The 140758-nt window shown below is 47.4% G+C and overlaps 10 protein-coding genes and 3 long non-coding RNA genes across 16 annotated transcripts; 9 read left to right on the forward strand and 4 right to left on the reverse strand.

The window, feature by feature from the left end:
- The first annotated feature begins 18002 nt into the window (after positions 1-18002).
- On the forward strand, positions 18003-19686 carry LOC120709554. The gene is made up of 3 exons (XR_005689729.1): positions 18003-18505; positions 19211-19298; positions 19427-19686. It is a non-coding gene; the product is annotated as an uncharacterized LOC120709554 (long non-coding RNA).
- A 373-nt stretch (positions 19687-20059) lies between these two features.
- On the reverse strand, positions 20060-24943 carry LOC120709556. Its single transcript, XM_039995220.1, has 7 exons — positions 24435-24943; positions 24227-24312; positions 23718-23796; positions 23524-23583; positions 22413-22537; positions 21714-21785; positions 20060-20728 (listed from the first exon to the last, which is right to left on the reverse strand). Exons 1-7 carry the CDS (start codon positions 24789-24791, stop codon positions 20626-20628), a joined length of 882 nt encoding a protein of 293 aa, XP_039851154.1. The 5' UTR covers positions 24792-24943; the 3' UTR covers positions 20060-20625.
- Positions 24944-24969: 26 nt separating this feature from the next.
- LOC120709557 lies at positions 24970-28376 on the forward strand. The gene is made up of 4 exons (XR_005689730.1): positions 24970-25210; positions 25466-25790; positions 26643-26955; positions 27090-28376. It is a non-coding gene; the product is annotated as an uncharacterized LOC120709557 (long non-coding RNA).
- A 5306-nt stretch (positions 28377-33682) lies between these two features.
- On the forward strand, positions 33683-41729 carry LOC120709558 (zinc protease PQQL-like). Its single transcript, XM_039995221.1, has 21 exons — positions 33683-34041; positions 34170-34416; positions 34515-34640; positions 34888-35025; positions 35122-35259; positions 35353-35610; positions 36143-36280; positions 36532-36601; positions 36760-36973; positions 37123-37228; positions 38879-39112; positions 39248-39412; positions 39487-39636; positions 39716-39807; positions 39970-40051; positions 40134-40217; positions 40314-40430; positions 40506-40616; positions 40695-40775; positions 40996-41190; positions 41289-41729. Exons 1-21 carry the CDS (start codon positions 33791-33793, stop codon positions 41364-41366), a joined length of 3075 nt encoding a protein of 1024 aa, XP_039851155.1. The 5' UTR covers positions 33683-33790; the 3' UTR covers positions 41367-41729.
- A 292-nt stretch (positions 41730-42021) lies between these two features.
- On the forward strand, positions 42022-47111 carry LOC120709559 (PITH domain-containing protein 1-like). Its single transcript, XM_039995223.1, has 10 exons — positions 42022-42471; positions 42695-42775; positions 43893-43942; positions 45210-45287; positions 45368-45425; positions 45505-45554; positions 45882-45990; positions 46082-46143; positions 46667-46729; positions 46821-47111. The coding sequence occupies exons 1-9, from the start codon at positions 42388-42390 to the stop codon at positions 46707-46709; spliced, it is 615 nt and encodes a 204-aa protein (XP_039851157.1). The 5' UTR covers positions 42022-42387; the 3' UTR covers positions 46710-46729; positions 46821-47111.
- A 995-nt stretch (positions 47112-48106) lies between these two features.
- Positions 48107-48775, reverse strand: LOC120709560. Its single transcript, XR_005689731.1, has 2 exons — positions 48577-48775; positions 48107-48483 (listed from the first exon to the last, which is right to left on the reverse strand). It is a non-coding gene; the product is annotated as an uncharacterized LOC120709560 (long non-coding RNA).
- A 2691-nt stretch (positions 48776-51466) lies between these two features.
- LOC120709561 lies at positions 51467-54413 on the forward strand. Its single transcript, XM_039995224.1, has 4 exons — positions 51467-51818; positions 52423-52528; positions 53147-53290; positions 53897-54413. The coding sequence occupies exons 1-4, from the start codon at positions 51541-51543 to the stop codon at positions 54170-54172; spliced, it is 804 nt and encodes a 267-aa protein (XP_039851158.1). The 5' UTR covers positions 51467-51540; the 3' UTR covers positions 54173-54413.
- A 329-nt stretch (positions 54414-54742) lies between these two features.
- Positions 54743-57029, forward strand: LOC120709563. Its single transcript, XM_039995229.1, has 7 exons — positions 54743-54917; positions 55027-55088; positions 55220-55303; positions 55707-55761; positions 56220-56355; positions 56537-56587; positions 56690-57029. Exons 1-7 carry the CDS (start codon positions 54830-54832, stop codon positions 56787-56789), a joined length of 576 nt encoding a protein of 191 aa, XP_039851163.1. The 5' UTR covers positions 54743-54829; the 3' UTR covers positions 56790-57029.
- A 985-nt stretch (positions 57030-58014) lies between these two features.
- Positions 58015-70926, forward strand: LOC120709562 (pentatricopeptide repeat-containing protein At1g10910, chloroplastic-like). 4 transcript variants are annotated; one of them, XM_039995226.1, is made up of 12 exons: positions 58015-58317; positions 58560-58644; positions 58754-59017; positions 59127-59429; positions 59867-59971; positions 60097-60196; positions 60641-60960; positions 61396-61572; positions 61674-61802; positions 63081-63480; positions 69460-69586; positions 70521-70926. In XM_039995226.1, exons 1-10 carry the CDS (start codon positions 58097-58099, stop codon positions 63306-63308), a joined length of 1932 nt encoding a protein of 643 aa, XP_039851160.1. In that variant the 5' UTR covers positions 58015-58096; the 3' UTR covers positions 63309-63480; positions 69460-69586; positions 70521-70926. The 4 variants fall into 4 exon arrangements, with proteins under 4 accessions (XP_039851160.1, XP_039851161.1, XP_039851162.1 ...); XM_039995227.1 differs by having other exon boundaries at positions 63081-63413; positions 69471-69586; XM_039995228.1 differs by lacking the exon at positions 69460-69586 and having other exon boundaries at positions 63081-63413; positions 70521-70832.
- Positions 70927-108941: 38015 nt separating this feature from the next.
- On the reverse strand, positions 108942-110037 carry LOC120709871 (histone acetyltransferase KAT6B-like). Its single transcript, XM_039995506.1, has 3 exons — positions 109365-110037; positions 109057-109270; positions 108942-108959 (listed from the first exon to the last, which is right to left on the reverse strand). The coding sequence occupies exons 1-3, from the start codon at positions 109631-109633 to the stop codon at positions 108942-108944; spliced, it is 501 nt and encodes a 166-aa protein (XP_039851440.1). The 5' UTR covers positions 109634-110037.
- Positions 110038-116105: 6068 nt separating this feature from the next.
- LOC120709564 (zinc finger MYM-type protein 1-like) lies at positions 116106-119316 on the forward strand. The gene is made up of 2 exons (XM_039995231.1): positions 116106-116524; positions 116620-119316. The coding sequence occupies exon 2, from the start codon at positions 116632-116634 to the stop codon at positions 119149-119151; it is 2520 nt and encodes an 839-aa protein (XP_039851165.1). The 5' UTR covers positions 116106-116524; positions 116620-116631; the 3' UTR covers positions 119152-119316.
- A 2095-nt stretch (positions 119317-121411) lies between these two features.
- LOC120709565 (vacuolar-processing enzyme-like) lies at positions 121412-127074 on the forward strand. The gene is made up of 9 exons (XM_039995232.1): positions 121412-121711; positions 123711-123875; positions 124274-124430; positions 124559-124644; positions 124741-124940; positions 125769-125817; positions 125903-126115; positions 126220-126426; positions 126521-127074. Exons 1-9 carry the CDS (start codon positions 121508-121510, stop codon positions 126701-126703), a joined length of 1464 nt encoding a protein of 487 aa, XP_039851166.1. The 5' UTR covers positions 121412-121507; the 3' UTR covers positions 126704-127074.
- Positions 127075-130413: 3339 nt separating this feature from the next.
- Positions 130414-133196, reverse strand: LOC120709566 (nuclear pore complex protein NUP50A-like). Its single transcript, XM_039995233.1, has 2 exons — positions 132991-133196; positions 130414-132055 (listed from the first exon to the last, which is right to left on the reverse strand). The coding sequence occupies exon 2, from the start codon at positions 132035-132037 to the stop codon at positions 130670-130672; it is 1368 nt and encodes a 455-aa protein (XP_039851167.1). The 5' UTR covers positions 132038-132055; positions 132991-133196; the 3' UTR covers positions 130414-130669.
- Between the last annotated feature and the right edge of the window lie 7562 nt (positions 133197-140758).

A 140758-nucleotide genomic window follows, 5' to 3' on the forward strand; every position in this document is an offset into this window, starting at 1 on the left:
CCCAAGATCCCCGGCGCCTTCTTAAATGCCTCAGCCCGCACCCCCAGGAACCCATCTCATCCCGCTAGCACCGCCACCCCGCAACCCTAGCCACCGCCTCCCCTCGCTCCGCAGTGCAGAGCACCTGCGCCGCCGTGCGCCGGCCACGCCACAGCACCCCAAGCCCTACCGACCGCCGCAGAAGCTCCGCCTCGGCCCTGGGAGACTTTCTAAGCCGGCCACGCTCCGATTCTTGGACTGCATCGCCGGAATTTGAGCCCGGACGCCGTCTCAGGTGAGCTCGCCGGCCGTGGCAATTGCTCGCCACCGGCGAAGCTCAGGCAATCCTGACCCCCTGGTTCGCTCCGCAGATTCGCCACAAGTGGACCCGTGGAGCCCAGGAGCCCGGAGCACCGCTGCGTCATCCCCGTCACCGAGCTCCGCCTGCGCCGCCGCCCATCCTCGACGCCGGCCGCCCTGCGCAGCAGCTCCGGCCACCACAAGCCCTTGGTGAGCACCGCGCGGACCTCTTCACCCTTTTTGCGCTAGATATGGTAGGCCTTAGCGCCCAATAGATGCTCGCGCACACGCTCGCCGGCGCAGAGCCGCCGCCGCGGTCGCGCCCGTCGCTCCGCCCCCCCCCCCCCCCCGAACCCCGTTAACCCCTCGGGAGGATCACGCGTGTCACCTAGAGGCTTCTAGACCCCATCCCCGCTCGAATCCACCCCGGGAAGGCCGAGATTGGCCACCTCCGGCCGCCCGCCGCCGCGGGAGCACGTCGCCGGCGCGTCCCGCCGCCGCCCCCGCGCCCCTTTGCCCTGGACCGCCAGATCCGTATGCAACGGCCTAGATTAGATCTAGAGCCCAGCTAATTAGAGCCGCCAGATCGAGATCCAACGATCCACATCGCTGGATACCGGTTTGCCTGTCCTTTTTGCATAAGAGCCCCTTCCTTTTGTTAATATCAACCCGCGGTCCAGCTGTATAGAAAACTAATTACGGTTTGGCCTTGTTTTATTCACTTAAGCCCCTGAGCTTTTTAAATATCAAACCCGCCATCCAGCACTCATTCTTTTACGCGTTAGACCCTAGGTTTATCCTTTAATTATGTTTAGGCCCTCGGTTTTTGTAGAAAACCCCCTGAAACTTAGTTTTTCTCGCAGATAAGCCCCTAGAACTTGTTTTTGGCCTAGATTATGCGTTTTAGCTCCGTTTTAGGCGTTCTTTATGTCCACGCGATCGTTGTAACGCGTAGAACAGTTTAGGCTTAGTTTTTTCTTGCTGTTTTTATGTATTGATGTACTATTTCTTAGTTTTTGTTAGTGTTTGCTTGTATGCTTATTATTGTGCTTTGTTTTGGCCATGTGTTCGTGAGTAGACGTTGATCCATCTGAGGAGCCCCAGTACCAGTACCCGGAGCAGCCGTCTTCCGAGCACTTTGAGCAGCAGCAGGAGCAGTACGAGGAAGGCAAGTATAACATGAACAACCTATCATCTTTAAATACAATTTCATACTGCATTTAATTCTGTATGCCTATAAGGACTGTCCTAGCCACTTTATATCCTTTATATATCACTTTGGGTTGCATTTGGTTAGTTGTGCTAGGTTGCTGCGCTATAATACACTCCGGTCCTTTTTAATTAATTTGATTAATGGTTTACTTGAACTTAATTCTGAGAGTGGCCCTCTGTGCTTCGTGCTTGGGTGGCTCACGTCTCGTTAAAATATGGTTTTTGTAGAAACATGGTTTAGGGGGCCAGCACGGTGCTTAGTGCTTGGTTGGCCACTCTCCATAAGGACCGGTTCATAGAGCGACAACCTGGGGCAACATCGCTACCACAAGGCTAAAATGGGATAGACTTGGCGTAATAATTAGGTCTTTTTGGTTTGGAGTAACTTACCTGCAGGGCAGGGGCGGTAAGCTTCTATGGCCCTCGTGCTGAGTGGCCTCGTCTGTGCTTCGTGTCTTGACGACCACTAGACCTGCTCCATAGTCGCCAATCCACCCTCGCGGTTACTCCCTACCAACGAGATTCTTTGTAAAGGCCACGTAGTGAGTCGCTAGTCATCTCACCTAAGGAAGTGTGATGAACAACTGGCGTAGCTCACGACTTGTGGGTAAAGATGTGCAACCTCTGCAGAGTGTAAAACTGGTATACTAGCCGTGCTCACGGTTATGAGCGGCCCAGATCCTCCTTTTGATTAGTGGGGTTGTCTCCTTCCGACGAGGGAGGTGCCTCTCAGGGTTACCTTAGTGGCTTGGTTTCGGTTTGGTTCTCAGTAGTTTCTTAATTAATTCTGATTAATTACTATGTAACTGGGTTAATGGTAATTCATCAACTTGTAGTAAATAGCTTTAATAAAATTTTGACAACACTTAAAAGCTAATGCAGTTGAGTCAGCCAACCTTAGAGCCTCATAGTTTGTGTTATACTTGTTGAGTACAAGTTGTGTACTCACTCTTGCCTCTTCTCTACTTTTTCCTCTTGGATACGCTACTGCTGCTCAGTTCCTGCCGACACGAGGGAGTTCGCTCAGCGCTACCAGGACTACGAGGACTTCTAGGTGTTCATCTCCCAGTCGACGTCCCTGTGGCGCCCTGCTCAGCTTCGGAGAGTTTTTATCGTATTTGTACTTCGCTTCCGCTGTATCAGACATTTATGTCATTAATGTAATAAATAACATTCGTATTTCGATTTATTATGTCTTATTCGTGATATGTGCTGTGATATACTGTTCATTCTGTTGTATATACGTGTGACTTGATCCTGGCACGTATATGATTGCTCGGTTTATGTTCTTTTATAAACCGGGTGTTACACTCGTGTCTCTTGCATTTACTTCAAGCAATTAAATCCTTTTTGTTCTTGCTCTTGCTCTTGATTGCTTGTAGATTGACTAGGACAACTTGCATGGTAGTGTGATCTCTTGTTTAGGACTTGATCTTGCTAGTGTGTCTTTGTATAGACAAGATGATCATGATAGTGTGTTTACCTACATAAGGACCCTTTGCTAGTGTGCTTTAGTGAATATGTTTCAAATTTGTAGATTGGGCAATACTAGTCTAGGTTAAGGACAAGTTAGAAATTTGAAAAAGTCCTAATTCAACCCCCCTTCTTGGACCTCGATCCTTTCAGAAGACGGTTTTGAGCCTGAAGACCAAGGTAGAGACTGCATGTGGGTCCATTAATCCATGGCTTAGGCCTTTCGATTGTAGGATGTATCCTTTGAGATGTGCCGGTCATTATGTCACGGACTTGTATTTGTGAGCATGAAGGTGAAGTTTGGGCCTGAATTACTGTAGAAGGGTTTCAGTCCGTGCGCGCCTTTTTGTTGACTTGTATCCTTTGAGATGCTGCTTTTAAGTAGTGAAACATGTTATGTGTTGCCGTCACACATGGCAGTATCCCTAAAAATGCATGCACTAAAGATTGTTGATTCATAAATACATGTGCTTTTCTTTATCTAGGTGCTAAAGGTCAGTTTATAACTTGAGCAGGTGTGGGGATGAGTTCTGCTACTCCTGTGGCACTGACTACGCTAGCGGCGTACAAACATGCTAATGTGTGTTCTGGGACAATGAAGCCATTGAGCCATCCTCTGTAGCACGAGCACGATCTAGCCAAGCTGCATCCGAGATCTGGGCATGGGACACATTTGATTGCATGCCAACCGCCGTTGAGGGGTACTCGGAGTGGAGCGTGTACTCATCCAGGGGTTTCTCGCTGGGGGTTTCAGCCTGGTAGACTACCCCTGCCAGTCGCCACCCCACTATTGTGTCGACTCGTATATCATTGACACCATGAAGGACCTCCACCTGCTACCGTGGCTCTAGCGATTTGTTTCAGTGATCAACTAGAGCTATAACGATGACTACATCCACTGAAAAAGGAACAGTTATTGATAGCAGTAAAGAAACGGCACATACTGTGTTTCATTCAACCTAGTTGATAATTGACAGAAGTGATATGCTCCCGCACACCGATGTTGTTTTCCCTTGTATCACCCACTTTGGTTTCTTGTGCACGAGCAAAAGAGTTCTTCAGTTGTCACCCTGCAGGTTTAGATTCTTGTTTTTCTTTTCTAACTAGTGAACACGTATATTTCTGAGGTTTCTGAAATTACCTGTATTGGATTAAATCAGCAACATGAGCAACTGCCTAGTTGATGTCTGTGGCACTTTCAGATAATTTTTGTTGTTCATTTTCTGTTGAGCTACAACGATGACTACATCCAGTGAAGCAAAAAAAAAAAATAGATAGCGGGATAATATGTTTGCATGTCCCTGGTTGATTGATAATTGACAGAAGGGACCCCATATGCTTCCATACAACAATGCTATTTGCTTAAAAACAGTTTTGATGCTGGTTGGTCAATAGAAGGGAGCCCATATGCTACCAAAGCTCCAAGCATCTCCATACTTTGTTATGCCATTGTCTCTACAAGTTACCAAGCATTAGGCTCAGAGTGTTTATCAACAGAATCACAGTTCCACTAAAACGTCAACATTCCCACTTTTTCATTAGAACATTCCATCATCTCACATGACACTGCCATTGTGTCCATAGTTACAAAACATTGAGCACAAGATATTTATCAACAAAAATATAGTTCGATAAAAATCCATGGCAACCACATGTTTAGCTGTTTTCTACATCTAGGTTCACATACCACCTCATCGGGTGCCTCCACGATCACGATCCCACCAACCCTAGCCTCCACGGTAAGGATCCCACTGCCTGTGCCTGGTGCCTCTTCTATCACCATCCCAACCCATGGTGTCCCACGGCCTCCCTGTAGTGGTGCCTCCATACAGAAAACATTCCTGAAGTGTGAACGTACGGGCAGCTGGATGGATCCTCTTGTCTTGTAACCTCCTGATACTTTCCCTTAACTTCTCAGCCTCAGCATTCTTCATTTGCATGTCTACTTTCTTCATGTTCTCTTCACTAGCAGTGTTTAAAATAGTGGGCTAAGACATATAACGGTTCGGTGTTTGTAGAGGCTAAAAAAGGTTATTGCGAGCTACAACCTAGCTAACCCCTTTAGTAGTTTTATAAATACCAGTGTTGCCCCCCCCCCTAACCTTGACATCGACTTCTTCTGCGGAAACTATACCCACATTACACCAAGAAGACCTTTACCTAGATAGTAGTATGAGAGACCAACTATATATGGAAACTCAACTCTTTATCCACCGTAAGTTAGTACAATACTCTTGCACTTTTTATATGGGTACCTAACCATGACACTACTACACTACATGGCAATCTTGCCATCCCCTTGAGACCTCTTATGCCATGGTATAGCAAAAGGGGATAGGAGCTCCTCTACTTATAGGACTCCATTGCTCATATGGTTTTGCCATGTGTCCATCTTCTACATACTTCTTTACAAAATATCTAACTTTAGAATTTTTCTCGTACTAAGTTATGCATTTCTAACCATACAAATATCTAATTTTTAGAGTATTCCATATTTCACCATGAAGCATGGTAACCATAATTCATGCATACTCTCTAATCTTCTAAAAGATTTTCACAATTATGCATTTCTATTTCAACACCAAGCATAAATCTATGAGTAATTTTGTATAAAAAATAAAATCAAGAAAATTTCATGTACTAAAGTACGTCTTGGGTTTCATTACCTGTTATATCATTGATAAAGTATTAAATTTTGTAAATTATGAAGTTCAATACTAAACTAACAATAAATAAAGGACTAATTATATGGTTTAGCGTGTTAAATAATCTTTAATTTAGTGGCTATAGCGGGATATAGCTGGCTATTAGTGGATTTAGCCTCTTAACTGAATCCTGTCCTTGTCCGCTAATATATATTGTATCTCTGCACTACAAATTAACTGTACACAATAATCACATGAATCGAGAGTCCATTAAAGAAATCAGTTCAGCTGTGATAGTGGAAGTGCTTATGACATCTACAAGCAGGAAGAGGCAACCTTTTCTCTAATAGCCGTGAGCTGCTTCTTCTCCAATTGCTTGTCCTTATTATCCTGCATGTCCTAGCAAAAAGTAACAGTCAAATGATGAGTGCTTGTACGATAATATATATATATATATATATATATATATATATATATATATATATATATAGTAGTTCTATATGTAATATTATATTTGGCAAAGGCTTACTTTTGCTCCTTTAAGTTTTTGAAAGTTGCAGCAAGGCAGATCATGTGGTATGCAACATAGAACCCATATTCATTTTTAGATCCTTGCTGCATGCACTGCTCAAGATGATATATACTGTTAGGTCAAATATATTATTTGGTGAAATCATGAAAACTTAGTATGCAGGCGGTCAAAGATATACCGGAAAATCGGTCACGTGCGTCAACTGGGTTTTTGGAAGATGGTGGTCGGCTTGAAAGGTGGAGAAACCACTGCATTAGGCATTATGGGTGTCGTTAGCTGCAAATTAAATAGGTGACAGGCTAACTCAGAGATATACCTATCGATAACCGCCTTGCTGCTGGTGTAGTCTCATTGTCCTAGACTGCCATCGTCGTTGCGTGGTCTTAGGGAGTCCAAGTACCACACTATTTCCCACTTCGGACAGATGACGACTAGGAAATAGTGGGTGTCTGTGTGGAGTGCGGCAAGCACACAACCTGGTGAAGAGTTCAAGACCTTTGAGATGGCAGACCGTACGTGCTCTGGGTACGAATTGATCACACAGGCAGAGAACTGCTGGGGGTCAATGAACGCAATACCAAGCTGACGTTCCTTGATTCTCTGGCCAATTGCCTACATACAAATATATTAGTTTTCAGGAAGCTGACATAGGGTTTAGCATTACGAAATAATATAAGAATGACTATGAATAATCTTTTGTGATATATATACTCACAGTTTCAAGCAACAGATCAATGAGATGTCCAAGGCATCGAAGTTGAAGAGATCAGACCAAGTAACGGAGAAATAACCAGGTGTAATGTCCCGCCTCCCCGAGGCCGGGCCCGCTTACATCTGGCAGCTTTCTAGGACATAGACTATCCTCACAGACCAACACATGTCTTTTCTGCACACTTTGTTCTCACTCGTGCGCACCCGGGAATAACTTCCGGGTCGGTCACCCATCCCCAAATTGCTCCAGGTCAAGCACGCTTAACCTCGGAGTTCTTTGGAGACTGGCTTGCGAAAAAGAAGTTGCAACTTGTTGATATGAGTATCCTATTAATCCTATAAAGCCCTGGGCCGGCGTGTCACATACTCACCCCCTTAAGAGACTGACGTCCTCGTCGATCAATCCCAAGCCAGGAACGTCCTCTCTTGGCCATGCCCCGCACGTCCAGTGCCAGCAGCCCATGTGCCACGTCCATGCGTCCAGTGCCAACAGTCCCTGTGCCACGTCCGTGCGTCCAGTGCCAACAGCGCATCCCAGATACTCGCGCATTGACCCGCCACGCGCCCGTGCACATGCCGGTGGCATCTGTGTGGCAGAACCACCTGAATTATCCCGGCTCAAGTGCGCTGGCCATCACCATAAAGGCAACATCGGCTCAAATGCACTTCAAACGGAACAATTCTTGGTCTGTTGGGTAACGTCCCGATACAACCACCGGATCTCGGATCGAACAAGCATACCCCGCACGAAGGCGAGTCCAGAGATATTACAACAATACATATTTTACGACACAGGCATAGTAGTGATTACAACATGTTTCAAAGTACTTATTACATATTCAAACTTAGTAAAACATTATACAAGACATAAGTTTAAGTTCAGAGTTTGAAAAGCAGCGGAAATAAAACACGACGGCTACAACACGTCGCAAAAGTATACCAAGCTAGCCCAAGCAAGGTATTACTCGTCAGGGTCATTGCCGGTCGAAGACGGATCCCATTCTACGGACCAGCCAGGAGACAAAGAGCTGGGCAAAGACAGACTAGCGATCTGGTCCTCAAAACTCATACCTGAAAAAGGTTTCAACAGCAAGGCTGAGTATTCTAATACTCAGCAAGACTTAACCGTCAACGGATATACTTAGTCCACCTAACTAGACTATGCAGGGCTTTGTAGGCTCTGGTTTTTCTTTTGCTGAAAAGCAATAAAGAGTAGATCCTTAAGTTCATATTTTAGCTTTCAATATTCTAGTTGATTAACCATTCTATGTAAGCAACTATTTCTAATCAACCATGGTATAACTTTAATAAAACATCAAGATTGATCAAATAATGTTACTCTTATTACTCTGTGTGGCAAAGGGATTAAGCAGTCCCAAACCGTGAGAAGCGGATGATTCGAATCGAAATTTGTTGACCTGGCCAGGCAGACCTAACACACACGTTTGGAACACCGTCGGGTCATTCCCAAACAACAGTTTACCTTTCTTTCCGACTTGTGAACAGGGTCACTCTCCCCGACTACAGGGCACCAACTTCATCCCTGCACCCGTGGTGTTGTGCAACATAAACATAAATAAAACCTATCTCTAAGAGAGAGTGAAAGGTATATCCACTCCCTGGTCCGATCGGCTACTAGGCTTACCGCATACCATATTTACGGCATGTGGCTAGTACGTTCAAAAACTTAACCACCGCTACCACGCACCGCGACCTTAGCAGAATTTATCAACACAGACGGGGTCTCACCCAAGGTCATGATATCGAACACGACCCCGTCCGTCGTCCTTATATTGATAGTAGAAAGTAAACAAGCAATTCCTATTGAGCTCGCGAGTGACAGGCAATCACTCGACTTTTACCGGTCCTATAAGCTTAGCAATTATTCGAACTCAGGTCTAGTGTTCAGTACATAGGTTCCTAGGATCATGCATCTAGGGTTTCAATTCAAATCCTAAGAACTGTAAATGCACAAGTAAGTAATAACGATAAATTGTAATAATTTGAAATACTGGGTTATGTCCGGGGCTTGCTTGGGATTAACACTAGGTCAGTGTTAGTTAGAGAATATTCGCTCGGCGAGCATCTTCCTTCAGTCGTGCACATCTGGATCCATCTGTCCATCTTCCAGATGTGTCCACCATTCGCCGTCTTCTGGCTCGGCTCCAACATCACGTCATTCACGTGGTGCATCTATCGTACCTAAATGAAATGCAACAATGCATATGTATGAATGCATGGAAGTGCAAAATACAATGCACTTATAAGGCACAACACACTAACATAAGCACCTAAAGCTATTTAGTTCAATCATCACTCAAGCCTCTCATAGGGATGAGCACATCAAGCTAACTTGTATACGTTTTTAAAAATTTTCCAAGTACTAGAACTATTTATCTTGATTTTGTGCTACCAACATGGATTAAAATCAAAATCGTAGCTAAACAGTTGTAAGGGTTTTAAACTTTTATCCTACCATAAATCATTTGAGCTAGTTTAACTTTACTAAAAAAATAGTCAAACTTTTTCTGCAGTAATTAGACACTGGTATAGAGGATCTATAAAATTTTTAGCTCATGAAACACATCATAACAACTTTAAGAAATAAATCTATTTAACCTAGCCATAAATCAAGATTTAATTAAAACTATAGCTAAACATGAGAAATGACCATGAAATTTTTATAGTAATACTATAATCACATGTACATTCTACCATAAAAATTTCATAGCATGACTTGGCTCCAAACATAAGTTATTAACAAGTCAAGAACAACTAGTCTTTATGTACTATTTAACATAAATCTATTTTTGCAGCAAACATTTATAACTAAACCTTGTCATGTTATGGTTCCATTATGCAGATATTTTCTTAAGGATTCCAAAAAGTATTTATTTGCTATTTTATGATTTCTCTATGATTTTCAATTGAATTTACAAATTTGCTGCGAAATTTTAGTAACAAAAACAGATATTGCATCGGGGTCCTTAGATTTTGCAGGAAAGACCCTAAGAAGATTTGCGGGCTCGCAGTTGGGCCATTGGCCAGTCTTCAAAACAGAGGAGCGGCGGCGGCCGGCAAGCTCGCTCGCCAGCGGCGAGGGGATGGTGGGGAAAAATGAGGAGGGAGTCGAGGCGCACCCGTGGGTGGTCTTGGGGCGCGAGGAGGTGCTCGGAAGCGGTGGCTCGATGGAGCAGGGTGGCCGGCGGCGGCTCTGCCTCGCCGTGGCGGCGCTCCGGCAACGGGAGGAAGGGGCGGCCTATCTCAGGAGCTTCGTGGGGAGGTGGGGGTGCCGTTCCCGGGCTTAGTTGGGGCAGAGAGAGGCCGGAGGGTGGGCCTCTACGGCGGGGTCGAGCTATGGCGGCGGCGATGTTCTGGGCGAGTGGGGAGGGGATGGCTCAGTACTTGGGCTCGAGCGTGTAGAGGGGAGTGAGGGTGAGCATTTCGGCTCGGTGGAGAGGGGAGTGAGCGGGTTTGGGCTATGGGAGCAGGAAAGGGGCGGTGGTGGCCGGCCGGTGATGGCGTGGGGCGGTGGCGCCTCAGGCGCAGGGGAGCTCGGCCCTGAGGAGCGAGAGTGGAAAGGCCAATTTGGTTTTGGCTCGCGAATGGATAGGGACTGAGCAGCTTGAGCGGTGGCGAGGGCAACAGCGCAACGGCCAGGCACGGCGACGGCGTGCGGCGGCGTGTCGAGCGGGGAGGCTGCGGGGGTGCGTGGCACGGGGAGGAGAGCTCCAGCACGAGGGCAAAAGGGCGGTGAAGGGCTGGGGCGCGACGCGTGGGTGCCACGGAGAGCAGGAGGTGGCCGGGGCCGGCCCTGAGCGGCGGGCGGCGCTGCGCCGATGGACAGAGGAAGCAGGAAGGGAGGGAGGAGGAAGAAGAAGCTGGACTTCTTTGCAAATTCTGAAAATATCAGGGGTCCCACTGTAAAACTAAAATATCTCCTAAACTAGGGCTCAAATGAAAAAGTGTCCAATATGAAAGTTGTTCAACTTTTCAAGATCCACAACTTTGGTGTTGTGCAAAAATTGATTTGACCAAAGGTTAAAGAGTTATTTTGAAAACATAAGAAGGATTTTGAATTTAATGGACTTTTGTCTTTTCCAATGCAAATTCACCTCAAATTCAGACTAAAAAGTAAAATTTTCTGCCATGTAATGATTGCACTGAATTTTGCAAATAAACCCTCCACAAAAACAAAAATCACACATCCTATTCAAATAAAACTATAAGAATGACCCTACATCAATTCATATTTACACAAATGGGCCTGATATTTTTAAAATAGACCCTTACTCAAGCAATTTCACACATGAAGCACAGAAAATAAATGTTGTTCTACTGTGCAGACACCTAGGGTGTCACAATCTGCGCCCCCACGCGCCCGTGCTCATGCCTGCGCACTTACGCCCGTATGTGCCCGTGAAACCGCGAGAGTCGGCTCTGATACCATTCTGTAACGTCCCGCCTCCCCGAGGCCGGGCCTGCTTACATCTGGCAGTTTTCTAGGACACAGACTATTCTCACAGACCAACACATGTCTTTTCTGCACACTTTGTCCTCACTCGTGCACACCCGGGAATTGCTCCGGGCCAAGCACACTTAACCTCGGAGTTCTTTGGAGACCGGCTTCCAGAAAAGAAGTTGCAACTTATTGATTTGAGTATCCTATTAATCCTATTAAGCCCTAGGCCGGGGTGTCACACCAGGCCCACTGTGCAAGTCCTCATCCATGAATTCACCCACGATTGATGTATCATTGTGCATGGCATGGGTAATGTAGTGCTTGTGGAGTCCTCTGGTATTCACTCCTGCATTGGCTAGCTCCTCCTTTGACAACATTGGCTTGCCCATCTCAAACTTGGAGTAAGCAAAAGTCCATACACTCTTTGCTGGTTCCTTGGGTGTCGCTTTACCCTTTAATTCTGTTGCTTTATCTACTGGTTCCTTGGGTTCTGCTTTACCCCTTCCCTTTTTCTTTGGGGTGGTTCGTCCCTTTTTCTTTGGGGGGCTAGGGTTGCATGTTGCGACATCTTTCTTCATAGGTTCAGGTTCAGGCGTTGGGGTGCGTGGCCGCTTTTGGGCACCACTAGTTGAGGACCGATCAATGGGCAGGATGAGAATACCACTTTTCTTCCATTGCATCCGCATGGTACGAGCATCCTCCAAAGTAAAAATGTCGGCTTTTGGCGGCGGGATGGGCAGAGCGCAATCCTTGGCATCATCATAGACGTAATCAAACTTCACCACGACATACCCATCCCGCATTGGCACCGTGTGGCATACCTTGTCCCCCGGGTTGCACAATCTCCTGTGCTAGCTCAATCAACAAAGTTGAGTAATCTCCAGTTATAATGCTATAGGGTTATTTAGCCTGTCAATTGTGTCCAGCTCATCAAGCATAGAACCCAAGCATTTCTCATGATCCGGCATGCTACGTCGACTGGGGGAGGGGGGGCTAGGGTCCTGCCTGCTGTGTCAACCAGGGGAGAGGGGGTTAGGTATGGCTGCTGCTACTACTGGTAGTCGCTGTTCCACATCCTTAGAGGCGCAACTGCTCTTACCACGGGCCGCAGCTAATAATGCTGCTTGTTGACGCTCGCTAACGACCATTTCCAGACGTCAACTTAATCAGAAAATCATGAGAGTTTGCATTTCTTACACGCATCTTTATCCAATAAAGTCCCTAAACCACACTTCACCTTCTAGGAAATGCAAGTTGTGTTTTTGTGCTAATATGCAGGTTGCAAGCACATAAAATCACAGAGAATATCAGAGCATTGATTCAGGCTCATCGAACCAAGTGTAGCCTAAGAACCAACCCAAATCCACTCAAGACAGACCAAGACCAGCGTGGACCAGACAAGGCAGCCCAGGACAGCCCACCAGAGGAAGTTGGGGGCGGTTGGAGCCTCGGGCAGGCCGGCCGACCACCCTGGTCGGTCGAGCTGGCCCGTGGGCCCCACCGCCTTAACCAAGCCACGTGTCGTCTCCTGGTTGGTCCTTTAGGTCGGTTTGGAGAGTCTCACCCCATGGCTCCCTGCTATAAATACAAGGGGGTGGAGATTAGAACACACACACACACCTCAACACATGCACCTCTTGCATAGTCTTTAGGCTTAGTGGAGTTTAGGAGAAGTCTAGGAGTCATCGAGTCGCCAGAGTTGCTCGAGAGTTCTGGTATGGGTTCATCTCTAGCTCTTTCTTGTAATATTCGGTTGTTTGTAATAGAATTAGATTATGGTTACCAATATCTGCTCGAAGTATGTTCTGAGTTATCAGATATATGCTTCTTGATCTGGCTGCATCATTGTTCAATGCTTGCATTGCATGATCGCGTGCTTGTGATGGTCAACATATGGGCCTTAGAACTCTATCAACTGCTCCAATATTTGTATGTTTGCTCTAATGTGATGTCTGTCCATCCGGGGGGTGGGGGCTCCCCGCGGGACACTAGAGTATCGCTTACTAGTGTAGACATGGTGTCTAGATTAGCTAAGAGTTGATGGATGTCAAATATACCCACAGTTTGTAGAGGTAGCCGATAGGTGGTGACAGCCCTGTTCGAGCCCTAGTAATCCTCAACATTCAGTATGGGGGGTAGGAGGTGCATAAAGCCACCGGGGTGTACGGGCTCCTCCCGTTGCTTCGATAGCGGTCGCCCTGTTGTGTAGTTTAATCTCTGACGATCTAACCATAAGATGACATAGATATAGCTAGCCTAGCACAGTTGACTCGAGCTCTAACTTCTACCTTGCTCCCGGCCTAAAGCATCTTTTCATTTCTTTTATTTATCTAGAGGGTACTTTGTGTGTGTGTCACACTACCTCCTACCATGTTATCTATCTTACCCCTGTTTATGCAAGAGAATATCCAATCTAGATAAAGTTCATCAACTAGTCTATATCTCTTCATTCACCACTTTCCCTGCGGAAATATAAATGACACCTCGATATACTCCCGGGTAAAATGCTACAGCGGTATTCCATGCGCTTTTTGATTTATTCGTGGTTCATGAAATACCTGCCACCCCAATTGGCGTCTGCGGGCGTCATTGTTGTTTTCCCGGTGGTGACGCTGGTAGGCGCCAACACTGCTTCAATATCAATCCCCACTGCCCTGAGTGTACCAAATATTTCATCCTTTATCTCTGGTTTCAGTCGGTCGGGATCCACAGCATATGACCGTTTCTTTTTCTTCCACAAGCCTTTATGTTCTTTGCCGAAAGCTTGCTTCCAACCCTTTGAACTAGACACTCCACGCACGTAACAGGTGTGCTCTGTCATATCAATGGCAGTGGAGAGGATGTAATGTTATCTTACACCGCTCTCATGATCCTTCAGCTCGATCACCCGGTCGGCCAACCTCTTGGTACTGTCGCTACTCCAGGTGATTTCCCCGTTGGATGGTTTTGGAGCAGCCCTGGCCCTTAAATATGGTGCTGATCGCCCAAGAAACTGTTTCCAAGGGTTCTCTGACCCCGCCTCCTCCATTTCCTTATCCTCTTTGCTTCACCTCCCCTTCTATTTCCTAGCGAGGCGATGGTTGTCCGTGATCCTAGCACGAAGGTTCTTGAAGTGCTCCGAGGTGGCAGTCTTGACGAACATCTCCCAGTCTCAACGATCCAAGTGCTTGTGCAGCTCGAAGGGCTCTGTACCTTCATTGGCAAAATTTCGTACCATAGTGGACTTGAAGTTCCTGTGGAGCTTGGCGATTGACTTGCATGCCACACCTATGACACGATTCATGGTATCGAACAAGCCCTGTCGCGCGGGCTCATCCAAATCCTCAAAGTGGACATTGATTCCAACCCTTTACCGTGTGATTAATCCACAGATCAGTCGCCAGCGTTTCAGTCCATCATCATTTGTTGGGAACTCGTCACTGTCGAAGCCTATGACTTTGATGATGTCACGATGTGTTTCTGTGTTCTTGGCTTCCTATGTTGAGACGTGCTACATGCACCTGTATGTGCAGACACTTCTTATCGATCCACCACTAGGTCACGTTGTGCATTTGAATCTGAGGATCTAGTTTCCAACATGTCTGCTTGCACTGAGCCTGCAAAAATAGGCAGCAAATTAAACCAAAATGATCCAATTAAATAGGCAGCAAAACTACCACGTCATCATTTGCAGAAAGATCCAATAAAACCAAAATGATCCAAAAATACATACAAAATGATCTCAAACATAAAAGATCAGCAGCACTTGCTTGCCAACTCTCAAAAATATAACATAGAAAGGCATCAGAAGTGGGAGAGATATGTTTGGATTAAACAACAATCCATTTGCCAATCCGATATCACTCTAAAAAATTCATGAAGACCTCAGCCTCAAAAGGCAGAAGCAGATGCCACACTCCAGAGAGTGTACATGGCATCTATTTCATGCCTTTTGAGGCTGACCTGTTCATGGCAAGTACACAGTACCTTATAAGAACAATCTACTTTCATATGTACTCAATCTCTCAATTTTATTTGGCAAAGGTGGCAATGAGTGATTCACTATCAATAATCCATGAAGACCTCGGCCTCAAAGGGCAGAAACATATGTTGGGACTAAAGCCTCTATTGATTCTGGGTTCAACAATAGCCGGGACAAATATAAATGATCAAAAACCCTTTTTCTGTAGTAGTGTGTGCAGTTTTATTTGATAGCATGGCTCCCTCCCGGCTCCCCCCCCCTCCACCTCCTCTCGCTCCCCTACCCTTGCTGGTCCCCACTGCTACCGCTCGTCGGAGGCCAATATAGAAATATCTTTGCCCTTACAAACACAAGTCCATGATGATTCTACTCTTGTCATCATTATTTACTGTTGTCGTTCACATTGCAAAAGTTAGAAAAAGTTAACTTGATTGATTTTTTATGGCTATTGTCGTGTTTTCACCGTCAAACATCCGTCTAGCTCTTGCTGCTCTAACTCTTTTGGATGTGCAGGTTTAGACTTTGCAATCTACTCATCCCTCTTTTGGATGGGGAGGGAGATGGAGGAGGCTAAGGGGAGAAAGAGAGGTGTTAGGGTTTCTGGTGAGAGGGATTTTATATCATAGAGGTGCGATCAGAACCATCGGATCAGTGATGGACGGTCAGAAATAGTTGGACCATTTGGACAGAAACGGACCTGGTTTCATTCATTCTCTACTTAACGTTTTTCTTTTTCATTTTATTGCACCATTTTGAATAACACACAAAAATAATTATCTTATATATACACCAATACATCCTTATATGTAGAGAGTTCCCAAAATAGAGTTGATTAAATAAGTGTCCGCCTTGCTGCACGATTGGAATGGGGTTCGATGCCTCGGGCTCAAGCGACTCGTGTTAGATTGATCTCCTCACGACTTGGCCCAGAGGCCGAGTCGGGCCTTGATCCGTGCCCTGAGAATGTCTCAATGGCACAACCCAAAGGTTTTGTCGTGGAAGAAAAAGAAAGAATGGGATGCCACCTAAAGAAATCCATTTATGGACTAAAGCAAGCCTCCAGACAATAGTATTTAAAGTTTGATGAAACCATAAAAAATTTTGGGTTCAAAGAAAATGAGGAGGACAATTGTATTTATGCAGAGTTCAAGAATGCTCAAGTATGTACTCGCCCTGACTTAGCTTTTGTTACCAGGGTACTTGGTAGATTTCAAAATAATCTGATTCTCTGCAAGTAGAGGGTTATTCAGACTCAGACTTTGTGGGAGATATAGATGCTAGAAAATCTACGTTAGGTTATGTATTCACTCTTGCAGGTGGAGCTATATCATGGAAAAGCTCCAAACAGATGGTTATTGCATCATCTACGATGTATGCAGAGTTTGTGGCATGTTATGAGGCCTCGGAACAGGTTAAATGGCTAAAGAAAATTATACCCGGTTTGAAAGTGATTGATAGCATAAAGGGGCCACTAAAGATGTACTGCGACAATGAGCCCGCGGTATTTTATGCTCACAACAACAAGTCAAGTGGTGCTGTCAAACACATTGACATTAAGTTTAATGTTGTTAAAGAGCAAATCTAGGATCATATCGTTAGTCTTGAGCATGTGAGCACAAAGAAAATGTTAGCGGATCCGCTCACAAAAGGCCTCCCACCCAATGTGTTCAGAGAACATTTAGCCGGCATGGGTTTTAAGGGAAAGTCTACGATTCCTGGACAATAAGGGCCAAAAAGTCAAGTTTCTATTCCAAGTAGAAAGGTGCGTTGTGGCTGTTAATCCAATGGTATTAACCTTTGTGACGAGGCATGCTCTATGCATTGATCTATGATGGGATGGAATGTGAGTAGTAAGAAAGTAAGTTGAGATAAGGGGGATAATGTTAGATTGATCTCCTCCCGACTTGGCCCAAAGGCCGAGTCCGGCCTTGATCCGCGCCCTGATCAGGGGCGCACAGCCAAACCATGGCTGGTGAGCCCCTGTCGCGCAGCGCTATAAAGAGGAGGTGGGGGCCGCGGGGGCATGCACGCCGAAATTCGCCGTGCCCCTCTCTAAACCCACCTACAACCCTAATCCGATCTGGGGAGCGTTGTGAGCGACGGGAAGCGCCGCCGCCCTTGCGCGTCATCGACCTCGTCCACGACTCCAGCCGACCACCGCGCCCCATTGCACCGACCTCTCCATCGCCATGGCCAACAATGCCGAGGCCTCCGGATCGGGGTCTGGTCTGCTACTTCTACACCTCTCTCTAGTTCTTGTTCCCAGATGTAAAGACTCATGTTGTTTTACTCAAGTCAATAAAGTTTACCCAATAGATCTATGCCTAGTCAATCCGTAAGAACTTAACAACTGCACTCCCTCGCTTTGGTCCCCAGCTTGATCCACATTATGACATTATTAGTGCCTTGATGTTCGTGTTGGAGAACATCATCTTTGCTATATATTCACTGAGGACGTAGGTATGGCTGGGCAAAAAACCCGATACCCGAAGCCCGAATCCGAAAAACCCGAGCCCGGACTCTAAAAACTCGAGCCCGAAAAACCCGAACCCTAATACGGGTTTCAGCCCACAGTACCCGAAATTAATACGGGTATTTCGGGTTTTGGGCCACGGTACCCGAAATACCCGATTTACCCGAAAAAATGGTCAGCCCAATAGCCCAAATAAATTGCAGCCCAGCCCACCACCAACAGTCCAACACCGAGCGTCAAGCCTAACCCTAACCCCACGCCGTGCGCCCAGGCCCCAGACGGCCAGACCCAGACGCGACTCGACAGACGCCCCGACCCCGCGCCGCGCCGCCGCCCCCCACGCTAGCCCCAGCCGCCCACCGCGCCACCGCCCGCCGCCACCGGCACCACCTTCCGCGTGCGCCTGCGCCTGCGCGAGCGGCCGAGCGTGCAGGCCCCCGAGCCCGAGGCGGCCTCTTCCTCTTCTTATCCCCGGTGACCTCGGCTTCCTGTCCACACGACGGCGCCGCCCTTCCACTCCGCCTCGCACCTCCACGCAACGGCGTCGCCCCTCCACTCCTCCTCGCACCTCCACGCAACGGCGCCGCCCCTCCGATCCGCCTTTGCCTTCGCTGGATCCGGCGAACCGCGTGTCCTCTGCTTCCACCTCTTTGCCGTCGTCGTCCACCACTGGGGTCATCGAGTTCGCCACTCGCCGCATCCACGTCGAGGACAAGGTCGTCAAAGCCCAGATCTGGGACACCGCTGGCTAGGAAAGGTACGCGCCCCAGATCCGTCTGAGCTCTGCGAGGCTCATCGATCCCCTTCCTCCTATATGATCTCCGATTGGTCCGTCCGTTAGCAATTGGTTGGTCTGCATCGTATGGATCTCTGTAGCTTAACTTGGTCAGTGACCCCTAGTTGCCAATACGATTCCAAGTAATGCCTCAATAAGAAGCTGCTCGATCTCCGGCCGGTCTATGTATGCACGTACGTGTTTTGTAATTTATATGTCCGCGTGTGTGTGTGCTGCTGCTGCGGCTGAGGCCAGTGTGTTTCTTGATTGTTGCATTGCGCCCTTAGCTAAATCAATCAATATATATATGTGCACTTGCTAGTCGTGAATTTTACATATATAAGCTTTTCCAAGTATATGTAAACTCATCATGTACTACATACTACTTCCTTCTATATATCCATCTGATTCCAAGTAATGCTGATGTTCTTCCTTGTCGCTTTCAACATCTGATTCCAAGTTCTATAAATGCTAATGTTCATGTCCCCGATAGTGATCAATTTCATGTGCTGGCATCTTAGTTTCTAGGATTGATTGAACTGTTCTTATCAAAAATTATATAGTGCCAAGTGTGCTTAACATACTTCTGAATTATGCCATGCATATTTAAGTTTCAGTAAACTTTTCACTACTGCTATATGCCTATATGTCTATTCAGAAGTCTGATTTAAATGCCTCTCTATTCAGCGACGGCCGACGGCCAGCAGGGGCAAGGGGCTTCTCTAGCCGGGAAGACGACCGAAGAACGGCAGCAACAACGGAGGAATCTTGCAACGTATGTCATTCGCTTCCACAGTTACACTCTGAAATCTGAATGCATAGCTTAAGGATAGGAATCAGTCACGACTTTTGAACTGCAGTGTCTTGATGAACTCACTGAAATCAGTGCTCTTTGTCTTTCAGATGCCTGAAACTGAAGATAACATTGAGATTGAGACACAATCAATGAAGATGCCTGGGTGGTTTGGACTTTGGTGCCTGGAGGCGCAGCTTCATCTTCATGGGAGTCATGTTTATCTCTGTTGGGTGCTTCAAAACTATATTTATTAATTGTGATATTTGAAGTGTAAACTGTCAGTTTGGTCATGTACTGGTAGTGTTGTTTATCTCTGAACATGTATACTAGCGACTGGGCATGTTTATTCAGTTACTCAGTTTGGTCATTCAGAGTTCAACAATTCGGGTAGTTCGGGTAACCCGAACCCGAAGTTTTCGGGTACCCGAATTGTCGGGTTCTGGTTTTTGTCAGCGAATTTCGGGTTCTATTTTTCAAAACCCAAAATTTTCAAAACCCGAAATACCACCCGAACTTTTCGGGTAACCTGAACGCCCAGCCATAGACGTAGGCATTGTAGGGAGCACCGGGTTTAAACCAGACTTCAAATTCCGGCCAAAGTCGCTAAGTCGGGCAAAATGAAAACTACGTGAAGTTCCACCACTGAGCGAGACGAGAAGAGAAGAGGAAATATGATCAGCTAGCGCAAATACGCATGTGCACTGGAAATAGAAAGATCCATGCAGAGAGACACATGTATGTAGCAGACAATTTGGATAACCCTGAAATGGAAAAACCCCTAATCCGTACAAGATTTCCATCTGAATGAAAACTTACAAAATGTTATAAAGTATAAAAAGTTGTACACATTAAGCAAGGAAATTCTTAAGCCACAGGTCACCAGCCGAAGTTGGTGTAAAACATCAGGCTACAGCAAGCATATTTAGCATTTGTTCAATCATGGTTCATCAGTTCATGATTATCACTAGCTAAAGAAAACATAATTTTACAAGTTTTCTCCTACACAGCTAGTGTCAGAGCCTCACGTTGGACATTAGAGAAACTACGATATTACGAGTACCCAAAAGGATTACCAATGGTGCGCAGCTAGCAGTCCTGTAAGGATGGCAATCCCTTTTCAAGAGGAAGTTAATAATATGGTTGGACATCAACTTCTCATGCATGGCGCTGTCATCATTTTTCTTCTCATTTGCAGGATCAGAGTGGCTGAAGCCTTTGTGTGGCATATTATGTTCTCGGACCAGTTGTTGCATTTGCACAGTACCTAAAATAGTAGTGCTTCTGCAAATCTCGCGATTGTGATATTTTAGATTTTGCGGACGCTATATCCAACTTCTTCTGTTTTCAAGTCCTCATTCCAGTTCACAAACTCTAACCCTCCAAACTGTACTTGCTTAATACCAACATGACTGTAGAAAATCAAACATAAACAGGATGAGATTCTATTGTTCCGCACAGGAATATGATAATAAATTGTTTATAACATGATCGAATACAGTAAGCAGTGTCATCTTGGAAGACAAATCCTCAAAATAATCTAAAGAAGGCATTAAGAGCCAGCTGATATACTGTTTTCCAAGAGTAACAACAGTTTTTCAAGTCATGATACCTAACAAAAAAAGTGCTGGTTCCTCCCTAATGGCATGCAATGCTTTTAGGCCCTGTTTGGGACTGAGTTTGCTTAGCTTATAAGCACAAAAAGCAAAATAATCCTGCCGAACGCTTGGCGTTCGACTCGCTTCAGCCCACCGCCCGCAACGGCAAAATGCAGAAAGTGAACTACACGCAGCAAAATCGCAGAAGCGACTCCTTCACCGCATATGACTTATAAGCCACGCGATTTTGTCACTCGCGGTCCCAAACAGGCCCTTAGATAGCCCCACAAGCAAAACAAAATGCCCAAATACAGGAACGGCTTTTGAGCAAGAATTACATTCACACTCCATTAACATCACTTTCCAAATCAGTAGTTACTACTAAAAAGTTCAGTTTGTTTCGCCTCAAAAGGGAAGAAAGGTTCAGTTTGTTCCTCCTCCAAAGAGAAGAAATGTGTAAATGTCATATTCATGTATTCCTGTGGGATGGATTGCAGAGGATTCAAAAAAAAAAACTCCAGTGAGAGAAAGACTGCCCCCATGTATTTCACTAAGAAGAACTCAGCCAGAGCCCAGGCGAGAAAAGGTCATGAAAGTGGTCCCCCTCATACGTGTGTAGAGAACTCAAGCTATGCCACATCCACGGATTCAACTTTTAGGGGGTGCAAAACAGAAAATCAGAGGGAAATATAAACATACAAGTGCACCATATGTTAGAAACCAGATCCTGATGAGCAGAAAATCACATTGTACATGGTAAATTACCAAAATATTGACCATTCAAATGTCTGGTTCTTACTCTGAACTTATGGTTGTTAAGGCATTAAGCAGGATGTCCAAAAGCAATGGCTCATGAATACCAATGTCCACCCTGTGTAACATAAGATGAACGTAAACAGTCATGGGTGATATCAGTGTGATTATAACTTGAAAAGGTGTATATATTTGCAATATTCTCGGTCTGGAACAAAAAATTGTCAGAAAGAAGCTGATTGGCTAAAGAGGAAATATGGAGCGTAACCAAATGTGTCTGAGCAAAATGGTATCAGTGTTTCAGACTTTCAGTACATGGTGTAAAAACATAAAATTGCATAGAAAGAGTTACAGGTTTCTAGAAAACCATACAATTGCAATGCACTAGTCTTAAATGGTAGACATTATTTTTTCAGTCAAAGTGGTCCAGCAGGCTTATTGCACCATGAATTCCCAAATCACATAAAAATGATCTGTCATGATTAAACCCACATTGATTGAATTTATGTCATGAGTTCTCTGTTTGCATGTTATGGTATTTTTCATAAGTTTGCGAATACAAATAGTTAATGTTTGTAACCCAGAATGATGTGAGAGCAGATGGTACTAATCAACAATTAGAAGACCAGGAAACGAAGCAGCATCCTTGTTCATTAAGTTATGATACACATGGCAACATAAAAAGGTTACAGTCTACAGTTTGTGAAGGCTGCTTAGAAGAAAAATAGTACATAATAGTACATACCATACTCGTGCTAGATTATCTTGAATCTCAAGATCACCAATGTTGTAAAAGGATGTCGGAGTGACGTTAGCTCCTTCAAGAGCATCATAAGTTGGCCTTTTGCAATCTAAAGGCAACTGCGACAACTGTAAAACAAACAAATATTTTTTATGTCCCATTGCACAAAGCATAGAAGCATTGTTCTTAAGGCGTTAAGGCGAGGCACGGCGAGCGACCCCGTCGGCATGGCGAGGCGACGCCTAGGCGGACGCCTAGGCGAGCAAGGTGACGCCTTATAGCAGCAGGATGTAGGGAGAAAAAGAAAAAAAGAGAAGGAAGGAGAAGGGAGAAAAGGAAAAAGAATAAGAGAAAGGAGACAACTTGGCCCAGCCCACTAAAAGCCCAAGCACCACCCCACATCCCCACCAGGCCTGACCTAGCTCCCCTCTCCCGAACACTCTCAAACGCGCCCACCCTTCGCTCGCGAGTCACTGCCGGCGGCGGCGGCTGCCTTCCGCTCCGCTCCCTCCTCGCCCTCGCCCTCTCCCTCCTTCTCCCTCCCTCACCGGAGCTAGCAGGAAGCTTCCCCCTCCTCTCCCTCTCCCTTCTCCCTCCCTCAAGTTCTCCAGATGAGCCGCTACCTGCTGGATCGGCGCCAGCCGCCAGAGCCAGCAGGGAAGCCTTCCCTTCCTCTCCCTTCTCCCTCCCTTCCTCACGCTCTCCAGATGGCTGCTGTCCGTCGGATCGACGCCAGAGCTAGCAGGAAGCTGTTTCTCCTCTTCCTCCCCCTTCTCCCTCCCTCCCTCTCTCACTTTGCTGCTGTTATGGTAAGGCGTCCATGGACACCCAGCATTTTTTTTCGCCTGGACGACTAGGCGACGCCTTAAGAACCATGCATAGAAGTTCGATAAAGCATTTAAGCTACCAATTTTTTGAAGAAAAGAACAGAGGTCAGTTACTCAGTTTTTTACATTCTTATATGTCCCTTTTTGCTAATAGCAGGGTTATGCTATCCTGACTAGAATCATCCACTTTGTTTCCTTATTATATGTGAAGGACATGACAAGATAAAAGAAGGTTGTCAAAAATAACATTACAAAAGTGACAAGTACATCCAGTGCAGCAAATTGACCTGCATATTCATAGAATTGCAGCCACCAAGGCGCCCAACTATATGCCAAGAACGTAGAGCCTGCAAGCATGATAAAAAAAGGCAAGTTGCAACATCTTGAATCAATATGTGTATAGTTCTGATACATACTATGTTTTCTTTATAGTATGATCAATACTTCCCTTTGGTGAAAAAAATTGAGAGCAAGAACTCACATCAGAAATTAAGGTAGCATCTTTCGGCAACAGAGCATTGTAGAACTCGAACCATATATATGAATTGGAGAAGTCAAATCTAGAACAGGAAACAAGCACAAATCCAAATCCATTAAGCAAATAAGGAAGATCACCACATGGGTGTTGATTATCAAGTTTTGCTCCAACATTGGTCATTATAAGGCACTTGAGATTCAAACTTTGTTACTTGTAAGTTGTAACAAATAGTCGATCCAACAACACAGATTTTGTGACACAAGAGTGACAATGTTGGGTTTGCACTTGGAAGTGTTCTCATAAGATCATGATTTGTAGTTATAGACAATAATATATTGTCAGAATTAACATTAAAAGTTTTTTTTAGCAGAATTAACATTAAAAGTTAGGAGGCCAATTTTGTAAAGGAACATTTGGAGACTGATGATCAGGTCGAACTGCACACTATAAACGAGCAAGCTAAGCTAATTGAATTTTGGACACATCTGGCAGCATCGGAGAAGCACATTTACTTGTTGAAGACGACCTTCATGGGATTGGGCGAGCCGGACTTGGCCTGCACGATCTTGTGGCGCTTCTTCCTTATCCTCTCCTCCATCTGCAAAACGGCACAAGCCACCAAACGAACACTAAATTATTCAGCCGAAAATCAGACGGGAAAGCCATTCATTCTTCAGGACCGAGAGGGAGAAGGGAGAAGAGAAGGCAGGGGACACCGACGCGGGTCTGGGCCTTCTTGGGGTCGTCGAAGTAATCCCCCATAATGTCCCCAATCTCGGGGTCATGGTCGTATTCCTCCTCCTCTCCGCCACCGCCGCCGCCCTCCCACCTTGGGAAGCCTTCGTCCTGGAGCTCCGCTTCGTACTCGTCGTCGCCCTCCGCGGCGGCTGACGCGCTCGCCGCCTCCCCCGCCCCCGCCCCCGAAGCGCACCGTCGCGCGACGAGGCGAGGCGCGTGACTGACTCGAGCCGGGAAGGGAGCCGGAAGGCGCGCGCTTGAGCTCGGGGCTGCTGCTGCGGGTAGGAGAGGCGGCGGCGGGTAGGCGGCCAGGTAGCCGCCGAGGAGCGCTGGGAGCATGTCCTTCTGTCGGGGAACTATGCAGCGCGCGCGCGCGCTGCTTGCTAGCCGCGGGGGCGCACCGGCGAGTCGTCGGCGTCGAGGCTTGGCTTAGCAGCAGTGTAGCAGTAACTGCTGTGGATGGGGCAGCAGAACAGAAGGGACGAGGGAGCGGGATAAAGGCGCGCGACCGGTCAGATCTATACGCGACCGCGCGACCCCGGACCCCTTCCTTTTCGAGGGGAGCGCTCCTTCCTTTTCGAGGGGAGCGCCATCCATCCGTCCCGCCCCGTCGGCCGCCGCCAGGCCTCGCGCTCGCCAACAGGCCTCCGTCCTCCCCCAACATCGGCCGCCGCCGGAACTCCGTGCTCCTCCTCGCGACCGCGCGCTGCCATCCTCTTCGGTCGTGGCTGCTTCTCCCCTTCATCCCGTCCAAAAAGGTACGCCCTCCCCCCCCCCCCCCCCCCCCCGCCCCTCCTGCGTCCTCCACCTTAATTTGGGGTATATTCATTTAATTTTATTCTGCTTGGCAATTTGTCTCCATCTCTCTCTGCTTGTTTTTCCTAACCTAAAATTGTTATTTTGACTTGTCTGGCCGTAAGTATTAAGTTAGTTTGTTGTTGTGTCAAACTACGATTTTTAGAGAGTTGTCAACTTGTTAGTAGCAGACATTTTCTCTTTTTGTTTTTTTGCAGCTTAAAAAAACATAAAGTCTAGACGACTCGTTGCGCCAGTGACGGAGGGCACGACCCTAACAGGCCAACGCGACGTGCCCTGGTAGACTCCAGCCTACGAGACTACAAATCATTCCTTCCGGCCTGTTTTGCGCCGACCGCCCCATGCTCCCCTCCCATTCCCCAACAGCCGCCTCCTGCGGCAGTGGGGAGAGGAGCCCGTGCGGGAGGTGATTCCCGGTTGCTGAAGAGGAGCGTCGGCAGAGGACCGGCGAGGGGCGGCGGCGGCAGTCCCCGTCGAGTAGTGGATCGGAGCGCTTGCCCCCGCACCGCTGCGGTTTTCAATGTGAGTCGCAATCCCCCTCTTCCCCCACCCTCTCACCACTCCCCTCTCCTCCCCGCCATAGTGCCGCAGCCAAGATAGAAAGGGGCTCCGCGTTGCTGCTGTCATCGCCTCCTCCACCGCACTCCCCCCCTCAGTAGAGGTAGGCAGCGAAGTTGCGGAGGATCCTGTGGTGTGCTGCAGAGGTAGAGGGGGCTCCACGTCGCCGCCGCCATCATGTCGTCCACTCGACCCCCTTGCTGTGGGGGATTTGTGCACTGCTTCGGCCATCGCGTCTGAATCATGCAGTACAGGCACCTGGCAGTGCCATGGTAGAGGCAGTGCTTCAGCGCCGTACCTACGTCGCTTTTGCCGCTGGCCGCGATGACAGGGAGTCCTGGATTTTTTTAGTATCAAGTTATGTTAGTTATTAAAAATTATGATAATATTCTCTATTAGGAATTTATAGAAACATAGCAAATCAGTTGTTTTCGGATTCCATTTTGTATGTTCCCTATGTCTAGTGCCCCTAAAGAAATTGCTAGTGATAAGCATCCATGAGTTTTCAAGTTCCCGTGTCCACCACTATGTAGATGAAATATTTTTCAAACTGTATTTCACAGTTCCACTACTTTTTAATTCTTTTCCTTGGCATTGATAGTTACCACACTAACGCCTCCATTTTAGTGTCAAGTTGTGTGAAATTTTGCATGTAAATAGCGTCGTTTTAGTGTCAAGTCAGACATTCCTGTATCGTCAAGTTACAGACTCATTATATAGTGTCACATTAGGGTCGAGGTAACTATCAAAGCATAATTTAAAGGGTCAATATGCATTTTATATACTCTAACTTATTTTTGCGTGCCTGTTTTCTAGCAAGGCTAAGAAACATAAACTTGAAACTGTGGGACATCCTTCTCCTCCGAGAAGGAATACAAGAGCAGCTTCTAAATCAGATTTGGGAGTTTGTGGTGCTGGTGGGCCCTCACAGACACAACATGTTAGTGATGCTGCCCCCTCGTCGAAGAGGGTCACTAGAGCAAACTGTAGAAATATCAAGGGAATGCCAGATCAAGATGTGGAAAACAAGAGGCGCAAGAAAAGCATCATCATGGGCGATGAAGTAAAACAGAAATTAAAAGAGAAAAAGATGGATGAACGCCACAAAATTAAGAAGCAACCAGATAAGGTTCAACACATCTGTTTTTTCCTTGCATTTTTTTCACGCACCTCCCATTTTAGAATACTTTGTTTTTGCACATGTTTTTATTTTTTCATGCGCCACATACTGAATTTTTTTCTACACTTTTTTTTATATTCCAGAACTTGAGGAAAAAGGGATCAGCAAGGAGGCTCATATTAACAGCACACTAGAAGATCCTCAGAAAAAGACTATCGAATGTGTCGGTTTTGGGGGCTGCTTCTAGTTCAATGTTGGTTAGTTCTAGAGAAGTTATCTTCCTGGCCCATCAAAAGATTTGTTGATCTTTGCTGAATCTGCGATCGCATGGAATACCCGCACACACAAACTTGGGTTTGAAGTAGGGCACAAGAATGAGCCGATGACCACATAAGATGTCACTCCTCTTCTTTCCCTCACCCAATAGCCAATTTTCAGCTTCAGTGAATATTGGTGCTTTTTGGTCATTTTCATGGTTGAAAACTTTATAAAATTCTTCATATGTATCAGCGAAGCTGTTCTTTGCATAATCGATGTGCTCTCCAACCATTGGGAGCCCCAAGATCTTGTGGACAGTATGGTCATCAACCTTTATTCTGACCCTGTATGGTATGACCAATTCGGATCTTGTGACATCAAATTTTTTGATGAGCCAGGAAGATAGCTTCTCTGGAACTAACCAACATTGAACTAGAAGCAGCCCCCAAAACCGACACATTCGATAGCCTTTTTCTGAGGATCTTCTAGTGTGCTGTTAATATGAGCCTCCTCGCTGACCCCTTTGTTTCCTAAGTCATAGAATATGAAGAAAAAAAGTATAGAAAAAAATTCAGTATGTGGTGCAAGAAAAAATAAAAACATGAGCAAAAACAAAGTATTCTAAAATGGGAGGTGTGTGAATAAAAAAATGCAAGGAAAAAACAGGTGTGTTGAACCTTATCAGGTTGCTTCTTAATTATGTGGCGTTCATCCATCGCCCTCTTTCTCTTTTAATTTCTGTTTTACTTGATTGCTCATGATGATGCTTTTCTTGCGCCTCTTGTTTTCCACATCTTGATCTGGCATTCCCTTCATATTTCTGCAGCTTGCTCTAGTGACCCTCTTCGACGAGGGGGCAGCATCACTAGCATGTTCTAGTTGTGTCTGTGAGGGCCCACCAGCACCACAAACTCCCAAATCTAATTTGGAAGCTGCTCTTGTATTCCTTCTCGGTGTAGAAGGATGTCCCACAGTTTCAAGTTTATGTTTCTTAGCCTTACTAGAAAACAGGCACGCAAAAATAAATTAGAGTATATAAAATGCATGTTGACCCTTTAAATTGTGCTTTGATAGTTACCTCGACTCTAACGTGACACTATATAATGAGTCTGTAACTTGACGATACAGGAATGTCTGACTTGACATTAAAATGATGCTATTTGCATGCAAAATTTCCTTACATGTATTAGAGATCCGTGCAACAGCACATACCGGCTAAAATAAGAAAAGGAGCAAACCAACCAACCATACATACCTCATCCCCTAAGCCGACCATACATACATACCTGATTGCCGTAAAATGTTGAACTAGCATATCCCATATGCTCAGAGTGTGATTATTGCTAAATTCTTTGTAAAAAAATGCTAAAAATGCTGACATAAAGTTTGTAGAATGTTGAATTAAGTATAAGAAAATATTAAGAGTTTGATTGGTTTGCTTTCAAAATATTGGCATGCTAAAATATGGGCAAGTCTATAAATTTTGGCACTCATTTAGTTGAAGGCTAAAAAGCAGCCAATCTAGCCGATTGCTATTCTAAAGTTGCCAAAATTTTAATAAAAAAATTGGCATGCTCATATTTTTGGCATCCAACCAAGCCGACCCTAAATGACATCCACTATAGCATATTGTTGGGTTGCAATAGTTATGCTAGATGTGTAATGTTTAACTAGTTTGTGAATATGTCACACCCGGTTTTAAGGACAAAACCTAATGCATAACTATATGTATGCTAAGATCAAGTTTCATACATATAGTGACATTATAAGCGAATAATCAGTAACAGTACCACGAAAAAGAGAATTAAAACAAATAAAAGACTATCAGAGTTATACAGCTTATCCTGAAAAACGAAGGCTCCAAACTTCACATGCGATCGACTGGGGATTGCGTACGCCTAGAACTCAGCAACATCTTCAATAGACTTCACCACAACTTTCTCCTCTGAGCAGTAGTAAGTAAGGGTGAGTACACTTATGGTTGGTACTCAGCAAGGCCACAAGAAATAACCGGAAAATGATTTAACTCCATCTTTAAGTTGAATTAATCATGTGAGGGTCTAAACCGCTCATGACCGTGAGCACATCTGATATATCAGTTTTACACTCTGTAGAGGTTGTACACTTTCACCACAATTCGCGTAAACGTTTCGGAGAATTTTGAACCCAACCATGCAAGTGCGGGCCAAGCACCATATCCACTTCCTTAAGTATGACTGCATAGGGACGCTACGAGGTTTTTTCAAAGAATCACTATATGTACGCACTGGTCCCTTATTTTCTGCGGTATCTCAGAAGACGAAGCTTCCTTCACACGCTCCTCAAATCTCGATAACCCAAAATCCACCAATCAAATGCCCCAGGCACGACATATAGATCATCTAATTACTTAGCCAAGACCAGAGCCATATGATATTGTGGTTGCACTGTTTTCTTGGGTGGTTCTCCATATTCCAATTAAATCAAGTATTCTCATAAACAAGCATAGATAGAAGTATGGTTAGGGTCACCTATCTTGCTCTAACAAAAAGTTACTCTTACTGCTCTTCAGCTTTTGCTCCCTTGTAAATCTTGATTCTTCAATCTTCGAACAACGATTATTCTACTCGAAGCAATCAACGAGCAACCATACAAAACAAACAAAAACATACATCTAAGAACAATACACCAGAATAAAAGAAAGAGTTTAAAAGAACACGCTAGGATAGGGCTCGCTTCAAGGGTTACGAGAACACAAGAAACGCGGAAAACGAAGTTAGGATTGAAAAGAAACGGCTATCAAAAAATTTATATGATTATTGAACAAAAGAACTATGAGCTTCATTTATTTTAATTAGAAACACATGTAAAAGATATTTAAAAGAAATATCTTGGATTATAATTAACTCACGTTATACTTTTATTTGCAATGGCGAAGTAGAACTTAGTCCAAATTTTATATGTGATTGTCTATGTATAAATTATACTAATGAAACAATTAATTTGAAAGAAACATGTGAAAACATTTAACGCACAACTTTATATGATTCTTGTTGAACTAACAAATTAAATTATAAACATCTTTGAGTTTATATTAATCAAATTAACATTATTTGTGAAAACAGGAGTAAAGACTTAATTGGATTTTAATTGAAACACTAGATAAGAGATCATTAATCAAATTAAATCTAGATTTAATTTGAAAATAGGAACTACGATACAACAACATTGCAACACGATAGCTTATGCTAAAATAAAGCTAACCCAACAAGAACGGATCAAAACGAATCTAAAACGTGGAAACTATGAGCTAAACAAGGAAGCAAGGACCTAAATGCGAGAGAACAACATATTCCAGGGTCCAGATTGTAAAAACTCAGGTTTGTCCATTGATGGCAGACAGAAGGTCATTGGAGGCCAAATTACCGGCAATTTAGGGCACGAGAGAGAGCGAGGAGCGGGGGAATAGAAAGGGGACGACGATGGGGTTCTGTTTTATACCTTACTTGCACCGGGGACGCACCGTGGCGGCGGGAATCAAAGCCGGAAGGGGCGGTGGCAGCTATGTTCATCATCCCAGCGAGACCATGGGTGCACCGCTCTGGTCTGGGAGATGCAGGGTTGTGTGTGCTATGTAGGAGAGGGGCACCGGGAAGCAGGAGCGCAGCAACTGCAAGGGCGCGCAGGGAGGACGGGCACGAGGCCGGAGGAGGCGACGGCACTCTCTTCCACTTCCGTTCCTGGGTAGCGGCGGCGCACTACACGGAGGCGGAGGCACTGGCCTAGGCGTCGCAAGGAGGGGACAGGAGAATGGCCTAGGGCCGGCGACAGGGTTGGGCAACGCTTATATAGGGCGGAGTGGAGGCGCCTTGGCGTGCTCGCCAAGGAAAGGCGCGGCGCCCTGGGCGTGCGCCAGCTGGACTCGGGCTGAGTCCCGGTTGGGCACGAGGTAGGGGTAACGCCCGACAGGCGGGGTCCACGCGGCAGTGAGAGTGAGAGGGGAATAGGGGGTGTCGGGTTGGGCCGGAAAAAGATAACAGTCCGGTTGGGCTGTGCTCGCGGGAAGGAAAAGAAAAAGAGAAAGAAAAGCAAGAGGAAAGTTGGGCTGGGCCAAAAGGAAGAGGGTAAAGGGGATGGGTTTTGCATTTTTGAAATACATTCAAACCTATTCAATCCAAATTAAAATTCAGAGAATTCAAATTCAAATTGTAAAACAAACAATAAAACAATGCATTGTAGCATGAATGCAACACAAACAAAACAACCTCATTTAATTTAGAAAAACAACCAATCTATTTTCTTTTATACTAATTTCCCTGTGAAGAAAAATAAATATTGGATTTTTTTTTATTATGAAAAAATTGTTGTTTTATTTTTAATTTATCACATCTTGAAATCCAAAAATTTCAGGGTGTGACAGAATACCACATAGGAGCCCACACGGCGAAACTTTCTCTAAGAGTGTGTTTAGTTTTTTTTGTGTAAAGTTTTTGAAGTATATGGACACACATTTGAAGTATTAAACATAGACTAATAACAAAAAAAAATTACAGATTCCACCTCTAAATTGCGAGATGAATTCATTAAGCCTAATTAATTTGTCATTAGTAAATATTTATTGTAGCATATTGTCAAATCACGGAGCAATTAGGCTCAAAAGATTTATCTCGCAATTTACACATGAACTTTGCAATTGATTTTTTAATCCAAATTTAATAATTTATGCATGTGTCCAAACATTTGATGTGATGCTTTAATAAAAAAATTCAAATCTAAACAAGGCCTAAGTTTCTACTGCTTTTGGAAGTTCAAAGATCAAAAGTTAGGTTTGCAGCCATGAAGAGTTACAGTAGAACCAAAAACTTATCTAATCGGGAGCACCCCAAGCTTGTCTCTGGCTAGACAGACAGGCGCAGAAGTATACTCCTCTATTTTTATTTCGTTTTGATTTACATGTTTTATTAGATTTGTTCTAAGTCAAACTTAATTATATTTGACCAAATCTATAGAAAAATATAGCAACAACTATACTATCTAACATATGCACTATCAACACATACTTCATGGTGGATTCAATGAAACAAATTTGATATTATAAATGTTATTATTTCTTTTTACAAATTTGGCCAAAGTTAGATAAATTTGACTTAGTACAAAACTAATACGACATGTAAATAAAAATAGAGGGAGTAGAAACAATCGGACTAAAACCAAGTGGGATCGGAAAATGGTAACCGACAGCCTCGGTGATTGGGTTCCTCTAAAAAATCATCGTTGGAGGAGTACTCCAACTCCAAAAAAATAATTTCAGAGTAGTAACTCCATGTTTTTGCAGCTCCACTCTACAAACTCCAGAAAAGCATAAATTTGATGACCATGTTTGGCTAATAGTATAACTCCAACTCTAGGAATTAGATTTTCTATTGTGAATAGTCTGTTGTACCCTCATGAGTGGGGCTGCATGTCAGCTTCTCTGCTCCCCTCCCCTCATCTTCCTCCTCTGCTCGTGAGCACAGGCTGCTTGCGCAAGAGCCACGGCCGGTGCCAGGGACACGACTTGGCCAGTTCCACGCCCGCGGCATCCTGGTTGGCCACGCTCGCGCCCGACAAACTCGCCGGCCACGACGGCGCTAGGGTCGGCCGGGAGCAGCGGGATGAAAGGGGTCCGGCCCTTTGAGGAAGGAGCAAAACATGTGTATCCATGGATAAAAGGGGTCTAGCGGAATGAGAAGAAGAGAATTTGAAGGGAATACAATGGATTACTCCACAATACATAGATGGAAAGGGAGATCCTCTTCAATAGGCTCTATTCTGCATGAGACGAGAAGCCGCCGGTGACGTCTCTCGGAGAGATCTGGCGCTAGGGTTTCACGGGACAGGATGGTGGCGACCTCTCGAGGAAGAAGAGGGGGCGGGGCGACGGGGAACACGCGCCTATAAGGTATGTTGCGTAATGGGTGGTAATTTTACTCCAAACTTCATGAGAATGTTTATACCTAGTGATTTTGGAGTACTCCTTAAGAAGCTCCAAAAAAAATGAAGTTAGCCCCTAATTCTAGGTTTTTATCGTAGTTGGAGTTGCTGGAGCTCAATGCGTTTGGCATAATATGTTGGTGGATTTTCTGGAGCAGAGCTCTCAAACACCCCTGATCGATTTACCTGTGGGCTCCCTTCCGATTATTTGCTCCGGTTGACGCCGCACCGATTTCCGATTACCGACGAGCGCTAATCATACTGAGCTGGTGGCCGGTCCGATCCGGTCGGCATTTTTTTTTTTTGAGAGGTGATTCCGTCGGCACAAGCCCGCCGGACTGCCACGACGTTCGCGACCAGTCGTCATTGGCTTTAACGCTTTCCTACTTTTGGCCCAACACCGGCCACGCAGTCCGGCCCACCGAATCCAGCGCGAACTCCTTTATCCAGAGCCCGGAAATGGCGATGAGCCCGTGACGGTGCGCCACGCGCACCCCCCCGTCCGACGTCACCGCGCTGCCAGTCTGTCACGTGCCGGGGGCCACCACAACCCGCGCCCGCACGCCGTCGGATCCCCCACCACGCCCGCCCCCCTCCGTCCCCAGCTTCCCCCCGCAGCGCGGCAGCAGCGGCCATGGATCTGCTCCCGCCGCCGACGGAGGCGCCGGCCGCCGGCGGCCCCGGCGCGGGGGGCTCCGGCCGGGGGCTGCGGCGCGGGGTTGGGTTCCGGTCGCTGAAGCTGGTCAGCGTCGCCATGGACGAGCCACTGCCCGTCGACCCCGTCGGCGCAACCTTCGGCCGCCTCGCCAACGGCCTCACCTACTACGTCCGCTCCAACCCCAAGCCGCGCATGCGCGCCGCGCTCTCGCTCGCCGTCAAGGTCGGGTCAGTGCTCCTCCGCTCCTCACCTCCGTGGCTCCGTCACCCCCCCCCCCCCCCCCCTGCTCGTTGCTTCACTCGTCCCCTTCGCGCGTTTGCTGACGGCGATGGTGTGCGCGGCGGCTGGCTCGTAGGTCCGTGGTGGAGGAGGAGGACGAGCGCGGGGTGGCGCACATCGTCGAGCACCTCGCCTTCAGCGCCACTTCCAGGTACACCAACCACGACATCGTCAAGTTCCTCGAGAGCATCGGGGCCGAGTTCGGTGCCTGCCAGAACGCGCTCACCTCATCCGACGAGACCATCTATGAGCTGCTTGTGCCCGTCGACAAGCCAGGCCTGCTGTCTCAGGCCATCTCTGTCCTCGCAGAGTTCAGCTCCGAGGTCAGTTTTGGGCTCTCGTTGGTTTGCCAATGCAATGCCGGCTGGTTATTGAGAGTTTCATGACTGACTGATGCATGGAAATGAATGGTGTTTACTAGGTCCGGGTGTCGGCAGAGGATTTGGAGAAAGAGAGGGGTGCTGTGCTGGAGGAGTACAGGGGCGGACGCAATGCCACGGGCCGGATGCAGGACTCCCACTGGGCACTGTTGTTTGAAGGTTCCAAGGTACTAGTCTCTGTCTTCAGTTCTTCACATAAACGGAAAGTTCTGTGAGCTGGGACAACATCACTTGTTCCATTGCATCCTTCCTGTGCACGATAGGATAAATCTAATTACTGGAGATTTTCATTTTGCTGTCGTGGGTTTGGTCCCATAGATTTAAATTTGGATTACCTTTTTCTGCCTTTTGTGTTGCTGTGTTTGGAGCTGCAAGTTCCTGAATGGTCTTTTTTGTTAATTTCCTCTGTACCAGTATGCAGAACGCCTGCCAATTGGTACTGAGAAGGTGATTCGAACTGTTCCACATGAAACTGTGAAGCGATTTTACCAGAAGTGGTACCATCTAAGCAATATGGCTGTATTTGCTGTGGGAGATTTCCCAGATACGCAGGTTTGGGTTTTGTGTATCTTCTCTCACTCAATATAACAACAAGTATGTATCTATGATGATGTTTACCCTCCTTTATATTTCATGACTTAATTGCAGGCTGTTGTTGAGTTGATAAAGGAGCATTTTGGGCAGAAAGCTCCAGGCCCCCTCCCTCCACCAGTTATACCAGAATTTCCAGTTCCATCGCATGAGGAACCTCGCTTTTCATGCTTTGTGGAATCCGAAGCTGCAGGGGTTGGTATCTTATAGCCTTTTAAACAGATTTAGTATGTTTTAAGAGAAACTTTCAACAACAATAACTGTTTTATTTTCCTTGTAACAAAACAGTCGGCTGTTGTTATTAGCTGCAAGATGCCTGCTGGTGAAATTAAAACAGTAAAGGAATACAAGGATTCACTGGCAGAGTCCATGTTTCATTGTGCACTAAACCAGAGGCTCTTCAAAATATCTCGTACAAAGGATCCTCCATACTTCTCTTGCTCCTCAGCTGCAGATGCTCTCGTCCGTCCAGTGAAGGCTTATATTATGACATCCAGTTGTCGTGAAAGGGGAACAGTTGAAGCTCTTGAATCCATGCTTCTTGAGGTACTTTTTGAACCCTGATCCCTTGAAAGAATAAGATACATCGTGTTCTACTATAGTGCATTTATTCAAGTTTATGGGCATTCACATTCAGTGTAAATGCCCCAAAAGTTGAAGATTGTAAGAAAATTGGTTCTCAAAAGTTTAGAAGTTTGCTTAAGGACTTATAGCGAATGGTATGTTTGATAACCATGCAGAATCTTAACATCAAATATTAATCATTTTTGTGAGATACAGGAAATGCAAATATCAAGTGAAAACAGGTCATGTCCCTTATGGGCAGTGTTCGTTCACTGTAAAGCCTTCCTATGTTGTAGTATAACAATAATAACAAATAATCTAGTGTGTGCCTTGCCATCAACTGATTGTGCAACTATTCCAGTCTTGGTTTGCAGCCATGTAGTGTGGCAGGTGTTTGATAATAATTGTTAAATGTTGATATCTGAATTTACGGTTGTCACATGACTACCACTTTCTCAAATTTCGAGGTGGCATTTTGTTTCGAGAATATCGTTCTGACTAGATGTTTCTTTAGGTTGCTAGGATACGTCTCCATGGATTTTCTGACCGTGAGATATCCATTGTACGCGCCTTAATGATGTCAGAGATGGAATCTGCATATTTGGAGCGTGATCAAATGCAATCGACCAGCTTACGGGATGAGTTTTTGCAGGTTCTTGAAATCTTGTAGCTATTTGGCACCATTAAAATTTATTTCATTGGCATGCCAGTTACTCTTCAGATCTTACTTCGTAGTACATATTGCAAATCATAATATGTGCCAGCTCCTGAATTCTATTTTCATGACTTCAGTAATATTGGGCTAGTACTAGGTCCACATGTTTCTATTTATTTAAATGACATTTCATGATCTCCATCTACAGCTTCTAAGCACATTAATATCATTTGTATTATTTCTTGCAGCATTTTCTTCGTGAGGAGCCCGTTGTTGGGATTGAGTACGAAGCACAGTTACAGAAGACTCTTCTTCCCCGTAAGTACACCTCTGTGTTACTTTGTGTAAGAGCTTAGGCGTTACATTTCTCATGTCTTTTACCTGCTCCCTCATAACTCTTTATAACTATTTAATTGCTTACTACATACCATCAGCTGTGTCAGCAATCATCTCATTATATGTTTAATTTCGACCAGATATTTCTTCTGCGGAAGTGGCAAAATTCGCAGAAAATTTTTCAACAGCCAGCAGTTGTGTTATCAAGATAGTTGAACCTCGAGCTCATGCTTCTTTGGAGGATCTGAAAGCAGTTGTATTGAAAGTTAACAGTTTGGAAGAAGAAAAATCTATTCCTCCATGGGATGAGGAGCAAATTCCAGAAGAAATAGTTGCTGAAGCTCCAGAGCCAGGGTATTCTTAGTTTTTTCATGTCCACCATTTTCTTCATTATATACAGATACCATCTTCTCTTCTTAAACCTTAACTAATGGTGTTGAAATCGTACTTTCATTTTAGTATGTGACTGATGGCTACTATTGTACTTACCAAATTCATTGCAGGAGTATAATTGGTAAGGTGGAGCACCCAGGGATAGGTGCCACTGAGATGATACTTTCAAATGGCATGCGGATTTGTTACAAGTATACTGATTTTCTTGATGATCAGGTTTGTAGTATCCATCAATTTGTATCACCTTGCAGTCTTGTAGTTCCGGACACTCTCATCTTTATTATATGGACTACTTAGTCACTGATATGAAAATATGGAATACATTTTCTCCAACATCTACCACGAATGTTAACTGCATGCCACACTATAACTATTTTGGTTTTACTAAATACCTACTATAATTTGCCACGTGCAAGGAATAGGTCTGATGGAGATTAATTCGATGTATATTCTGGGATTCTTTGGAATACAACTATTTGATGGCCTTGTGATGTTTCTAAAGTTTAAATGTTAATATTTTGCCAACACAAGTTCATTTACAAGCGTTCAGGGAATCAGGGTTGTTTTTCTCTGTCACACTGAAGTAGACTCCCTTGGTAATGCGAATATATAGTTTCCCATGATTTCTTATGATGATGGAAGGGAAGTAATTTTATCAGCCCTTAGGATGCCTTTCATGTTTTTTTTTCTACTTCTGGCTATCGTAAGCACATGAATCTACTGTATTTGCACTTTGTTTTTTCTCAAATGACGCAGGAGGTGTATTTGCACATTTAATAATTGCATTGTAAGAACTAAATTTATGCATATTGACAAAGCAACTCTACTGCACCATACACAATTTCCTTATTCCTTGAAGCTCTAGAGGCACTTTTTTCATCACGTGCTAGTGAAAGAAAATATCAAGTGATATGTACATGAAATAAAAAAACATTTGCAATATTCAATATAGGCCATGTTTGGATCCGGTCATCCGGAGGGCTAAAAAATAGCCCTCCGGAATCTCGATATTTAGGATTATTAAACATAGATTACTGATAAAACCCATTCCATAACCCCTAGGCTATTTTGCGAGACGAATCTAATGAGACTAATTAATCCACGATTTGCTACAGTAATCATCCACTAATCATGGATTTATATACCTCGGTAGATTCGTCCTGCGAAATAGCCCAAGCATTCTGCAAGTAGTTTTGTATATAGACTTTATTAAATACTCCTAAATAGTAAGATTCTTTAGGGCTATTTTTTTGCTCCTTGGATCCAAACGAGCCCATAGACTGAAACGAAATAGTTTTATAAATAATTATATAATAACCATGCGAACCTAATGCAATAGAGAAAAAATAATTCATACATTTGTTGTAGGACCCAACAATTTAACCTTTCCTTTTCAATTTTCTTGACCTAGTTCTGTGTTCTCTAGTTAAAGGAACTGCATCTGCTACTGTCAATTTAACTGTTTTGGCCTGTATTTTCGGGTCTACTTGTGAAAGAGCATCTTTGATTCAGGAAATTAATATGCGTGTTGTATTACATGCAACTTTTAACTATTTTGACCCTTATTTTCGGATTTATTTGTGAAAGAGCGTCTCTGATTCAGGAAATTAATGGCTGTATTGTATTGTACGTAACTTTGAAATCATCCTTGAAGATTTCATATTAATGTGTGTATTGTATTGTACGTAACTTTTAAATCATCCTTGAAGATTTCATATGTCCTCCCAACTCATTTCATACTCAAGTACCAGTATAATTTTTCCATGGTGCGTTATCATTTTCTTTAGAGAGGTGCATTTATCATTTTGCTTCTGTTGTGTTGTTTAGCAATATGTTTCAAGCATTTATATGCTGATCCATTTTCAGGTTGTTTTTACTGGCTTTGCCTATGGTGGTCTGTCAGAATTATCTGAAGCTGAGTATACTTCATGCTCAATGGGTTCGACCATAGCAGGAGAAATTGGCACTTTTGGCTACAGGCCTTCTGTCTTGATGGACATGCTTGCTGGCAAGAGAGCTGAAGTTGGTACAAAAGTGGGGGCCTACATGAGAACATTTTCAGGAGATTGCTCACCTTCAGACCTTGAAACAGCTTTGCAGGTTTGCTTCTGTTTCAAGCATTCTTAGATACATTTAGTCATACACAATTCAACAATAAAGAAACAGTTCACCTATAGCAACAACATCACTTGTTTTTCAATATGTGGACATATGCTTTACTTTTATTGGGCACAGCTCGTATATCAAATATTTACAACAAATGTGGAGCCAAGGGAGGAAGAAGTAAAAATAGTGATGCAAATGGCAGAGGAAGCAATCTATGCTCAAGAGCGGGATCCGTACACTGCATTTGCGAATCGTGTTCGGGAAATAAATTACGGGAACTCATACTTTTTTAAGGTACCTAACTGGGTGAACATCAATCAGCTTCAATGCTTCATATCCTGGAAATTCACTTGAGTTATATAATGCAGCCAATTAGAATAAGTGACTTGAAGAAGGTGGATCCAATCAGAGCATGTGAATATTTCAACAATTGTTTCAAGGATCCATCAGCTTTTACAGTTGTAATAGTTGGAAAAATAGACCCAGCTATATCGCTTCCACTGATTTTGCAGTATTTGGTATGCACTGCTCTTTTTTTCCCTTATTTTTCTGAAACAATCAAGCAACAGTTAATTCATTAACTTTAACTTTTTGTAGGGTGGGATACCTAGGGTAGAGGATGCTGCTCAACCACTTAGTCGAGATGATCTAAGAGGATTGCCATTCAAGTTTCCAGAAAGTATCGTTAGGTACGCCAGTGTTCTGTTTTGCATTGATATGCTTTGGGTGATTTATCTGTATTTGTTTGTGCCAGACATCCACATGCAGAGCTAAGCAAGCAACCTCCTTTTTTCCTGCACTATCCATTTGATTACTAATAATCTTAATCTGAGTGTGCACCTTATTTTCAGAGAAGTTGTCCGCAGCCCTATGGTTGAAGCACAGTGCTTCGTGCAATTAGCATTTCCTGTTGTTCTAAAAAACACAATGATGGTGAGTAGCAACTAAAACAGTGCCGTTGTTGCTGATAAAGTGTTGTATCTCCATCGTAACATTTGTTCTTCTGTATGTGTAGACAGAAGATATCCACTATGTTGGGTTTCTTAGCAAACTTCTGGAAACAAAAATCATGCAAGTACTTCGCTTCAAATATGGACAGGTTTGTAATCTCTTTTATTTGTAAATCCAGATTGGGCATTCCTTATACTTGGAATCCAGAATCTGGGTTTCCTGAAACATATCCTTATGTCTGCAGATCTACTCGGTTAATGTAGCTGTCTTTTTGGGTGGCAACAAGCCTTCAAGAACTGGAGATGTTCGTGGAGATATAAGTGTGAATTTCTCATGTGATCCAGATATATCATCCAAACTGGTCTGCACACCAAAATCACCTTTCTGAATAGCATATATCCATTTTTCTTTATAAGCAGCTTGATTTTGTTTTCAGGTTGATTTTGTTCTGGAGGAGATATCATACCTACAGGCTGAAGGTCCTTCTGAAGAAGATGTATTGACTATCCTCGAAATTGAACAAAGAGCTCATGAAAATGGATTACAGGTTTGGTGGAATCTGTAATGCTCAAATTAATGCTGATGTACATAGGTAGTCATTACTTCATATTTTTATAAATCGCAGGAGAATTACTTCTGGTTGGATCGAATTCTGCGGAGCTATCAATCAAGGCTTTTTTCTGGAGATATCGGATTCACCTTTGCGGTAATACTGATTTTCTTTTTTTTTTTAATGGTTCAGTGCCCTGGCATCTGTTTATTCAGTTTTTTGCTGACTCTCAGTGTTAGGCAGCAAAATGCCGATCAGGCGATCAGCAGATCTATATGTAGCTTACTGGCTGCATTACGAGCAACTCTGTTGACTTGTTTTGGCAGTCTAATTATTTGCTTTACTGATTTTGAATGTTGCTCTTTTTTTTTTGCAGCTCCAAGAGGAGGGACGTATGAAGGTTCGAGAGGCTTTGACACCGCAGACGATGCAATCGGCCTTGCGAAGAGTTCTACCTTTCCCTTGCCGAAACCAATACACCGTGGTTATCCTTATGCCAAAGTCATCCTGTTGGGCATCAGTGAAGTCAATGCTTAGCTGGAGCTCTAGTGGGGTTAGCAGAGATGCTAAGGTTCGAATCGGCCTTCTGATTTATTTCCAACATCTTGCCTTCCTTTTGCCTGTGGTGAAGAAATCATCATCCTGAGCCTGAAACCAACTTCCTTGCAGATTCTTGCTGGCATTGCTGGCGCACTGGTGTTGACAGTTAGTTTGTGGAGATACTCTCGCAGCACACTAAAATCGTAGTGCCGGATACAACTGACCGTTTTTTTAGAATGAAGTCAGATCCAAATATGGATCGACAATCAGGTTAGGAAAAGATATGCGAGCCTGTCGACCCGATCTTTGTTTCTACCTGAGTCCTGAGCACGTATCGGGTGTGTGGAGATTTGGTAACAGAAGAGCTAGTATACTACGACAGATTGTCAGCTAACAGATTCGTTGCCGCATGTGTGCGTGTTGCAAGCATGTAACCACATTCATGTGTACTCTGTAATAGCCCTTGGTGCATAATAGTGGCTCTCCAATTTGATTTCTATATACAGGACTGAAGTAGCAGGAAGCAATGCTAGAGCTGTGAAACCCAACGGTCTAGATTGCATACTGGTCTCATTTTTTTGTGGACAGCTTGGTACCTGTATGTGCTTTTGAGTTTTGACGGCTCAGAATGAGCAAAATAGAATGAACTGGAAATATGCTCTTTCTTTTAAGCCCTGCTTCGTTTCCGCAGCTGTGATATTGGCATGGCGGACACGTGTCTTCGTTCCCCTTAATCCATGTCCATCATTTGAGCCGAGACGCATTCACCCGACGGATGAACGCAACTAGTGACACGTGTGTGTGCATCAGGAGCCCTAGCGTACAAGTTTCGGATAAAGGAGCAGGAGTGGATTGACGAAACAAAGCGGGCGTGCCTGCGCTGCGCCACGATCTGCACCGACCAAGCGTCCAAGCCGGTGATCTGGCGTTCCCTGGCCCCACGGCACGCCGGAGAGTACGGAAAGGGGGCGAGAGGTTGAAGAAGAATCCCTCTAGACTCCTCTCCAGTCTCCGGACCCCACGACGCCAAAAAGGCTGCCAAGGCAGGCAAGCGATTCCAATCCCTCGCTATATACCCGCCCACCAGCACCAGGCGAAAGTCGGAAGGAGTCCAGACTCCGGCAGAAGGAAGGCGACAAGGCGAGAGCAAATCGAAGCAGGACACGGCTGCTGGCCGCCGCACTAGAAGAGGAGCGGCGCGAGCGTGCGAGAGCGAGCGAGGGGAGGCATGGCGTGCCTGCACGATCACAGCTGCGAGGATCACAACTGCGCCGCCGACTGGTCGCTCTACAACCACGTCGACATCCCCAAGGTCCCCTAATCCCCCTTTCCCCTTCCGCACGGCCGCCTCTCGCTCATCAGCTGCCAGATTGGTTCGCTGCCCCCCGCCTCCTTGCGCCTTTGCTTTCGACGAGCTCGTAATCTTCCATTGCTACGGCGCGGCGTTTCGGATTGCGCAGCGGCCGGGACGGTGGACTCTGAATCAGGATTTAGGGCGGGCGCCGCGGCGGCTAAACCCTTTGTCGTGCGCGCAGGTGGTGGCCCTGAACGAATCCGTGCCCGGGAGCGTCAAGGCGGTCTTCAAGCCCTGGGAGCAGCGCCTCGACACCTCGGGGGTATGTACCGATGCCGTTCCCTGCCCCCTTGTTGCATTGATTTTAAACGAGCGTAGGGTTCGCCGGTTCAGTTAAGATATGCAGAATGTGGAGGCACGAATTTGTTATCTAGTTCAGCGACCACTAAGAACAGCTGCCCTTTGTCTTATGATCGTAGCTGAATGTAACTTATTGGATTTTGCTTGGTAGCCTGTCGGCTACTGCTGTTAGGGGTACACCTGTCATGGTCTTTTATATGCAGCTTGTATTCTTGTTGTGATCTAAAATATCCAGAAAGAATTGTGAATTCTTGTCACATGTGAAATATTGCTTGGATTTAAGGGATTCTATAGATTAGCTGTCACGACCACAAGTTTTTTTGGTTCCTCTTCGCTTTTGATATTACATTTCAAGGAATTTAGTTGTTAGCTTTCCTTGAAATAATTGCTTTCCTAACATCTTGAAATACTTTTAATTTTGACTAAATTTATACAAAAAATTACAAACATTTGTGTCTTCGAATTGATGTAGTATAGAAATATATTACATGATTAATCTAAAGATACTTATGTTGTAATATATATATTAGTACTATTATGTATAAATTCGGTCAAAGTTGAAATTGTTTGACTTCTCGGGAAATGAGATTTACATTCTTTTTGGGACCGACGGAGTACTTGCTTTTAGTTCGCACATCTTTCAACTTATAAATAGACATGGTTCGGTAACTGTTTATGATGCTACTAGTATACAAGGGTTAACATATTCTTTTTTATATAAAAAATTGAAATGTAAAGCTCTAACATGAGACACAATAGGAGACGGTTCGTCTGTCTGAAATGTGTTAAGTGGCAAAATAGCAGGCCATCAAGGTGGCTATTTAATTGAAAATTTTTAAACATATGTTCTTCATTGAATGGGTATATAGGCTCACCATTCTTCCGATCGAGATCTTATATTAATGACACTGGTTGTAGTGAGGTTGATTTACTCATGCAAGCTACGTGGCAGCATGACAGAAATGTTGATGATATGATCTACCTTTCTTATTTATAACTAGTGATTTTCAGCACAGATCCCATTTCTTAAACTCATCATATCTATAATTTGCATTCTCATTAGATCCTTGCTGAACCAGGGTTTTCTGGAGAGTAATGAGGGTGACCCTGAGCTACTTGTTTTCATCCCGTAAGTAGCTGAAATCACTTGCTTGTTAAGTGTGTGCTCCTCTCTGTTACTTGTTTTCCTTCCTTTACTTTTGTCTAGAGAAGACAAACTCAATTGGTTCTGTTAGTTGCCTCATGACTTAGCAATGTGATGAAACGTGTTGGAGCTGGTTGGTTAGGGGTGGATAGCGGATGTTGTAGCTGTAGTCGGTGGTGGCCTATTAGGGCGAGGTTTTGGGAGGCGCAGGCGACCTGTTGTCGCCGGAGATGGTGGCTGACTGCTGCACAGGAGGGATCCTGTGATGCAGGGAGGAGGAGAGGGGATCAGCGCAGAGAAGCAGGTGCAGGGGTGATGAGAACCTCTGTTCTTTCATCAAAATAATTACTTTCTATCTCAAATTTTCCTAAACCAAGCCAAACTCTTATTTCTCTAATAAAGCAAAACTCCTAAAGACAGTACACTGGTGGGCCCAGCATTGACTGCAGAAGGAAGGGTGTGGCCTCTGGAGTTGGTGTGGCCAGGTCAGCCATGGCCCTGGCGCACCCTTCTCTGGCCTAAGCCCATGACAAAGTGTTTTTATTTTAGTAATCTCCTCAAAGTTGCAGGTGCCTGAAGTTAGTGTTCATTGACTATATGTGTTGTTTATTATAATTTCCTTAAACTTACAATTGCCCTAGGTAGTGTTCAGTCTCTAGAATATGTGATTTTTCAGGAACAATAATATGTATTTGTGGATTTGTTTTTCTAACCTTCTGTGTTGTGATGGATCCCAACAGTAAACTGCTAGTGTTCGTAGATGTTGTACTTTTTTTTTCTCAAACTTCGTAGATGTTGTACTTGTTGTTATACATTCTGCTTTCTCTCCCGTTGTTATTGGCTTCATGCCTACTTCCCCAGCACTAATTTATTAACATGGTGTTTGTGATGCATATGTCAATCTGCACTTTATAGTCCTTTCATGAATTCCATCAGTTTTGTGAATAGCCTGAGAAAATAAGGATGTTTCTTAGTGTGCAGATGCTGATTCCATATGAATCTTCTTAAAGCAGTAGGCGATATATTAAATGTATATCTCATATTCTTGTAGTACTTACTTCTTCAGTCCGAATAATCGATTGAATTCATAAGCTAAATGCATTTATATTTGTTGATGTTTACATGTTAAGTGGAATATATCTTTCTTCATTTGTTTCAGAGTTAAGAATAAGAAAAAATTTCCCTCATAATTTGTTCCTAATGCTCATAAAAAACTCTTAAACCTGTGTACTCATGTATCTGTTGGTTGCAGGTTCACATCAGATGTTAAGATCAAGAGCATTTCTGTCGTTGGTGGTGCTGATGGAACGAGCCCTTCAAGAATGAGAGCGTTAGTTTTAGAGATCCAGCATTTCCTTTCTTTCTCTTTATCATTTCATGAAATTTATTAAGGGTACCTTCACGTTACAGGTTTATCAATAGAGAAGGCATTGACTTTTCTGATGCTCAAAACATGCAGCCTGTGCAGGTGTGTATTCAGTCTCTTCTTTTTTGTATCCATGCCATTAGTGGAAATTTCAGTCTCAGTGAGATACACTTTCTGCTAGGAATGGGAGTTAGCAGAGAACCTGCAAGGAGCTCTTGAGTACCAAACAAGGTATGTTCTGTAATTATTTGTTCTCCTGGTGCCCTTTGGTATTGCTAAAAGATATAAATTGTGACCGGACTTTTTAGAGCTTTGATGCCCTGAAGATATTTATGATTTGTTGAACACTCATAAAGCTTCTAATAGAAGTTCATTAGATTCATGCACTGATGCTGTGCAAATCAGTAAACATTTTGCGTGTAGGTACTGGAGTTTAATACTGGGTGTCTTTTATTTTATCTATCTACTGAATGCCTTCTAACTAATGCATTTTATTACTTATTGTAATTTCCATGTCTCATTAGATCTTTTACCTCGTCCTTCTGTATTTTTTCTCAGATATTCAAGGTTCCAAGGTGTGGCTAACCTAACTCTGCATTTTTCTGACAACTTTGGTGGCGACACAACTAAGATTTATTACATTGGCCTACGCGGCGAGGCCACTCAGGTACTGAGGTCTTGTTTCCCTACTTATTTAGTCAAAAACGAGATATTGGAGGTCACACTAATGCTTGATTGTTCCGTACTGTCTATCGCAGAACAAAAGGGACGTTGTGGCAACAATTGTGTATGAAATCATGCCCAATCCTTCTGATCACAAGTAAGTTTTGTTAATATTTGAGCTACTTCTGCTTAATGTTTCACATCAACTATACAGGTGTCGATTTGGCACGTTATATGTTGTATCACTTAAACAGTTTCATTAGAGTCCTTGTGGCCATCATCATCTCTTTGCTCCCTTTTCCCCCTTTAGCTTTACTAAATGTTGAAGGTAGTGATTTTACTAAGTTGCCTCCAAATAGGAAGAGGAGATATGTAGCCTCCAGCAGGCTGAAAACCATATGCTACTTGTATTACACCTCTGGCATGATATGTGGTTCCTTTATAACCTTGATTTGCATATTGCTTGGTGGTCAAGCTGCATTATTTGACTGTGCGGTTACACTGCGAGTTTACAAAGGGAAAATGATAAACATCTTTGATCCATCTAGCTAGAGTGCTAACACAATGGTTATTTCATGAAAATGAGTTGCTTAACTCATTGTTGGCTCGTGATAATGCTTTAACATATCTTAAAAGCAACTGAGGGCCATTACCTATGATACTGTTTCTTTCCCGTGCAGAACAAAATCTGAAACTGGAGGAGGTTTCTCGCATGTCGAGTAGGCATTGTGCCAGACTGCCAGGTGAGGCATATCTACACAGTTTTGAAGTGCACAAAACTGTTGGGCTTGCTACCAATTTACTCTCTCTTCTCAACCTTTTCTTCCTCCGCAGGTGAAGCTGGGCACAGCGTCGTCTGGAGACAAATAGAAACCTCACTTCTACTAATAAGATAATTCCAGCTACTCTTGTAGCTTGACTGTTTTTTAGTACAGAACCCTGTACCTGTGGACGCTGCTACTTTCACCTCAGTACCTGTGGACGCTATAACTTGTAGCTAATGCTGTCATCAGGGTTTGTTAACTGCTCGTGTGACTTGGCGATTTCTAATTTTCTGCAACTTCGATTCCATTTGCGGTGTGTATGGACGTACGGTAGATAATTCACCAGTATGATCATGTATTATCTTGGGCGATATTAAAACGCAAATACAAGTGCTACGTAATGCGACAGAACAACCATGCAGTGCCAAACTTCCAATATTGTGCTTGTGCATGGACATTCACCTAAACTAGCGTGACATGTGACCGAGGTCGAAATCCTCTACGGGTCTACAGCTCACATGTCGCACCAGGCCCACATGCTCGTGACAAAATCACCGTGAAGTGGTGATACATAGTTGCAACACGAACATGCTAAATTTATGGTGAATTAATAAAGGGCAAGTTAAATTGCATTTAAAATTAAGGAGGAGTGGTGCCTTGTCGGCAAAAGGAAGTGTAGAGAGAAGAAGGCATCTTTTAAGGTGGGGGTTGTCGGTAACGTGTTGTGTTTGAACGTCTATACATTCATACCGAGTGAACGCGACAAAGTGATTAAGTTGTGTCAATTTAATCATTCATTTAGGCCAGTCTCAATGAGATTTCATGAAGAATTTTATGACATTAAATATTATTAATTTTGCTGATATGACAATAAGAAAGAAAGATGGAGTTTTATGGGATGTGATGAGAGTTTCATCTAGCACAGTTAGCTAGTTCTCAGTTTAGGTAATTGTGTCTATGAAACTCTCACTGAGACCGATCTTAGCTTATTTGATGATTGTTTAACCCATTTAAATAGTTTTTTTTTTTGAGAGGAAGGTAGGGATTTCATTACTCAATTTTGAGTGTTTACATCAATAAAAAAAGGAAGAGAGGTAAGCCAAATATGTCGGCCAACCCCTAGAGTACAAGCATATTTAGCAAGGAAATGAGCCTCTCTATTTGATTCCTTACCTTCGTGTGCAAAGCGCACACAGTCAAAAGATTTTGATCTCTGATGAATATCCTGAAGAACCATCACATAAACACAACGGGGCATTACATTAATATTATTGATAACATTGAGACAATCTGATGCCACCAGCACTTTATTTATTCTGCAGTCCTCTGCAAGAGCCAGCGCCTCCAAACAAGCCATTGCTTCAAGAGTTTCGGGATCGGAGACATTCTGTACAACCAAAGCACTACATGCAATAAAAGCCCCCTGATTATCTCTACAAACTGCTGCCACAGCTCCATGTGAACCTGATTTACTAACAGCAGCATCTGTTTTTAACTTGGAGAAACCACTCTCAGGAGCTCTCCAACATTGAGATCCTAATCTTGGCTGACACTTGCTGGTTTCCTTGAATTGGGCTCTGTTCACAAACTCCAATTCTTCTATTAAGCGCTTGGTCATGGTCATAATTGAGAAGGGGCTTTGCATAATCCCCTCATGAATAAATTTTCTTCTAGCATTCCAAATGGCCCAACATGTAACCAAGATGTGAGTACTTTCTGCTTGTGGAACATTGCTGCACATAAAGAAGAGCCATTGCTTAGGATCAACAATACGTAAAGAAGCTAATAATTCAGAGAGGTCTTCGTCTAGCAAAGCCCAAACGCACCGAGACATTGTACAGCGCAGCAAGGAGTGATCCCATGTATCATCTTCTGCCCCCACATATTTTGCATTCTGGTGTTGCTGCCAGATTCTTCCTTTTCAGCACACTCGCTGTAGGAATTGAGTCAAGTGCTAAGCGCCAGCAAAACACCTTGATTTTTGATGGAAGCTTCAGTTTCCACAGTTGTTTCCACTCTTTATAATTCCTTCCAGCATCAGAACAGCTACCACGACCTTCAAAATAATCCTCCCTCCTCTTCTTAGCTTCAATCAACATCCTATAAGCTGAGCGAATAGTAAATAGACCATTTCTTTCATGATGCCAAGCCCAACAGTCTTCTTGCTTCCTCATACTAAGTGGAATTTGGAGGATAGCTTCACTGTCTATTTCCAAGAAATATTTCCTCACTTCTTCAGATTTCCATGACATAGAAGTATGGTCAATGAGCTCACAAACTCTTGATGGCGAATTAGCTACTTTTGAGGCTATAGGCGTGAACATTCCAGTTCTCGGAATCAATTACAGTTCCAAATATACGTGCTTTCACCATCACCAATACGTTTGATTAGCCCTTGCTTAAGCACTTCAATCCCATCACATATAGCCCTCCATGTCTTAGATGGATTGTTCCCGACTTGCGCGCGGAGGAGATCGCCAGATGGAAAATAAACAGCCTTCAAAATCTGAGCACACAGGGAATTCGGATTAATAAGAAGGCGCCAAGCCTGACGAGCAAGCAAAGCTAAATTAAAATTTTCAATATCTCTGAAGCCCAACCCACCCATATACTTTAGTTGGACCATTTTGTCCCAAGCTACCCAGCATGTTTTTCTTTTGCCTCTTTTGCTGCCCCACCAAAATTTTCGCAGTAAAAAATTTATATGCTCACACAACCCTCTTGGTAATCTGAAGCATCCCATAGTATAAGTTGGAATGGCTTGGGCAACAGCTTTAATTAAAACTTCCTTGCCCCCAGCAGATAGAGTCTGTTCTAGCCATCCTTGCACTTTATTCCACACTCTATCCTTAAGGTAATGAAAAGAACCATTTGCTGATCTACCAACTTCTGTAGGCAACACACAAGTATTTCTCATTTAAGGATTCATTTTCTACGTGAGTAATTACCTTAATCTCATTGCGAGTTGTTTGCCTACACCCTTTGCTAAAGAAAATGGATGATTTTGCAAGGTTCACCTGTTGACCGGAGGCATCACAATATTTCTGAAGAGACTCTTGCACCAATCTTGCATTGCTCTCTGTAGCTCTCAAGAATAGAAGACTGTCATCAGCAAAAAGTAGGTGATTGATCTTCGGAGCCGTTTGCGCAATCTGAATTCCCCGGATACGCTCTTCTCCTTTGAGTATACTAGAAAGTCCTTCTGCGCAAAGCAAAAATAGATAAGGAGAAATTGGGTCTCCTTGTCTGATGCCACGAGTTGGATTGAAAGCTTGTAGCCGTTCTCCATTAAAAAGGACTGAAAAGGAAATAGATGTAACACACTTCATTATTTTATCAACCCACATACGGCTAAAGCCCAATTTTAACATTATAGCCTCCAAATAGCTCCATTCTATTCTATCATAGGCCTTTGTCATATCTAATTTCAAAGCACAATGCGCATTAGATTTTGAGCGATTTTTCCGCATAAAATGCAAACATTCATAAGCCACTAGGACATTGTCGGTGATAATTCTACCATGGATGAAAGCTGATTGCTCATTGGAAATGATATCAGGAAGAACCCTTTTCAACTGATTTGCCAGTGCCTTGGATATAACTTTGTATATCACATTGCAAAGACTTATTGGTCGAAATTGGTTCAAAGTTACAGGATTCTGAACTTTTGGAATAAGAACGATGAACGTACCATTTAAATAGTTGTTAGCTTGAATAAAGATCTGTTGTTGACGGATTGTTTAACCTGCTTATTAAGTCAAAGTATGAAAGATTGTCCGAATACATAGCCCACGAACTTGTCAGAATTCAAATGGGTATGGGAGCTCACTGAATCACCCAGTAGCACCTAGATAGCGAGCCCATATAAATTGATGAAGCTGATTATCTGAACTTTTGCATATGAATAAATGAATCTGATATCTGAAGTATTGTGGAATTCGAAAAAAAAAAGTTGTGGTTATGGCTCCTAAAACGCGCTTTCACTTGCTGCTTCATCCAGATCTAGAATATAATTATTTTGAAGATTATAAAAATGTAGTAAGTAATATTTTTATAGAGAAATTAGTAAGCGCTACTCCTTCCATCCTAAATTTAGTCATTTTGACTTTTCTAGATTAATATAACTTTGTTATGCACCTATAATACATACATAAAATTTTGACTTTTCAAGATTCATAGATTTTATTATACATCTAAATGTAACATTTATGTAGATTTATAGCAAAGTATATAAATTTAGAAAAAGCTAAAACACTTAATAATTTAGGATGAAGGAATTATTAAAATTTTTTAAAAGCTCCCACTATGTCATGGTTAGGGATGTAAATGGATCGGATGCGGACAGATATTACTAATATCATATTTGTTTTCATATTTGTGTTCAAATACGGAGTCGAATACGGATATTATTGGTTTTTGTCGGATAAGATTGCAATGAATATCGACATTATAAAAATATAACTTTTAAGTATTCAGATACGGATCGATTATGGATATTGAATACTCGAAATCAGATACAGACAGATAAAAATTATTCCAAACTGAATCGAATTCGAATACGGTCGGGAAATATATATACTATTTACCTCCCTAGCCCTAGTCTTTTTTTTTTTGAGAGGACCCTAGCCATAGTCTAGTCGCAGTGACGAGCACAGGCTCGGACCCAAAATTCGGCAGCGGCAATAAAAGTAGGCCCAAAGTAGGCCCGAGACCTCATGAGCAGAGTCTCTCTGCTCGCCGCCTCTCGCGCTTTTTTCCTGAGAGAGAGAGAGAGAGGGAGGCGGCTCGGCATGGATGAAGGCGAGTGCGCCCTGGGCGGCGCCGCGATAGGCGAGGAAACCCTAAACTACGACGGCGATGACGTCGAGATGGCCGACGCTGACTCGGACGCGGAGGAAGCCCCCGCAGCTGAAGTCTCCGCCGCCGCCGGAGGAGTAGGCGGCGGTGAGCAGGCGGAGAAGGGTGGACCAGAGGGTAAGAATAAGAGGAAGAAGAAGAGGAACAAGGGGAAGAAGAAGAACAAGGGGAGGAAGGACGGGCCGCCCACCGACATCGCCGGCATTAATCGGTAAAACCCCTCGCCACCTAGGGTTTTTATGTTTTGATATTGTGTTTGCTTTTCTCGAACCGGCGGCAGTAAACTTGAACCGCTGGATGAATTTGCCCTTATTGCATTTAACGAATTGGACATTTAGAGCCCAGAATTGCTAATGCATTTAGGTGAAATTTCTGTATGGAGAAATAGTTTCAGTTTCCCTGATGGTAATTACCTACAATAACACTGCTCTTGTAAACAGATGCTCTCCATGATCATAGAATTGCGTTTTGCAATCAGCATTCATAGTATCTTATATCAAACGAATTTGAAGTAATTCTGTCTTGATGGCGTGGTTGCTGTTAAGAATATCATAGGTTTGTGCCTTATATGCCATCACTTATTCTGATCTGAATAGGCTTATGTAGAATTCGGCTTCTGAACTGGCATCGTGGCAGACTGTTTTGTTTGACAAACAACTTGAAGTTATTTGTATCATGATCGGTTTGTTATCTCGTGTCGGTATTCATCATTTGGCTTCCATTGCCACTTATTCTTTCCAAGGAAAGACTGTTTTCAATTTGCACTGAATATATGTTAGGTTGGCTAATTTCACTAGTTTTTATTCCTATTGCAGATTTGTTCTGAACACTTGCAAGCTCTTGAAGGAGAAGAAGTCGTACCTTGTCTGGGAAGCTGTTGGCTGCCTTGGTGTCACTGCTGTCAGTGATCTTGTTAGAGAGGTATTGTAATGCTTATGTTGAACAGTAATGCTGAAAGTTTATCTGATCAGTGTAGGAGTTTATTTAAAGAATTAGATTAACTAATAAATGGATTCTTCCTTCTTCTACTTCATTTCTTTTTTGCTAAATCTGTACGAATGCCATAGAATATTTGTATCTTAAGCTAGTATCGATCTTTTTGTTTTGTCTGGCACTTCAGTGGTAGACTGCTGTAGTAAGTTGCCATACCCTTCATTGGAGATCTGTTGCCGACTGCTCTTACAAGCATCACTGCCTCGGTTCTTTTTGCAGTTCCTTGGATTTGTTTGTTTTGTGTACTTGAGAGATTTGGAGTTATTTCGGAAGAATCTCTGAAAAATATTACCATCTACATACTTGATTTGGTGACAAATCAATTGCAGTTAAGTTTCTATTTCATAGCTACCTCCGTGCTGTCAGTTCGAACATACACAGATATACCATCATCAGTAACCTAAAAGTCATCAACAATCAGTTCTAGGAGTTAGTATATATATAGTTTTGCGTTAAAACTAGTGTTTGATTTATAGATGGATATTCGTGATACTTGGATGTTTATTATTTCCTGCTTGTTATCCTAACAAATATATTTGATTCTAGGTGGAGGCTATTCAGAAGTGTGGTGGCCAGACTATTGCTGATGGAAGCCGTTTTCGCACTGGTGGTGGAATTCTCTGGAACATCTTAAAGTCGCGGGAACCCAAGGCTTACAAGAAAATAATGGCAAAGGGGAAGGAACTTGAGGTACACTTTTATATTATTATGAATGGATTAGTTTTACGTATAGATGCTCACCACAGTAACAAGAACAGCTACTAGACCTTTTAATCCCAAGCAAACTGGGGTAGGCTACAGGTGAAACCCAGAAAGAGTCACAAAAGAGGACAAAAAAGTAACCAAGGTATAGATGTCTGCTGCTTTAGCCTTCAGCAATCATTCAAAAGAGATAAATAGAGTAATCTCGAGTTCTCGACTCGCTTAACTTGTATTTTTTTTCACAACTTTCTACCTTTCCAAAACAACTTCTGGTATCATTGTTCCTGGCTATCGTTATAATATAAACTGTTGATGAAATCATCAGTGTCTCTGGCATTGTCATTCTTCTTTCAAATGAACCTAGATTTGTGAACACCTCACTGCCTGATCGAATTAGAATTCAGTTCGGGGTTAGATTGCTGCCTCATCAATGGAAAGGAATATTGAAGAATTATTGTGGGTTTAAATTTTTTGCCCTGTAAGAATTATTCTTTGTTGACATATGTAACATTATGCCATCTTTTTATTCGCTCAATGATCCTTTTTGGCCTCTGTTGTATGGTATTAACTTATATACTTATTTCCTCCTTGCAGAAGCAGTTTAGGTATACAAAACGACCACAGATGAGCAGAAATGAAGATGCAAGTTCACAGGGCAGTGCATTAATTGACGATGAAATCGAAGAGCAAGAGCAAAAGGAAGTGTTGGATGATCCTGAGCAGTTGGACGATGCAGAGAAGTCAACTCCATCAGACAATAAAGCTCATCGCAAACCACTAGCGGACAGAATTCGTGTTCCTGTTGCTTATGATGATCTATTTGAAGAGGGAGAGATACACGAAGGAGAACCACAAAATGGTAGCATTTGAAAGATTTGCCTCGACATGAAATGCGAGCCGACCATAATGGCAAGAGTTATGTATGAACTAGTGAACCATCACTGCTGTGTAGCAATTTCCCCCCAAACATGAACCCCCGTGGTCTTGCAGTGATGTGTGCGATGGATGAGAATTTTTTTTTGTTGCGCCAAGAACCAATGATGCCTGAATTCAATGTTCGATGCAAATCGTGGTTATACAAGTATATTGGTGTATAAATGTGTTTTTATCATTTTTTTCACCAGAATGGTTGGCATTGTACTTATCGTCGTGGTGTTAAGTGTTGGTTTTGGCTTTCTACGGAGTACTAGGGTAAAAGTACAGCGATGACAAGCTTGTGTAGTTGTGTTGATTTGCGAACCAAAATTTTGTCAAATCTTTTAGAATTTCACTTCAGCGTTTCGCCCAGACAGTTCATTGTGTATCTGTGTTATAAATTCTCGCCTATTTCAGACCTTGGTATCAAATTTCCAAATGTGCCCTTAATAAATTTCGGTAAATTTTTTTTTACAGAATTACTAGTAAATAAATTTAAAATGTTTTTAGTGGAACGGCTTAAAATTCTGTCATTCCATCGCAAACCCGCCCCCAACGGAACAGCGAGCGCTCGAAGGGTTGAATCGTCGTCTCGTCCGGGCGGAGCGGGCCATGGAGACGATGGCGACTAGGAGGTGGTGGAGGCGGCGGGACAGCGGGGACGATGACGCCGACGATCTCGTCCCCATGGACACCCAAGGTACGATGTAATTTCAGGCGCGCATCCCCCGCCCCCTGGCCGTTGGGGCTTTTCGCGCTGCTGATTCCACGAACCTGATTCATTGTTGCTGCGGTGATGCGTTTCGCAGAGCAAGAGGAGCTGGTCCGGTCGCTGGAGCAGAAGCAGGCGCAGCAGAGCCGCCGTTGGAGGGTGCGTTTCCGATTCCACGATTCCTTCGACATGACCGTTATTAGGATGAGAGATCTTGCCATGGGCGCGGGGCGCTGGTTTCTGTCTCGATTTGGCGATTCCGTGCTCACATCACCTACTGTTTTGCGCAGCGCGTCTTCGCGGGGTTCCTCCTGGGTTACGCGGCCTTCCTGGTCTACTCCAGCTTCCACCACGCCTGGTCTCCTTGGGAGCTGGTTGGTTGCCTAATCCAATCTACTATTCACTTGTTCTTTTCATGGCCTTTGGTGATCGTTTATGCCAAATTATTGATGTATACCTAGTACCTGCCATCGATTGGGGTCACTCGCCCCAAATTCATTCTATGCTGGATCAGGATCATAAGGATCAAAATCATGTTATTTTGTTTTGTTATTACTAGTCACTGTTGATATATGCAGTACTGATATATACTTTTTTACACTTTCTTGTGTCCTGATAACTGAATATGCTTGCAATTAGAAATAACCAGTCACTGCTGTATGCTTGGCACTTGTGTGACATATCACTATTATTGCAAGAATCAAGTTTTTTTATTGGTAGTTTGGTACGGATGTTTGGTTATCTATTTGCCTTAAACTGTTCTTCTCCAATTAACAGCGGTACCATGCTTACTTCATGGAAGATTTGCCTGCACCAATGGTCATAATTGCAGGTTTGGTATCTTATTCAACATGATATATTTATAGATCACAAAAAGTCATTATGTTGGTGCTTATATAGGGTTCTGCTTTGTACAGCCGTATGTTCCGGTGCCCTATTGTTCACAATGCTTATGTCTTATATTTGTTCTACTTAGAGCCTTGGACTTCCCTGATCATTTCAATCAAAGAACAGTTAGCTATTAGCAAATATTTGTAATTATGATTTTTTGTATCCTACCAGTAGGCGGTCATAAACTTATGATTCTATGAAAAAGGCCAGTACAAATGATATTAGTACCTTACGAATACTTGTTGTTATTAATTCGTTCAATTAGGATTTCCATTTTATCCTTTGATCCCCAAATAAATAGGAGAACATGGAGCTCATAACCTGATAGGCACAAAGGCATATATATCACCTAACTCAAAACAATCGTTGATCTGAACATTCGTAAATGTGAAATTGCAGATTGGATAGCTGCCCTAGCATGTATCTTTGCCGTTAAAGGATTACTACAGAATTCAGGCCCATCAAAGAAGTGGATATGGTATTCATGCTATATTGGCATTTTGGTAGCCATCTTTTGGACATACTACATCTTGAGGTATACGATCTCAGTCAATTTATTCATCTTTTTCTCCTTCCTGCATCAGTCAAATGCTTTTTCTAATAGGCTAGCATTTCAAACAATTCATGTCATGCCAGTACTGTTCTATCAGTTGCAGCTACATTAGCACACCACAATCATGTCCAGAGATTGTCATTTCTAACTGTTGGTGTTGTAGGTTGCCAAGAATTCGATGGGATGTGGCATGGCTCCCACTTGGGCCTCTAATGTATGAACTTGAATCTCTCATTCCATTCATTTTCTTTCAGCGACTACTGATGAATAGTAATAACGAACATATTGTTATCTTCTATATCTGGTTTCTGTGCAGAGCTGGTTCATTGAGCCTGTATGTGGACCATGTGCTGGTGGAGTCGATGCTCGATATCAGCACATTGAGGAGTTACACGTATAACTTCAAGGCCTTGTAATGTTAAGTATAGTTTTCCTCACTCCTGTGTAGCTGCATCTGCGGAAAAGGCTCCTGTAATTTCTCTTTCACTTTTAGAAGGCCCTTGGTACCAGAATTGTGAAGGTCACTTGTTACATGGGTTAAGACGAATTTTCGACCTCGGTGACTACGGCTATATTTAGTTCGCGAAAAAGTTTGAGTTTTGGTATTATAGCACATTTCATTGTTATTTGACAATTAATATCTAATCATGAACTAATTAGGCTTAAAAGATTCATTTCATACAAAACAGTTATACTATGTAATTAGTTAATTTTTTTAACTGCATTTAATGCTCCATGCATGTGTCTAAAGATTCGACGTGACGGGTACTTCAGGAAATTTTTTGGGGACTAAACAGAGCCTACTTGTGCATCATTTTTTCTTTGTGATGGATGTATGTACAGGCTGTGATATCATTGGCGCTACAGCGTTTAACTCTAGCTTCTGGTGACGTTTGTATGAAATTTGATGGGGCGCTGACGCAACGGCGTTTTGCTCTAGCTCCTTTAAGGCTCTAATCTCACGATGTAAATTTCATGCCGTGTAAATAGCCCATTTCGTGGCTTTTGTTGTAGTGATGCTCGGGTAAGCAACAAAGGAAAAAGATAGAGTAAATGGCACCTCAGGTCCCCAAATTTGTCCTGAGATTTCGTTTGGATTCCTGAACTCTCAAATCGTGCGTCTGGATCACTAAACTCTGCTAAGTGTTTCATCTAAGGTCCCAAATGCGCCACGCAAGTGTCTGAAGCCGAAGTGGCATGTCACATGTTGTCACGGTGGCAAATATTTACAAAAACACCCCTCCAGAGTTCCCTCTTCTCCTATTTGATCCTCTCTCTGCTAGATGTTGCCACGGTGGCAAATATTTAAAAAACACCCCTCCAGAATTCCATCTTCTTCTATTTGATCCTCTCACACACACAAAATTGAGTAAATATTTGATAGTTTAGGGACTTAGATAAAATCTCGGGACAAATTTGGGGACATGTGGTGCAATTTATTCATAGAATTATTTCGTTTCGATAGATTCCTTATATTCTTTGTTTTTACGCGAGTAAAATCCCAATATTCATCGACTAGTATAAATGTGAAAAAAATGGAACAATGCAAAAATCATGTTGACGAAAAAGCCCATTTGAGCCTGGGAGCCCGGGCTATCTTTTTTTTTTTTTGAGAGCAGGCTATCTCTTGTTCTGGCCGCCACAGCTCTGTGCTCACAAGTCGCAACGGCCGAGTCGAATGCGAGACGGGAACACAAACAGATAGCACGCCGCGGGCGCCGCCATGGAAGCCTCGTCGTCCTTGCCGATGCTCGCCGCCTCCAGCTTCCTCCACCCGCCGCAGCTGCTGGCGCCGACATGCCCCCGCCGGGCCGTCCCCTTCGTCCGCGCGGCCGCGCAGGCACTAGAAGCGCCGGAGGCGCCCAAGGCCCCGCGGCCGTCGCCCAGGCGCAGCGCCGTCGCCGAGGTCAAGGCCTGCCCCGACCCCGTAGCCGCGCTGAACAGGTACTCCCAGGCACCGCTCGTTGCTGTAAACTTTCAACTCCCAGAAATTGTCCGCATCAGCTGTGGACTACGCGATTAGTTTTTGCTACCAAATGAGGGGACTAAAATTCGCAGGCTCTGCTTCCATTGGCAGAGACAAGATAACTAATAGAATGTTAGGAATTAGGAAGGTTCAGTCACTAGTTCAGCGCTGCTGGATTTGAATTGAAATTGAAGCATGCAAATTACGCCCTCGTTTGCAGGTTTGAGGATGTGCTGCAGACACAGGACTGCAACATAATCTTGCGCCACTGTGGGGACACCAGGCGCTGGGATGACCTCTCTAAGGTAGTGTTCAGGGACTCCGCATTCTCTGATTAGTTCATGCTCCGGAAGAGTGGGACTAGCGAGGAGAGTTGCCGATAAAAAGCAAGCCACTGAACTTTGTGTGTTTCAGGTCTTTGAGTGGATGCAGGAGCGCGAGATGACCAACGTTGCTTCCTATAGTAGTTACTTCAAGTACCTTGGACTGAGTCGTGACCCCGCGAGGGCACTGCAAGTGTACGGTGCCATCCAAGACCGCCTGATGCGGGTTCACGTCTCCGTCTGTAATTCGGTTCTTGGGTGCTTGGTGAAGAATGGGAGGTTTGATAGCAGCTTCAAGCTCTATGACGAGATGATACGCGAAGGTCTATCACCTGATCCGTTCACCTACAGTACAGTACGGGACTATGACCCTTTTCTTTTCTGTCAACATTTGTGATATGTACCCCATTTTTTAATGGCTAGGAGGGCATGGATTTTGAAATAACTCTCTTGTATTGTTTCAGCTGCTATCAGGGTGCATGAAGTTGAAGCAGGGTTACACTAAGGCAATGGGATTGATCAATGAGATGAAATCCCGTGGTCTTCAGATGGATAGTGTAATATATGGCACTCTTCTGGCAATATGTGCATCTCATAACTACTGTGAGGAGGCTGAAGTATATTTTCAGAAAATGAAAGATGAAGGCCATAGTCCTAATCTGTTCCATTACAGCTCCCTGCTGAATGCATATTCAGAAAATGCTGATTATGGAAAAGCTGAGATGTTGATGAAAGATCTGAGGTCCTCTGGATTAACACCAAATAAGGTCATTTTTCTTCTTCTTGTTCAATGATCATTTGTTAGTTAGCTTGAATGTATATTCTTTAGCAATATGCCTAAGGATATCTGCACATAAGTAGGGGAAGGGTCAGCAAACTCTATCTAGTTTCTACCAGAATTTACCATTACCTACATTATCTGTTGAACAGACTTGGCTGACATGGATTAAAGTGGCATAGAGATTGGAGAGCACTGGTGCTCCTGAATGTTTCTAAATAGCATCTTCACATTGTTATTGTCACCTTTTTTTCCTCAAATATGCAGGAGAGCTGCATATCATTGCATTAAGAAGAGGAAAAAGGCCAAAATAAGTTACACACACCACTACGCACCCAAGACACACGCCACTGCCCACCTGTTTCTTTTTTGAACTCCTATACAGCTTTACCTGCACTCAAGGAGTTTATTGTATTACACTTGCAGGTTATTTTGACCACTTTATTAAAGGTGTATTCTAAAGGCGGTATCTTTGAGAAGGCTAAGGAGCTGCTAACTGAACTGGAAGCCTCTGGCTTTGCTCAGGATGAGGTAAAACATGTGCTCTGACACAGGAGTACCTTGTGGGCACGCTTGCATGGTCCCTTAAATTGATCAGATTTATATTTATGCTTTGGTCCATGTTATCATAATTCCTTAATCCTTACTGCGTCCAGATGCCATACTGTATATTGATTGATGGCCTTGTCAAAGGCGGGAAGATAGAGGAAGCACAGATGCTATTTAGTGAAATGAAAGGAAAAGGTGTCAAATCTGGTATGGTATATAGCTGGGTAACAAATTAAATTATCTTACTTTTCTAGTTTCTTGTTATAAATATACAGATATGATTTTTTATGATATACCTTTTTTTTGCGCTATAAATATGTGATCCCAGCGACTAGCTCCTGCCAATAGATTATTATATGGTTCACTCACTGTGTACATGTTGACTAGCTGAAATTAAGCACCTCGAATTTTATTTAAGTTTCCTCTAAGAAAGTTATGCTGCATGGTTTTGTTACCTGCATGCTCCTATTTAGTGTGTTCTAGCTTTCCCGCTTCAGGTTGTGTTGAGGAGTCTTATGTGGCATAGTATGTGGTAATATAATGATTTTCTGGAGCTTTACCCAAGCACTCTCATGCTAATTTCTTGTCCTCATGTTGACTATTTGTATCTTATTGACATTTTCTGAGGTGCTTATCTTCTGGTCTCTGCAGATGGTTATGCATTTAGTATCATGATTTCAGCATTACACAGAGGTGGTCATCATCAAGAATCAAAACAACTTGCAAAAGAATTTGAGACTGAGAATGCATCATATGATCTGGTTATGCTTAATACATCACTGCGCACTTACTGCAGCACAAATGATATGGAGAGTGTAATGGGGATGCTAAAGAAAATGGATGAATTGAACATATCACCTGATAATATTACATTTAATACCTTGATAAGGTACTTCTGCAATGCAAAGGTTTATCACCTAGCATACAAGACGATTGAAGATATGCATACAAAGGGTCATCAATTGAATGAGGTACTTTTTGTTCTCGTACTCTTGATCCATTTGATGCATCATTCCTGAGTTCTATCCTAAATCAAACCTCAGCTATCACATCCTTGGTATTCTGTTCATTCTTGAGTTTTGTATTCTGCATGGGATTATAATTACCTCTTTCGTATGCGCAGAACAAGTGCGAATACGCAATTAAAGGCTTAGATGGTTTTTGTAATTTGATTGGTTAATCTTGTTATCATCAAAGTATTTGGAGCATACTCAAATAGTTCTTCATTATATTATGTCTTAACATTTTCCATTGTTGACTGAACTGTTGAACCAAAATGTGTTTTGAGTTGACACACTTGCAGAAGAGAGTGAGGGATAATTGCTCAACTTCCGAAACATGCTTTAAGTAAGCTTTTTATGCAGAAAACATATATGTAGTTGATAAATTTTCTCTGTCTTTCCCAGGAGCTTTGTTCTCATGTAATGGTACAGCTAGGAAAAGCAGGTTTTCCTTCTGAAGCATTTTCTGTATATAATATGTTGAGATACAGTAAGAGAACTGTACATAAATCTCTTCATGAGAAGGCTTTAGGCATCTTAGTTTCAGCAGAACTTCTCAAGGATGCATACATAGTTGTTAAGGTAATAAAATATTACTGCTTTTGTCCTTTTGGCATTTGCTACTGCAATGCAATGTCTTTTGTTTGTTTTTGTGTCCCCACTAAACATATCAAATTGAACAGGACAATGCTGAGCTGATATCTCCTTCATCTCTGGAGAAGTTTGCTAGATCTTTCATGGTATCAGGAAATATAAATCTTATTAATGATGTCATGAAAGCCTTAAACCGCTCCGGGTGGCGTGTCAGCCAGGTGATGGCTCTGTACCTATAATGTCTTTTGATACCTGTTTGGAATTTTATCGCAGATTTCAAATGGTATACCCTTATACCCTTGAGAGAATTATTCTGGATGGTTCGTTCTGAGACTCCGAGAGTCCAAGTTATACCCTATACCCAAACACTAAATGGTTAAGTTAACTAGGCTTATGCCATCAGATACTCTGAAATGCACAGTTTCATATCAAGTGCACAATTCCCATGGTATTATTCTGTTATATGTCCCGGTGCCCTTGAGATAGAGGTTAAACCTTGCGCATTTCCACTCATGATGCCTGAGTGCCTGCACAAATGTATTTGGATTCCAATATTTATTTATAATTCATATGTCTCAAATAGGAATTCTTGTTAACCTGTATTCTTTTTTATATTTATCATACTTAGGAAACTTAAAGAAAAAACTTGTGTTTGGGTGCCTCATAAATAATAATACACCTAATATACCTACTAATGATGAAATAGTGTCATTTAGGCCCGGAAATGGTTTTTACAAGTTTCTGCTACCTGATTTTGGCAGTTCTTTTTCTGTGCAAAGGGAACAGTATCCCTTAGTTTCTTCTGCTGCAACTAAAGTAATTACAGATTTCCTACATTCTCAACTTAATTTGGCTTAGCAATACAATTGTTGCTCTGGCACTGGCTTGTTTAAGTGGCTGCTGTGGATGGGATCATAGAATCAGAGTTTTAGGATCTCAGAAACATGATTAAAAAACATTATGTTTTTGAGGCGAACAAAAAAAAATTTATCAGGCGAACAAAAAAAACATTATCACGCCACTTTCAAGCAACTAGGTGGTTCATGGTTGGGAATAACTAGGTGCATTCTTGACAGTAGCGATGCACTGATTAGTTACTGAGGGAATTTTTTATTATGGCAAAATTAATTTCCACTACCTGTCAAGTCTTACACGAGCTGTTTTGTAGGACATAAAATGGATCTACTACTCTGTACTCTGTTAAACTTGATTGCTTCATTAGTTCTTGTACTCTAATGATTCTTGAAGCCTCATCTTCATGATAATTTTGTGAAAATATGATTACTCCAGAATCGCTGGTTTTGTCCCCTGCAAAGTTGGGCTTCATGTTTATTGCTGGTCAATTTGGGTCTATACTGCCATATTTTCAGACTTCAAGAATGGCTCGGGCAATACTGGGCTTTGACAGGCCTGTCCTGGCCCCAGATATGACAGTTATAGCAAGCATGCTAACTTACTCTTCCTTCCAATGCTTAACATAATCATTGCATTTACAGGATATCTTTGGGAGAGCAATTCAGAGATACATCCGGAAGCCTGATAAGAAGCATCTACTGTTGTGCCTCTTGGACTGGATGACTGGACAAGGCTATTCTGTAGACTCGTCATCAAGGAACTTGCTTTTGAAGAATGCACAACTTTTTGGCCAAAATCAACTTATAGCAGAAATTCTTTCTAAGCAGCAGACAGCATCCAGGACCATTGGCCAAAGACACAAAAAATGATTTAGGAAAGAATTGTTGTATATAAATTGTTCGTATCCATCCGAGAAGCTCATCATTCTGTAAGCCACAGTTTATTGTGCTCAGAATGGTTGGTCAGATGACAAGGTATCAGTTATCAGCTTATGTGCGGATGTGCTTAGATTCCTGCAACGACCTTCCATGGAATTTCACATTAATAGAGGCAATAATTGTTGTATTCCTCCAACCCTAGATGGGTGGGTATATATAAAGCCTATACATGGGCCTCTAGATGGGCCTCTATACACACGGGCTCAATATACTCCAACCCCCCCTCCCCCCCGCAGTCTGAACTACCGGCGCAGCGATGTTTAAGACTGGACAACAAGAAAGCTAACATCCCCCCGCAGTCTAAACTACCGACGCAGCGGTGTTCAAGACTGGATAAGATGAGAGTACAAAAAGAGTACAAAGGGCAAATACCCCCCCGCAGCCACAACTAGCCACCGGCTACGTTGAGGCTGGATCGAAACTCCGAGAAAGTCGAGGAGGGCAGCCCCTTGGTGAAGATGTCAGCAAACTGGGAGGTAGTCGGGACATGGAGGACCCGAACATCGCCGATGGCGACTCTGTCGCGCACGAAGTGTAGGTCGATCTCCACGTGCTTCGTCCGCTGATGCTGGACGGGGTTGGTGGAGAGATACACGGCGCTGACGTTGTCGCAGTAGACGAGCGTGCTCTTGGCGAGCGGGCTGTGGAACTCCGCCAAGAGCTGTCGTAGCCAGGACGCCTCCGCCACGCCGTTAGCGACTTCTCGGTACTCTGCCTCGGCACTGGAGCGGGAGACAACCGGCTGCCGCTTGGACGACCAGGAGACCAGGTTGCCGCCCAGGAAGACGGCGTAGCCGGAAGTGGAGCGACGAGTGTCCGGGCAGCCAGCCCAGTCAGCGTCGGTGTAGACCACTAGCTCAGCAGAGGACGAGCGGTGAAGCACCAGGCCGAGGTCCACAGTGCCACGGACGTACCGGAGGAGTCGCTTCAACGCAGCAAGGTGTGACTCCCGGGGATCATGCATATGGAGACAGACCTGCTGAACAGCGTAGGTGAGGTCCAGCCTGGTGAAGGTGAGGTACTGCAAAGCACCGGCCAGACTCCGGTAGGCAGTAGGATCAACCACCGGATCACCCATATCAGCAGACAACTTCGCCTGAGTGTCGACAGGAGTGGAGCAGGACTTGCAATCAGTCATCCCAGCCCGCTCCAGAATATCGAGTGCGTACTGCCGCTGGTGAAGGAGAAGACCAGACGGGCGAGGCTCAACAGTGACGCCCAAGAAGTGGTGGAGCTGACCGAGATCCTTCATAGCAAACTCCTGCTGCAGAGAGGAGATGACACTCTGAAGCAACTGCTGACTGGAAGCTGTGAGCACAATGTCATCGACGTATAGCAGCAGATATGCAGTCGCATCCCCACGGTGGTAGATGAAGAGAGACTGTCGGACTTGGCCTCGGTGAATCCCAGTGTCATCAAGAACGTGGCGAACCGAGAGTACCAAGCCCGAGGAGTCTGCTTCAGACCATAGAGAGACTTGTTGAGCCGGCAGACCATATCCGGACGACTCGAGTCCACAAATCCCGCTGGCTGAGAGCAGTAGACAGTCTCTGACAGAGTGCCGTGAAGAAACGCATTCTTCACGTCCAGCTGGTGCATAGGCCACGAGCGCGAGAGCGCAAGCGAGAGGACTGTGCGCACAGTAGCGGGCTTCACCACTAGGCTGAAGGTCTCATCATAGTCCACGCCAGGTCGCTGAGTGAACCCCCGGAGAATCCAGCGAGCCTTGTAGCGCTCCAGTGTGCCATCAGCCCGACGCTTATGCGTCCAGATCCATTTGCCAGTCACCACATTGCCACCAGACGGACGCGGCACGAGGTCCCACGTCTGGTTGGCAAGAAGAGCCGCGTACTCCTCTTCCATCGCATGACTTACTCCTCTTCCATCGCATGACGCCAGTGAGGATCCGCCAAGGCGTCGCGGACAGAGGAGGGTACCGGAGAGACCCGCGACTCTCCCTCGGTGGCGGAGAGAGTCGCGGCCTGAGACGCCATCCGCCGAGTCACCATGGGATGGATATGCCGAGGATCCCGATGGACGACTGGCGGGTGGTACACCTCCGGCGCGGCTCGAGAGGGAGCCGGAGGAGGCGGCGGCGGCGGCGGCGACGGCTCCGGTGTCGCAGAAGCCTCCGGAGCAGGAGGTAGTGCCGATGTTGTCGCCGAACGGCGCCGGTACACTTGCACCGGCTCAGCGTACCGCCGCGGCGCCGGGGTCGGCGCCGAGCGACGCCGGTACACCTGCACCGGCTGAGCGTACCGCGCAGGGGCAGGGGAAGGCACCGGGGCCGGGCGTGGCGCAGCGGGAGACACCGGGGCCGCGCGCGGCACGACCGGAGGTCCGGGGGCCGCGCGTGGCGCCGGGGCCGCGCTCGGCGCAGCAGGGATCACCGGAAGTGGTGCCGGTGCGTCGGGAAAACCTGCAGGAAAATGACAGACAGGTAACGGTGGCTGAACCACCGGGTCAGTCGGAAACAGAGACGCCAGCTCGGGATCAGGAGAAGGTGTGGAAGAGGTGGAGTAGGGGAAATCCGACTCGTCGAAGACAACGTGTCGGGAGATCAGAACGCGGCGAGAGGTGAGGTCAAAGCATCGATACCCCTTGTGGTCAGGGGAGTACCCGAGGAACACAATGAGTCGAGCGGGGCGCCAGCTTGTGACAAGCGGTGGCGGACGTGTTAGGGTAACACGCACACCCGAAGACCCGAAGGTGGTCGTAGCGAGGAGGGGTACCGAAAATAGCGTGGTGTGGAGTGGGAGCAGGAGAAGCAGTGGACGGAAGACGGTTGAGCAGGTAGGTGGCGGTGTGGAGGCTCTCAACCCAGAAGCGCGGGGGGAGAGAAGCCTGGATCAGAAGGGTGCGCACGACGTCGTTCGTCGTGCGAATCATCCGCTCAGCCTTGCCGTTCTGAGGAGAGGTATACGGACAAGACATACGCAGCTGAACACCCCGAGACAGGAAGAAAGACCGGGAGGTGGAGTTATCGAACTCCCGCCCGTTGTCACACTGGACGGCCTTGACGGTGAGGCCGAACTGAGTGGACACCCAGGCAAAGAAGTGGAGGAGGGTGGGGAAGGTCTCAGACTTGGCGCGCTAAGGGAAAGTCCAAGAGTAGTGAGAAAAATCATCAACAATGACCAGATAATATCTATAGCCAGACATGCTGAGTACAGGAGATGTCCACAGGTCACAGTGAATGAGATCAAAGGCATGCGCAGCATGCGAAGAAGAAAAAGAAAACGGAAGTCTAACATGACGACCTAACTGGCACGCATGACAGAGGTGCTCAGCAGGAGCCCTAGTACATGGAACATCAGTACTACGGTGGAGCTGAGCCAAAACGTCGCGGCCGGGGTGACCAAGCCGGCGGTGCCAGGTGGTAGAAGAAGACGTCACGGCAAAAGCAGAAGACGAAGAAACCGAAGGCGAGGCAGCGGAAGCAGGAAGCCGAAGAGTGTAAAGGGGCCCCGGGCTGTCACATCGGAGGAGCGGACGCCGGGAAGCCGAATCCTTCACAGTAAGACCAGAGGAGTCAAATTCGATAGAACATGAGTTGTCAGCAGTAAACTGGCGAATAGAAAGAAGGTTGTGAACCATTTGAGGAGCAACGAGAACATTAGGAAGACGAGGAGCAGAACCCACGGCGGTGACAGGAAGGCAAGACCCATCACCAACCATGATCGAAGAAGGACAAGAAGGGTGTGGGGGTCGGATAGAAGAGAGGATACCAGCATCGGGAGTGGTGTGGAACGAGGCACCCGAGTCGGCGATCCACTCGGTGCTGGTCGGCGGCGTCAGTCCCATGGTGCTGAAGGACTGCGCCAGAGCGGCCTGGTCCCACCCCCCAGGACAGGTCGGCTGCTGGCTGGGCTGGGTGGGTGGGGTCCAGGATGGCGCGAAGAGTGGAGCAGCACCGGTGAACATGGCCGCCGGCTGGAGCTGAGGACGAGGCCCCCCTCCCGGACCCTGGAACGGCCACATCGAGATGCGCCCTGACCATGGGTTGCTGAAGGATGGCCAAGGCGTACCTCCAACGGCAGGGGCAGGAGCGGGAGCCGGAGCCGGTGTCGGCGCGCCCCGACGGCCCCCACCGGTACCGGTGCTCCCAGAAGCAGAGCCACCAGTGCCACCACCACCACCCCGTCGCCGGCGGCATCCACGGCCCCCCCTCCTCCGGTCTGCCCGGCGGGAGTAGCACCAAGGAGGGAGGTGGCAGGAGCAGCGGAGGAGGCCGGTGGAATAGCAACGAGTGCGGCGGGGGTGGGCGAGGACGATCCGGGCGCGAGACAACTGGTGATCTCCTCGAGGGCGAGGTCGTCCCGGACCTGCAGGAAGGTGGGTAAGGGCCTCTGGCGGGCGATCCAGCCCTTCAGGTGGTCGTAGGTGCTGCTCAGTCCCCGTAAGACATTGAGCACCAAGACCCGATCGGACACCGGATCCCCGAGGTCGTGAAGAGCATTGGCCATGCTCTTCATCCGCCGGTAATACTCACCGACGGAGAGGTCCCCCTGCACGAAGGTGCGGAAGGTGGCGTCGAGCTGGAGGGCGCGGTACTCGGCGTTGCCGAGGAACTGCCCCTCGAGCGCCACCCAGGCCTGCCGCGCGGTGCCGCCGTGGACCCTGACGAGGTCCTGAAGGTCCAGGGAGATGGTCCCGAAGATTCAGGACATGGCGACGCTGTCGAGGCGCAGCCACGCCACGTCCTGCGCCTCGATCGGCAAGTCGACGAGGACGTGGTCGTCGAGGGCGTAGCGGCGGAGGACGCGGGGTCGAGGAGGACGGAGACCAGGGCCCTGATGTTATGGACTCCGGCGGCCTGGAGGTGGAGCTGGGCGACCATGGGGTCGGTCGGGTCGTACCAGGCTCCAGATCCAGCGGGCGGCGCCTGGCGTGAGGAAGAGGCGCCAGGTTCGGGGTCGATGGGCAGCTGGCCGGAGGAGGCGCGGAGGAAGCGCTCCGCCTCGGCGACCCGGAGAGCGGAGGTGTCGGCCGCGGCGCGCTCGCGCTCCCTGGCGAGGGCAGCCACGCGGACCTGCTCCTGGGCCGCCGAAGCCTCCGACTTGGCGGCGAGGAGGGCCGCGGCGAGAGCGGCGTCGGCCTGCTGCCCGCAGAGGGCGGTGGCGGAGAGCGGCGCATCCGCGGGCGACATCCCGAGGCCAGGCCACGCAGCATCAGGCGCGGCGTTGGCGGCGGGCTGCTTGCCCGCGGCGACAGCGACGCGGTGGGCCGCAGCGGCGGCGCCGGGATCCTGCAGCAGCGGCAGTGCGGCCTGCAGGGCGGCCAGATCGGTGCCCGCGGCCTGCAGCAATTGTGCCGCGGCCCGCAGGACAGCCGGATCGACGGCGGCGTGGTGGGCGGCGGCGGCCTGCGCAGCCTCGGCGCCTCCCCCAGCGGCAGCAACATCGGCGCGCTCGGCAGCCACATGATGGGGCGTCGGCGGCCCGGGGGGCACCGGCCCACGGGGAGGAAACCCAGGGGGCGGCCCAGTAGTGGGTGGCCCAGCAGTGGGCGGCCCAGCAGGAGCCGGTTCCTCACCCGCGTGAGGCTGGGGAGGCGCCAGAGCGGCGCCCGCCGTGCCCCCAGCAGGCGGATCCGCGCCGGGCAGCGCCGCCAGGGCGACGGCCGCGCGTCCAGCTGGGTCGACGGCGCCAGATCCGCCCGCCGCGCCCGCGCGCGCACCAGCGGCGGCGGCGGCGGCAACAGGAGCAGGCAGGGGTCTCCAGGCGGCGGCGGACGGGGCGACGGTCCAGGCGGGGCTCGGAGCAGAGGGAGGGGTGGGAAAGAGGAGTGGGAAAGGGAGGAGGAGGCCGGCGGCCGGCCGGCCATGAGCCGGCGGCGGCGGGCAGCAGGAGTGCCGGCGACGGCTGGTAACAGAGGAGAGAGGAGAGATGAAAACCTAAGCTAATGATACCATAATAAAGGCAATAATTGTTGTATTCCTCCAACTCTAGATGGGTGGGTATATATAAAGCCTATACATGGGTCTCTAGATGGGCCTCTATACACACGGGCTCAATATACTCCAACACACATTGTGCCTGAATTCATTCTCAACATTTCATGGCTGAACTTGTGTCTGCCTTTTGTGGCCAGGAACTTTCCTGTGAGACATGCTTGTTACACGAGCCGTACAGTTGGTAATGAAGATGGTATAGGCTGTCCTTGAATGGTGTGTATATTAGTTTATGGATTGTTCGATAGGCTTACCAGTAAGTCTCCATAACATTTCTTTACAGCCAATGTAGAAAAATGTTGGTTTTGCTTTAGTGGGTTGTGCTTGTTGAGGTCACTGTACATTTGTTTGACAATAAGCATGCTTGTTAGAGTGATTTGGATTTGTTGATATTGTACATATATTTGGTGATGGTCTGGTCTGATCGATCTTGAGCATGGAAACAACAGTTTCTATGTAAGATGGATTAATCAAACATACCAATGTAGTTAGTGGGATTTTTATTATATGCTACTACTGTACCAGAATTAGATAAACTCAGATTCAGAAAAACTTTGCTATTCTTTGGTTTATTTTGATTGGGTTTGGGGCATCAGAATACCCCCCATATTCAAACAAAGGAAGCATGCTTTGATCCAGATTTGAAAATCTTTGTACAAAAAAGCACACAGAATCCAAAAAGGAATAGCAAGAATCGAATGATAGGAGAAGGGCACTTGAAAAATAATAATCTTTGGCATCCGAATTCCAAACAAAGTAACATGTAATAGTACTCGCCATTGCATTGACTAGTTCCTGCATGTATAGCGTGTCACTGGATCTAAGACAATAATTAATGTTGAGTAATGCCACCAAATTCTGAAGGACTATAAATTTCAGAAAGTAACCAGTGTCTTGCCTTCCATGGCTAAACTGCTTATTTGGAGATAAATGTTGATTTGTAGATTTGACTTTTATCATATGCAAGCACAGCAAAAAAAAAAATCTGCTGGAGTTGGATGCCTTCTAGAAATAAATGAAGATAAAGGTTGTATCTATGTTGTGCAATAAAAGAAGGGGGATATTAGCTGGAGGTTCATATAGTTCATGCTAAACCAAGGTTTTAGAGTATCCATTGTTATTTTTGCCCTTTTTTGTAGGATTGTCATGTGAAACTATAGCCTCCTAATTGCTTTCTTTTGGTGGCTCAGGTAAATTGCAATAATTCAGAGGTTTACAAGGTTCATCTCTATTGAGAGGTTCAAAATTCTTTGTCTCCATCACTGAATCGGTGCCAGTGCTGAGGTGACTTGGAGAAAGAATCGTGCTCCAGTTTGACAAGATTTATTTGCTGATGGTTACATAAGATGTCGTTTTCAGAGATGCGTCCATGGCACGAACTTATAAACAATGATGTAAATAAATAGCTAGAATATTTTTTCTCTAAAGCTGAGGATGAGTATTTTCTTATTCACACATCCCTTTCATCTTGAGTTTAGATATTCAATTCATGGTTGGCTGTATGGTGGGGACTCTATGATTGAGTTTACAGTAACCACCACCTGCAGGCTGCAGGATCTTTTCGATAAAAATCATCCAATCAGTTTTGAGTCCACATATATTCGAGCACATAATATTCCTCTATTCGTACAGTTTTGGCCAGTTTTGCAGAATCTTGTTGCGTGTCGAGGCTTCAAAACTATGCCCCTATTTAATTGTCTTTTTATCTCCTTGCAACGATGATGGCTCTCGTCTTCCATGCAAGTAGCACCGAAAGAACAAGTTCATTGCATCCAGACAAACTTGCAGTGCAGAAAGTCGTCATACTGAGCTATATTCATTGAGTGGGACGTCCTTTTTGCGTCGTTGCCGGAAACAAGAGTACAAGACTTTCAGGTACCCAAGCATATCACACTGGTTCTGGTTCCCATCTAATTTCTGACGCTTTAGCGTTAAAAGGAAAATCAACCTGCACGTATGATTGATTGAAAGATGATCTGCTCGGCCAGAATATCAAGCAAACTTAAATTACAGGAGAAAACTGCGACAATTTCCCCCCTGAAGTGTTCCGGTGCATCTCAATTTCCTTTTCTTGCTATTGTTTGTTCTGGACAATCAAAATTTTGCGCTGAGCCCACGACTATCTAAAGAACAACGACAGAGGGAAAGGACAAACTTGGGTGGTAAAGGGCTGAAATTCAAAATTCTTGAGCAAATTTTGTCCGAGTTCCTTGTTGACATTTTTCATTTCTTGGGCAAGCGATGTCATCCACCTCTAGTTTAGCCCCATCCTTCACTCAACCACCCACTGAAGGAAAACTCTGCTATTTTGACCGGCCAGTGGTGACGTTTGCGTCTGCGATAAGATAAGCTACGCGAGAGCATCCTTATCATAGTGGACAAATCACCAAAAGAAAATGGGGTACGGGATCAGCAGATATGCAGAGGTGAGGATCAGCACAAGACGAAAGAGGCCAAGGTCTTCTCTGTCCATGGCGGGCCCATGGCAGCTCGTCCACTTAGAGTGTGTTTAGTTGATGAAAAAGTTTGAGCTTTGGTACTGTAGTACATTTCGTTGTTATATGACAAATAATGTCTAATTATATATTAATTAGACTTTAAAAATTCATCTCGTGCTAATCAGTTAGACTATATAATTAGTTATTTTTCCAACTATATTTAATGTTCAATGCGGGTGTCCAAAAATTCGATGTAACGAATACTATAGAAATTTTTTTGGAAACTAAACAAGACAGTATGTTTTCCCTCCAAAGGGCGGCTTCCATGCCTACCCTGGAGTAACCTATGTTACCAATTACCATCTCTTTCTTCCTTCCTTCAATCATGTCTCTGTCAGCACTCAGTAGCCGTCATTTGGTCTATTCCCCTGCCCGGTCTCGGCGGTCAAGTGGAAGAATCTCACAAGCAATCCCAGCCATAATATAGGGAGGAAATGGTCTTCAGCTAATGGATTCGCCTTCTTCTGTGGCTGGCCTGTGGGACCCTGTGTAGATGTGTATGCGTTCGCTTTCACTCTTGAGGAGAATCTCGCTAGAGGTTTATTGTAGTGGTGACGAGGCATGGCTGAATCTGACTCTGAGCACTGAGCTCCACCAATGGAAAATAGGAGGCACCAAGCACGGAACTGACTGGGAATCATCGATTGCTTGCCGTTTTAGAGTGCAAGCTAGCAACTGGTTATTATTCATACTATGGTTTTACTGAAAAATATTCATACCTGTCACAAAAAGTATATATAGCGATAAAAATGCCTCGGAAACTGGAGAATACATCATTGGATTTTCGGAAACAGTGCGTTTTTTGCAACAGTTCCAACATACAACTAGAGGAAATGGACGAACATCATTGTTAGTTTCTTACCCTTTTGGTCTTTTACCATACTATTCTCAATTAGAATTTCAGAAATCATATCAAACACCAACCATATGGTGAGTGGTTTGTTAGTTCCCACTTCTTTCTTTTGTTTTTTTTTCTTTTTATTTTTGGATGTCACACAATTTCCTACTCGAGGCCCAGAACTGCATGTGCTGTAGGCCTAGAAAATTTCAATCTACGCCAAACTACTAGCTGATGCCCAGGGGCCAGGGCAGCGAGTGGAGCAATCTCACAAGCAACCCCAAGAAATGGTTTGGTGGCAGGTGGAGTACATGACTGGCTTGTGAGGCCCAACTAGATGTGTTCACTCTCGGGAAGGAACTCACTGCAAGTTCATTGTGATGTGCAATAATGACACCCACAATTGAAAGGTGAGTTATTTGTACTACGTATTGCCTCCCTTCTTAAATATATGACATACTAGCAAAATACTCGTGCGTTGCTACGGGTAAAGCTATACAAATACAACATCTGTTACAAAATAATTGACAACTTTATCTTTTACTATTTATAATTTGACAAACAATATCTCTTTAATTATAAAACTATATGTAAAGGGAAACAAATATGATTGGATTTGTATGTATACAAACAGGTATATCTACAAGTTATATCTAAAATACTTTTGCTGATTGACATAGTGGTACCCGTTTTATTTTATTAACTAATTCGTTAAACATATATTATTAGTCAAAATTTGCACAGAAATTTGAATTATGTGACTTAATATGTTCTTTTATAAACTTGATCAAGTTAGACAAAATTTATTGTTGATGGCTCAGGGGTGGCCATCACAGTGTCGCCGTCGTCCAAACTGGTGAGGGTTGCGGTGATGCAGCGGCTGACGTTTCCGCCGGCGTGGAGAGCGACGCCCACCGCACGGCCCACGACGGGCGTCGGCATCGATCGTGGCGGGTGCGGCCCAGCAGGTTACCCGCCGCCGCCAGTGGGGCCCAGTGCGCGTCTGGCCCCACACGGCAGAGCGCTGCACGGTGGAGCTGCGCCGTCGTCGTCTAGCCGGGGGCGGAGGGGAAAATCTGGAACTGGAACAGCCGTCGGGTGAACTGCTGGCCCCGTCGTCGGTCGGATGTCCGGTCGCCGACTCGCGGTCCCAACGCCAGAAGCTAAACCAACGGCGCTCCGCGCGCCACGTGGCAGCGGCACTGGCGACTAAAGATTCCCTGGACCCCGTTCTTCTTTAGGCGGTGTGCGATGCAAATCAGCCCTGCACCGTCACTTCGAATTTAATCGGCGATGTCAATCGGTCCCCGCGCAAAAAGGGTTACAGGGATGTTTTTTCCAATGGTCGCGTTCCCTATTGTTTTTGTAGAACGATGTCTAGTTCTTATGTATGTACATAAAATTCTTATGTATTGTCGAATATTAATATCAGGGATACCCGGAGAGTGGGGATTAGAATAAGCGATCTGTTTAAGGGACACGATTTAACTCCGACCAAGCAACTTGATCCCTCTAAAGGAGCCCGACCAAAGGCTGGGGCTCCATCAAAGGAAGTGTGCCCGACGGAGAGAACAGGCCCACCACAACCCACGCCGCACGGAGACTGACGAGCGGCGTGGGGTGGTAGGCGACAAGATGTGCCCTAACGTAGCAAAAAAATGACACGTGCCTCAATGATATCCTACAGTAGGGTAAAACAGAATAGAGACAGCTCTATAGTTGGCCAAACGAGCACGGGCACAGCGAAGCACGGCACGGCGGGGCACGACGACACTGTCGTGTCGTGCCACGTAGTGCCGCCGTGCCGATGTCACGGCCCAGGCACGGCACTACGGGAGCTTCGCAATGTCGTGTTGTGCCATGCGGCCCGCCGTGCTCGTGCCAGCTCGATGCCGGCCGCCGGCCGCGCTTGAGAGAAATGAAGAGGAGAGCTCGAGGTCGAGGAAGCCGCTGGCTGCGTGCCGCCGGGGACGAGGTCGCGCGCCGCTGGCCGAGGCCGTGTGCGAGCGCTACCGCCTGCCCGCCGCCCAAGCGTGGCCACGCGAGTGCAGTCGCCCGCCCGCGGCCCAAGCGAGGCCACGCGAGCGCCGCCGGTGCTGTTGAGGCTGCGAGAGCCGAGAAGGAAGGAGGAACGGGCGAATGGGAGCAAGGGTGAGGAGTCGGAGCGTGTTGCGGCGGATGACTGGATGAGAGTCGGACTCTCGGAGGAAGGGAGCGGCTATGTGGGAGATGTGTACGGTTTTGACCCAACGACTATTATTCATCTAAAGATATCCAACGGTTGCAAATTACCGGGCCGCGTCGTGTCGATGCCTTAAGCAGGCCGTGCCCGTGCTAGTGCCGTGTGCCGCGATTACGGCCCAGGAACGGCACTGGGCCTAGCACGGGCCTAGCACTAGCACGAACGGTCACGGGCCGGACCGTTCTCGGGTCGTACTTTTTCGGGCCGTATCAATGTTGGCCCGTCGGGCCTGGCCCATTTGGCCATCTATAGACAGCTCCACGCCGACCACCCCGTGAACTGCGTAGCAAGACAAGACCGCCGGCGGGGAGGAGAACGGCGACGATGGGCCCACGAAGAGTTAACTCTCTCTTTCTCTCTGCTGTACGTCGCACCCTCCCTTGACATATAAGAGGGAGGAGACGTACCCCCCTCCTCCGAAAGGAGGACTCTCTAGGAGATCTTTTCTACACACACAAGAACATGATTCCCTGGCATGGACACCACAGGTCTCTACCCGATCAGAGCTCCTACGTTGTCCCGACCAGACGCTAGGTTAGCACATCCACGCTCATAACAGAGACTTGGTACGCTGATCCCTCTCTCGCCCGTTTGTAACCCTCTACTGCAAATTTGATGTATGATACAGGAGCTGCGGCAAACTGGACGTAGGGTATTACGCCTCCTGGCGGTCCGAACCAGTATAAACCTATTGTCGGTCAAAACCCACAGGCGAGTAGCGACAGGCAACACAAAGAGCCGGGAGGCTGCCGGGGCGCTGGCTGGCACCGGTCCCTCAGTCAACGGCCCAGATCCTGGCACACGCCAACGCTTCCGGAGATGCAGGGCGTACCACCTGACCTATACTCGATCAGGAAGGTGCAAACGTGCTTTCGATGGTTTGCCTGCAAGCACAAACACATGTAAACATTAGTCCGAGCCGTGGTCGGCTCCCCGGGACGACTCTTGCATCGGCTTTAAAGAGCCGATCGAGTCCCGGTGTCAGATCAGATCTGCATATCTGGATGTTAATAGATAAAGCAAATAACTGCAAAAACTGCTTCAATTAGATCTAGTTAATCCAATCCACAACGGTAAAAGCTTCACTGCTAGATCGAAACATCCTACACGTAATTAGGCCTAACGAGCGTAATAGATAACCAAACTTTAACCAGAAAAGAGGCCTAAGAATAAGCGAAAGTCGATTCCCGGATCAATCCCTATTAAGATCAGAGCAAAGCATCTAATACGTCGCCAGATCATCCAACTCGTTTGCAAGGCCTAACCTAGCAGACATTAAGCCGATTCTTAAGTATAAGAACAAACCATAACAGATTAGATCTACTAGATAAAAAAGAAGCAGGGTGTTATCTCTACGCGACTAATTCCTATGCAACGAGAAATAGCGTAAGATTAATACATAATCACACAGAGATAACATGATATTCGTGGATGATAAACAACAAGAGCATGATAGATCTACTAAAGGTCATGCTATGAACATTGGGATAACTGGCATTACTCGCCATCAAAAACGCTTTAGTACGAGTAATACCAAGGTAAAAGCAAGAACAATGCTGCCCTGATCACTTGTGATCAGGGCAGCATGGCGCTTATTTGCATGAAACCCTAGGATTAGGGGTGGTGGTGCGCCGAGAATTGTTGTTGCGAGACGTGATGACGTTCTCTCTCCTTTACGAATATCATAAGGTACATATTTATAGTCCGGAGACTTGGAAAACAATCTAAACTAACGCGTCCAAATCAGACTCTATCACTAACCCAAACTGAACTAAATCTAAAGATACATGGCCCACACGGCCCAAACACTCACGCAAAAGCCGATTCACAAGCCTTCTTTAGTTCCTGCTTTAAGCCCAACTTGCTCGCGGCCCATTAATTAAGCCTGTTAATTTATGGCGATAACACATGCCCCCCTGGTTTTGGCAATAATAATTCCAAAACCATCCCATTGCTTCATCTTCCTGTTGATGCTCATTAAAAACGCACTACAACCACCACGGAAAACGCAACGTCTCTGCAGCCGGCTACTCGCAGAATGTGAAAATGCCGATCCATCTTCCATTCTTTATTATTTAATCTCACCCTGAATCGACTCATTTCACCACAAACTCACCTTCCTCCCATAGCCCACATCAGCCATGGCGATGTCCTCCTCCTCTGGCTCCAACTCCATTGGCTCCCCTCTCTCCCCCTCTTCTTCGAGTTCCTCTGCCTTCTCCCTCGACTCCATCTCCGAAAGCCGAGAGCCGACGCCGGAGTACGACCCGACGGCAGCGCACGAGGCACTCGCTCCTTTGCATTGGGATGTAGAAGAGTTCGACTTCGGGGTTGTCTCTGAGGACAACGAGCCCAAGACCGAGGGCGAGGACCCCCGGCTCCTGTCCCAGGAGGAGCTGGAGGAGAGTAGCGACGACCACTTCTCCTAGGACAGAGTCGATTCCTCCTCGGAAGAGGAAATCGACTCCTCCTCTGACGAAGACGACCCGATGGCCGGAAGCGCCTTCCGATTCCTCGGCTCCTCCGAGGAGGACAGCAAGGAGGAAAGCAACAGCGGCGGCGGCTGGAGCAGCGATGACGAGGCCAGCGACGGCAGCAGCGCCGACAAGAGCAGCGGCAGCGACAGCGACGGTGGAAACGTGCCGGCGCGAAGCCCCAAGCGCCATAGGCACCTAGGTACCTAAAGGTGGTAGATGTAGGTAGTACTGTAGGAGTAGAACTGTAGCGTAAATTGAACCGAAGGATTCGCCCCTTTGTCAAATCGGCTCTTCCTCTTGTAAAAACTTTATCTTTAATGAATAAAGTTCCTTATCACTTAATTGCTTGCTCGGACAACCCTCCAAAAGCCGATGGCACTGCATCGGGCTTTACCAATATCCAAGAGCCGACGAAATTCAAAACTGGAAGTAACCCACATAAGAACAAAACATCACCCCCACTCTGAATCCGACTCGAAATAGATATTCCAAATCCGAGCGCAACTCGAGAATCCCGCTCCATAAGTTTGAGCGAAAACTCACAGTATCCAAAACTTGAACCAGAGCCCGCAAAACAATTAAACCCTAAGTTAGCAGATCTGAACCATGGAGGACTCTGAAGCTCAAACAGCGAGATCTCTAATCGTAGATACGGCAATCCTCGGCCTGAAGGTAATATTCAGCATGTCCTTTCAACTTTCCTCAACTCATTAATCCTCCGAATGAATTAAACTCTGAAATATGACACCATATATAAATTTCTGAATTTCTGAACTCCAGGTGTTAGACATCCTTTTGTCGCATCCTTCCAATCTCAAATTCTTTTGTCTTGGCCCACGAGCTTATGAAAATCACTTCGTAAGTCAAGACATTAATTTAAATTCCTGGGCCGACTGCTTAAGAGCCTGGCCTAATCCACCCGAGAGCTGGATTGCATGGTATAGCAGAGTAGCAAAAACCTATATGCCCTTGTGGCAAGAATTGAACATAGCTGATGCACTCAGTTTATCATTATCCCCCCTTGATAAAGATGAAAACCTTCTGAAAACCATCGGCTATTTCTGGTCCGATGCTCTGAACTGCTTCCTCTTTGGTCATGGACCCATGACCCCCTACTCTGCTAGATGTTACCATGATTACTGGCCTAGACATTAGATCCCCTGATCCTGCAGCCCACAGAATGGTAGAAGTCCCCTTCAAACTTTCATCCAAGGCAGACTGCACAAACTGGAGAACTTACATGAAGCAGCACATGAAGACAAAAGGTCCAGTAACTAAAAAGGAACACATAGCCTTTTTAAATCTTTGGTTAGAACATTTTATGTTCTGTGGTCCTTCCTTAGCTCCAACTAAGAATTACCTTCCTTTGGCTAACCATTTGGCCCATGGCAACCGCACCAGCCTAGGCAAACTTTTTCTCGGAGAAACATACAGATGTCTCCTTCTGATGACAACTAGTTTGCTCAGCCAAAGGAAACTCAGAACTAGAGGCCCTTGGTAGTTCATTCAGTTATGGGCACAACTCTACTTCCAGCATCAGATTCCAAACTTTCAAAGCCTAGCCAAGAATTCCTTCCCCGACGAGAATGGCAAGCAAATTAGATGAACCAGCTATGGCCAAGCCCTATTCAGCCTCCCTGGCAGCAAACTGAACTCGACAGATGCAGCAAACTAGTTTAGAGTTTTCTACAAAGGTCTAGACAATCCCCTCTACTTTCTATTCACTGAATCTGAAGCCTTTGATAACCCAACTACCTTCAGGCTGGATAGCTTTGCCGATGACGACAGCACTCGGCATCTATATTCCCTGATGATCCGACCTAGCTTCCTCCCTGTTGGCATAAGTACTTCCAATAGAATCATCAAACTAGGTTATGAAACCTATCAACCAGTCGTAGCAGCTCGGCAATTTGGCTTAGGACAAGTCCCTCCCCACTTCCATATTCACCACTTGGTGGAGAGTAGAGCCGATTTACCCGATGGTCTTACCAGCTCAAGATGCTACAGCATGTTTGACAACCTCCACATTCCAATACTAGTCGATCTGTCCTTTACTCCCTCGTCAATCGACTTTAACACATGGTGGGAATGTGGAAAACTCATGTATTCGGAAGAGCTTTAGGCCCTCTACAGCAGCAAATTGATCCTGAATACGCAATCCCCGTGGAAGAGGTACTGAATCCGTGCACCTATTTTTTCTAAGTCCTCCACCACTTTACTTGTCTAACCCTGCTCACCTTGCTTACAGCAACAAGATGATCCAGAACCCATGACCAGTGACGGGGAGCCATTCTACTTCCTTCCAACTGCCAATGATGTTCTTTTTTGCAAGGAGTCACCGCCAATGAAGAAAGTAATAATGACTGCTCAGCCAGACTCACCCTAGTCGGCTTCTAAGCGGAGACAAACCTCTGGAAGTGCTCCCCCCCCCCCCCCGAGTCCCGACTAAGAAAAGAAAGATCATTGCAAGACGAGTCATCAAGAAAATAGTACAACCTTCCTCGAATCTATCAGAATCCAACACCAATCAGGTAATTCATCTCTCCGAAACTTCTTTCTTACGCATATATATTCTGGTTGACTGTAATCCTATTTTCAGGACGCAGCTGGAGACACCCACAGTACTGGAAGCCCAGCACAACAGGGAACCACCATTCATGAAGCCGTCACTGAAACAACTGAAGTCCAATAACAGCAAGGATCAACTATCGTCTCAGCAGAAATTCGCAGCGAAGGAACTGCAACAGCTAATGTACTGATGGAAGCTCAACCCCGAACTCCCGATGCTCTGATGGAGGTGCGTGACGAACAGGCTGACATAGCCGATGCCCCTATTGTTGCCTCAACCCCAACTGAGCCGATCACACCCGGACCGACCATCGCTTCTTCCTCAGAACAGGTAACACTACATGAGCCGATTCTAAATCAGCCGATAATTCCATTGATGCACCTTGTTCCCAAAACTAACTCCACTATCTCCACAGGGCTTCCATATTTCAGCTTTGCTCACCTTTGACCCAGCATCAATGGGACTGATCGCCCCTGGAGCGAAAGTACCATCATCATGGCAGCCGATTGACCTCGCGGATCAGCTACAACATATCAAAGGTCTGCTATCTGCTCCAATCAGTACCCTGGTTGATGATTCCAGCGAAACAAAGAAAATCCTCGAGCAGATAGAATCCCAACTCCCAGAGTCACTTCAGGTCAAGCTCTGGCCAGCCGGCCATCTTCCCTTCTTTCGGGCAGAGGTGAAAGTAGCACAACAGAGAATAGAACTACGTCATTCTCAAATTCCTCTGAAAGCCGACATCGCTCAAAGGTGCAAGATGCTCAACCAGAAGAAAGCAACTCTGGACGCCAAAGCCGATATCTCTGTGAGTACAAGGCGACTCAATCTGCTAGAGAAAGAACTGGTGGAGCTCGAAGAAAAGGTCTGCACCACCCAGAGACTGATCCAAGAGGAGAAAGCCTCGATTGCAAACTCCAAGCAAGAAGCCCAAGAAATGACCGAGCAGATACGGGCAGAGTTTGCAGAGATAAGCACCTTGAGTCAACAGATAGTAACAGGCGATGACAAAGACGACGAAGCGATCATAGCAAGAGCCGACGCCATACGCACAGAAGCCATCCATGCCATAGAAGGGTTCCTGAACTAGTAGAGCAATTCAGAGAACATTTGTTGCCTTTTAAATCTGAAACTCTTACCTATTAATAACATCTTAAATCGATGGTTACACATCGGCTGCCTTACTTCTCATATATATATATATATATATATATATATATATATATATATATATATATATTACTTGCCAACTCAACGTGTTGGCCTCTCTCACTTTTATTATTATTATTATTATTTTTACTGGCCAACTCAACGTGTTGGCCTTTTATAATATAGCCAGATGGATTTCATCGGCTCTTGTTATTCGCCTTCCCACATGCTCGGGAAATATTTCTTGAGGTGTTGGCCATTGACGGCTACAGGAAACTTGACACCGTCTAATTCTTCAAGCATGTACGCATTTCCAGGCAGGACCTGATCAACCTTGTACGACCCATGCCAAGTTGGAGACCATTTACCATACTTCCTATCTTTAGTTCCCAATGGTAGCACTGCCTCCCAAACCAAGTCTCCAACCTGGAAACCTTTTGGCTTGACCTTTTTGTTGTATGCACGAGTGACTTTGGCCTTGTTTTCCTTGATCTTCTCAAGTGACCAAAGTCTTAGCTCCGTGAGATCCTCCACATTGTCGCCCATCAAGGCTGCATACTCCTCAGCCGACAGATCGTTCTGGAACTCAACACGCCTCGATCCGGCCGTGATTTCCCATGGCAACACAGCGTCTTGACCGTAGACCAGATGGTATGGTGATGTCTTGATGGATCCGTGACACGAAATACGATATGCCCACAAAGCCTCTGACAACACCTCATGCCAGCGCCTAGGATATTCATCGATCTTCCTTCTGATCAGCTTGATAAGGCTCTAGTTCGACGCTTCAGCCTGTCCATTAGACTGGGTATAATATGGGGATGATCTGATCAGCTTGAACCCCGTGTCATCGGCAAACTTCCTAAATTCCTCCGATATAAAGACCGATCCTCCATCGGTCGTAATGGTCTGTGGAATCCCGAACCTATGAATGATGTGCTCTTTAACGAAACTGATCACATCTTTCGATGCCACCGACCTCATGGGTACCGCCTCCATCCATTTCGTGAAATAATCCATGACAGCCAACACCCATTGGTGACCTTTGCTGGATGGCGGGTTGATTTGGCCAATCATATCCATGGCCCAACCCCTGAACGGCCATGGCTTAATGATAGGATTCATTACTAATGCCGGCACCATCTGAATCTTGCCGAATCTCTGACATGCCTGACATCCCTTGTAATATTTAAAGCAGTCCTCAAGCATGGTAGGACAGTAATATCCCGATCGCCTAATCAGGCACTTCATCTTATGGGCCGATTGATGAGTACCGCAGGCTCCCTCATGAACCTCATGCAAAAGCCGATTCAACTCCGAAGACCCCAGACATTTAAGCAGCAGTCCTTCCAAAGTCCTGTAGAACATATCGTCCCCTATCAGAACATACTTCATAGCTTTGAGTCTTATCCTTCTGGGTGCCCCCCGAGCCGAATCCTTCAAATAATTGAAGATATCGGCTCTCCAATCTCCAGGTTCTAGAAACTGAACCTCTACATCGACCCTATCGGCTGTTTCCTTGTATCCGAAAGCCATCTGTGCCAAGTCATTGGCTTCATTGTTCAAAGTCCTACATATCCAGTGGAAATTAATATACCTGAATTGTGACATCAACTCACGGCACTGCATCCATATCGGAAAAAGAGCCTCGCTCTCACATCTATATTCTTTCATGAGCTGAGAAATCACCAGTTTCGAATCCCTAAATATTTCCACCGCTTCTGCGCCAGCTTCCAGGAGTAATTCCATCCCCTTGCGAACGGCCTCATACTCTACTAAATTATTGGTGCATGGAGTAGTCACCCTGATGGAAAAGGAATAAGTCTCCCCTCGAGGCGATACCAAAAGAATTCCCATGCCGCACCCATCATCACACGCTGATCCGTCGAAAAACATGGCCCAAGCACGTATGAAAGAGCGGCCACGTCAGTGTTGACCCTGTCTGCGATGAGATCCGCCAGTGCCTGTCCCTTGACTGCCTTTGCAGGTTGATATCGGATATTGAACTCCGACAACGCAAACATCCATTTTCCTAGTCGGCCTTTTAGAAAAGGAGCCGACAGCATGTGCCTTATGACATCCGACTTGCAGATAATGATTGTTTCCGTCGAGAGCAAAATATGACGAAGCTTTGTGCATGTAAAGAACAAACAAAGGCAAAGCTTCTCAATTTCAGGATACCTGGTCTCAGCGTCCAACATACGTCTGCTGAGGTAGAAAACAACCCTCTCCTGATCGTCATGCTTCTGAACCAGCACCGAGGCGATGGAAGTATCTCTCACAGACAGGTACATGAAGAAAGGCCTGTCTTGCTGAGGAGTAGCCAATACTGGGGGCTTCGCCAAGTATCCCTTGATTTCGTCGAAAGCCTGCTGTTGTTTTGCCACCCAGTGAAATTCATCCTCAGACTTGATCTTCACCAGACCCATGAACGGCTCGATACGCCCAGACAGATTGGAGATAAATCATCTGACAAAGTTGATTTTGCCGATGAGCTTCTGCAACTCCTTCTTCGTAGTAGGCGGCCTCATCGTCCTTACAACTTCTTGACTTTTTAAGCCGATCTCGATTCCTCACTCATGTACCAGGAATCCTAAGAACTGACCGGTCGATACACCAAAGGCACATTTCTTCGGGTTCATTCTAAGCCCAAACCTCCGAGTCCGCTCCAAGACCTGACGCAAATCTTCCAGATGTCCCCTAGCCGATGTGGACTTGACCACGACATCATCAATGTAGATTTGTACCCGTTTGTCGATGAGATCATGAAAAATGTAATTCATGGCGCGTTGATATGTTGCACCGGCATTTTTCAATCCAAAGGTCATAACCAAGTACTCGAACAAGCCGACCGCGCCTGGTACTCTGAACGCGGTCTTACTTATATCCTCTGGGGCCATGAAGATCTGGTTGTAGCCGGCATTACCATCCATAAAGCTCAGCATTTTGTGACCGGCAGCTGCGTTGATCAATTTTTCCGCGACGGGCATCGGATACTCGTCTTTTGGCGTTGCTCTGTTGAGGTCTCTGAAATCCACGCAGACTCGCCATCGGCCATCCTTCTTTTGTACTGGGACCACACTGGAGATCCATTCTGCCTACCGACATGGACTGATGAACCCTGCGTCCAACATCTTTTGCACCTCTTTCTTAACCTCCTCTAGGATTTCGGCCTTCATCTATCGTGCTCGTTGTTGAAACGGCTGAAATCCTTTCTTAAGCGGGAGCCAATATTCGACGATGCTTCTATCCAGACCGGGCATTTCAGTATAATCCCAAGTGAACAGTCCCGGTATTCTTTCAATAGTGCTATCATCGGCTCACGCAGGCTCGGGTCTAACCTTTTGCTGATAAATATTGGTCGCGGCTTATCCCCGGGACCTATATCGACTTCCTCCAAATCGTCAGCTGATGTAAACCCGTACCCCAACTTGCCGTCGCCTGTAAAATCAACTGTGGACGCAGGCAACTCGTCGTCATCTGCCACGTCGACAGCAAATACGGAGAGATAACAAAAGAAAATTTTCGGCCGACTGCTCATTAACTAACCAACTACCAGAGCAGGCTATTGTTTGTTCGTAATGTAACAGTTTCAACTCCAAATAAGAATTATCTACCTTTTGGGGCCGGTCGCTGGGACCGGCCTCTCTAAACCTGCTGAATTCAGTAGCGTGCCAGGATGTGTTTATTCTGTGAGGCCAGTGGATAAGACCACCCTCAATCCGTTTTTTCTCGCTTCGATCCGATCACAGTCTTCTAGCACAATCCCTGAGATCGGCTCTTGTCCTTCCGTGTCCCAGGCGTTCATGTCTGCGAGCGAAACCTCGCTGGAGTCATCTGCATGGACCACCTCCACTTCGTCGCCATCCCATTGAACCAACCACTGGTGCATTGTGGAAGGAACACAACAATTGGCGTGAATCCAATCCCTCCCAAGCAGCACTGTGTACGTACTCTTACTGTTGACGATGAAGAACGAAGTTGGGACGGTCTTGCGGCCAACTGTCAACTCCACATTGAGGACGCCCTTTGCCTCCGATGGCTGCCCGTTGAAATCATTGAGCATTACGTTGGTCTTGATAAGGTCAACAGCAGAATGACCCAATCGGCGCAGCACTGAATACGACATCAAATTAACTGCGGCGCCAGTATCGACCAACATCCTGTTCACAGGCTTGCCGTCGATGAGGCACTTGAGATATAACCCCTTCAGGTGTTTGTAGCTTTTCTCCTTGGGCTTCTCGAAGATGATCGGCTGTGGGCCAAGATCCAGCTGTGCGACGGCCAGCTCCTCCGGATGAGGCGCTCGAAATTCCGACAGGAGCACAAATACCATATTCACATCAGCCGATGGTTTCTCATCAGCTTTCAAATGTTTGGGACGCCACTCCCTCCTTGGAGGGTGCCTTGCTGCTTTTTGCGGGCGCCTGACTTGCCCCGCGAGATCCGGGCGCGCCTTCCTCAACACGTCGAGGTACCTTGCTTCCGCTTCTTCGAGATTGCGCAAGCGCTGCACTCTACGCTTCTGCGAGTGACTGAGTCTGTCAGGACACCATCATGGACGATGATACTTATCCTCCCCTTCGAGCTCAAGATCATCCCTGGGTGGCCGCTCAACATGGTCGTCGTGACGTGCTTTGGGCCCCAAGTGTCGGAACACTGACGTCTCGCCTGACTGGAGTCCCCGAGGCCTGCACTCCAGGCAATCATCGATAGTAGGCAATCGGCTCATGCCGAAATTCCAACAGTACCTGAAGAGCGGGCAATGCCAGTGGTCGCGTACAGCCTGGCGCCTCCCCAGTGTTCTCCCTGCGCGATGCTCGTACTCCTCATCTTCCGATTCATACCGGCGACGCAGCTTGTACTGATACTCGTATTTTTTAAGAAGCCGATTGGAAGCTGGGAGTTGATTGCGGATGTGACGCACTTGTTCTTCAGTAATATGTTGCTGCTCCGACTCGTCTTCATCCTGGGGCCGTTTGCCAGAATCGGCCTCTTTTCTCTGCTCGTCACGGTGGCGTACGGATCCCACCATGTTAATCTGGAACGCAAAATTCTGGCCCTCATATCTAAGATCTGACAGCCCCACCATGTTAGCCTGTGGGAACGGTTGACTGTCAACCTTCATCGTGTGTTGGGCCAGAATTAATCGGCCTTGCTCAATAGCCGATTGGATCTGCCGACGCAGCTCCTTGCAGTCATTCGTGGCATGGGTGAACAAGTGGTGCCACTTGCAGTATGGCCTCCCCTGCAGCTCTTGCTCCGTTGGCAGCTTGTGATTCTCTGGGAGCTTCAACTGCTTTTCCTTGAGCAGTAGATCGAATATCTGCTCTGCCTTGGCCACGTCAAAGTCAAAGCCTTTCACAAGCCCCTTCTGTTTGACCCACTTGCACGGGACGGGGTTTGCCCCCCCGGGTCCACTCTGCCACAGCCACTTCTTGCTCCCCACTAGAATCATCAGAATCATCTGCTTGGGCCATATTCACATGGCGCTTAAATTTTTCCTGGTACAGCTCAGGGTGATAGTGTTCATACGTCGTGAGCTTCTACACCATGTGCGCCAGAGAGGTGAATTTCAACTGAAAAACCAGATCCTTGATCGGCTTAGCGAGCCCCAGAACTGCCAAATCGGCCACCTCCTTTTCTGTGATGCGCGATGAGTAGCATCGATTCTTAACTTCTCTGAAGCGCTGCACGTACTCCGACACACTTTCCCCTCGTTTCTGCTTGACTTGGGCGAGGTCGGCAATCCCAGCTTCAGCAGCCTCTGAGTGATACTGGGTGTGGAACTGATCTTCCAGCTGTCTCCAAGTGCGGATCGAATCTGGGGCCAATGACGTGTACCATCTAAAGGCTGAGCCCGTGAGAGACTGGCAGAAGAACCGGACCCTCAGAGGATCCAATACTGAAATTATACCGAGCTGCGTTAGGTATCAGCTCACATGCTCGATGGAGCTGGCCCCTTCTGACCCGCTGAACTTAGTGAACTCCGGGAGCCGATACTTGGGTGGCAACGGGATCAAGTCGTAGTCGCTTGGGTACGGCTTGGAATAGCCGATCGCGTTTCTCTTGGGCAGAATGCCGAACTGGTCCCTTAGTATTGCGCTGATCTGTTCCACACTAAGAACTCATGGGGCCGAGGGCTCAGCACTCGGCCCGGTAGCGTACTTCGCTAGCCATGCTTGTTTCTCCGCATCTGTCCCTGAAGCTCCTGTACTCACCAGCTATCCTGCGCGTGTTGGGTTGATGTTGTCAGGTATGTACACAGACATGTAGCCGTGTGGGATCTCCTTAGGTGGCTCGCTCAGGAACTGGCCCTCCCCGGGATCACCGCCGATCTTGTAGACGACGTAGATCGGTGAATTCTGCGGTCCTGGAGTTGTGAGCGAGTATGGCAATGGCGGCCTAGACTGAAGTGGGGCTTCTCCCCTGTGACTCCCCAGGATTGGTCCCGATGGGGAGTACTGATTCTAGATCACCTTCTGGACGACGCGATGTGCCACGCGCCCGAGCTCGTTCACCAGGCTTTCTGAGTGCCGATGAAGCGAGTGAGCCACCATGTAGTTCATCTCCTGGCATAGGGCCCTGGTGCGCTCCTCTGATGGTACAGACAGGTCGACGTTGTCGAGAGCGCCTTCGGGTGAGAACCCCTTCCACCTGATGCCGTGGCTGCGGGTCCTCTAGAAAGAGCCGATGAGATCGGCTTCGAACTGAGCTTTGACCTCATCATACTTCTGCTGGTGTTCGGGAGTCAGCTCTTCATACGTGATAGGGTTGGTGATCGGCGGAATCGGCGCTTGGTTCTGAGGTCCAATCATCCCGGCGGTGGACGTTGTTGCTGATGAAGGTCCCACCGGGCGTGCCAGAATGTGTTGTCGGTCAAAACCCACCGGCAAGTAGCCACAGGCAACACGAAGAGCCGGGAGGCTGTCGGGGCACTGGCTGGCACCGGTCCCTCGGCCAACGGCCCAGATCTTGGCACACGCCGACGCTTCCGGAGATGTAGGGCGTGCCACCTGACCTATACCCGATCAGGAAGGTGCAAACGTGCTTTCGATGGTTTGCCTGCATGCACAAACACATGTAAACATTAGTCTGAGCCGTGGTCGGCTCCCCGGGACGACTCTTGCATCGGCTTTAAAGAGCCGATCGAGTCCCGGTGTCAGATCAAATCTGCATATCTGGATGTTAATAGATAAAGCAAATAACTGCAAAAACTGCTTCAATTAGATCTAGTTAATCCAATCCACAATGGTAAAAGCTTCACTGCTAGATCGGAACATCCTACACGTAATTAGGCCTAACGAGCGTAATAGATAACCAAACTTTAACCAGAAAAGAGGCCTAAGAATAAGCGAAAGCCGATTCCCGGATCAATCCCTATTAAGATCAGAGCAAAGCATCTAATACGTCGCCGGATCATCCAACCCGTTTGCAAGGCCTAACCTAGCAGATATTAAGCCGATTCTTAAGTACAAGAACAAACCATAACAGATTATATCTACTAGATAAAAAAGAAGTAGGGTGTTATCTCTACGCGACTAATTCCTATGCAACGAGAAATAGCGTAAAATTAATACATAATCACGCAGAGATAACATGATAGATCTACTAAAGGTCATGCTACGAACATCGGGATAACTAGCATTACTCGCCATCAAAAACGCTTCAGTACGAGTAATGCCAAGGTAAAAGCAAGAACAATGCTGCCGTGATCACAAGAAGTGATCAGGGCAGCATGGCGCTTACTTGGATGAAACCCTAGGATTAGGGGTGGCGGTGCGCCGAGAATTGTTGTTGCGAGACGTGATGACGTTCTCTCTCCTTTACGAATATCATAGGGTACATATTTATAGTCCGGAGACTTAGAAAACAATCTAAACTAACGCGTCCAAATCGGACTCTATCCATAACCCAAACTGAACTAAATCTAAAGATATATGGCCCACACGGCCCAAACGCCCACGCAAAAGCCGATTCACGAGCCTTCTTTAGTTCCTGCTTTAAGCCCAATTTGCTCGCGGCTCATTAATTAACCCTGTTAATTTATGGCGATAATAAAACCATGTGTCTTCGTGCATAACATCCGCCCCTAAACGCGCAATCCACAAGAAGTAAAAAACACCTACATGTGTGTGCGTTGAAACATATTGTAGAAACTGCAGTCAATTGGTGAAAATATTTGGTTGGATCATTTCTTCCCGTGATCAGGTCACGCTGTTAAACAGAGCATTCATTTCGGAAAAAAGACGGGGTAAATTCACAAAACCCTAAAAATAGGGGGTAAAATCATATTTTGCATTGTTCTACAATTGGCATTAAAGAAAAGGGTAGAAATACAAATCTCCCAAATGCAGAAAGGAAAATTCGTACGCTACCTACGTGGTGTGGGGGACAAAGCTGAGCCCAATTGAATTGGATAATTGATTAAGCAATAATACAAGAAAAACATACTAGGCAAGCAAAAGTAATAAGAGTGCATTGTCTGCTCCATTTGTTCAAGATTAAATTATTATTATTATTATTATTATTATTATTATTATTATTATTATTATTATTATTATTATTATTATTATTACGATTCTTATGTTTAGAAAAGGACGTCCTATTTCTCGAATCAAACAACCAAGACATGTAGTATAAAGCAAGACAATGCGATCTACCGTCGGGCAAAATGCAAAACGAAATTACTTTCGCCATCTACCTTGATAAAGTGCAACTTCAATTGAATTCGCTAATTAAGCAATAATACAAGAAACAAGTACTAGGCAAGCAAAAGTGATAAAGTACACTGTCGACTCCATTTGTTCAAGATTAGTTGAAGTGCAAGCATGTGGATTAACTTCTTTTTAGGAGAGGTTTCAGAAAAAAAAAACTTCCCTTCTTCTGTGTCCTGTAAAGCTGCAAAATCAAAGAAATCGTCATGCGTTAATTAATGCTATACTTATCAAGCACGATGAAGGTGCATGTCTTTTATATAGTTGGCTCACTTTCGGTGCATTGCCTTGTGCAGAAACTTGAGCTTCATTCCACACCGACATCTAGCTACGATGAAGAATTTGAACATGCACACCTGCCATGTATAGACCCATCAGCCTTTTGGTGATGCCTGAGCAAAGCAGTATCATCCCTTTTCACCAAACTACTAGTGGACGCATAAAGCTATTTACACTACCGGACTCGCGTACTTTGCCGAGTGTCACAGACACTCGGCAAAGGCCAAAAAACACTCGGCAACTTCTTTGCCGAGTGTAGCACTCGGCGAAGAGCACACGGCCTTTCTTCTACCGGCGAAGCCGGCTTTGCCGAGTGCCTTTTCTCGGGCACTCGGCAAACCTTTGCCGTGTGCCAAGCCGCACTCGGCAAAAAAAGTTGAAACGGGACGGACGAACAGGCAAACTGGCGAACGGAACGGGCGAACGGGACGGCCGAACGGGACGGGGTCGAAAACTTAGCTGAGTGCCAGACGCGTGGCACTCGGCAAAGATTCAAACTTCGCCGAGTACCAAGCTGGCAGCACTCGGCGAAGTTTCGAGCTTTGCCGAGTGCTGCCACACTGGCACTCGGCGAAGTTTGGCTCTTTGCCGAGTGCCACGCTTCTGGCACTCGGCAAAGTTTCAAACTTCGCCGAGTGCCTAAGTAAATGCACTCGGCGAACCCTTTTTCCAGTAAATAGAAAAATAGTTGCTTTGCCGAGTGTCTGGATAAAAACACTCGGCAAAGCTTGCTGTTTTTTTATTTATTCTGTTTATTGTGTAATAACCACATTCATCATCACAAATACAGCATATATACATTCCAGATATTTAATATAGAATATATAAGGCACGTCCATCACAAATATCACATAGTAACACAAATATCTCACGCTACATCGCACGAATATCACAAATAGCACAAGTCCAACGATGCCATAATTTTAACGTTCAACGAGCACAAGTCCAACAAATTAAACAAGTCTAGTCCAACAAGCACAAGTCTATAGAACAAATACCATGAACAACACTAAATCAGCTAGGTGGCCACTGCGACGCCGCCGGTGCCGGTGAATTCTCGTCCTGAGGCTCATTTGACCCCCCAATCGATTGATTCTGCAAAAAAAATGGACATAGGATTACATCTTGAGAAAATTGTAAGAGTTCATGTCCCTCTTGATAGTATGACATTCCTAAACTCAATTTGAAAAGATAAAATATTAAATGAATAGCCGCTTTTCAACTTTCATATTGTCGGGTACCACGATTAGGGACACCCTAACCGGGGTACTAAGGTCATCCTAAAAAACGCAAACACACGTTAGGCAACTGGGCCCACGAAGGTCAACGGCCTCCTTCCAATCCGGAAGAAAGGAAAGGACTCAAAGAAGCCCAGCATGCGGCCCATTCGCATCTCCCCTCGAACCCGCGGAGCGATCTCCGTCTCGCTCGAGGGCCCCATCGGGACCCTTGACTGCGCCCCGCGTCTCCGCCTCGCTCGAGGGTAGCGAATCTACCCTCGAGCGGGCAACTCGTCTCCGCCTCGCTCGAGGGTAGCAAATCTATCCTCGAGCGGGCAACTCATCTCCGCTTCGCTCGAGGCCACCCCTCGGCGTAAAGGACAAACGGCCCTGTCGCTCACCCGCCCGTCGTACGGAGGCATTAAGTGCCAACCACTCCTCCATAGTGCTCAGGACGGACGGCGTCAGGCCGCCATTCCCCACAGTGGCTGTGACCGGGGTCCCATCCGCCAACTCCAGTCCCATCCGCCAACTCCAGTCCCTGCTCCGCCATCCCGAACGCTGTGACAACTCCGGCTGTCCGGACTCCACCTCACCACACGTATGGCCCCAGGCCCGCCCCCTGCTTGGGAAGGGGTCCAGCGTTGCCACGTGCCCCCTCGAAGAGGGACGCCCGGCGCTAGCAGCCGGAGGCCCGGACCTCCCCCCTCGAGGGGTCCGGGATCTCCGTGTGACTCCTAGACCTCCTTAGTGCACATGCCAGCACTCTGTCCTGGGGTGTCCGGGACCACCGCGCGCCCCGCTACCGCTGGTGCACGCAAGACCCTGACCTGCAGGGCCCACGGAATGCCACCACGCCACATCTGGAGAACTGTACACCCTACAGTGATGACCACGCTGCCTGCTAGGGTTGACAGGACGCCGGCGCGATCTCCGCGAGGTCAAGGACGATTCCCAGGACGATCACCACGCCCGACGCCATACCCCACAGTGTACTTCCCACAGTACTCGACTGTTGTATCCCCACGGCTCGGGGAGAAACGACGACTTCCGCGATCCCCTGTACATGTACCCGTCCCTCCTTGTGTCTATAAAAGGAGGTGGCGGGCTTCCCTTAAGGGGGTCGGTCGTCTCTCTAGGCATTACACCACACACAGAGCATGCACTCGCTCCTAGCCCCAACATCGCAACTCCCCACGCTCAACTCCTCTTCTAGCAGAGACTTGGGAGCTTCCCTCCCTCTCTCACCTCGCTTGTACCCCCTACTACAAGCACTCTGGGTGCAAGATAATATAGTGCCCTCGCACACCCTCTTGCTGTACGTACGGCCCCGCGGCCGGAACCAGGATAAACCCGTGTGTTACTGTGTTGCCTCTTGCATCAACATCTGGGACGAGGAAACACGCGGCATTTACTAGTTGGGATCCGGACCCCAGGGTCAGGACACCGACAGTTGGCGTGCCAGGTAGGGGCTCGCTGCGTGACATTTTCTCTCTTGTTCCCATTTGATCTCCAAGGATGGCGGGCAGATCCAACCCATATCCCATGGGCGTCTCGGATCCGCTCCCAGCAGGATACGTGATCTGGTTCGGGAGTCTCGAGTTCAGTGCAACCGGCAATAGTTGCCTCATAGAGCTCCTCTCGCCCAAACGCAACCCCGTCACTCCGACTTCATCGGCCCGGCGCAATAGGCGCTCGGCCCAGCATTCGCGACAAGCACGCGTGGAGCGGCGCCGTGCGGCACGCCACAGCTCCCCCACGTGGGTTGAGGCTGGCATGTCGCAACTCAGCATCGCGGCCAACGGGGCCACCGCTTCGTCATCACGAGCCTCGGCGTCGTCTGCGCCTAGCACCAGCACCTCCTAGGGGGGGCTCGACCTCGCCGTCGCCCTTTCCCTTCGGGGTGCGCAACGCTGCCACCTACGCTTCTTCAATCAGCACTAACTTCGCCGAGTACGAGGACCTGCCGGGTCATCATCTCCTGTCGATCCGCAGCCTCATCGCATCATCTCCTAACGATTCCTACCCCGAGACGGCGAGCTCGATCGCCAACGACGTCAACTTCTTCATGGACAACTTCACGGCCGAGGAGGCCGAGGACTACTACGGGGTTCGCAACCCCGGCGCTTTCCGCTCGTTCCAGCTGGCGACGACTTACTGCCTCACCTGCTCCGAAGACTCCAGCGAGGGGATTACGATCCCGCCCGGGAGTGCTTCATGGTCCAGCTTGCGGACGAGCAAAACGACAACGCCCCGGGCGACGACGGGGACGGTGGGGCGGACGCGCAGGCGAATCAACCAGTGGTGCCGCCTGCGGCCCCTTCTTCTTCGTCAAGCTCGGCGGCGCGGCAAGCACAGCTGGCGTAGCTCAAGGAGCTTCAAGCCAAGCTCGACGAGCAGCGTCCACAGACCCAGGAGCTGCGCACCGCACTCGAGCAGCAGCGCACATGCCCAGGCGGCGGCGCGCGTTGCCCGGGAGCGCATCCTGGCCGACGACAACGTCGACAAACCTCCGGAACTGAAGTCGGCCGGCGAGAAACTCGTCACTGCGGCCTACCTACCCCAAGCCATGCCCGAGCCATCAACGCCTTCGGGCCGCAACTTGCACCGCGAGGCACAGGTGCTCATCGAGCAAGCCGCTGTGCAGCAGGCCGAGAGCTCTGCGTCTCGCATACGCTCGATCATACCAAAGCCTGCCGGTGGGATTGCGCACCAGGACTATGAGGCTTCTGTGCACACTCCACCAGTAGGAAAGGGCAAGGCAGCCATAGCGCCCGGTGCAAAGGCACCCTCGGTGCACGACCGCCTCGGAAAGATTCCCGCAAAGGAGCGACTCCATGACACGCGCGGGCATGCCGGCGACGGCAACGACCGTTACGTCATCGACGGCAGGAAGTACACCCCTCGGTGGGATGGACGCTTCGACCCCGAGCACGACAGGGGTGAGTCACCGGAGCCTCCTGGCACCCGGGTGTTCAGCCGGGAGATTCGAACTGTCTCTTTTTCCCCGCGCTTTCGACAACCCACCACCTTCGTCAAGTACTCGGGCGAAACCGATCCCGCGGTCTGACTCAACGACTACCGCCTAGCGTGCCAGCTGGGTGGTGCGACGGAAGACGCGGTTATCATCCGCAACCTTCCACTTCATCTTGCCGACGCCACACGAACGTGGCTCGAGCATTTGCCCGTGAATCAGATCCACAACTGGGCCGACTTGATCCAGATCTTCGTAGGCAATTTCCAGGGCACATACGTGCGCCCTGGGAACTCCTGGGACCTCAAAGGGTGTCGCCAGAAGCCCAATGAGTCCCTGCGCGACTACGTGCGGCGCTTCTCCAAGCAATGCACCGAGCTCCCCAGCGTCACCCACGTCGAGGTCATCAATGCCTTCCTCGAGGGCACGACGTGCAGGAACCTGGTGCACGAGCTTGCGCGAAGCCATCCCGCTAACAGCAACGAATTGTTCGACGCTGCCACCAACTACGCCGCCGGCGAGGAGGCAGTTGGTGCCATTTTCGATGATAAGCCGAATAAATGCATGGAAGATGCGCCCGCGGAGGGTAGCAACCCCAAGATCAACACCCCCACCAAGAAACAAAAGCGGGGGGAGAAAGGGAAAGAAACAGGCCCCTCCGATCCAGTGTGGAACGGGGCAAGCAGAAGACTCCGACGAGGCCTTCGTTGCCGCCCCGGACCGCAGAGGACCTCGAGGCCCCCCTCGTTGTGGAGGCGGCCTATTCGACGACATGCTGAAGAAACCGTGCCCTTACCATAAGGGCTCGGTCAACCACACCCTCGAGCAGTGCGAGATGCTCAAGAAGTACTACAACCGCGTCGCGCACCGCGACGAGGACAAGAAGAAGGATGCTGGCGACAAGGGTGGAGAGGACGAGTTCCCCCCCCCCCGGTGGAGAACGCCTTCTTCATCCTTGAAGGACCAACGACGAACATGACCTCTCGACAGCGCAAGCGTGAGCTCCGGGAAGTCTTCACCGTCACCAAGGCTACGCCATCCTACCTCGAATAGTCAAAGGACACCATTTCTTTAGCCGCGAGGACCACCCCGACTACGTCCCACACCCGGGACTGTACCCGCTCGTTGTCGACCCCATCATCGGCAACACCCGCTTCTCCAAGGTGCTCATGGACGGAGGCAGCAGCCTCAACATCATGTACGCCCACACGTTGGAGCTCATGGGGATTGGATTGAACAAGCTTCGCCCCAGCAAGTCACCATTTCATGGCATTGCGCCTGGGAAGCGAGTCCAACCCCTCGGCCAGATCGATCTACCTGTCTGCTTCGGCACGGAAGCCAACTTCCGCAAGGAAGTAATCACCTTTGAGGTGGTGGGGTTTCGGGGGTCCTATCATGCCATTCTTGGTCGTCCCTGCTACGCCAAGTTCATGGCCATCCCCAACTACACCTACCTCAAGCTAAAGATGCCGGGTCCGAAGGGCATCATCACCGTCGGCTCTTCATTCGAGCACGCCTACGAGTGCGACGTCGAGTGCGTTGAGCACGCGGAGGCTCAAGCGGAGGACGAGGCCCTCGCAGCCACCCTCGACAAAATGGCAAGCGAGGCCTTGGACTCCACGCACCGACACGCGGGAAGCTTCGATCCTTGGAGGGTATCAAGAAGGTGCCCCTCGACCCGACTCGCTCCGACGACAAGGCGTTGCAGATCAGCGCCATCCTCGACAGCAAATAGGAAGTGGTGCTCGTCGACTTTCTCCACGCCAATGCAGACATCTTTGCGTGGAGCCCCTCGGACATGCCTGGCATACCGAGGGAGGTCGCCAAGCACTCCCTTGATATCCGACCCGACTCCAAGCCGGTGAAGCAGCGCCTGCGACATTTTGACGAGCTCAAGCGCCGGGCGATCGGCGAGGAATTGCAGAAACTTCTGGCGGCCGGGTTCATCAAGGAGGTATTCTATCCTGAGTGGCTAGCTAATCCTGTATTAGTGAAGAAAAAGAACAGAAATTGGAGGATGTGTGTAGACTATACTAGTTTAAATAAAGTATGTCCGAAGGTTCCCTTTCCTTTGCCACGTATTGATCAAATCGTAGATTCAACTGCGGGATGTGAACTTTTATCCTTTCTTGATGCTTACTCCGGTTACCACCAAATTAAGATGAAAGAGTCCGACCAGCTCGCGACTTCTTTTATCACACCATTCGGCATGTACTGCTACGTTACGATGCCCTTTGGCCTCAGAAACGCCGGAGCTACATATCAGCGGTGTATGCTCCATGTTTTCGGGGACTGCCTCGGGCGGAACGTAGAAGCATATGTCGACGATATCATTGTAAAATCCAGGAAGGCGGATGACCTGGTTACCGATCTCAGGATTGCATTCGATTGCCTATGGGCCAAAGGGGTAAAACTCAACCCCGAGAAGTGCATGTTCGGGGTGCCTCGAGGCATGCTCTTGGGCTTCATTGTCTCCCAGCGGGGCATCGAACCCAACCCTGAGAAAGTCTCGGCCATCACTCAGATGGGACCGATCCGAGACCTAAAGGGGGTACAGAGGGTCATGGGATGCCTAGCGTCCCTCAGCCGGTTCATCTCGCGCCTCGGCGAGAAAGGCTTACCCCTGTATCGACTCTTGAGGAAAACCGAGCGCTTCACGTGGACCCCCGAGGCTCAAGAAGCCCTCGACAGGCTGAAGGCATTGCTCACACACGCCCCCATTCTCACGCCACCCACGGATGGCGAGCCCCTCTGTATGTACGTAGCCGCGACGACCCAAGTGATCAGCGCGGTGATCGTTGTCGAAAGACAAGAGGAGGGCCATGCTCTGCCCGTCCAACGGCCGGTGTACTACATCAGCAAAGTGTTGTCTGGAGCTGAGACACGCTATCCATAGATTCAGAAGCTGCTATATGCAGTGGTATTGGCACGGCGCAAGCTACACCACTACTTCGGGGCCCATCCCGTCACCGTGGTCTCGTCTTTCCCTTTGGGAGAGATAGTCCGCAACTGATGGGAGAAACTCTCACCTACGCCCCCTGCAAAGCGATCAAGTCCCAAATCTTGGCTGACTTCGTGGCTGAGTGGACGGACACTCAGCTACCCCCACCACAAATCCGGGCCGAATGCTGGACCATGTACTTCGACGGGTCGGTGATGAAAATCGGCGCCGGTGCCGGCCTCCTCTTCATCTCGCCCCTCGGAGACCACATGCGATACGTAATACGCCTGCATTTCCCTGCGTTAAACAATATGGCGGAGTACGAGGCCCTCCTCAGTGGCCTCCGCATCGCCATCGAGCTCGACGTCAAACGCCTCGACGTGCGCGGTGACTCTCAACTCGTCATCGACCAAGTGATGAAGGAGTCTAGCTGCCTCGACTCAATGATGGAGGCATACTGCAAAGCAGTGCGCCGCCTCGAAGACAAATTTGATGGCCTAGAACTCAATCATGTCCCGCGCAAGTACAACGAGGACGCCGACGAACTAGCCAAGATCACGTCAGGGCGGACCACCGTCCCCCTGAACATCTTCGCTCGCGACATCGCCAAGCCCTCCGTCGAATTCAAGGATCCGACGGAGCCAGGCCCCTCGTCCACCGGGCCCTCCGGCAGGAACCCCCCGGTGGACAAGGTCGAGCCCATGGACATTGGTTTCGGGACCTCCTCCGCGGACGAGGCCGAAGCAATGGAGATCGACGAGGCCCCTACTTCGAAAGATTGGCGCGCCCAGTACCTTGACTGGATGATTCGAGGGCTCCTACCCTCGAACCGCGCTCAAGCACGGCGCCTCGCTAGGTGGGCCAAGTCTTTCGTCCTAATCGACAACGAGCTATACAAGCGCAGTCCCTCAGGAGTCGTGCAGCGATGCATCCCCATCCCCGAGGGCAAGGAGCTGATCCACGACATCCACGCTGGTGTCTGCGGCCACCATGCCGCGCCACGTACCCTCATGGGTAACGCGTTTCGGCAAGGTTTTTACTGGCCCACCGCAGTTGCCGATGCCACCGACGTCGTGCGGACCTGCGATGGTTGCCAATTTTATGCTCGAAAAATGCACCTCCTCGCGCACATTCTGCAGACCATCCCCATCACATGGCCTTTCACTGTGTGGGGACTGGACCTCGTCGGTCCGCTGCAGAAGATGCCCGGGGGCTTCACCCACTTGTTGGTGGCGGTCGTCAAATTCTCCAAATGGATCGAGGCTCGACCCATCTGCAGGATCAAATCTAAGCAAGCGGTTCTATTCTTCACTGACATCGTCTTCAGGTTCGGGGCCCCGAACTCGATCATCACCGACAACGGCACCCAGTTCATAGGCAAGAAGTTCTTGGCGTTCTGCGACAGCTTCCACATACGTGTGGACTGGTCGGCTGTGGCGCACCCACAGATGAACGGGCAAGTGGAGCGTGCCAATGGCATGATCCTCCAAGGACTGAAGCCAAGAATCTTCAACAAGTTGAATAAATTTGGCCGAAGATGGCTCACGGAGCTACCCTCGGTCATTTGGAGCCTGAGGACGACCCCAAGCAGAGCCATGGGCTTTACCCCATTCTTCCTCGTCTATGGCGCCGATGCCATACTCCCCATGGACTTGGAGTACGGGTCGCCAAGGCTCAAGGCATACCAAGAGCAGTAGAACCAGCGAGCTCGCGAAGACTCGCTGGATCAAGTGGATGGGGCTCGAGATGTGGCACTCCTACAATCTGCGCGCTACCAGCAGTCTTTACGAAGATATCAAGCGCAAAGAGTCCGGCGCCGAGACCTCAACAAAGGGGACTTGGTGCTGAGGCTTCGACAGGACAGTAGGGGCCGCCACAAGCTCTCACCACCATGGGAAGGCCCGTACATAATCGCCGAGGTGCTCAAACCCGGCACGTACAAGCTGGCGAACGACAAAGGAGAAGTCCTCACCAACGCTTGGAACATACAGCAGCTATGTCGCTTCTATCCTTAGAATTCCGAGCTATTTGTACATCGTTTGTACTCGCATTTTCAATTTCCCGAAATAGTAAAGAAGTACGCTTTACTTGTTTATTTTTGCGAACCTTTCGGACCCTCGAGGGCTCGAATGCGCACGAACACTGAGGTACGCTTGTCTTTACCCTCGGCAAAGCCAAGCCTCCCTCGGGGGCTACTACGGGGGGAACCCCCGAACGTCCCCAAAAATCGCCAATGTTTTTTTGAAATATTTCCGTCTCGTCTCTAAGCTTCTCGTATACTTGGAAAAAACGGACGCGAGGTGTAAGCAACTATGGTACGGGGCCGGCCGAGTCGCGGGGCCGCCTACGCCTCTGGGATACGGCACCCCCCTCACCACCCCGCGCCTATGTCGCTTATGAACGCGAAATTCCTCGCAGAAGTCTATCTAAGTCGCATACGAGAACATGGAAATAAAGTAAAGAAAACGAAGGCTCGAACGCACAAGGCATCGATGGGCCACACAGTCGATTTAACGAAAACGAATCTCTATATTCATAAATGCGATTACAATGAACACTAATCTATTACGTGGGCTTCGAGGCCCAGCCTATCTACAGGTTGTCATCCCCCCTGTGGATCTGCGACAACGTCGAATTCAGCTATCGGGGGGATGTCGGCTTCGAGCTTTTTGGCGAGCACCATGGCGAACTCCTCGGCGGCTGCGTCAGCGTCGTCTATGATGGCTGAAGCGGCATCCGCATCGGCGTCGTCTGGAACCACGTACCCCAACGACACTCTCTGCAGGTCCATGAGGTAGTGCGTCGAGGCCACGGCGATTGTGTGAAGGACACCGAGGCGGAAGGTGCTCTTGGCGTGCTCAGCGATCCGGACACCTAGCGCTCGCAGGCGGCTGATCACCGAGCTACCAGATACCGCACCCTCCCCCTCGAGCTCCTGGCACACGCTCACGACGGTTCGCTCGAGGTCAGCGTACTCCGTTTGAGCCGCCATGAGCGCGGTGCCTACCGCCTCTTTCGCCGCGGCCTCGTCCGCCACCCTCTGCCTCAGCTCTGACCAAAGGAATCAAGATCAGCTGCGAAAAAGTAAAATCCAACTACTACGAAATTTCGAGTACTTACCTACGATGCTCTTCTGCGCCTCCTCCCTCTGGACTCGGGCGGCCTCCTCGAGCGAGGACAAGGAGTTTTCCTTCTCCTTGAGGGCGGCTTCCACATTCTGGATAGCCACCTCCTTCTCCTCAAAGGCTTTGCCCTTTTCGTGGAGGGTCCCAGAGAGCGTGACGACGGTCACCTCTTTCTGGAGAAGCTCGGTCTCCTTCTGCTCAAGCGCCTTCCTAAGGCGTTGCAGCTCGGCAGTTTGCTCCTCGGCCTCCAGAGCCTTCTGCTCCGCTGCGGCCCTCTGGACGTCATGCTCGCCGGTAACCCGCGCTAACTCCTCCTCCAGCGCCTGCTGACGCGCCCCCAGATCCATCATCTTGGTGTTGGCCTCGATGTTCTTGAGCACCAACTCAGCATTGTGCTGCCCGAGCCAGCTTATCTGGGAGTGCAGCCGGGCCATCTCGGCGCTCTTTTTGCGCGAGATATCCCTCAGCTGCTACGAAAGGAAAGACGTGGGTAAAACAAGCAAAATCAGGGCCAAAAATACGAACAATTCTCGGGGAGGAGCCGCTTACCTGGCTGATCTGGTAATCCATCGTTCGATGGAGCTCCAGGGCGCGTTCGAGGTGGTTCTGAATCTGAGAACCTGCCTCGAACTGGGCCTGCCAGACGGACTCGTCCTCTCGCTCATTGCGGAGAAGCTCCGGGGGGACCACGGATTGGATGATTGCCCCGTGCTGGGGCCCCCCGGATGTCCCCTCGTCGAGCACCTCCACGTAGGCCGATGTGAACTCGGCGATCTTGTCGGCGGTGCTCGCCGCAGCAGCAGGGTCGATGTCTCTCGAATCCCCGTATTCCCCGCTGCTGTCCGGCAGCTGCATCACCGGGATCGCGATGTCCGTCGCCGCCTGCGCCGTCCCCGTCGGCGCCTTCATTACCGCAATGACACCCACATCCTGGGCCTCTCCGGGCGCCAAGACGCGGGTTTCCTCCACCTTCGACGCCCTCTGCGCCGACTCCTCTGCAACTCCCTCGACCCCAGCCCTCGGGGGCTCGGGGACGAGGGTCTCCACCTCCGCCTGGCCGGCCGGGCCGCTCCGACCGACCTCGGCTTCGACGACCGACCGGGCGGCGTCATCTGCGCCGCCCCGGCCGGCCTCCCCCATGGCGTCAGCCGGAGTGGTTGCTTCGGCTCCGCTCTGGTCGGCGTCGCTTCCGTTCCCCGGCGTTAGAGCCCGTTGCACCGCTTGAGTCTCTCGAGCCATCGCCGCCCGCAGCTTCGCGGCCTCCGCCACGATATCTACGACGGGCAGAGGCTGCGGCGCCGTGTGCGGCGTGGCGCGTGCCCCGGTCTTGAGGGCTTTGACCGCCGCGAGCGGGACTGCGTCCTTGGCAGCGGCCCCGGAGCTGGAAATCGGGGAAGGAAAGTTGAGGTTAGCAGGATTGGGGGAGCGATCAAATAGACACGACAAAAAAAACCAGAGACACTTACCGGGCACTCATGCTGCGCTTACCCGTGCCGCTCCTTCGGGCCCGCGGCACACCGACGCCCCTCGATGCCTGATCTGAGGGTGTCAACCTCGGGGCAGGCTGAGGCCTTGAGGCCATCTGCGCGGATGCCTCCGTGCTCTCCGCGGACCCATCGCCGCCCGTCGACATCGTGGACGCGGGGACCCCCCCGCCCGTCGTTGGCTGGGGCGACCTCCGCTCTGTCGCGGGCGCAAACGATCCTCCACCCACCGCCGGTGAGGGTGACCCTCGACCCGATGACGGTGTGGGCGATCTCTGCTCCACAGCCGCTGGCGCATCGTCGCCATCCCCCTGATAGACCGGCGGGGAACTCACGCCCGCCGCCGCCGCCTCGTCGTCGCCCGGGGGGTGAGCCTCGGCATCCGAGGCCTCCTCCTCCTCGTCCGAGGATTCGGGCGAGGCGGGCCGCGGTTTTCCCTCCACGCGTGCAATCTTGCACGCCTTGTCATGCCTCTCTTTTCTCTTCCTCTTCCTCTCGGCCGTCGCCTCCGCCGCGTCTTTCCGCCTCTTCACCGCCTCTGCATGCAGGCGGTTGATTTGGCGTTCTTCCGGGACCGGAGGCCTCGAGGGGTGGCACTTCAACCCCTGCAAAACACAACCAAGTTGAAGTCAGGTGGCGGGGAAAGGAACAGCACAAGACAACAACAAATCCAGAGTCGAGACTCACCAGAGAAATGTACCCCAGCTCGGGGCGCATCTTAATCCTCCAAAGATCTTCGGGATCATTGGGGAACTCTGCCACCGCGCTCCTCGCCCTCCGGGCAGCAATGTCCCAGGGGAGCAGCTCGACCGACGTCCTCGAGCCCGAGGCCCGAGCCCCGGGGGTGAGCTTGAAGATCGGCAGGACCCTCTCCATGAGAGGGATCACCCTCTACCGGTGGAATTTTGCGATGACAGCAGCCGCCGTCAACCCTCTTCGATCCAGGCGCTCCAGCACGTCAGTAAGGACCTTGAGCTTGGCTTGATGCACTGGGGGCGATACCCCCCGGTCCCACTTCTCGGGCCTCTCCCGAAAAACCCTGTTGGTGAACGCCGGGAGCTTGCTGCTGAAGTTGCACAGGTAGAACCACCCTCGGCTCCACCCGGCGTTGTTTGTTGTCATCTTGTTGGAGATGTATAAATTCTTCCGGCTTGGGCGCAAGTGAAGCGTCAGGCCGCCTGCGCGCGCGTACCTCTTTGATTGGTTCCGAATGTGCTTGATGAAGAGCTCGCCGCGGAAGAGGTGGATCCACAGATCCCAGTATGCCTCGATCCCTAAATATCCCTCACAGACGGGACGAAGACCACCGCCTGCGAGATGGAGTTGGGGCTGAAGTTGTGCAGCTCTGCTCCATAATAGTTGCACAACGCCCGCATGAATTGCCCCACGGGAACGCCGAATCCCCGCTCGTGGAGCCTCACGAGGCTCACGACGTAGCCCGCGGGGGGATTCGACTCTGTCTCCTCCTGCCGCGGGGAGATCCACACCGGCGCCCCTGAGTCGGGGTTCAGCGGGAGCAGCCTGTCCTCGACTATCCGCTCCAAAACCGCCTCGGTGGTGGTGGATCTCCCCCATGGCAACGGCTCCTGGACATCCGCCATTGCTTTGGACCAAGGGGGGACGCGGGGGGGGGGGGGACCAAGCTCTACGATGGCTAAGGTGCGCTCTCGCTTTCCTTCCTCTACTTCCTCTCGCTCTCGGCTACGTGCTCAGAATGCAGGGGAGGCGAAGGCAAATGGCCAGGTGAGCCCAAAACAACCCCTTTCTCCTCGCTTTTATTCATCGCAGCGGACGGGTCCGCTGCCACGGCAAGAATCCGCCGCATTCAATGCAATAGATTTTGTTGTCACTGACGGCCGGGTCCCACAGCGCGGAGTCTCCCACGCGCGCAGTCGGGACTAATCACGGCGCGGTAACCAATGAGCGCGGCGCGACTGTTGCGATGTTCCATCCGTCGGCCGCCCCCCACGCCGCTTCGCCTGCCCGAGGTAGACGCCTGAAACGAACCGGGCCACGTCACCCACGACCGGTGAAAAACCCGCTCGCGTGACCGCGACTCCGCGCCATTCGCGAATTATGATGGAATATTCCTCCCAGGGGCTCTTTACCCTCGAAGGAATCACATTCCGAGGCCTTACTGATCAGGGGTTCGAAGCCTGGCCCGTCGAGGGTTCGACAAGCGCCCCAGATCGCCAGAGTCGGGAACTGCATGGATGTATCGTATAAGCTACCCTCGAACGTGGAGTTCGAGACATCCTACACAGTGTTCAAGGCCAGTCGAGGGTGCCTAGTAGGGGGGTCCCTCCGAGGGAGAGCATCGAGCCCTCGGACCCTATCGAACGGGTCCGAGCCCCGCCTAGCGAACCTTCGCAAGCGCTTTATGTGACGTGTCCATGGACCACAAGCCGACCCTTATCGAACGGGGCACGGACGTCCGCTCGAACTACCCGCTAATAGCTCACTGAAGCAGCCATAGCTCGCGGCCCGGGCATGGGTACCATGGTGCGCTTCACCCCTCCTCCCTGCGGAAGGGTGACGAGGGTCGTAATCAAAGTTGAGGGTTCCCCTGGACGCCTTCACGAGGGCCTGGGCTCGGGGGCTCCTCGCACACCGCGGCTCAGGCCACACCCTCGAATAAGTCGATGACTGTCAATTGTGAAGCTCCGCGTGTCTAACCAAATCCCCTACTATTAACGTGCACCCGCCTGATGGTTAAGCTGAATGTCGGGTCGCTGTGCCAGCACTGAGAATGCCGAGGGCGGCTGAAAGAGTGTCGATGCCGGCTGAAAAAGACGCTGGACGGCCACCCCAGTGAAGCAACCCAGCGGGGCGATGTTTATAGCCCTTGGACGAGTACAAACTCTCCTCCAAGGCCTCGGGGGCTACAGCCGCGGGTGCGCTAACGCGCCCCCACGGAGGAAACTTCACACATATTCGAGGACTGAAACCCTTTGTATACCCCTATACCCTCGGTCATCCTCCCCGTGAAGGAGAAAGGGACTTTATTACTCGATGCAAATAAAGATTACAAAGGGTTACCGGCGCGAAGCCGTCGAAAGGTACAAACGCATTGCCACCTGCGTGGCAATTTTCCCTGTCTTGGGGAGGAGCGAGCGACGAAGAAAAGCACCGAGCCCCTGGCTGGCGTGACAGCCATGCTGCTAAGGATGCGAGGAACAGCCCCCAGACAGCACGGGTCCAGCGGAATGCTCCCCTCGCAAGCTTTCTTCTAGCATCTCCTCCACCGAAGACCATGCAGCCTGGCGGACAGCACCGTCTCCCCAAGAGCAACCTTGTCGCCGGGGGGGACGATGCGAAGAACAGCCACCGAACTTGGCGCCAGCGCCATGGTCAGGCGTCTCCATCCCCCTTCAGGCTAGGGGACATCGCAGGAGCAGGACCCCACGGGCCCAATGCTCTTCTGCTAGTCCCACTGAAGCTGAGGGATGGTGCGCACGCCCTCTCCAGCTTTGCCCCGCCGCTCGCAAGCATTCTTCCAGCATCTAAGCCTAAAAAAGCCAGGCCACCCCATCTAGGGGCCGGTCACGGAAGGCAAAGGAAAACATTACAATACTTAGGCGATGCTAGAAGTAGGAGCAGGGAAGTTGGAGAAGAAAGGGAACCCCACGACCCCTATTTATAGCTGCGCCGGGCACCAAGCTTCAAACCCGGCGGAGGGCGAAGGCTTGGACCGCCCGTAACGGCGCGGCCCTCCACGAGCGAAAGATACCCTCGGTCACCGTGCCGAGACGCGATGCGACAAAATAAAGCCGGGTCCCTGGACGCTAAGCGGCACGGTATCGGCCCAAGCCGACCGCCCTCGAACGGCGCGTCGCAAGGCGACCAGGGAAATCGGGGCCGAGGCCCTGAGCGCGGGACAGCGCGACGAAAGCACCAGCTGCTGAGCAGCAGGCGCCATCGTGGCCCTGGCCCGCTCAGCGCGCGGATGTGTCTCGTCCCCGAAATGAACCAAAAAAGGCACACGCCTCGAAGTACTCTCCCCGCAGGCGCACTACCCCGACCAACGAGTTGTCACATCCGCTGGGCTAGCACCTAGGTGCGCCTGGCAGGTGTACAGCACCGACCGATCACGCCAAGGGGGAAAATTGCCAAAATACCCTTTGGCTAAGTCCCTTGACTCGACCAAAGCCTCGGGGGCTACTGTCGAGTACCACGATTATGGACACCCTAACCGGGGTACTAAGGTCACCCTAAAAAATGCAAACACATGTTAAGCAACTGGGCCCACGAAGGCCCACGGCCTCCTTCCAATCCGGAAGAAAGGAAAGGACTCAAAGAAGCCCAGCATGCGGCCCATTCGCATCTCCCCTCGAACCCACGGAGCGATCTCTGCCTCGCTCTAGGGCCCCCATCGGGACCCTCGACTGCGCCCCGCGTCTCCGCCTCGCTCGAGGGTAGCGAATCTACCCTCGAGCGGGCAACTCGTCTCTGCCTCGCTCGAGGGTAGCGAATCTACCCTCGAGCGGGCAACTCATCTCCGCTTCGCTCGAGGCCACCCCTCGGCGTAAAGGACAAACGGCCCTGCCGCTCACCTGCCCATCGTACGGAGGCATTAAGTGCCAACCACTCCTCCACAGCACTCAGGATGGACGGCGTCAGGCCGCCATTCCCCACAGTGGCTGTGACCGGGATCCCATCCGCCAACTCCGGTCCCTGCTCCGCCATCCCGGACGCTGTGACAACACAGTGGGACCTGCGACGCGGAACGAAGCGCGCTCGGCACAGTTCCATTACTATTATGCCAACTCCGGCTGTCCGGACTCCACCTCACCACACATATGGCCCCAGGCCCGCCCCCTGCTTGGGAAGGGGTACGGCGTTGCCACGTGTCCTCCCGAAGAGGGACGCCCGCAGCTAGCAGCCGGAGGCCCGGACCTCCCCCCTCGAGGGGTCCAGGATCTCCGTGTGACTCCCGGACCTCCTTAGTGCACACGCCAGCACTCTGTCCTGGGGGGTTCGGGACCACTGCGCGCCCCGCTACCGCTGGTGCACGCAAGACCCTGACCTGCAGGGCCCACGGAACACCACCACGCCACATCTGGAGAACTATACACCCTACAGCGACGACCACGCTGCCTGCTGGGGTTGACAGGATGCCGGCGCGATCTCCGCGAGGTCAAGGACGATGCCCAGGACGATCGGCACGCCCGACACCATACCCCACAGTGTACTTCCCATAGTACTCGACTGTTGTATCCCCACGGTTCGGGGAGAAACGATGACTACCGCGATCCCCTATACATGTACCCGTCCCTCCTTGTGTCTATAAAAGGAGGAGGCGGGCTTCCCTTAAGGGGGTCGGTCGGCTCTCTAGGCATTACACCACTCACAGAGCACGCACTCGCTCCTAGCCCCAACATCGCAACTCCCCACGCTCAACTCCTCTTCTAGCAGAGACTTGGGAACTTCCCTCCCTCTCTCACCTTGCATGTACCCCCTACTACAAGCACTCCGAGTGCAAGATAATACAGTGCCCTCGTACACCCTCTTGCTGGACATACGGCCCCTCGGCCGGAACCAGGATAAACCCGTGCGTTACTGTGTTGCCTCTTGCATCAACATCTGGGACGAGGAAACACGCGGCATTTACTAGTTGGGATCCGGACCCCAGGGTCAGGACACCGACACATATCCTTGACTTAGCTCATGTATATATCGGCTGTGATACCTTCTAATCATTCTTATTAAAGCATATGTCATTAATCAACCAACCACTAAGTGAGTCTAGATGTTCTTTCAGATATAGTCATAATGTATGTGCAAGCAAAGTAAATCTATATATCATACTCACAGGAGTGCCTGTAGCGCCAGATGGAGGAAAGATAGAAGGAAGGCCTAGCGGTGGCAGCGGTAGTGGAGGCCAGGGCATCGTTGGCGGCGGTTGATAGTTGATTGTCATGCCAAGGCCTTGGAGGTATGAGAACATGGTCTGCAGCTGTTGTTGCGCGGCCTGTCGCTCAGCAAGAAGCGCCTGCTCCATCCTCTGCCGCTCCTGCATCCGCTCTTCCTGCCACCTGCGCTCTTGCTCCTGCCTTAGCGTCCACTCCTCCTCCAGCCTCGCCTCGATCTCCTCCCGCCTCTTCGTCTCTTCGTCCATCCGGGCCTATAAGATTTCACCCAAATGTTACAATGCGAACAAAAGATAACTAAAAGCAATGAACAACAAATGGAGCAGAAATAACCTGGATTGCACGCACGCTGGCCACTAAAGTCTCAGGCTGTGGGCGTATTGGCGGGGTCGAGTCGGTGGTCCTGGCCCGAAGCTGGGAGAGAGTCGGCGTACTGGCTATGTCGACAAGGCTGTTGGCGATCCAGTAACAGCCGTGCTTCTTCCCTCCTCCTGCCCTCATGATGGCTTCTCCAGAAAGGGGCTAGGTGGCCGGATCCCATGTGTCCCCATGGAGCACCTTTCCCATCTCCGTGTACTCAATGATGCGCGTGTGGACGCTCGGGTTGCTGTACGCCTCGGGTGGATCCGACGGGTTGTAGGAGACGTCGGACGTCACCCTGCCCTTGTGTGCCATACAGTATGCCTGGAAGTCGTTGCATTCCTGGTCTTCATGTGACTCCGACTACAAGCAAAGCAAAAGAATACAATGATTAGTGAGAATGCAAAATTTAGAGTTTGAAAGTACCAAAAAGTGTAATGACTTACCCAAACATTACTGTACTTGGGAAGGCCTCGGCTGCCTTGATGGTGTAGCGCACCTTGCATCAACAAGCAGCGCTCCCGGCATAAGTTGTGCCGCTGAATCCACTCCTCGCTAAGCCACATGTCCACCATCATTTCCCAGCACGCGCCCTTGCCGGCGCACCAGTTCGGAGGCACCTACACGTAATGGAAGCAAAGTGGATGACATTTCCGAAAATGAAATTCAAAAGAAATGAGTAGTGATTTCATCATTTACCCTCAAGTATTGTTCCCGCGTGAGGAACATATTTCTTGCTACGTCCTTGTCGACCTTTCTTTTTTCCACATCGGCGCAATAGGTAATTACGGCCTGAACACGCGCCTCGTAGTGCATGTCCTTCACTAGTTTGTGACATGCTGTGTCAGCCACCTGAGCCGCTATGACCTCATATCCTGGCTCGCACCTGTAGAAATCCTGCATATAGACTCGATAATTGCAGTCAATATTCAAAGAGTTTCAAATATATGGTAACTATTCACCAATATAGTGCGACGACTTACCCAGAATTCTCCCACCACCCGTTTCGCCTTGTTGCCGAAGGACATCCCTTCCCGATCTTCTGCATCTGGGACAGTGATGTAGTGGTCCCACATGTATGCCGGCTCCAGGATCCCGGCATGCATCACCAGCCCAGGGAAGAGCTCCCTGCATAGGGTTCCCAGGATGCCGTTGGGCTTCCTTTTATGGGCACCCGCCTGCACGCGCATCCAATACCTATAAAAGTGTATAACATAAAGTATTAGTGTCTTGTCATTTTGAACATATGAATTGAAAAATAAATGTCATTGTGCATAACATAAAGTATTACCTGTCCGGTACCGGTCGAATCATCGGGCGTCTCGCAAGAGGTATCGGCCGCTGCGGCAGTTGCGACGGTCCTCGCAACCACACCGCCCTCGTATCTCCTGCTGCCTCCTCCTCCTCCTCCTCCTGGTCCTCCTCCTCTTGTTTCGGCTCCTCCTGCTCCCGCTCCTGCTCCTCCTGCTCCCTCTCCTCCTCCTCCTCGTCCTCCTCCTCCTCCGCCGCCGCCGCCGTCGTCAAATCTGGAGGTGTCCTCTCCCTCCTGCTCTTTCTCATCCTCCCCTGGCCTCCACCACCTATCTTACCTCCTCTCGTTCTCCCTGGCCCTCATCCCCAATGCCTCCTGGACCCCTCTGAGGCATTGGACCCGCCTGCTGCACTGGACCCCTCAGGAGCCTCTTGCTCTCCACCACTACTCCTGTACAAGGCGCTCAGGAAACCAATCTTGCCCCCGCCTGGCATTTCGAATCAATAACCTGCAATGAATAATTGTAAATGAATCAGCAAAAATGAACAATATGTACTTAACAAATTATGCAAAATAAACAATAAATATATCTACAAATATGCAAAATCAGTTCATAGAATTAAACAATTCGGTTCATAGCAAATTAAGCAAAATAAAATAATATATATACATAGAATTAAATAATTCAGTTCATACATGTACTAGAAATAGTCATCATGATCGGGATTAGCTGGATCAAAATCCTCATCATCACTATTAGGCTCCTCGACGTAATCAGCATTATTCGAAGGAGGAATGTCATCTTCACTGTCTCTGCCCAAACGCAGCCGCTCGAGTAATTCTAAGTCATGAGGATTTTCAACCTCGTCTCCAACTTCCTCGTCAGCAATCCTTTCATTGTCCACTTCCATTCCCATCACGTCACTTAAGTGTATCTCGAAACTCCCTTCTAGTCCTTCTTCTTGAAAGAACTCTCTGTTATTGTTGTAGTCTTCATTGTTTGGGACAGGAAGATTGCCGTGTGGCGATACCTTATACACAACATCCCAACCCTGAAGACGTTTGTCGGTTTGGCACGGATATGAGAGATAATAAACTTGTGTGGCCTGTTGAGCCACAATGTAGACATCGTTGCCTGGTAACTTTGAATCCTGACGAATTTCGACTAGGCCAACATTTGGGGTCCGCCTGGTTAATGTAGGATCAAACCAATGGCATTTGAAAATAACGGGAGTCAGTGGTACGAAATCTTGAAACTTGAGTTCGTATATTTCTTCAAGTCTTCCATAATACTCGACCCCATCTTGGCTTGGCGTAAAATATTAGTGGTTTTTTGATTGGGCCGACTTTGCTCGTATCCTGTTGTGTGAAAGCGATATCCAATCACGTCATAAACATTAAATGACTTAACCCTATAGCTAAATCCATCAGCCACTTGTCTCAACTCGGCACTCATGGACGAATCGGTTTGCCCCTGAAAGCGAAAAGGACAAAGTTCGTCATATTGTTCGAAACGTTAAATGACTTGAACCTATAGCTACAACAAAGATCCTGTGAATCGGAGTTTACCTTTTGTTGCAACCAATAAATGAAATAGGGCTGAGAATTTCCGGCGCCATTTTTAAGAAGAGACTCCGATTCGTTCTGGGTCGGAGACCTTGAGCGACGCCAGAATTGACGAAGAAATTGCCTGTGTGAAATATGATCAAGGGGTTGGATGCTGCTTAGTGCAAACGCAAGAAGATGTTAAATGAGATGCTGAATCGTGGAACATCGTGAACACGTTAAATGAGAACTTACCCTATGTACGGCTCCACCTCAGAAAGGTTGGTCAACAAATAAAGCATGATACGGCGCCACTCTTCATGGTTCGGGGTCTTGTACCTCGCATCACTTGCACTTCCAAGTTGCCCTCGGAAAATGCTGAGACTCGATTCATTATCGCCAGCATTGTAACGAGGAGGTGGATTATGCACGCTGGGAAGCTTCTCACCATAGTATTTAGTCGTGAAGTTTGACACCTCCTCCAAAATATATGCCTCAGCAATCGAAGCCTAAATTTTGCATTTATTCTTACATTTCGTTCGAAGAACCTTCTGGCATCTTTCAACTGGATAGCACCAACAGAACTGCACAGGCCCTCCCATTCTTGCCTCAAAAGGCAGATGCAGAAGCAAATGCTGCATTGGATTGAAGAAGGCTGGTGGAAAGATCTTCTCCAACTTATAGAGCAACACGGGAGCCATTTTTTCCATGTCCGCAATAATAGCCCGAGATAACTCCTAAGCACAAAGCTGACGGAAAAATTGCTCAACTCTGCTAGCACGAACCATACATTATCAGGTAAGTAGCCTCGAACCATCACCGGAAGAAGCCGCTCAATCCATTTATGGTAGTCATGACTCTTTAGCCCATTGATTCGTATAGTAATCAAGTTCACATCCCTCCTAAGATTCACTGCATATCCATCGGGAAATTGTAACTTTTGGATCCACTCTAGTGCTTCTTTCTTCTGGGCCCTCGTGAGGACGAAGTCGGCCTGTGTCTTCTTCTATTTCCTCCCGGGTCCAGGAGTCCTCATTTCATATCTTGGTCTATCGCACAACATTGCCAAATCCACTCTTGCCTTTACGTTGTCCTTCGTCTTATCAGAAATGTCCATGACTGTTCCAAAAAGTGCCTCCCCCAATTCTTTTCAGTATGCATCACATCAATGTTGTGTGGAAGCATAATATCATCAATATAAGGGAACCTCCACAGCCCAGACTTCTGAGTCCAAGCATGTTCCTCACCGTACCCAACAAAACCACCGCCATCGTTGACTCAGAGAGCGTCTATCTGAGCATGAATCGCAGCACCCATCATGATCGGCGGTGCAATTTCTGTAACTTTTACACCTTTCGTGAAGCTCTTAACGTCTTGTCTAAAAGGATGGTCAGCGGGGAGGAATTGTCGATGTTTGTCAAACGACGAATACTTACCCCCCTTCCTCAACCAGATGAACTGCAGAGCTGCCTTGCATGTTGGACATGGGAACTTACCGTGAGTACACCATCTCTAGAATATGCCATACGCGGGTAAGTCATGCAGGGAGAATTGGTACCAAACATACATTCTAAAATTTATCTTTGTTGCTCGGTCATAGGTCCACACCCCTTCGTCCCATGCCTTGACCAAATCATCAATCAGAGGCTCCATGTAAACACTCATTTTATTCCCCGGGTGCTCTGGAATAATCAACGACACGAATATGGACTGTCGTGGAAATAGGACCCCTGGAGGGAGATTCAGAGGGATAACAAACACAGGCCAGCATGAGTACGAGGCGGTCACCATCCCATAAGGATTGAACCCATCTGTTGCAAGCGCAATACGTACATTACGAGCTTCATTAGCCTTGTCACGATGAATCCTATCAAAATTCTTCCATGACTCACCATCGGATGGATGCACCATCTTGTCAGGGTTGTATCGAACACCTTTCTTGTGCCAGGTCATCTGTTGCGCGGATTACTCGGTCATGAATAGTCGTTGGATCCTCGAAATGAAAGGAAGGTAGCGTAGGATTTTCACGGGAATCGTGAGCTGCTTCTTAGGCTGACCATCACCAGAGTCCACTTCGAGGAACCTAGAGGCTTTACATTTTGGACAGTAATCATCTTTCTCATGCTCCTTCCTAAATAAGATACACCCATTTGGACAAGAATGTATCTGCTCATATGGCATCTTAAGTGCACCGAGAATTTTCTGTGCCTGATACATTGACTTTGGCAGAATGTGATTTTCTGGAAGCATGCTTCCAAACACGGTCAACAGACTGTCGAAGGCATCTCGGCTCAGGCTAAACTGAGACTTCAAGGCCATTAGCCGTCCGATGCCTTCCAGCTGAAGTGGTTTCTGTGCAGCCTCCAACATCTCGAAATACGCCTTTGCGGATGCCTCTGGCTCCTCCTCCTGCGGTCCTTCACCGAAATGTGCTTCATGATAGTCATGTAACATGTCTCCAACCCCACCATCAGCATCACAATCATCGATGCGTTGCCTCACGACCTCGTCCCTCATACGGTGGCCTTCACCATGAAAGATCCACCAGGTATAGTCCGGCGTAAATCCATACTTGCAAAGATGTTGACCCATAACCTTCTTCGTTTTCCGTTTCTTATTTCCACATCTGTTGCACGGACACCACAAGAAACTCAATCCTTCAGCCTGACTCCACGCGGCTTCCAAAAAATCATTGGTCTTTCGAATCTATTCATCGGTCATGGTAGCCTGACTTGGACGGCTCGTGTACATCAAATGACGGTCATCCATCCTCTAGACCGGAGTGAGAATAAAAGTCAAATGCAACTACGTGTTGTCCCTACATTCTAATAGGTGAAGGTAGGTCCTAATCCCACCCAAGGATGCGTACATACGGTCAGTTTTCATGGTCCACTACCATCCGAGACAAAATTTCGGCAGCACCACCCCGCTGTTCTCCAGATACACATCCCGAAAGGGAGATTGTGTATCCGGAGAACAACGGGGAGGTGATGCCGAGACTCTGTCTCGGATAGGAGTGGACCATGAAAACTAAACGTATTTACGCATCCTCGGGCTGTCCAAATAACGTGGACAATTCGAAATAGATACAATTATAGATATGCAAAGATCCGCATATCTCAATTGTATTTCTTCCGAACGGGAGACGCCTAACTAGGTTGCGGTTCCATAATCTACGAACATTATCAATAACGGGGGCGGTTGCATTGCTTACCGAGGATCCGCAGTGTAGTCGTGGCCGGCGTGGAGTGGACTCACGGTTCCGACTTCTCGCCGAACACGTCACGGGCGGCACCGGGGGCGGGAACGGTCGCACCGGGGCGGGGTCGCGGCGCACCGGGGGTGGGGGGCGGGGACCGGTCGCTCCGGGGGTGGGGACGCGCGCCGGGGACGGGAACCGGGGCACTCCCGGGGCGGGGTCGGGCGCCGGGGGCGCGGCGCGGCGCTTCGGGGGCGGGGACGCGCGTCGGGGACGGGCAACGGGGCGCTCCGGGGGCGGGGTCGCGGCGCTTCGGGGGTGGGGAGGGGCGCGTGGGGGCCGGGCCGAGCTCCTCCTCCTCCGGCGGCATCGAGGCGGCGGCGCTCGGTGGCGGTTCGCGCCGGGAACGGGCACCTAGGCGCTCGGGGGCGGCTCGCGCCGGGGGCGGGCACCAGGGCGCCGGGGGCCGAGCCGAGCTCCTCCTCCTCCGGCTTGTCGACGGCGGCACTCCGGGGGCGCGGCGCGCCGAGGGCGGGGCGGGGCGCCGGGACCGGGACCGGGCCGAGGTCCTCCTCCTCCGGCGGCAGGGGCGGGGTGCGGCGGCCGTGCGTCTGTTGTGTGTGTGTGAGCGCGTGTGCGGGCGCTGCGACTAAGTGTCGCTGACTTTGCCGAGTGCCCCGATCTGGCACTCGGCAAAGAGAAAGTTCGCCGAGTGCCAGATCTGGGCACTCGGCAAAGTCAGATTTTGCCGAGTGCCCTGACCGGACACTCGGCATACTAAACTTTTGCCGAGTGCCCTGACAGGACACTTGGCAAAGTGGCCTTTCTGAATTTGTTTTCAGAAATTTATTTGAATACAATTTAAAATTTCAAAAATTTCTTCAAATAATGGAAAATTTCATTGCCCATTTCACACAACAATTTTTACTCATGCTTTACCGAAACTTTTTTTCCATTATTTCAATCACTATTATTAGATATATTTCAATTTATATGAACTAATTCTTTACATTTCAAAAAAAATTACAAAACAAATTTGAAAAATAACCGAAACTTAACATGAACCAATTTATGCAGTCTATTGCATATACAAAAAAATTAGCATGCTACAACAAAAAAAATGTCATTATTTCATGCACTTTTAGTTCAAATTCAATTTAAATACTCCAGTTCGGAAAAAAAAATTAAAATTTGTCAAATGAATTCAAAAAATTGCCAAAATTTAACATTACACAATTCTTCATATCTTATGACTACAAAAAAAATTGCAAGTAAAACTCCAACTCGAACATCACTCTGACTCAAAATCTTAAAGAATCCTTCTGAGTTCTCTAAAACTTCTTCGGAGATGCCTCGTTTCGTAAACTACATACATGACAACTTTTCCAAAACCATTTCAAATTTTTACCGTAGATTCCCTGTATGAAGCCATGATGTCATAACAAATTTCAAGAATTTCTGATTACTTTTGAATTTTATAAATTAAAAACCAATTTGTCCATAGCGCACTTTGTCCCGTTTCAGGATCAAGATGTTCAACTTTCCCATTCAATTATTTGAAAATGTCTCAAATTATACTAAATAACATAAAAATCTTTTTTCCATTCATTATAGTTCATTTATACTATATTTTGCAGTTCAAAATTGTATTATCCCCAAAATATCCTTTTAATCAAATAAATTAACTAAATATAGTAAACATAATAAAAAAATGTACCAAATTCTAATATGCAGTGTTTTGTATAGTATAGTAGCTAAGAAAAAAGTTTGGACTGTGTTGGAGAAATTTTTTTTGTTATTTCGCTGAGAGCTAAAGAGGACACTCGGCAAAGAGTTTGAATGCCGAGTGCCACAATAATTGCACTCGGCATTAACAAATCTTTGCCGAGTGCCCCAACCTGGCACTCGGCAAACGATAACGGTAACGGTCTTGTCAACGGTGTAACGTTCGTGGCAACGGGGTAACGGTCGCGTGCGGCTTACGTGATAGTCTTTGCCGAGTGCCCGCTTCGTGGCACTCGGCAAAGAGGCACTGGCGTAGCTAATGGGCTGCACGGGTATGGCTTGGCATACCCTAAGCCCAGCCCAACAAGCAGATTATGGAAAAAAAAATCCCTTCAGGTTCCAGCCAGAACCAGTCACTCCCCTCACGAGGCCGCGCGACTTCGCGAGCGCTCGGCCAGCGGCGGCGCTCTGCGCCTCGACTGCTCGGCTCCGGCCTCCGGCGGCCCCGTCCCCGACTCCCCGGCGCCGCAGCGCACCCCATCCCCGGCAGCACTGCTACATCCTCCAGGCCCCGCATCGCCTATTCGCCTCGGGCCCTCGCCCCTCGGCTCCCGCAGGCCGCAGCTCGCACAGTTGCAGGGTGCAGCGGCGCAGCCACTGGCTCAGTCCAAGCCGGCCACGCCCGGTGCGGAGGCGCCCAATCCTAGTCAAATCTCAACCCAGATTCTTGGTGAGAGCTTTTTCCCTCCATTCTCTTCTCAATTTTTCCCCAAATCCTTAACCCTAACTTTTCTTTACATGTATTATGTGTTTTGGTTGTTGTAGGATTTGTGAAGTATGAAGAGGGATGGAGACATTGCTTCTATGTTCCGAAAGCATGCTGCAAAAAAACGTGCATCAGTTTCATCTCCTGTGGTGGAAGAGCAAAATCAAGAGCAAGAGCATCAGGAAGAGAGAGTAATTGAAGAAGTTGTTGGTCCTACTCCTACACCACCTCCATCTGTAGAACCAGTTGAAGATGTGTTGCCGTCTCCACCTCCACCGTCGCCGCCAGCGCCATCACCGCCACCGCCGCCGCTGCCGCCATCAGGTGTTGACGTCGATCACCTTCCACATGATCCAGGTGAAAGGTTGCCTATTGCAAGTTATCATCCTAATGATCAAGATGCAATTAGAAGAGCCTATATTCTTAGAGGGGCATTCCAACCTTATGCACATGAGTTTCCAAAACGAAGAATTGGTAATAGAGATCGTAGTTTCACATGCATATGGTTTGCCAAATATAATTGGGTTGAATATAGCATCAAGATGGATTCTGTGTTTTGCTTTGTCTGCTACTTGTTCAGAGAAAAAAAATACAAGGGCAAAGGGTCGGATAAATTTATTGTAGATGGCTGGAGAAATTGGAATGTAGGAGACAAGTCACTTTTAAAACATTGTCGCTCTGAAGCACACAAAGAGGCTCATGAAAAGTACATTGGCTATCTAACTCCTGCTGCAGCTATTGATGATAAAATTGAGAAGTGGAGTGATGAGGAAAAGAAGCTTTATAAAATCAGATTGACTTATTCACTAAGATGTATCAAGTTTCTTTTACATCAAGGGTTGGCATTCCGTGGACATGATGAAAGTCAAGAGTCTAGCAATCGAGGGAACTTCATAGAATTGTTGAAATTTCTTGCAGCAAATAGTGAAGAAGTGAACAAGTTTGTGCTGAACAATGCTCCAGGTAATTGCTCATTGACTAGCCCAGATATCCAGCATCAAATTATTTCATGTTTTGCTATAGAGACAAGAAAAAAAATAATTGAAGAGATTGGTGAAGATCGCTTTGCTATCTTAGCTGATGAGTCAAGTGACGTATCACATAAAGAACAATTAGCCCTTTGCTTGCGTTTTGTTGATAAACTGGGAAGGCCACGTGAGCACTTTGTTGGAGTAGTTCATGTTGATGATACTACCTCTTTATCACTTAAGAAAGCAATTGAGTCTGTACTTGTTAGTCATGGCTTGAGTCTAACTAGTATTCGAGGTCAGGGATATGATGGGGCTAGCAACATGAAAGGGGATATTAAAGGGCTGAAAACATTGATTATGCAAGAGTCACCTTCTGCCTATTATGTCCATTGCTTTGCACATCAACTACAACTAGTTCTTGTTGCTGTTGCTAAGGAAAATACCGATTGTGTTTGGTTCTTGGAACAAGTATCCCTCTTGCTGAATATTGTTGGAGTTTCTTGTAAACGTCATGGGATGCTTCGAAGTGCTAGACTTGAGAGTATAATGAAAGCACTTGAATGTGGTGAACTCAAAACTGGGAGTGGACTAAACCAAGAGATGGGATTGGCTAGGCCTGGTGAGACTCGGTGGGGCTCCCATTATAGAACCGTGTGCAACATCATTTCTATGTATCCAATAATCCGTGATGTACTCATCACCCTTGGAGAGGATACAACACATAAGGCGGATTGGATAAAAATTCATTTTATGGTTGGAGCATTTGAGTCCTTTGATTTTGTGTTCAGTTTACACTTAATGTTTGTTATTCTTGGATATACAAATGAATTATCTGAGTGTTTGCAAAGAAGAGAACAAGATATTATTCATGCAATCCAACTTGTTGGTGTGGCAAAAAATAGAATGCAACATTTGAGGTCTGAAGGATGGAATCAATTCCTTCAAAAGGTCACTTTGTTTTGCAACAAGCATGGTGTCGAAGTTCCTACTATGGAGGGTAATTATGTGCCTTTTGGAAGATCACGACGGTTTGTCCGAAATCAAACAAATGATGATCATTTCAGAAGAGAGATATACATTGGGGTCATTGATAAAATTAGTCAAGAGCTTGATAGTCGGTTTGATGAGGTTAATATGGAGTTGCTTTCTTGTATGTCTGCCCTCAACCCTTCTAATTCATTTGCATCATTTGATGCACAAAAGGTACGCCGACTTGCTGAATTCTACCCCAAAGACATTTTTGGCTCTGATTTGGTTAGGCTAGAATTGCAACTTGATACTTATATTGATGTCATGAGACATGATGATAGATTCAGTGGTCTGGAAAACCTTGTTGATCTCTCGGTTAAGCTAGTGGAAACAAATAGGCACAATGTTTATGATTTGGTTTACTTGCTTCTCAAAATGGTATTGCTTCTACCGGTGGCGACGGCAAGTGTTGAGAGGGCATTTTCTGGTATGGATTTTGTCAAAACCAAACGAAGAAATAAAATGAGTGATACTCTCTTGGATGATTGTCTTGTCACGTTCATGGAAAGAGATATTTTGAAAGATGTGGATGAAGATGATGTAATCAAGACTTTCATGGCCATTAGAAACCGTAGGCCTCAAAGAAAATAGTGTTGTAATCCTATTTAAGCTTGTATCGTTTATATTCCAAACTATTAGTGTGTTGTTTTAAACTATTTGGATTGTAATTTAAGACTTATTATGCTATTTTGTAGTTGTGTACCAAATTGCTAGGTAGTTTTAATGAAATTTTACCAAATGTCTAAATGGATTTTACCGGTTTGCATATAAATATTTTGGCTCGGCATACCCTAAACAAAAATCCTAGCTACGCCATTGCAAAGAGGTGTTTGCCGAGTGTCCCCTTGCGGGCACTCGGCAAACAATAACGGCCATGACGGGTAACGGGCGCGGCGGGCGTGTGCGGCGCACACGTGAGGCTGTGTGCCGAGTGCTGCCCGCGTGGCACTCGGCAAAGGTGGGTTTGCCGAGTGTCTGTAATCAGGCACTCGGCAAAGCCAATCTTTGCCGAGTGTCGACTTTTTGCCGAGTGCCTTTTGGTAGGCACTCGGCAAAGTGTAACTTTGCCGAGTGCTCGATATCTTGCACTCGGCAAAGCCTTCAGCACTCGGCAAACGTCGGGTTTCCGGTAGTGTTACATTATAACACTACTACACACATACCACGTAGTGGAAAATCTCATCACCTAGGATGATTAGTGCCGTCTGCTATTTTCAAGATCAACTAATTGTTATGTGGAATAACAATATGGTAGCCGAATTTGCAAGCACCCCGTGTTTGAATCTCGTCAGCTGTGTTCTTGCTGGAGTAGAGAGCATGCTAGCCGAGGCTTAGGATCCAACTGACGTAGGAGGCTACTCTCGCCTTGTTCGGATGGATGGTTCTGGCTGGTGTCGGCCTCTTTTTCACTCCCTGTGTCATTCCAGCCCAGCTGAACGGCGCCTCTAACCTCTGCCCCTCAAATTAAGCAACGAATTTGCAAGGAAGAGTGCCACTGGAAAAAATGTAATTGTTCATGCATTGGATCGTAGGACAAATTGCAATATTTTTCCAAGCTAAGCTACGAAATACTGATTTTACGAAAATTCACACTTTATTGAAGTAGCAATCGTGTACCCTGTTCGGTGCTTTTATTAGGTAGTGAGCATCCAGAAAGCGTGCACGTATGCACATACAAAACGTCCCTAACACTCCATCCAACCTCGTGCCCGTGGTCCTCGTCCATACAAGACGGTAGGCGCGGAAGAAGAATTCAAAAACCCAAAGGCAATCCTTGGTGGCGGCATGGCCACTATATATAAAAGTAGAATAAATTAAAAAACAATCAGTGGGGAAAAGAAAATCCTTAGTGGCCACGAAGAGAGACAGCTGTCTCAGGCTTGGTCTGTTGCGAGCGAAAATATCGAGCTCCAGCTGGTGACTCGCCGCCGGCCGGCGATCCGCCGTTCGGTTGGAGCGGCGGCGGCCGGCCGGCCACCCCCCTGTACTGTGGACCCCTCGTGTCCGTGGTCCTCGTCCGTCCACACGGCGGCGGAGCGGTAGGTGCACGGCCTGCCGTGGGATTCAGCGGCGGACGACAAATCTAGGACGAACAAACCGAGTGGTTCTGCAATCAGAGGGCACGTACAGCTCAGGTTCTGTTCAGCATCATCATCATTCAGGGGCTTTTGGTGGTTTCGTGTACCGACTCTTCTTAGTAGTAGTTTTTTTTTTCTTGTTTAGATCCATGAGACCGTGAAGACGGAACATCACGCAGAATATACCTACAAGCTAATGGTCTATGTAGATTAAATTGAATTTTTTTTTGTGAAGAGTTTGCACATCAATTATAAGTACTCACTCATTCCGCTTAGAATATAGCTATTTTTATTTTTATCCTAAATAAAAATTTATACAGTCGAATGATATATCAAAAATCGTTGCTCGAGCTATTGCTTCCTGCCACTATTGGTAGAGCTAGGCCTTATACACCTTGGACTGCCTTGATCTAAGGTCATTTTAACCAATAAAATTCTATTAAAAATCTCTTAAAATACGTGCTCAGACATATTCACTAAAAAAATCTATTAAAAATGTAGCAGTATCAAAGATCCAACGCATTGTAATTTATACCTGCATTAACAATGTATCCGTGGTGAGACTAGAGATATCCTCTCAATGTTTTTGTTCCTTCTCACCTTTTTTGCACCCATTTTGTTTGAAAAATGAATCCTAGCCGCCTAAAATCTGGGGTGCTTGTTGTAGTTTTGGATGAAAAAAAAAAGTGAAATGACACCCTGCCGCGGGCCCCACTTCGCGGACCCACAACGGCGTAGCCTACGGCGCACGATAAAAGGAGACGTTGGAGTCCTTCCTTCCCCGAACCCAACCAAAACCCCCACCTCCCGACTCCCGAGCACAGCTCCCAATTTCCCACTCGCCGCCTGCCCCTTCCCTCAGGGGCGCCATGATGGCCGCTCGCCTCCGCCTCGCGCTGCTGCTCTCCGTCTTCCTGTGCGCCGCGCGGGCGCGGCCCAGCCTCGAGCCGACCATCCGCCTCCCGTCGGAGCGCGCGGCGGCGGGGGAGGCCGAGGGGGCGGACGACGCCGTCGGGACCCGGTGGGCCGTGCTCATCGCCGGCTCCAACGGATACTACAACTATCGCCACCAGGTACGCGCCCCGCTCCTCCGATCGTCGGCTTGGCTGCTTAATTCGTTCCCGTCAGTTCGCGTAATTTGATCCCCTTGGCCTTGGTGACGGTTTACCTTATTGAATCAAATCATCCATGCGCAGCCTGTAGAATCCGATCCGCGTCTTCCCCCATTTGATTTCACACGATTTGATTTGATAGCTGATCATCCATAGTTAAAGCTAGAAGGATTTGTTTTCGCTGCCCATACGGTGATGGTTGGGAGCACTGCCGCATCGCTTTGGAGCAGGCCCACGAATTTAAGAAAGCAAACGAATTGAGTTTTGCCCGTCCCGTGCGCACCGCCCGTTTGTAGTAATATACTAGGAAGATTTTTTACATTTTGGTCCAGCTCATTTGCCGTTTGATGTGGATTCGGTTCCTCTTGTTCAGCTTTTCTGTTTTCTCAGAATGGGAAATTGACGGGTCTCCTAGGCCGTAGGTGACACGAAATTTTGCTGACTTCCGGGGGCCTACATGTAACGTCCCGCCTCCCGAGGCCGGACCCGCTTACATCTGATAGCTTTCTAGGACATTGAAAGCCCTCACAGACCAACACATGTCCGCGCACTGACCCGCCACGCGCCGGTGGCATCTGCGCCCCCACACGCCCGTGCTCATGCCTCCGCACTTACGCCCGTACGTGCCCGTGAAACCGCGAGAGTCGGTGCGTCCAGTGCCAACGGCGCATCCCAGATGCCCGCGCACTGACCCGCCACGCGCCCGTGCACATGCCGATGGCATCTGCGCCCCCACACGCCCGTGCTCATGCCTCCGCACTTACGCCCGTACGTGCTCGTGAAACCGCGAGAGTCGGCTCTGATACCATTCTGTAGCGTCCCGCCTCCCCGAGGCCGGACCCGCTGCACACTTTGAGAGTCGGCTCTGATACCATTCTGTAACGTCCCGCCTCTTCAAGGCCGGGCCCGCTTACATCTGATAGCTTTCTAGGACATAGAAAGCCCTCACAGACCAGCACATGTCTTTTCTGCACACGCCCGTGCTCATGCCTCCGCACTTACGCCCGTACGTGCTCGTGAAACCGCGAGAGTCGGCTCTGATACCATTCTGTAGCGTCCCGCCTCCCCGAGGCCGGACCCGCTGCACACTTTGAGAGTCGGCTCTGATACCATTCTGTAACGTCCCGCCTCTTCAAGGCCGGGCCCGCTTACATCGGACATAGAAAGCCCTCACAGACCAGCACATGTCTTTTCTGCACACTTTGAGAGTCGGCTCTGATACCATTCTGTAACGTCCCGCCTCTCCAAGGCCGGGCCCGCTTACATCTGATAGCTTTCTAGGACATAGAAAGCCCTCACAGACCAACACATGTCTTTTCTGCACACTTTGTCCTCACTCGTGCGCACCCGGGAATAACTTCCCGGTCGGTCACCCATCCCCAAATTTCTCTGAGCCAAGCACCTCACTCGTGCGCACCCGGGAATAACTTCCCGGTCGGTCACCCATCCCCAAATTTCTCTGAGCCAAGCACGCTTAACCTCGGAGTTCTTTGGAGACCGGCTTCCGGAAAAGAAGTTGCAACTTGTTGGTATGAGTATCCTATTAATCCTATTAAGCCCTGGGCCGGGGTGTCACACTACATGTCACCATCAGTGTTGCGGGGATCAGCAACCATCCTGATAAAGTCCAAAATCTGTATATAACCAGATATTTGTAGGTATCAAGAAACATGACGATTTGAATATTCTTCATGCTAAATGTACAGACAGGACTTGAAGATATTGTTTTAACTACGCTCTGGATGTCTGATTGTACGAGCATCATAAACCTACCTTATCGTTGTGTACTAAGTCACCAGTAACATGATTTTTCATTTAAAAAATTACTTCCAACTTTGTGGTTAATAGAATCAGGCATTAACCATAATAAGTGTAGTGTTTTTTTATGGCAAAGAAAGGTTATCTACTACTTGCTTTTACTGGAAACTAAGACAAGCTCTTTTGAGAACGAAACTTGCAGGCGGACATCTGCCATGCCTACCAGATCATGAAGAAGGGCGGACTCAAGGATGAAAACATCATCGTCTTCATGTACGACGATATCGCTCACAGCCCGGAAAATCCAAGGCCTGGTGTCATCATCAACCATCCCCAGGGTGGCGATGTCTATGCTGGGGTTCCAAAGGTAACTGAACTTATTCCTCCAGTAAAGTTTATGATAGAGAAATTCAGAATTGCCTTTCTACTCAGTGGAGTAGTTGTGAAAAAGAAAAGTTACATCGTGACAGTATTATAATTTAATTATTTAACCACCCCAAAATATGAACAGCATCAAGTACTGCATTGAAAATGATAGAATGCCTAAATTTCCGTCGTCCTGACGTCTTTTGCCAACCTGCTCTAAACCAAAAAAAAAAAAGCTGGATTGGTCCACTGCAATTTGGTGGAGATAAAGCTTGGACAACTTAATTATAATTGAAATTTTCTACATACTAATGTCAACTTCTTTAGTACTAATGGTTACACATCCTTAGTCTTACTTTTCCGTCCATTTGGCTAAAATTACTCTGATTTACACTGCAGGATTACACTGGGAGGGAGGTCAATGTCAACAATTTCTTCGCTGTTCTGCTTGGCAACAAAACAGCTGTCAGTGGTGGGAGTGGCAAGGTTGTGGACAGTGGCCCCAATGATCATATTTTTGTTTACTACAGTGACCATGGGGGTCCCGGTGTCCTTGGTCAGTACTCAAAACATTCTGGGACTTCATTCAGATTAGTTATTTACTTAAATCAGATAAATATCTGTACATACATGCATATCGAACCAAAAAAATGCACAGTTGTTTACTCTGTCAAAAAACTTCAGGGATGCCTACCTACCCGTACCTCTACGGTGATGACCTCGTAAATGTTCTGAAGAAGAAGCATGCTGCGGGGACGTACAAAAGCCTGGTAACAGATCAGTTGTTTGCTCATTTCTGCTCTGTATTGTTGTGATGCGTGAAGCAATGATTTTGAGCTGTATGCGTGTTCTCTCACCTTTTGCAGGTCTTTTACCTTGAAGCATGTGAATCTGGGAGCATATTTGAGGGTCTCCTGCCGAACAACATCAATGTGTACGCGACCACTGCTTCAAATGCAGACGAGAGTAGCTGGGGAACTTACTGCCCTGGCGATAACCCGAGCCCTCCGCCAGAGTATGACACCTGCTTGGGAGACTTGTATAGTATTGCTTGGATGGAAGACAGGTACTTGATTTTCTTTTATATATCTTCACTGGATTTTCTTACTGTGAAATCTTGTCCAGACCTTGTGACACCATTTCACACGTAGGGCTATGGAATTGAGTCTCTTTTGATTTCACTCACATCAGTTAACATGTACTTGATAAACCAATATGTTAGCTAACATAGAAACATAGTACTGTACACATTTGTTATTGGGGAATGATTAATTAATTACCATGATATTAGTACCTGGTGACATGACTACCTCTGTCTTTGTTAATTAAAGTGAGACAGAGGATATGCATGTGTTGCTTTACTTTTAGGTGCATGTGCTTGACAAGAAATTTATTGATTTGCCCCACGATATGATATCTCACAGCAGTTTATTTGGACCATGTGCTCTGTATTGACTCAGGGAAGAATGGGCTGAGCATGTCAATTTTCCCTATTCCCTTAATAAGATAGAGAACAAATGGCATACTAGTAGCATGAATAATCCCCAGACACCAGCTATTCTGCTTTCCTTCTAGCTCACAGTCTACTTCTGAGCTTGACCAAAATCTATATCAGACCACATTCAAATGCTGCAGCTCAACTGCAAAATTATGCATTTGACTAGGCGAACTATAACCTTTTTCAGTTTTTTGTAGGCTACAAATCTGATAACCATGGAACTAGACTCGTTTATTCTTTTGTAGTGGTTCTTGTTTTGTGTTCTGCAAAATGTCAGCAATGTCAGAGGAGATTAGCGGTGCAAATAATATCATCCATTTTTATATGATTAAACTTTGAAGTGTGTTATAACCTATCTTCATTTAGTGCTTATTTGAAGTTCCTCTATTTTGACAGTGATTTCCACAATTTGCGAACTGAGTCTCTCAAGCAGCAATACAATTTGGTGAGTGTTTTGATCTTGATTTGTTAGAATCACCTTATAAGTATGTTTCAATGTGCCTAATCAATTACACTTACTGTTTGATCAGGTCAAGGATAGGACATCGGTTCACAATACTTACACCTATGGTTCCCATGTGATGCAATACGGTTCACTGAACCTGAATGTGCAACATTTATCTTCGTACATTGGAACAAACCCTGCTAACGATGGCAACAAGTTTGTTGAAGGCAATTCCTTGCCATCATCCACAAGAGCTGTTAATCAGCGTGATGCTGATCTTGTTTACTTCTGGCAGAAGGTTTGTATATCATGAGAGCTAATTATCTTGATAATTATCAGAAGAGCTCAACAATTTATGCATTCATTTTGATGAACTGATTGGCTTCTTTGTCTCTTGTGAAGTACCGGAAATTGGCTGAGGGCTCACCTGGGAAAAATGATGCCCGGAAGGAATTGCTTGAAGTGATGGCCCACCGATCTCATGTTGACAACAGTGTTGAGCTGATTGGAAGCCTTCTCTTTGGATCAGAGGACGGTCCAAGGGTTCTGAAGGCTGTTCGTGCAGCTGGTGATCCTTTGGTTGATGACTGGAGCTGCCTCAAGTCCATGGTTAGTCTCTTACTGACAATGATTGCAGCTGTCATGAAACAACTCTTCCTCTCCTTACATAGTTGCATGCCTGACAAACCTCTATTTTCTTCAGGTTCGTGCATTTGAGGCGCAGTGTGGGTCATTGGCTCAGTATGGAATGAAGCACATGAGGTCCTTTGCAAACATCTGCAATGCCGGCATCCTTCCTGAAGCAGTGTCGAAGGTCGCTGCTCAGGCTTGCACCAGCATTCCTTCCAACCCCTGGAGCTCCATCCACAAGGGTTTTAGTGCCTAAATGATGCACAGGTGAAGCGAAATATTTCAGCTGCTCCACCAAACCGAACTCCATTACAATCCTCAGGGGTGTTGTGCTTAAACCATAGGTGAAGCAAAATATTTCAGCCGCTCCATCATACCAAACTACATTATAGTCCTCAGGAGCGTTTAGTGCTTGAACCATAGGTGAAGCAGACTTATGCCATTATTCTGTTCCACCGCATCAGATTACCATAGTAGCCCGATTTCTGGTGTACATACGTAGTTGGAAAGTTATTTGGCAATATAATTTCTCGTTGTTGTACATATTCCCGATAGCTTGTTAGCAGATGTGTGTAATTTGTACTTCCAATTAATGAAGAACACATTGCAACTATTTTTACATCACCATCTGAAGTTCAAGCTTTGTTTGCGACATGGAAATTTGTACTTGGTTCTTGCGGGGAATTAGACCATTTATTGTAAAATTCTTGCACTCAAAAGAATCCCTGAATTATTTTTCATCAGAATTGAATTGTTTTTTTCATCTTTCGTTTGGAGTTCAGCATATTTTCAGCTGTAAGCTTGTACCTAGTGATAATGGGTGGTTTCATTAGTTTGTATCCCTTTCTGTCGCATTGTTTTGCAGTACCATACCTTCATGCATTTCTGCTTGCAGACTGCAGTAGGTACTAGGTACTGATGAAAAGGGGTTCCAGTATTTCTTTTGGGCTGCAGATGGTTACCAGCATAGCCACTCTTTGGCACGACTTCCTCACCGGCTTCCTCACCAAACGGACATCTTCAAAATAGCTTCGCCATCGGAGCCATGGTGAAGCCGCAAAACAGCTTTGCCTGCGCGACCGAAGCTGAAAAATGTGGCCAAGTAACTGCTGCAAGTCTGAACCACCTCTTGCGTTTCTAAATTCTGGTGTGACTACCTTAGCTTAATGTGATATATCGAAGTAAACAGAGACACACGCGCGTCTTCAGTTTCCATGGCAAGAATTTCCAGGGTGCCCAACAGAGTTGCTGAACCAACCAAAATGTCTGCAGCTGCAAGAAACACATCTGTCAAACCTCGATTTCAGAAGGGAAAAAGCCTATCTTGTACAAATGGGTTGTCAACCCTAGAGCAGTACCACTGCAGTTTTTGTTTAAGCTGGTAACTGCAATCAGGTTATATAATCATATTATATGGTTCCATTGCAAGTAAGTACCAATGGCCATGCTACGAAACGAACGGAGGGTAGCCGTAGTAGCTGGTTTCCTGATTCCTCTGCCACTGCCAGGGCAAAGCAAGACGGCGCCGGCCATACAGAACCAGCCAAAAGCTCTGGGTAGGCCATGGTGCTAGTGCTTTTGCGCTTCTTCTCTTTGGCTCGCACATGCAGCACAATAAATAAAAAATAAAAAAAGTGGTAGCCCTCACATCTGCAAAACTCAAGGTTATAACTTATATGAGCTTTTGTTCGTGGAGGTAGCTAGCCTGGCCTATCTCACTGGTACTGAACGAGTTTGCGCCGGCGCCAACGACACTAAACTACACCGTGGGTGAAATTTGGCGAAGTGTATGACATGCGGTTCACTGAGTTGAAAAAGTTAGCGTTTCATATCCACAACTTGCCACGTCACAAGTTATTCATGTCATGTGGCAGTTCTTATGCTAGTGTTTGTTTCTCTGCCAAAATTGTGGCATTGCCAATCTTTTTGTGTTTCAAGGTTTTCACAACATACCTCGGAGTGTTCCATGTGATTTTTGCTGGTACACGTACAAACAGAAAGAAAATACCAAACAAAAATTTGTTTTGTATCCATGTGATTTGATTTCAGGTATCATGTTTATTAGTAGGTGTCGTGTTGATTTGCTTTGGTACATGCTGCGTGCAAGGTGAAGTGCACAAATATTTAAATTAATTCATGAAGTTTGTTTATTATCATGGTACAAAAAACATCATCAAATAATGTAGTACTTGGCTGGTAGTGCATTTTAGTTTTTTTTCTGGCTACCAATACTACTAATATGCAGATCTTGATCAAGATCTTGTGTTTATCATTCTCTTAATCTTGTGTACAATTAGAGTATATGTTATATAGAAATAAATATAAACATGGATAAATTATTGTGTATATATGTCTTTTCTCTTCAATAAATCAGTGGTACAAGCAGACAGCTTAATGCTATAAAAGTTTCAGACTTACTTCGTTTTAGCTTTTAACTTGTGAAATTTCATATGCCTGCATGGTACATATGTCAAACTAAATACAAAATAAGAGATGTTCTATACGCACATGATTTCATTTTCAAAATTTTATTGAGGGATCTACTCATCAAATATTCAAAATTTGAAGATGTACCATTCAACTACCTCTGTTCAATCTACCGTGTACCATGTGATCTAGTGCGGGATAGAGTATCGGTGTAAAAAAAAATTCTATCGGCCATAAAAAAAGTTGTAGAGCCACACGTGCTGCACCATATTACATAAAATTATTATTTCTTAAATCAATCAAGATGTATTTTGTTGCCCCATTAGGGGCCATGGAAGGAGAAGACAGGACAACAGTAAAAAGAAGATGACGATGTTTAGAAGAAAAAAACCTTATAGCTGCGTGTCTTTAATAATATACTATTCGGTACAAAGTTATACCATTAGAGTACATACTGGGTTCCTAATAATATGTACCATGTGCCCTAGCGTGTATAGACAACATATGATTATAGAAATTATCTTATGGTAAAAATCGGAGATAGGATGCCTCGTGCCGCACAAAGTACATAAAAGATTCATGTATTCATAGTGTATTTTAATATTTTTATGGCACAGAACCATAAATGATGTAACATGAGCAAGAATCGATGTAACAGATTTTTCACATGGTTCAAGGCACTTTATGTCATGTTGCACACTAAACGTTGCAGCTTTATAACACATCAAATGGGACACCTAGATATAACCTGTATATGGACGGATAAAAAATCCAAATACGACGTACATACGGAACAGATGGCTCGTCCACAAACTTCATACGGGGAGATGGACGGTCAAGATAGGAGTCCAAACTAGCTTGACTAAATTCCGTTTTTCGCTATGGGGCACAACACCTGCAAAGCACAAACGGTACCAGGTCGTACCAAGCACAACACGACATGCACGGAATTCATGTCCTGTTGTTACTGAACGATCTCATGGCTTAATTTAAGCGCTGATTAGGGCCGCAAGCTAGTACAGCAGGTGGGGGATTGATTAAGCAATGCAAGTTTTGGTGAACAGCAAGACAAGAGCCAGCTTAGCACTAGTATAATCTGCGCTTAGTTTAATTAGCACAAAGGGATCTGCAGAAGCTTCTGTGCCCGCCCCACCTTTCAGTAGCACGCTCATGGCGCTTGTTGTCAAGAACTCAAAGATTAACAGCGGTAGCAAGAAAGTTAGGTTGAATTTTAACTTTGACAGGTTGGCCTCGGGTTGTTCTGAGCTGAGCACGGGAAGTGTTTCATTCAGGTCGATCAGACGACCACACAATTTGATGCAATCTTCGTGGTTTAACAGTCACGAACATGACAACATCTTGGCCCGTCCCTATCTTATCTAGCAAAGGTCGGAGGTGAAGCTTAACAGTCACGAACATGACATCTCGGCCTTTCTAGCAAAGGCCGGAGGTAAAGTTGCCCAGAGATTGCAATATGCGCTAGAAACACCCACGATGGAAGGCTAGATAACACGGCACGCATAGAACTGACACAGCATAAAGTAGAAAAATACAAAACCATATATAGACCAAAAGAGTCTCATCTCCAGGTTACTAGGTTATGACTGTAACAATGAAAGTTCGACAGGCTTCCCCCTGTTCCAGAAACAGCATCAGGGAACCGTCTGACCCAAACTCAGGACATCATGGCATGATACGATGTTCTTACTTAAAACACTCCGCGGCAACTGACAGTATCTCCCTAGCTCCTTCCTAGACACGTATAGAGGATGCGCAAGTGTGACCAGGTGCAGCTTCAGACCTCTGCTGACTTCGGCGAGTTCTCAGTCGTCTTCAGCGGCGCTTCAGGTGCTTTCCTCATCTTGTGAGCCTCCACCGCGTCCTTGAACTCCTCCCTGATAGCGATGTCCTTGAACTTCAGGGCAAACGTGGCAAGGCCGCTCTGCGACTCGCTGATGCTGTTCACGCAGGCAAATGTCGCGCCCTTCTTGTCCATGTCCTTGAGCAACATGTCGTCGTAGAGGCTTGCGTTCAGGACCAACCGGTAGTTGCCCTTGGTCCTCATGACAAGCCGAGCCCTCTCACCACCAGATACAGGGACATTCAGCTTCAGTTCACCTTTTCCTCTTTCTTTCCAGCCCCCATCTAAGTATTCATACAGAGCGGAATCAGCAGTAAATACAGCCTTCTCGTTTTCTTCACCAGTTTCAACAGGGCCCTCTGTCATAGCAAATTTCTTGGGTGCCTCTACTGAAGTAGCAAGAGCTGAGTTGTTAGCACCAAGATTAAAAGAAGGGAACGAAGAACCATCAGTCTTCAAACCAAATAGGGTACCAGCACTAGAGTCATCTTTAGAGGCTGAACCAAATGAGAATGATGAGCTTGAAAATCCAGTTCCAGCTAGACCTGTGAAGGCATTTTGACCACTGGACAGATTCTTGAAGGAGAAAAGAGATGTTGCTGATGAAGTCTGCCCTTTGTTATCAGCAACTTTCTGCTCTTCAGACAACCCATTGCTGGTCTCTGATTCACCTCCATCTTTCTTGTCAGTATCATCCTTGCTAATTTTATCTTTATTCTCGGCTTCATCTGCCGCTTCCTTTTCTTCAGCATATCCTCCTTTTGTTTTGCTCTCAATTTCAGATGATATGTTGTTACCTTTGTTGGGTTCTCCGACTACCACTTTGTCTCCAACAGATCCATCCTTTGTGCCTTCTGCCTCATCACTGGTTTCAACGGCTTGAGGTGGTGCTTCAGTTGCGGCACCAGTATTTACAGTTGATTCATCCTTTGGAATCTCAGATACCTCACCAGAGCCTGCATTCTTGTCCGGCACAGATAAAGTACCTTTCCCACTACCATTGCTGCCCTCATCAGCTTTGACATTTGAAGATTGAGGCTCTTGGACCGGGGCACTTGCTTGGGCACTAGAATCAGTGGGGGCAAATCTGATTGCAGAGAAAGGATTAGAAGAAGGTGCTGATGATGGTTGCTGGCGCCGAACCTTTACAATTCTTCGGGTTGCCATTACTTCCTCACTAGCTTTCTTGAACATACCCATTTCTTGCTCTGGTCCATCATCATCAGGCTCAGGGTTATCCTTGTTGATTTGGGTATCTGCAACCCTCTTATTAGAGCTTGGAGCTAGTTCCTCATCTGCCATCCTCCAAGTTGGCAGCACCTGAAATTCAAACAAAAGCACAAACTAAGAAAACAGCAAAAGAAATAATTTAATGAGCCTAAAAATCACAAGACACAAGGCCATAAGGGTACCGCAATTCAGAAATAAAAATGTAGAGTTAAATCTAAAATATAGGGTTTATACTAGAGCAATAGCTCAAACGGTTCCTAGTGACACATAAACAGACAAAAAGAAATTTGGGCATCTACATGTTAGCATGCTATCTTGATAAACCATCAAACTATTCTACAGAAGAAGATGAAAAAGAAATCTTGAAAGGCTTTCCTATACAATAGAACCAAAGAAATGCTAAGGATGAACAAATAGCAAACTCTGGTGCAATAGGCTCTACCTAAGCCTTTAACCAATTTAAGCCATCAATCGCAGATGGAAACAGGGCATTAAAAGGAAGAAACTGTTCCAGTTCATTCGAACTCACTAAGTCTACAAGTTGCATCAGTTCATTAGGAGCTGCCATGTGATGTTGGTTTGGAACTAGAACATGTTGGGTTCATAGTAAACAAAAAGGCTAGAACTGAACCAGTTCATCCGCGAACCACTACAGCAAATAGTTTAACTTCTGCTTAGGGAACTCAATTTTAGATGAGAAAACCTACAAGTTCCTCTCTTACGCTTGCACCTATAACCCCCATGTTTCAGTTGGCCATAACTCATCAGCCGCCGCCGCCGCCTATGCCCCTATCTTAATGAAATCAGCCCCACCCTTACCCAATTAAACGTAGCTCTGTAATCACCCAACTGGACATAATCTCAGTCCAACTGAACACCGGAACACCCGAATCGGCCTTACACATGACTACGCTTACCCTAGTCCACCCCCAACCAAATCCTACAACCCGAATCCACTCTAAAAAGCTCGACCTTTGCTCTGCCAAATCCAAAAGACTAGGAGCAAGATTAATTCAGATTGGTACCTTCCGGTGAGCTGCAGCGAGCTCGCCGCGGGTGAAGTTGACGCCGGCGATGGCAACTCGATAAGGGCCGGAGACGGAGGCGCACCTCGCCGTCGTCGCCTGCCCTCGACTGCGGAGAAGAGGGGGTAGATGCGGCGGAGTCGTGAGCGGCCAAACCCTATGCACCGTCCGGAAGACTGGGAACTACACGTCGCACGGCCCATCGTTGAGCGGCCCACAAATTCGCTGCCGGCCTAAACGTTTTAACTTCAGCGGTTTTTTATTTTTTATATTTTTAAAAAATAAAAATTTCAAAAATATATGTCCGTTTTGAAATATTTCAAAAATACCCCCGGTCGCCCCCATAGAGCGACAGGCCCTAAGTATAATTTTTTTTCTTCAAATTTGCAACGAGGTCCCTGGAAAAAAAAGGGGCCTGTCGCCCCCCTCGGGCAACCACTGGGCCCAGCCCACGGGCGCGGCAGGGGGTCTGTCGCCCCCCGTGGGGGGGGGGGGGGGGCGACAGGGGGGCGACCGAGGGGCCCCTTTATATAAGATCCAACCCTCCCTTTCCATCCTCATTTGAGCCCGAAAATTCCACCAAAAATCCAGAAAAAAAGAGAGAGGTGAGGAGAAGGGAAGCGGCGAAGCCCTGCCGGATTCAGCACTTGTGATCTGCAGGTTAGTACATTTAGTTTATATATTTTTTTATTTAATTACTACGCATTTAAGTAGGAGTAATTTAAGTAGGGGTGAGTAATTTAATTTAATTAGTGCTATAGTAGAACCATTTAAGTAGGAGTTTAATGATACTTTAGTTTGTAGTTACGTAGTAGTAAATTAGTTTAGAAAATTAATATGCGCATTTATTATTACAATTGCAGTACTATTAGAGACGTATTTATAAATTAATTATGATTTAGAATAGAATTTGGTATATGCAGTATAGAATTTGAGTGTCATCACGTAGTTATGAATACTTATACGTTGTAGTTGAATTTCATACTTAGTTTTTACGGATTATTGAATAAGATAGTGAAGTAAAGAGTATAACTCGATAAATATTATGTGATATACAGATATGTCGAGCAAGATGCAGTTTCAAATATTTTATGGTGACTACAATGTTATGTATGAGCCAAATGGAGTAGATCTTTCTGTCTTTAAGTGCACATCTAGCGCCATAAATAAACTCTGGAAAAGAGTTTTGGTTCCATATGTAAGTGGCTGCAGCGTGGGTTCCGTGTTGATCCGTTGACACATGTGATCACCGTCCAGTCTCTTGTTAATTGGGAGGTAGAAAGTGAATTATGGGAATTGATGATGATACACAGCACTGATGACTGCCAGAAGTACATGTAAGCAGCTCTAGAGCGTGAGTGGCCTCTGGCCATTCTTATTCAAATCCGGGAGAAGACACAAAATGAAATCCAACATTGTGCAGATCAAGAAACTCCGAGTATTCGAAGAGAGACCAATTATGTTGAGCAAGATGAGTCAGAAGAGACAGAGAACCAAAACATGGGACCACATGGCCTTACTGATGAGGGAGAGAGGATACATAGCATTGTGGACGAGATGGAGGCAGAAGACCAAACCGCAATAGAGATGGAAGAATATGAGGGCTCATCTGATGACGAGCAGTACTCATTGCCAAAATAGTGGAAGGAGCATGGTTTTGGCAGTCATGTCGCAGAAGATGTACGAAATCAGGAGTGGGAGTACAGAGGGAATGAGGTAGTGCAAGGTACAACATATCCAAACATTGAAGCCGTAAAATATGTTGTGAGACTATGGGCAATATCATTGAAACGAGAATTCAGAGTCGTAAAGTCTGGCAGTAAAGAATATGAGATGAAGTGTGTGAATGATGGATGTCCATGGCGAGTACATGCATTCAAGGGAAAATGAAAGTCAAACTGGAAATGTTCCATTGTGACAGAGCACACTTGTTTGCTGTCAAAAGTTCTTCCCTCGCATCGCAATATATCTTACGACTTTGTTGCAAAGCAAATGTATGGATTTATTATGGACAACCTAAATTATGAGCCAAAAATGATTGTTCGACACATTGAGCAGACTTACCAGTACACCATCAGTTATTTGAAGGCATGGCGGGCTAAACAAAGGGTGTTCGAGATGCGGTTCGGCACATACGAGGCATCATATGATAACCTACCTCGTATGTTATCCCAGGTTGCTGCTAGAAATCCTAGAAGCTTTTATGACACATACCTCGTACTAGCCGTGACTAGGGGACAAAGAATTATGCAACGAGCCTTCTTTTGCATAGGTGCTTGTGTTAGAGCATTTCAGTTTTGTCTTCCGGTGATCTGCATTGATGGCACATTTTTGATTGGAAGATATAAAGGTCAGATACTCACCGCAATCGGTGTAGATTGCAACAACCAAATAGTTCCGCTCGCATTTGCATTTGTTGAGAATGAGAACATAGACAGTTGGTATTGGTTCCTTGAACGAGTGAAGATTCATGTTGTTGCTGCACGTCCAGATGTGTGCCTTATTAGTGATAGGCATGCAGGTCTGCTGCAATCAATACTGAAATTGCAACGTGGAACTGCGACAACGCCTCCATTGTGGCCCGATGTCCAAAACAGGTGGTGCATTAGGCATATGGGTGCAAACTTCTATGACCACTTCAAGAACAAGGATCTTAAGAACCTGTTTAAGAGGTTGTGCACCCAAAATCAACAGAGAAAATTCAATGCATTATGGCAGATGCTTGATTAGTTGACTGCAGAGCTAGTGAAGGTAAGGGCATCAGGAGCAGGCACGAGTCAGGCTGCAGAGGCTAGGGATTCAATTGAGATGCCATTTTCACACTGGATTCGAGGTGCACCTAAGGAGAAATGGTCATTCCTTTATGATACCAATGGAATACGGTATGATATTCAGACAACGAACCATGCAGAGTGTTTCAATATGGTTATGTGTTCTTGTCATGCTTTTCCTCTTGTGGGAATTGTTGAGTTCATCATGTATGGGTGCATGAAGTATTTTGGAGAGCGTTACACGGCTGCAAGCATAAACATCAGCAATCCCCAAATTCAGTTTTGCAATAGAGTGACACAATATATGTAAGAGAAGATTGAAAAGGCCAAACTGCACCGCGTCATATCGACAGGTACAATGGAGCATAGATTTGAGGTTCTATGCAAGGATAGAAGTGGTCGTGGTATCCGTAGAGATAGGGTGGTACAGGAGAGTTTGATTACAGTAGATGGCAAAGCCTTCTGCTCCTGCATGAAGCCTAAGTTATTACATTTGCCATGCTCCCATCTCATTGCGGCATGTGCAGAGTCTGCGTTGCAGCCAGGAGTATTTGTTTCACCTTACTTCAGCAAGGAAACAGCTGTATCCACCTGGGACATGAGGTATACGGGATTGGAATTGTGGGGCCTTTCACTTAGGATAATGAGAATAAGATGTTTATTCCTGATCCAGCCACTAAGAAAGGCAAAGGCCGCCGTCAGACACGTCGTATTCAGAATGGTATGGACGAGTCGGAAGCAAGCAAGGCACAAAAGCGTTGCAGCCAATGTGGAGCATTGGGTCACAACTACAAGAAGTGTCCTCAGAATGCACTTCACGATGCTGCTGACGTCGGTCCTTCCGGAAATCCCAGAGATGGAGCACCTCCTACGTTCAGACGAGCATCGGCGAGAATTGCTCATGGAAGGCATTCGATGTCATGATCCACAATTGTATTTCATTATTTGTAATATGTAGTAATGAAATATTGCAGGTATGTAATGAAGTATTATTGTACCTATGTGTCCAGTTTGTATGAAATATATATTTACCTATGTGTTCTCATATATTTTTGAATGCAGATATGGAGATGGACTCCTTGCAAGACCCAATTATCGACTCGAGCCACAGGTCTTACTTTGCAGCTGTTGAGCACCGAGCCCTAGAGGTGCTACGTCCTCGTCCACCCGGGGAGGTGATCTCTATACATCACGATTGGTGTGACCGGTATGTAATGAAATATTATTGTTTATCACTTATGTATTCGTCGGTATTCCTTTGTTTCGACAATTTTGTTTTTTTGCAGGTTACGTGAGGCCGGTCTACTGACTCTGAATCGTCTTGTCGAGGTTGGGCCTATTCAGCTCGACCGATCCCTCCTGACGGCGCTCGTTGAAAGATGGAGGCCGGAGACACACACGTTCCACCTCCCGTGTGGGGAGATGACTCCTACGCTGCAGGACGTGGCCTACCTCCTCGGCCTCCCTATCGTCGGGGAGGCTGTAGGTCCGCGTGTGGTGGCGGCCTCGTGGAAGGATGACCTGGAGGCCCGTTTAGCCCTGGTTGACCGTGTGGAAGAAGCAGGTCCGATCAACTCGCACCCGCGAGCAGCAGGTCCTTTGAAGACCTGGTTCCTACAGTTTACAGTACGTATTCATTCCATATATAAACTTAATTGTTACAATTCACATGTTTCATTGACAGTTGAAACAATTAATCTTAATTGTTTATGCAGCCTGCCCTGTTGGCTGCGGATGCCGACGAGTACAGTGTGACCAGATCGCTGGAGGCGTACCTACTTTGGTTGTTTGGTTACATCATGTTCAACAACACTCATGGCAACTCGGTCGAGAGGAGGACAAGAGGCCCACTATGGGAACTATCTGTATCTGGCGTCAGGTACGTTAGCAACAAATCTAATTTTGTTATTCATTGTTACATGATGTATTAGCGCACTTTTAATTTTACTTATTCGGAATGCAGAGGTCATGGGCGCATGCGCAGGTTAGACGCGCATATCCTGAGTTTGTTTCGGAGCTGGACATGCTGACGCCCGAGGACGTTGTCTGGGAGCCTTACAGCCCAGAGGTTGTGGCTACCCGTGCACCAGCAGGCCTGTCTTCGCACTGCTCCGCGAATGCGAGCCTGTGGCTTACTACCACCGTCCTGGTTTATGACATCGCAGTTGAGGCATATTGCCCCTGGAGAGTCAGGAGACAGTTTGGACAGCGCCAGGAGTTTCCGGTGCCCACCGCATTGGAGCTTGTCAGTCGCCAGGACCACAGGTAATTATGAATGAACTTGGCTCATACATTCGTGTCGAATCTAACGATTCTTCGTGGTCCACTTTTGTAGGTTGTCAAGGAGTGGCTTGCCGTGCTCTGATGATTGGCTCACCAAGATGCAGCCGTGGGTGGACCAATGGGACCAGGCAGACGAGCACTTGGTCCATCCAACAGGACCACACACAGATAGCTCCTTTAGGGCTTACCTCACCTGGTACTTACCCCGGACTCAGGCTCGTCTAGTTTATGTTGACACTCACCCGCAGCCACACCAGGCGAGGCCTCAGGATGGCTATGCCCGGCACCACGTGGAGGCACTAGCTGGCGCGGTGAGTCTCTTGATCATATATATATATATATATTCATATATATATATTCATATATATATTCATATATATATATATATTCATATTCGTAAGATAATTCATGCGTTTCTAACTGCACCTTTACTGAATGGATGTAGTTTCGCCTTTGCAACATGATGGAGACGGACTGCTCGACTTACCTGACGAGGGTATGTGCCAGATCCCCAATGACCCAGTTCGAGCAGACAGAGGCATGGTCGAGGCTCCGTGATCAGTTGCGTCAGGTAGTGCACAACTTGGGAAGCCGTGTGCAGTACGAAGACAGCCACGGGTCGTCCCAGGCCTCGTCGTCGTTCCCGTGTCCGTCGATCGTGCACGGGCCGACGTCGCAGTTCTTCCCAAGTGCAGGTAACGTACATATCTCTTCAAATTAGATCAAGTGTTCCTACATATTTACTAATATCACATACAGGATACGATCCAGCTACTGCGTTCGGCCATACTGGAATGTTTAGAGGGACAGCACCATTTGGCGGACCGTATCCAGGGATGGTACCGGGGCCACATATACCGGTCTACATATGTTAGTTTATGTTTCGTATTTCGGTTTCTACATGTCATTACAAAATATACGAGCATACGCTAACATCCACATTTTTTGTGTAGGATTCTACCCCGATGCGGGCGCCGGACCTTCTTCTTCCTCCTTTCGACCAGATAACGAGACCTTCACCTTAGACGACTTCGACAGCTTGACTCCAAAAGAGCCTGCCGCGCAAGGTGACCCCGATGTCTTGGGGTATTCACAGCTAGGAGGAGCACCACTTGGGATCTCTCAGCAGCAGATACCGCAGCCCCTTGCACGTCCTGAGCGACAGGTGAGGTCTCCGGATGTTCTCACCTACTCCGAGGGCCATGTCCGTGCCCAGCAAAGGGCTAAGAGGGTCCGACGCCCTAGGGGTGGTTAGATATATCTGATGTTTGTATCTCTGATGTTTATTTGTAATGAGATAGCTGTGGACCGCTTATTTGTATCTGATGTTTATGATTGTGCTAGTTTACTTGTCATTTGTTTCTATAGATACTATTGATGTGAACTTGTTATGTTTGTGGGTTCCATAATGCTCGTGAAATAAGGGAAGTTCTTGCGATTTTTTTCCGTGATTTAATGAAGGACAAGTTAGGTTCGGTAGGAGTTAGCGGCCGAGATCCTGTCGATGATGATGATGACTACACGCTCGAATAGCTCAAAATAGGAACCATAGTGTATCTAGCTGCGAGTAAGAGATCACAGGTTACCACTGCTCAGCACGGCGATCACGGATTTCCCAAATGTCGCATTCTTTGCCCAGACATACGTGACATGTTTAGCAGTGCCCTTCCACCATTTCAAAAAGATGTGACAACACGGCAACCACTCCAGCTCACCTTCAAAGCAGTCTCTCTGGCGAGGACGACGGACCTGTCATTCTACAGCACAGGTCTATGGCATGTAGTGGGGAAGGCGGCATCTAGGCGCGATCGACCGAGCGGCATCAATGCAGCGCTGTGAGTCTGGATGCATAGAGATGCATCGAGTAGACATTTCGAGAATCGAATCTAGCCTTTTCAGTGTTAGATCAGCTAGCCTCTTCACTGTGTTGTCATGTAGGCATTTTAGGTGCATTTACACTCCACACTCTGGGTATCAGACCTTTGTGCGCCTATAAATACTCCGAAGTTTGTGAACTCCCAGCAGCACTTAAACACCAAAGGTCATTGTATGCCCAATGTCTGGAGGTGGGTCTAGCGGGAAGAATTACTACGGTTTTGGGAAAGGAAAAGGTGAAAGAAAGGGAGACCCCATAATATGGGAGGGGCCTCTTGGACCTGATTCCTTTCCGGAACCAGTGTTTGAGTTTCCACCACAGCACAAGAGTGAATTTACCAATGAAACTCCTCTTCGACAATACGATAACCGTAGAGAACCGTGGCCAAAATGCAGATATGGTGAGGACTGCTTAGTGAAGATGTGCACCGACGGGATGGATGGCGGTCGGCGTTTCTTTAAATGTCCACACGCATGGGTAATACTCGGTTCTTTCATTTCTTTATCTTCAATGAGACACCTTACATGAAATTTATTTTGCAGTCTTCCGATGCTCCAGAAAACTGTGGTTTTATTAGGTGGGTCGATCCTGCACCAATTGATTCTGTTCAGGAGTTCATCGAGTACCTCCAGATAAAAATCTTTGATCTGGAATGCAAGGTGAACCATTATGAGGAAGTGAGCGAGGGTAACAAAGACGACGAAGTTGATGATACCAGCAATGCTGCCGGTTCGCAGGATGAACCATGCACTATTCCTTACTGCAACTGCCCTTGTCACAAGAAGAAGGGCCCTGCGCCTCCGGCACCACCGCCTGCACCACCTGCAATGGGTGGATA

This window comes from Panicum virgatum, chromosome 5K (assembly GCF_016808335.1).
Source record: "Panicum virgatum strain AP13 chromosome 5K, P.virgatum_v5, whole genome shotgun sequence".
In the NCBI taxonomy this organism is placed as follows: domain Eukaryota; kingdom Viridiplantae; phylum Streptophyta; class Magnoliopsida; order Poales; family Poaceae; genus Panicum; species Panicum virgatum.

Excerpts from the sequence above, each read along its gene's own strand:
- LOC120709556 (XM_039995220.1), bottom strand. The coding sequence starts at position 24,791 with ATGCTCCCAGCGCTCCTCGGCGGCTACCTGGCCGCCTACCCGCCGCCG. Across the intron at positions 24,313-24,434 it reads CCAAGAAGGCCCAGACCCGC|ATGGAGGAGAGGATAAGGAA; the intron begins GTCGGTGTCCCC and ends GCCGTTTTGCAG. Across the intron at positions 23,797-24,226 it reads ATGAAGGTCGTCTTCAACAA|ATTTGACTTCTCCAATTCAT; the intron begins GTAAATGTGCTT and ends TTCCTGTTCTAG.
- LOC120709871 (XM_039995506.1), bottom strand. The coding sequence starts at position 109,633 with ATGAGAAAGAGCAGGAGGGAGAGGACACCTCCAGATTTGACGACGGCG. Across the intron at positions 109,271-109,364 it reads ATTCGACCGGTACCGGACAG|GTATTGGATGCGCGTGCAGG; the intron begins GTAATACTTTAT and ends ACACTTTTATAG.
- LOC120709565 (XM_039995232.1), top strand. The coding sequence starts at position 121,508 with ATGATGGCCGCTCGCCTCCGCCTCGCGCTGCTGCTCTCCGTCTTCCTG. Across the intron at positions 124,431-124,558 it reads TGGGGGTCCCGGTGTCCTTG|GGATGCCTACCTACCCGTAC; the intron begins GTCAGTACTCAA and ends AAAAAACTTCAG. Across the intron at positions 124,645-124,740 it reads CGGGGACGTACAAAAGCCTG|GTCTTTTACCTTGAAGCATG; the intron begins GTAACAGATCAG and ends CACCTTTTGCAG.
- LOC120709559 (XM_039995223.1), top strand. The coding sequence starts at position 42,388 with ATGGCGTGCCTGCACGATCACAGCTGCGAGGATCACAACTGCGCCGCC. Across the intron at positions 42,472-42,694 it reads ACCACGTCGACATCCCCAAG|GTGGTGGCCCTGAACGAATC; the intron begins GTCCCCTAATCC and ends TCGTGCGCGCAG. Across the intron at positions 45,288-45,367 it reads AGCCCTTCAAGAATGAGAGC|GTTTATCAATAGAGAAGGCA; the intron begins GTTAGTTTTAGA and ends TTCACGTTACAG.
- LOC120709566 (XM_039995233.1), bottom strand. The coding sequence starts at position 132,037 with ATGGCAGATGAGGAACTAGCTCCAAGCTCTAATAAGAGGGTTGCAGAT.
- LOC120709561 (XM_039995224.1), top strand. The coding sequence starts at position 51,541 with ATGGATGAAGGCGAGTGCGCCCTGGGCGGCGCCGCGATAGGCGAGGAA. Across the intron at positions 52,529-53,146 it reads TCAGTGATCTTGTTAGAGAG|GTGGAGGCTATTCAGAAGTG; the intron begins GTATTGTAATGC and ends ATTTGATTCTAG. Across the intron at positions 53,291-53,896 it reads CAAAGGGGAAGGAACTTGAG|AAGCAGTTTAGGTATACAAA; the intron begins GTACACTTTTAT and ends TCCTCCTTGCAG.
- LOC120709562 (XM_039995226.1), top strand. The coding sequence starts at position 58,097 with ATGGAAGCCTCGTCGTCCTTGCCGATGCTCGCCGCCTCCAGCTTCCTC. Across the intron at positions 58,645-58,753 it reads GCTGGGATGACCTCTCTAAG|GTCTTTGAGTGGATGCAGGA; the intron begins GTAGTGTTCAGG and ends TGTGTGTTTCAG. Across the intron at positions 60,197-60,640 it reads AGGAAAAGGTGTCAAATCTG|ATGGTTATGCATTTAGTATC; the intron begins GTATGGTATATA and ends TGGTCTCTGCAG.
- LOC120709564 (XM_039995231.1), top strand. The coding sequence starts at position 116,632 with ATGAAGAGGGATGGAGACATTGCTTCTATGTTCCGAAAGCATGCTGCA.
- LOC120709558 (XM_039995221.1), top strand. The coding sequence starts at position 33,791 with ATGGATCTGCTCCCGCCGCCGACGGAGGCGCCGGCCGCCGGCGGCCCC. Across the intron at positions 36,602-36,759 it reads ACAGAAGACTCTTCTTCCCC|ATATTTCTTCTGCGGAAGTG; the intron begins GTAAGTACACCT and ends AATTTCGACCAG. Across the intron at positions 40,052-40,133 it reads TTCTAAAAAACACAATGATG|ACAGAAGATATCCACTATGT; the intron begins GTGAGTAGCAAC and ends CTGTATGTGTAG.
- LOC120709563 (XM_039995229.1), top strand. The coding sequence starts at position 54,830 with ATGGAGACGATGGCGACTAGGAGGTGGTGGAGGCGGCGGGACAGCGGG. Across the intron at positions 55,089-55,219 it reads AGCAGAGCCGCCGTTGGAGG|CGCGTCTTCGCGGGGTTCCT; the intron begins GTGCGTTTCCGA and ends TGTTTTGCGCAG. Across the intron at positions 55,762-56,219 it reads ACCAATGGTCATAATTGCAG|ATTGGATAGCTGCCCTAGCA; the intron begins GTTTGGTATCTT and ends GTGAAATTGCAG.